Source organism: Drosophila albomicans, chromosome 4, assembly GCF_009650485.2.
Source record: "Drosophila albomicans strain 15112-1751.03 chromosome 4, ASM965048v2, whole genome shotgun sequence".
In the NCBI taxonomy this organism is placed as follows: domain Eukaryota; kingdom Metazoa; phylum Arthropoda; class Insecta; order Diptera; family Drosophilidae; genus Drosophila; species Drosophila albomicans.
Genome location: NC_047630.2, coordinates 800433 through 942260, shown reverse-complemented (window position 1 = coordinate 942260; position 141828 = coordinate 800433). Strand labels below are relative to the sequence as shown.

Here is a 141828-nt window from a genome sequence, read left to right as displayed (position 1 = left end):
GTATCAGCAACAACGAAATAACAATTTTTATATTTGGAAACAGGTATTCTCCCGCAGCGTTTTTCAGACGAAACACTTTACCCCAGTAACATTCAGCATCAATGTTATTTTGAACTTCAAGCCCATGTTGACAAAAATCCAGCATTGCGTGAGCTCGAAATTCATCGTCTAATTTTTGTGCTGTTACAAATTTATAAAGGACAGGAAATCAAAAAATGTATAAATCCCCGCATTTTCCCCACATAATGCCAATCCCCAATAAATCCCCAATCAACTTAAAATTTTCCCGCACTTTGGGGAATTCCCCACAAATTGGCAACGCTGCATGGTACACATAATAATATCCACAGTCTTTATTATTTCTGATCATTTGACAGAAGTTATTTAATAACTTTACATGGTGAAAAAAGCTGGTATAATTCGACATTCGAATTTTATCACATGTTCAATCTAAATTCTAATTTCAAGAATTTTTATAAAATCGAAAAGTAATTAAATTCGACATTTGCCATCCTCTTTTTAATTTAGAACTTTACTCTCTGTACGGATCTTAAGAACATCATTGCTAATGATAATTTATAAACTTATTTATATAATGAATTTAGACGACAAACGTAGCAAATGGAGACACACGTAAGAATGGCATCTACAAATTTTTCATTGTTTCTTTATGATGCATCTGAGGAATTTTGTCGTGAAGAGAAATAGCAATAATTAACGTTCTGGAGTCGCAAGACTATATATATATACGCGCTATACTCCAATTATTGTACTGTTACTATCTATGTATAGAAACAAAAAAATACTTCGCAGTAGGATTTTTTTTTTTTTTTTTTTGGGGTTAATGATAATGGTAAGGTCTGTTGTTCAATTGTGTCAGAATATAGGAATAAGGGTTGATATTGCGATATCAAACTTTTTCGTGAGTACGGTCAATGTCCACTTGTGGTTAGTCCGTGAGAAGTACAGAGGCGCCTCAACTAGGGGTTTCATTTGAATTAGTATTCAATATTGGTGACCTTAAAAATTGATCGGTCACTGAACTTTTTAAGCGAAATCAAAATTAGACCCGTTCTTTACGAGTCATACGAGTACTACCCTTAACAGAATTACACTGCAATATATTTATCCTATCTGACCACTTCTATTTCACTTCAATATATACATATGTACATATAGTATATTCTGTGGTAATAGGGGTTGAATTGACAAACTGACCAAAGGTACAGGTGTATTGGGCAATAGAGCTGCAGTGTAAGTCTTGCTGCTTTCCCGAAACGGAAGGTTAAGCGACAATAAGTTTTATTTGTTAAATTCTACAATTCATACAAACAAAATTACCGACAAATCAAAAAATAAAGCAAGCAAAAAAAAAAAACTAAAGACAAAGAGTAAATACAATACAAAAACAAGCAAAGTGTTTAATATAATTATAAATAAACTTTAATCGGAAATCAAAAGTGACATAAGGTTGCATTTGCAATGCTTGGTGTGGATTGACTATTGATGGTGAAAAGTTAGTAAGTATTAAATATTAAGCTCTTAACAGAACACTTCCAACGTTGTCGAAAACAAAAATGTATTTTCGATAATGTACAAAATTCAAGGCTAATAAAATTGTTATATAAGTTATATTAACGTGTATGAGTAATTTAAAGCTGGCATAAAAAATCACAAAATTGCCATTGGACCGAGCAATTTCTGACTCCAAAAAAATATATATTTTCTCGATCTCAGATCTCCAGAGACGTCAAACTTGGTACTAGTCACACACGAAATGGCCACCCAAGTCGCAAAATTATAATCTTAAAATACATAATATCAGATCTCATAACGATTTATACAAATTTGGAATAGTTTAAGGTATATTTATGTGTATTATGTGTTTGTATGCGTATTGATTGCATTGACATTTGTATGTATTACGTATATGGATACTATTCATTGAGTAACATATTAATCTTAATGATTTTAACAAGTTTTAGACAAATTTATTATTTGTCCGCACTTTTCCACTTTGATTGAAACAACAATAAGCATTTGTGGTGGGTATGTTCTGCTTAAATGAAAAAACCTTACCTCCCTTTAAGAATATAAACATTTTATTGGCGCACCTTCCTACCACTAGGAACTCTGTGATTGGTTAAAACACCACTAAATGACATAGGGATGAGACATGTCTGGTTGGGATTGGTACATCAAACGCCATTTTGAAAGCTATGAAGATGCAAAACATAATAGAAAAAATCGTATGACAATAAACATATTGATTATCTGAGAGCAATTTCCTGATCAATTTGTTTAATAAATGCACAGTGGGCAAAAAGTCCGAAATTATGACATTTTTAAAATTTTTTAAGATAGAAACATGAAACTTTGTACATATAGTATACCTACAAAATAAAAATTGAATTTCGGGTTTTTGTTAATTGGACCACGCCTTCCTCCCCCCTATTTACTAGGGGTCTTAGTTGCTTTGCCTCACAATCTGGTATATTGTGCCGTCTATGGTATATTTTGAATGTGGTACTATATCGATATACCAAATATACTATGAATGGAAATGAATGTAACAGGTAGAAGGAGGCATCTCCGACAACATAAAGTATATATATTCTTGATCAGCGTCAACAGCCGAGATGATCTAGCCATGTCCGTCTGTGTGTCTGTCCATCTGTCCATCTGTTCGTCTGAACACCTAGATCTCAGAGACTATAAGAGATAGAGCTATAATTTTTTTTCGACAGCATTTTTTATGTTTGCACGCAAATCAAGTTTGCTTCAAATTTTTGCCACGCCCACTTCCGACCCCGCAAATCAAAACAATCGAATAACAAGCGTAATTTTAAAGCTAGAGTTGCGAAAATTATACAATAATAACTATAGTAGTTATGATTCCTGAAAATTTGGTTGCGATCAGATACAAATTTTGGAAGTTATTAAAGAAATACTTTTGTATGGGCAAAAATGCCTACTTACTAGGGGTCTTAGTTGCTGACAATCTGGTATATTGTGCCGTCTAAGGTATATTTTGAATGCGGTACCACACAGATATACCACATATACCATTTGGTATAGTTTTAGTATTTTTTCAGTATATTCGATATATTTTAAGAATAATACCGCAATACTTTTATTTAAAATGGATAGCGTGTATCTCACAGTCGAGTACACTCGACTGTTGCTTTCTTACTTGTTTGAAAATAATACCGGAATATTTTGCTTTTATTTAAAATGGATAGCGGGTATCTCACAGTCCAGCACACCCGACTGTACCTTGATTTTAGGAACTTGTTCTGTATTACGATAAAATATATAAATTCGTTAATTTTTTGGTTTTGCGTAGAAATTGTTAATTTTTGCCATTATCAGAACAGAAAACACAACAGAAAAAAATTGCCAAAACCATTCTTAGCCATTAGCTCTAATTAAATTACTAATCTAGAGTTATAAAAATAACCTTTTCTTATTTTTAAAATGGTTTCAGTTCAAGCTTTTTTTTGTCACTGTAAAGATGGTCGCACGCGACATCCCTCAGAGAATTAACCATATCGCGTTTGTAAATTTTTTTTTGCGCTTCTGACGCATTTTAGCCGAGAGCTCCTAGACGAAGTTCGAAGGTTTCCAAAATTTGGTGCCAATGTACTAGTACTTTATGCAAAGTTTGAGACATTGGATACCACTCATAAGTAAAACAAACACTCTTCAAAACGGCATGCAACAACAGTGGCATTGAATTTTTTGTTTCATTCAGTAGTTCAAATGCTAATTTTGACTTTAACTTTGGTCGTGCCAGGCTTTTCCTGTGAAACATGATCTTAAGAAGCTCAATTTTTAACGTGGATGCAAGCCATTGCGACTGCTTTTCTATTGCATTTTGTAGCATCACCTAGTTCATTTTCATCGATATTTTGCGAAGCAAACTACGGTTGTTGTTGCTCCAAAAATCAATAAGAAACCATAAATACAACTGCAACATTGAGTTTTTCCGTAAGTCGGTAAAAAATGTTAACCCCTATTTGATTGTTAACAGTTTAGTTAATAACATTCAGCTTTAAAATTGCCTCGACTGACCTAGACTCACAAGTTACACTCCACAGATACATTTATTAGCAGGGATCTAAAAACATATCAACAACACATTGTACGATTGGATGCTAATAATATTAGTGCTAATAAATATGGACAAATAACAAAATACCAACAAAGTCTAAACTTTTTTAAAAATATGTTTCAGTATTCTTGAAGTATTCTAATTCAGAAAATAAAGTCAATTTAATAATATGGAACACAAAAAAAAAAATGACACAATTTTAGACTTTTTGCGCATAGTGCAGTGGCGGGAGTTTGCTGAAGTACTGTCTTATTATTCGATGTAGAGGATGTACATACAAGTTTCATTTAATAAATTATTGTAATTTATTATTATTGACACATACAAAACTCAATTCGAGTTGCGAAGATTTGAAGCAGTCTAATAAGTCTATTACACTCAAGTGTCGACTGAAGCCTTGTTACTTTTTTTTGTGTAAATTGTCAAAACACGTAAGTCAAGCTCTTTTTTTTTTATCTGTTACATTCATTTTCTACTGGCACAAAGTTATAATTCTGTCCTTAAACTATAGGATTGTGGGTATAAAATTCGTCAATACGGCTATTTTAGCAATAGAAATTTCTTTAACAACATTCATAATTGCATTTTATAACTGCTGTAATAACTTCCTTCATGGAAAATTTTAAGTCTTAATGACCTTCAGTGGATTGTACTCTCTTTATCGGACCCTCACTTTTAAAGCATGTATTCCGACTGTGAGAGTCCCAGAGTTATTCTTGTACGTCAAACATTTCTTCCTAATGAAAACCAATATATTATATATCATAGAATAAAATGATCTCGTCCACAAAGAATGTACAAGGCGGAGGAGAAATGGGATATAAGTACTTAATTGGATCGCCGCCTGACGTTGATGAATCTGATGAAGAACGCGAATTGACTAATCTAAATTGGCTTTTGAGAAATCAGAATGTAACGTGGCCAGAAATCATCGACGGAAATTCAAACGACAACATAAATGCAAACGGTTTATCACCTTCAAGCAAGCGGAGGATGGTAGGAGAAAGTAAAATTGCAAATATCAACCTTTGTGCAAATCAAAACCTAAATATTCATAAAGAAAATCAAGTTTTTACTTCAAATTCAAATGTTATTAGATGCTCTCATACAAGAAAACAAAATTCACCAACAGTAGCATCTTTAAAACGTCTCAGTCCCGCAGAGCGTTTTGAAATTTTTATAAATAAAATCAAACGGTAAGCATCGATAAACGTCAAGAACTGAAAATGCCTTTAAACAATTTTGAATAAAAATAAAATGCAACTTAAAATACTGTTTTCAAAGACATATGTATATAACGACACTCAAATGAATAAAATCGCTTATAATAAATAAAATCATTTATTTTTAATTTTGATTTTCATATTTTACATTCGTTGTTAAGAGTTAGTAATAAGCTTAAATAAAATATTTAGTCGTTTTTTTACACAGAATTCTTTTACCTAAATTCAAGATAAATGAAGTATGATATACGTTTTTTTTATTAATTTAATGATTTAATTTGAATTTTACGCAAGATAATTTCAATATCTCTATCCTGAACAACGTTTTTTCTGCCCAAAGTGCTTCCCCAAACTATCAATAGTAACAAATTAAAAATATTATATTGGGAATTTTATTTGTTGAAAATTTTTCAAATATTCGCAATAATTTATTTAGTTTTATATTGAAATATTCATAATAATAAAGTAATAAAAATACTATTTTTAATTAATAATAATAATATTAGTAGAAATATGAATAATAATAATACAAAATGTGGTTGCAGTGATTTGGCGGAATATGAAAAATCAGCAATTAAGTATACGACGGATGTAACAGAGAAGCCGCCATTCAATTACTCACATATTATTGGGATGGCTATGCTTGACTATGGACGAGCCACTCTGCAGCAAATATGCGCATGGATTGAATCAAAGTTTGCCTTCTTCCGCGTGCGTAAAAAGTGGAATGTGAGTCAGTTAACAAGTTACAAACATAACTCCCAGCCAAAATTCATAGCCTTTTTAATGCTTTACATAATAAGCTAGTAAGAAAACTATAAAATATATTGAATGTTACTTTTGGTATATCGATATAGCACTACATTGTTTTCATACTACGTTACCTTTTTAATTTACTACTCAGTATTAATAATTAATGCTAAGCTTAAAGATATTCATAATTTTGAAACAAAGGCATACAACTGAATAAAATATATATTTTTACAAAATAAGAATGCATATACTCTATAGGGTCGGCGATGCCTTCCTCCTACCTGTTACATACATTTTCTGCCAACACAAAGTTATAATACCCTTCTACCCTATGGGTAGCGGGTATCAAAATTAACAATTTCAAAACGTAATGAGCATGATAAACCTTAAGTGATCACGTCACAACGCAGTGTGTGCGGGATTTTTAGGATCTTATCTTGGTTATCCTGTGTTAAATAACACCTTATGATGATTTATTTAATCTTAGTCTTTACATTCCTTAATCGGATGTCCTTACCCGGATGTTTGTTTATACAGTCTCATCTAGTGAAATTATTTTGTAAAAATATATATTTTATTCAGTTGTATGCCTTTGTTTCAAAATTATGAATATCTTTAAGCTTAGCATTAATTAGTAATACTGAGTAGTAAATTAAAAAGGCCTTGCAAATATTTGAAAACCTGAATACACATTTACATAGAAATATTATAAGATTATAAGAAAACAGAAAATATTATAGTGTTGCATTCTAATTTTAATTGAAATATTCTGAATTAATTTGTATACATACTTACAGAATTCCATAAGGCATAACTTATCATTACATCACTGTTTTCGAAATCGAAAGCGCGAGGAGAAAGGCAAAGGCGGATACTGGGAGTTAGGCGTAGATCCAAAAAAATGTGATAGGAAACGCATTCGAAATCGTAAAACAGGACAATCCAAACCGATGTCATCTTTACAATTAGCTAAAAATAATAGTCCTCAGAAAACTCAGACTAACGTCAAGTGTACTAAAAAAGGAGGGGAATCTATTCAAATGTGCCTTCCAAATGAAACGCAGCATGCGCAATCATATAGTTATATCGCTGCTGATAACATTAAAGAATTAAATTTAGTGGACAAACAAGCAACTGTTTCAGACGGCTCAAATGCTCTTGAACTATCATTTCCATTTACTGCCCGTCAGAATATTTATAGACCTCTATGCTCTAACGAATCTCCCATGTCGATTAATGCCGATGAGCTACAAGATCAATATGAGCGCGGAACCATTATAATTCGAACATCTGGCGACACTTTATGTCTAAATGACATTTTTATCAACAAATTCAATAACATAAATATGGTTTGATGTTCATTTATAAAAAAATCGATTTTTATTCATGTTGACATTGATTTCAGATTTATTCTCAAGATGAGATTCCAACGCTCAGTGAAAATGTTATTATATCATCACAAATGTCAGCTGTACTGGATGTAAACAAAGATTCGACGATAACTCCTGCGATTTCTCTCCCCGAGATTTCTAATGCACTGCCCACTAATTGTGATTATTCAAGCTTTCGGTCTTATATAAATGGCGAGGATGACTCTTTTAATTATATTCATTCCACTGAGCTGAATCGCAACGAGGATATCTTAAGTAATTTGCTTGACTTGTGTGTTCGCGACTTTTGAAGTGGTAGTCATAAATGTAAACTTTACTATTATATACTTAAATTAAAGTCTGGATGATTTTTTAGACCGCTTTACATGTAAACTGTATATGTTAATCAAAATACGAGAATAAATCATTTCTAACTTCGACAGATGAGACACCATTTAATTCATGTTCAACTTTTATATTTATATTTATATTTTACCTACCCAATTGCCAAAAATAAATGTTAAATTGTATACCAGGTACCGATAGTGTAAAATACTATAGGTACTACAACTAACATATGCTTCAACAAGAAATGTGTATAACTAATTAAAAATTGTTATAGCTTTATGCCTACCATACCGTAAATACACTTAGAATAGTGCTGAAACTCTTCTATATAATCTATCCATATGATTCTACTCTGAAGATAGGCTGCACTATGTTAGAGATTCTGGACAGTAAATTGATTATACATCCCTGTTGTCCGTCCAATCCTCGCCTATGGTATTCTTATGTGGTGGTAGGCCACGGAAAAAAGGCAAATATCCATCATGGAAAGGATACAGCGTCAAGTGTTACTGTGTATTACAGTCGCTATCAGGTCGACGCCAACTAAACCTCTCGAAGTGATAGTTGGCATGGAACCTTTGAACATATATGACCATACTATTGCTCATATATTGTGCTAGTAGAGAGCACCATTATCACTGTAGCTTAAAGGTTCGATATACCAAATTAATATGGTCAGTACATGCGAGGGGTATATTATAAATTGTGACTATTCTAGAGCTATGAACTATTAAGCTCAAAGCGACATATACATATATATAATTATGTTTTTCGCGTTACACGAAGGGTAAATAAAAAATAAAACAAACGATTTTATTTTAATTTACTTTTAGACGAACTTTATTGGGATTGCAAGAAAGCGGGCTACGCGTCTTGTCTGAGAAAAGTGTCTTTAAGAACTAACTTTACAATATGTTGAGTTTGAACAAGAAACATCTTATTGCGACTTAGAACTAACATATGTGTAATGTTTTGTATATGTGTTAGTGTTTTAATGCTGAGTCCTCAAAGTGCAATGCAAAATTTTAATTGATCTTTGGACTTTGAAAGTGGCGTGAAGTGGATCTTTTTATTTGTGACGATTGGTCACCGTAGCTACGAGTTTAAGTTTAGAATATGATCTTTATGTGAATGCAATAGGACCTTTTTGTTTGTTACGATTAGTCGCTGTCACGACTAGTTTATGTTTGATCTTTATGTGAATGCAATAGGATCTTTTCGAAGATAGGGGAATAATTATGAGAACGTGTCACGTACGAGAAATGAGTGTGGTAGTGGATATGTCACTCCACCAACCTATAGAAATTAGCAGGTAATTTTTTCGTTATAACATTTTTAACTGTTGTTTTTAAAGCAACTGAATACAATATTGTGTTATTAGGGTCGTTATCTAATGCTAATTTGTTAGTGACAATATAGGACTTGCGCTCAAGTTGTTCTGTGAACTAACGTAGATTTCCATTGCAATTGTTATATAATCGACTCAGCAGTTCTTCATATGGTGTTTGGGTTTTGAATTCCTCAATTAGTGCTATTCTTAACTTGGCTTGACTTGGGCTGTCCTCAGAGTCTCTCCTTCAAGCTGTCTCTCGATGGCTACAAATATTGCACTGCTTTGTCTAACGCATCTCGTTTAGTATAATGATAGGATAAAATCTATCCTTTTGATAGGTCTTCAGCTCCGTTATCAAAAGCATATTTGAGTTGATTAAGGCACTGATTTAAGTGCGCTTCAGAGAGTTCAACTGCCACGATTATTGTTATGTGTTTTTATTATCACACGTGGGTTTTTAGTACGGGTTATTGCGGTTTGTTATTCGGATATACAAATGTCTTGGTTTTTCCGATTTCTCACTGCACTTCACGCACGTAGATGTTTTTAGCGGATATGACCTTGGAATTAAATTAAATTAAATGAATTCTTTTAGAACATATCCTACCGGCTGAGTTAATTAGGTTTTTCGCGTTACACGAAGGGTAAATAAAAAATAAAACAAACGATTTTATTTTAATTTACGTTTAGACTTTATTGGGATTGCAAGAAAGCGGGCTACGCGTCTTGTCTGAGAAAAGTGTCTTTAAAAACTAACTTTACAATATGTTGAGTTTGAACAAGAAACTTCTTATTATACCCGCTACCCATAGGGTAGAAGAGTATTATAACTTTGTGAAGCAGGTAATTTATGTAACAGGTTTAAGGAGGCCGACCCTATAAAGTATATATATTCTTGATCAGCGCCAACAGCCGAGACGATCTAGCCATGTTCGGCTGTCTACGCGGCTGCCTACGCGGCTTTGGTCCAGGAACCGTGGATACCGTCGGGCAACACGATCACAGGGCTGAAGTTGCCAAACTTTAATCTCTACGTTCCGACATTGGTAAGTAAATCGAGAACTGTCATCCTGGTAAGGAAAGGGTTACAGCTCGATATTAATGAAAAAGGTGAGTCATTATTTTATTTTATCCTTAACTATAAGGCTAAGACTAGCCAACAGAGATGAGGAATCTACCTATATAGATCCCACCTCTCGTAACGTGACCCTACCATAGCGACTGAATGCACCCATGTAGGAGAGTTGAGAGTCCTGAACAGACCCTCCTCCTCCATTAAACAGGGTATCTACGTCTTAGCCGTTCAGAAATCCCCATAACACGAACTAGGTGAAATTCTCCAGTCGCGTTTCTAATTCTCTTGGTCCGCCGAGTACAATCAACTTGGTACAGGACTTAGAAACATCTCTTAATGTCCTCTCAGAAGGGCTACTTTCCGCGTTTCGCCAATCCTGTAAGCTCTCAAGACCGACGAGAAGATCAAAGCCACCCTGGTGGGATCCAGATCTCTCATCGCTTTGTGGAGAGTTTACTAGCATGTTTCAACTTGCTAAGAAGTCGGACAGCGGCATTGTCTGGGTCTCGATGGACTTTCGCCAGCAATGCTGCAAGATCTACTCGGCGGGCCTCGCATGGTGTTATATCCCCACTCTTCGAAGGACCTCCAAAGTAATTTTCCTGCCGAAGGCGGCAAGGGCATCCATGTGGTCCCAAATGACTTCCGGCCAATCAGCCTAACCTCTTTTCTTCTAAAAACTTTGGAGAAGCTACTTGATATGCATCTTCAGAAGCAATTCATTGCTTCTATTGGCCCCCAATCAGCATGCATACACAAAGGGCAAGTCCATTGAGAATGCTCTCCATGCTCTAGTATCCTCCATTGAAAAAGCAGACCACTTTAAAGAATATGCCTTGGGGGCTTCTCTGGACATTTCAGGCGCCTTCAATATCATCACTACTGACGCTATTATGAAGGGCCTTACCTCAGTGAACACAGCTCCAGCGAGCGACAGGCGGGTGGGGCGATTCGACCACAAAGGAAGGAAATGTACTAGACGAGACCCGAAGTTAATTGCCCACGCCGACGACATAAGCATTTTGATAACTATGAAATGCCCAACTACCCTCAGCTCCGTACTTATTTTACGGAAAGTTAAGGCATGGGCCGAAGCAGCCGGGCTTAGCATTAACGCGGACAAAACATCCTCTTCACGAAGAGGGATAAGGTACCCATGTGGTCCTCCCCAAAATACTACGGTTAAGCCGAGCCAAGCAGTAAAATACCTATGTGTGGTTCTGGACAGCAAACTGACATGGAAGCTCAACGTGTTAGAAAGGGTGAAGAAGGCCACCGGAAAAGATGCTTAGTTGCACTTGGGTCTCTCTCCTCAACTGATGCGGTGGATATATATGTACATATCTCTGTTGTTCGCCCTATCCTCACCTATGCTATTTTAGTGTGGTGGCAGGCCACGGAAACGGACGTACCTATCCATCATGGAAAGAATACAGCGTCAAGCGCTAAAGTGCATCACAGGCGCCATCAGATCGACGCCTACTAATATAATAATAATAATAATAATAATACCTCGAGGTAATAGCTGGCGTCGAACCCCTTAACTTATACGCGCAATCCATAGCATCAAGATCTGCCCTTAAGATTGCTGCAACAAACAATGTGGGTCTCTTGGGCTACGGCCACAGCGCTATTGGTAGGGAGACTAGCATTGACTTATACTATACTATCCCTCTTACCTGTACTGATCATATTAACACGGAACCGGGCTGCTGGCGGGAAGGGTTATGCATTCCCAAAGCCCTAAAGCTCGGGTCGAAGATGGACGACGGAGTCGGCGCAGCGGTATACTGCCCAACCCGGTTTCCAAATACTCCCATTGCAGCATCTTCCAGGCGAATGTCTTCGTCATTGGCAAGGCTGCAGAAGTGGCACAATTACAAATCAATCAACATCTTTGTTGACAGTCAAGCTGCAATAACATCAATGTACTCAGATGTGGTCAAGTCCAAAGAAGTCCTGGAAAGCAGAAGACCAGAAGAGTCGCTAAACGCATCTGCGGTCGTGCATATCTACTGGATCCCAAGCCACCAGGTCATCGATGGCAACGAGATCTCTTGCCAAAGAGAGGGTAGGGCTTAATGTCGGCGATATCGCTGAGATATCCTGGCAGGGAAATTTGAGTTCGCTCTAGTCTTCAGTGGGATGCGAGCTGGCGTTGGTATAACTCGTACAAAACTGCAAGACTGATGTGCGCTTCATATATACTAATTTAATATGTCATGCAGCTTTCAAGAAAAGCCTGCAGGCTAATGATGGGCATTTTCACTCATCACTGCCTGTCGGCTGCACATGAGGTAAAGATGGGCATCACGAACAGCGATCAGTGCAGAAAATGCAATGAGTACGGAGTTAAGGAAACACTTGAACTTCTTCTCTGTAAATGTCCAGCGTTATCCCGACTCCGGATGAAATACCTCGATTCGCCGTGCCATAGCGAACTTTGTGATGTTTCACGGCTACCACCACAGGATGTTGCTGGCTTTTGCCAAAAAGTCATCCATACGGTGCGATTTCTGAGACGAAGGTACCCTCCACCGGTATAGTTACAAACCTCCACTTGTCTACCATATAAAGCCTTTATATATTTATATATATGTAAGATGGAATGGGCGATTAGTCGGTGTGAACGGACATCGATTAGTCGGTATGTGGGCGGATATCGATTGGTCGGCGTGAGCAAGTATTGAGTAACCAGCGTAAGCAGGAATCGGAGTCGGCAGGCACAACAAGAACTCGGTAGCAGTAGAGTCGTGATCATCATTCGAAGCAGAACAGCCGTGCGTGTACTTAGAAGGTCATCGTTTTCAGCCGTATCAAATTATTAATATCTCATCAGTTGTGCACCGTTGTATCAATATTATGTTAAACTTACTTTTTATATTATATTCTAATAAACTAAGGCAGCTAGCCTGATATATATACAGTAGAATCCGGTTATAACGACTCCGCTTATAGTGTCCGTCCGGTTATTACGACGAAAACTCGATGGCTTGGTTGGTCCTCATATAAACTTATATGAAAGGGCTTCCGATTTGAACGTCTCCGCTTTTAGCGACAAACCGCTTATACCGACGAAATTTTTCACAATTCAACCGGATATTGCCTTAGCTTATGCTAAGGAACATGCAGGTATACGATTTATTATGGAAAAACCATGATATTAAATAAAATTGATAAATTCTTTTTGTTTTGTTTAAAAATTAATTTGTTTTATCTTAAAAACCTATTACAAACATGGCAACCATAAAAAAAAAAACAAAACAAAAATTTGTTTTGCTCCTTTCGGTTAGTGCGTCTTCCGTAACCGGACGTAAAACCGTCGGTCCCTTGAAAGTCGCTTTAACCGGAATCTACTGTATATATATATACGTTTGTCGGTATTAATTTTGTATATTTTGGTTATTTTATTCCAAATCTATTCCGTCGTTATACACTGGCTTGAATCTACCTTTAACGATGAAGATCAATTGTTACTTTAATTTATCATGCAACTTTTTTATTTGGAAGCTATATTATTAAGGTTAGATTTTGCTTATAGCGATCGATTACCAATTGTTGATGCCAGATGACTGCAGGTGTGACCACTCAGGCCAGCTGACAGTGTGGTCGCGATCGCAAGTTATCGATAGCGACAAAGCTGGTATACTGTGCGTGTGACCGTGTCATACGCGCAGCCACACTATTCTTGGTTGCCTCTAGAGATGGTCACCCTGCCCCTTTTTAGTGCTTTTTTCTATTCCGCCTTTTTTCTCTATGTTCAATTTTTCTCAAGTACATGTGAAGTATATTTTCAAGTGTTCCAATAAGAAGTTCTAAAAGTACTACAAGTTCTAAAGAAAAAATTGAAAGTGTTTTTTATTTCGACGAACAAGCATCCCCCCTACAAAACACCGATGAATATAATAGAGCAAGTATTAAGCGTTTTGCTTCAGGATGCTCTGACCCTAACAGATGATTTCAATTAACAAAAAGTTAACGCTGCTAATTAACGAGTATACGTATACGTCATATGGATTTGAACCCCGATCACAACAGAAATGAAAACTAGAATATGAAAAATGCATTGAGAGTTTTCATTACCGGAAAAATTATGTTTTCCCTGTTTCTAACACCTGAAAATTTCCTAAACGTCTTAGGGAATGGACAGGAATGTCAAGGAATGTCCAGAATGCGGTCTTTGCCCATAACTTCAGCGTGGCGATTTCTAAAAACCAAGAAAAACATTAAAAAATGAAAATGTAGCTAATAAATCCAATAAAATAGTTTGTCGGGAGCAACAGACAGTGAATGTGTTTTATTTAAAAACAAATTTGAAGTGCAAAGTGCGCCGAATTTTTAATAAATATACATATATGTATACATGTACATATATATACATATCCATATATCCCGATTTTGACGCGTTCTTCTTGCTGCACTGCATACAAAGTGAACAATTGCCAGTTAGCACAAGTCAGGTTTACTGCTAATAATGGAACATTCTATAAACAAGCAAGCGAATTCTGTCGCTTTCTGAAGCTAAGCTAGTTTCGTTTAATTCATCTGAATTAGCAGTATGTTTAGAGCTATTAGAACGTGCTCAAGCTTCATTTGACTTAGCTAAGAATGGGCTAGAGGAAATCGATTATAATGAAATTGGGAGTGAAACGAGGGAAAATTTCGAAGAGCGTTTCCTTGAAGTGAAATCGCGTGTTCGAGCGCATTGACAGTCGTGAGCGTCAATTGATTCGGTCATCCACATTGCGGCGTGATGAGACCAACGATCCTTCGTCTCAATAGCCTCGAAGCCCGTTGTAATAGACGCCATCTTCCCGAGCTGAAACTTCCCATGTTCGGTGAAGGTTACACGGAATACGCGAGTTCTTGGTCAATGTCTATCATTGACAAGTATAATGACTTAGATGCTGTTGAAAAGTTCCAGCATTTACTATCGTGTTTAACTGTTCCGGCGTTGGAAGCAGTTAGGTCGTTGGAGATATCGAGGCTCAATTATCGTGTGGCTCTGAGTATATTAGATAATCGGTTAAACAACAACCGACTTGCGTTCCTAAAAAAAATTCGTGAGTTTAGTGATAAAGTTAATGTTCACATGGGGGCATTAAAGATTCTGGGCCGTCCAGAGAAAATTGTAAACAGCATTCTCATTTACGTGCTGCTGCAAAAGCTGGATGTGGAAACTCAGGCGGCGTGGGAGGATAGCAGGGCATTGGACAACCCTGCCGCCGATAAACTACCGACTGCTACTGAGTTTTTCACATTTCTGGACGAAAGATGTCGGAAGCTGGAAGGACTGCAATACGCTATGGTTATTCACACAGGAGGCTCACAGGTGGGAAGGAACTTCAGCCATAATGGCAGCAGGAAGGCGTTTGTGGCCCAAACTAGCCCCAGCAGGGCAAATGTTTGTGTTTTGTGACGCGCCTGGCCACGGCATATATTCCTGCCCCGTTTTTGCAAATTTGTGAAGAAGCTTGCTCCAGCTTTAATTGTTTAAAGAAAGGACACCAAACTCGATCCTGGACATTTGGCGCTTGTCGTAACTATGGTGGACGGCATCATTCGTTGTTGCATTTCGAGACATCGCAACGTCGCTCTGTAGCCTTAAGGTTCTACGTCTCTTGCTTCCCAATGTCTTCGTTCTGATGCTGTGCTCTTGGGTACTGTTGTTGTTTTGCTTAGGAGTTGTGCTGGGTCGTTCGTGCTCTGCTTGATTCTCGTTCCCAAATCCATATGATGAGGTCCCGCTTAGACCAACAGCTCCAGTTGAAGCGGACACGATCCGATGCTATGGTTTCTGGCCTCGGGGATGCAGACGTTTCTGTTAAAGGATGCACAGTAAATGTTTGTATGCGTTCTTGCATCACTGACTGCTCTTTCAATCTTCAAGCTGTTGTGGCGTCAACAATCATCAATAGCCAGCCGAATTTTGCCATTGATATCGACGGTTATACGATTACAATAAGCTGATCCTACCTTCAATCATCCGCAGCGCGTGGAGCGCTGAATGGTGCAAGCCTATTCTAGGGCTTGTTATGTGAAGGACAAATCGTTGCTGGTGGTACAATGCATACGGCATTGATGACAGCACAAAAGCTTTCTGATGATAGCAACGATCAAGCAGTTGCCGTTTTTGGGAAGTCGAGAACTGACTGGATATTCATTAAATAAGGTTATGATGGCTGGTCTCGTTATATAGGCCAAATTGATGCACATACTTCTTCGCTTTCGTACATATTTGGCGGCTCTAACAGGTGATATATGCAAGATACATTGATGTGTGCGCATGGCTTCATCAAATAGCTTTTATCAATGTATCCTATGGCGCGATTAGCCTGATAAAGAGCTGCAGATTTTCAAGCTGGACACTGTTAGTTATGGCACGAAGGCAGCGTCTTTTTTGTCTGTTCGTGCAATGCATCAGCTGGGTCATGATGAAGCAGACTCGTTCGCGGTTGGCTCTGCTGCTTTGAAGAACGAGTTCTACGTTGACGATTTTATATCTGGAGGCGAATCAGTTACTGAGGTCAAGGGCAAGCTGCAGGAAACCGCTACAATTCTAGATATCTAGATCTCGCAAACTTCAAAATCAGGAAATGGTGTTCTAGTCATGCAGAAGTATTGTCGTTCATGAGGTTCAACGATGGTAGTAAAATCACGAAAACGCAGGAAACCGCTGCAATTCTAGATCTTGAGATCTCGCAAACTTCAAACTCAGGAAATGGTGTTCTAGTCATGCAGAAGTATTGTCGTACATGAGGTTCAACGATGGTAGTAAAATCACGAAAACTCTTGGCTTAGCTTGGGATACCTCATCTGATCGGCTGCTGTTTTCGCTTTCATTCTTAGAAACTGGTACCAAGCCGTGCAGGCGGTCTGTCCTAGCCACTATTGCAACCTGGATAGAAATGTGCAGCAGCTTTATCTCCATTTCCAGTCTTTCATTCCCGAGAGCTGTCCTTGCTGCTGGGTGCCGGGTTGAAGTTCGTGGATTTTGTGATGCCAGCGAAGGAGGACGCCCTTCTCAGAGTCAGCTGTTGTGCTCTAAGTCCAGAGTCGCACCACTCAAAACTATACCGGTTCCCAAGCTGGAATTATGTGGTGCTTATCTTCTGGCCAAGCTGCTTCATGAAGTTAGAAAAATGGGTTTTCTTATGAAAATCCTGACGATTTGGATGTGCTGACTCCCGCTCATCTACTGTTTAATAGTCCACCAACCGTGATTCTCGAGCCCGACCTAACTATGCTGGACTACAATCGCTTGGATGGTTGGTAGCGTGTCACTCACCTAGGTCTTCTGGACTCGATGGCGGGAGTAGTATCTGACTCTTCTCCAGCAAAGATGCAAGTGGCGCACTTCTGATCGTAGACTTCAAGTAAACGACGTAGTCTTGGTCAAAGAAGAAAATTGCCTCCTCTTCGTTGGCGATTAGCCCGTGGCATGGCGCTTATCCCTGGCAAGGACGGCGAGTGACGAGTTGTTGAGCTGAATACGTCGTGTGGCAGCACCTGGAGAGCCATAAATAAACTAAGTCTTCTTTCCCTGAAGGATGATGTTCAAAGACAGGCTTTCAACGGCAGGAGTATGTCGGGAGCAGCAGACATCAATGCTGTGACAGCGTCTGCCAGCAGCGCTGCTTCTGCTGGTAGCACTGCATGCTCTCTGACACTGCACTATGGGCAAAAAGTCCCAAATTGCGGCGTTTTTACCATTTTTGAATATAGAAACATGTACAAATACCTCAAATATAAAGATCGAATTTCGGATTTTTTCTTTTTTCAATCGGACCACGCCTTCTTTCCCGCCCACCTAACCTTGAGGTTATAATTTTCGATTTTTTTTTCTAAAAATTTGTTTTAAAATATTTTAATGAAATATATTTAATAAAGTTAAACTAAATTTATTAAATTAATATATTTTTAGCAAATTCGCATTTTAAATTTGATTTGGATCCATGCATTATGTTTTGTGACTCCATACCTTGGTGCCCAGTTAATAATTTATTCTTCACAAAGCTCTTCCTCCAACTCCAGGGAACTTTGCCCGAAAATTTCGAGTTCATTATCTCCGCTTTCTTTTGCCTGATTATCATTATTGTCTACACATTCCCATGTTATTGGAGGCTCAATATTAGGAGATTCCAAAAGAGCTATAACATGGCGTTCCTTTAGATTTATATGTAGTGGACCAGAGGAATCCAATACTCTATTAAACACATCTGATATATATTATTCAGGCGACTGTTTTTTCTTGCATGAGAAAACATATCGAGTTTGTACAATTTTTTGCGCTCTTCTGACGCATTTTCACGGAGAACCCCTAGAAGAAGTACGGAGGTTTCCATAATTTGGTGCCAATGTACTGGTGTACTTTATGCAAAATTTGAGACATTGGATACCACTTATAAGTATTAACGTATAAGTACATCAAGTACCTGCTTTAACTTTTGATGGGCATACCTTAAACTCACATTATGTAGCAATTAAAATTATATAAACACTTTTCAAAACGGCATGCAACAATAGCATTGAATTTTCTGTTTCATAAACTAGTTCAAATGCTAATTTTCACTTTAACCTTAGTCCTGCCTCATACTGCTTCACAGCCCCAATTGTTGTTGCCCCAAAAATCAAACAACGTTGCAAAACAAGACGTAAATACAACTGCAAAATTGAGTTTTGCCGTAAAATGTTAACCACTATTTGATTGTTAACAGTTTGGTTAATAACAGCTTTAATATTGCCTCAACCGGCCTAGACGCACTAGTTACACTCCACAGAAACACAAATACATTTGTTACTAGGGACCTAAAAACATACCAACAACACATTGCACGATTAGACAATATATCACATGTACTAAAAATTTAGTGCCAATAATTAAAATTACAAAAATTTACAATTAAATTCCATATTCAAGCTTTTTTGTTTGATTTAATATTTGACTATAAAATTGACAGAAAAATCACAAATTTTCTCGCCATTTTTATTTTTGAAGGTTCAGACCATAGTCTTTAAATATGGGCGAATAACAAATTACCTACGAAGTCTAAAATTTTTTAAAAATATGTTTCAATATTCTTGAAGTATTCTAATGCAAAAAATAAAGTCAATTTAATGATACCGAACACAAAAAAAAAATGTAAAAATACCGCACTTTGCGAAAAAATTCCAAAACCATTCTTAGCTCTAATTAAAGTACTTATCTAGAGCTATAAAAAAAACCCTTTTCTTATTTTCAAAATTGTTCCAGGTGAGGTTTTTTTTCACTGAAAAGATGGTCGCACGCGACATGCGTCAGAGAATTACCCATATATACATTTCCTGCATCCACAAGGCTACAATACCCTTCTACCCTATAGGCAGCGGATATAGAAACCAAATAGTTAAGGAAACTATAAGCAATAAGTTTGTCGTAGCGATAATATTAATATTTAATATATGTTTTATGTGTTTTAGAATGAAATTCATTATCTGTCTGAGGATTTTGTTGAAAACAACGATAACCTGTTCTCCTATGATACGTTTAGAATGTTTTTCACGTTATCTCTTTATAAGTGAATCATCTTATTTAAGAAATAAAAATGTTACAATCGATTGTGCTCGACTGTAAGATACTTGCTGCCGATTTTTACTAAAAGAAAACAGTGCGATATTATTCGTAAAATATACCGAATTAATACACCGTAAAAATACAAAAATATACCGATGGTTATTTTTGGTATATTGACAAAGAACTACATTTAAAATATATACATATACATATACATACATATACCAAAATATACTACATTCTCAGCCAAGCCAACTAGGGCCCGTAGTAAGTTTTTTCCATACAAAAGTATTTCTTATATAACTTCTACAATTTGTATCTGTTTGCAACAAAATATCATAAATATTGTAGGTGTGGTGTTATAGCATGTAGCGCAAATCGCGACTCTAGCATCAAAAAATTTGAAAAAACTCGATCTACGGATCTACTCGGATGACGCTGATTAATATATCCTTTGTATAAAGATTCCTCTTTCTACCTATTACGTACATTTCCTGGGTCACAAAGCAATAATACTCTTCTACCCTATGGGTAGCGGTAATGCAATGGTTCCATATTCACAACATACATACATAAACATATAATGAAACTAATTCAACCTATAATTTAAAAGATTAAAACAGTTTTTTTAGTTCACAAATTATTATTTAATTACTACTTCTTGCGATGAAGAATTCAACTGAATTGCGTTGTATTATTTCTTTATTGAAATAAACATGTACATATGATTAATCTAATTATTTTAGCTAAAAGTTTACTTCAAAATACATAATTTTCCGCCAAATTAATGCACATATTCTAAATTAGTTGAAGTGTGCGTGTATGTGTTTCAATAAATGCACATACACACATGCATTGTTAGGTTTTATTTATTTTGGTATATTATTTTGCTAGGCATTTTTTTTTGTATCGTACTTATTAAGTTTTTATTCTACGTGATCACATTAAATGTTTTGTTTTATAAACTTTTTAATAATTAATTTAAGAAATTTGTATTTAACATATATATTCTAAGAGCTTTAACATTGTATAACATACATATTATTTTAAGATAGCCTTTTATAAGTTACATTAACCAGATACATATGACAAAATGTTCCTCAACAATCCAATTACCTTTTAGGTAGTTGCAGTGCTTTCATACATCTGAATTCAAATTTAAACAAACGTCGACAGCCTGTCTTATCCACACATTATTTTTAATTTATTTAGTTGTTACGTTTAACAAACTATATTACTGTCAGGTTTTCATTCCGATTCACAAACATTTAATAATAAAACATAAAGCTGAAAGGTTTAACTGAGTAACATCGTATTGGTTCACACTATATTCACAGAGTACATAAATATATACATATATGTATATGTATATACTTATGTATTTAGTTATACATTCTTTTCAAACTCAATTTATTTTATTAGTATTAGTACTTATGTAAGTTTACATTTCAAAAAATATTGAAACACATATTGTTAATTCTTATGTTAATTATTGAGAATTAACATAATTTTACACGACTGCACACATACGTTTACGTTTTTTAATGATTCTGAATCATTAAATTGTCTAACCACCTTCATATATATTTGTATTTTAATACCATTGACAACAATTTTTCAATTCAACATTAGGTCAGAATATGTTTAAATTTTATTAAAATAATTATTTTAAGACCCTTTGAAAACAATTATGCATTGCTTTCTTACGTCTTAATTATTTCAAATGTACTGAGTTTTAAAATTCTGTTTCTACATATGTAATTGTTATTGCAATTGCTCTTAAGTTAATTTAATTCGTTCTAAATAATACAATTGCAGAAGTTTTATGTATATTTTTAAGAAATTAAATCGGATAAGTAGTGATGTCTGTACGAATTTGATCTATAGTATATCAGCACATTTTGTTCTTATTTGAAAATGTTAACATCAAATCTAAATTAATGAACTGCAGGGTAGTCTGACCAAATCCAAATTTTTGAATGCACGGCGTTGCAATATTATTTACTCAAAATTTCGTGCCCACAGTTGGTCAATGTGAATAAATCAAAAGTGGGGAAGTACATTATTCTCATCAATCTTATAACATTATTCTATTAAATCTGTTGTATTCTGTTGCTCATAGGTCAAAGTAGGTTACGGTGTTTAGACGATAAAATAAATGTTTGGAATATCGTGGGTATATTCATAAGATTTATTTAATTATTCATAGACAACAGAACAAAACAATTTAAAATAAAATTATTTTGAATTTGAAAAAATTTGCGTTATGTATTCATTTTGAGTATCTAAATTAAAAGGATATTTTTTAGTAAACTTTATTTTATGGAATGCAAAAAATAAGTGATAATCAATATAAAGCCTTGTGCAAAATTAACCAGATACGGTAAGAGCTTTAAAATTTCGTCCATATTTTATTTTAGCTTCAGGAATGCGTGGCCAATTAAAAAACAAACTTCTAAGTTCAAAATATATGAGTATTGTCGTAAAAAAATATAATAGCCTTTGAAGTTTTTTTTTTCAAACAGACGAAAAATCTAATATAGATGATGAAACATCACATCTTCATCTTATAAACATCTATGCATCGACGAAGAGAATATACAATTAATTTAGTTAAAAAGCTAAAACAATTCTTAAACCTTACAAAATTAGCTGTTAATTGTAATTCTAAAGGCATGAGCACAAATAATTGAAATTTTTTTTTTTTAATTATTCATTGAAATGGTGCGATGACGTGTGTTTGAAAAAGATTTATGCCCATTATTTAACACTATTTGTAGTTGTCGGTAGATTGTTTTCGGCAGTGACCGAATCGGACGATTTTTTCATTTTTTCGCAATAATCATTAAAAATATCACGAAATCGTATCCAACATTTTTCCGGAATCGTTATAGAAGTGCGAAAATTATTTTTAACCTTAAATTTTGAAGTAAAATGTTTATAAATATAATAATACGAAATACCCGCAAATTTGCGATATACTACCTCACTTATTCGCATATAAACTCCACGATTATTCTGGCCAATGTCAAAATAAAAATTCTTATTATCCACCTTCATATGGCGTTCCTCAGGCAAATCTCCTTTAAATCTAAAAATAAAAATCTTGAGAAGAAATAACAAAATTTTGTTGTTTGCACATTACCCGCCATCACTAACTCCAAATTCTTCTAGTAAATCTGTAAGTGCGTCACGAAATTCGATCATTCCTTGAGCTGGTAATGCTATTTGAGATCTTGGTCCACCTCTTGTGATTGTTTGTGAAACCTAAAGAAAAATGGTATGATATTGAACTTATATTACATAGCAAAGTGCCTGATTGTGAGATACCCACTACCCATATTTAATAAAAGCAAAATATTCCGGTATTATTTTCAAAATTTACCGAAAATACTACAAAAATACTTTTTTAAAAAAAACCAAATGGCGTATTTGGAATATCGATATAGTACACCATTCAAAATATACCATAGACGGCACAATATACGAGATTGTCAGCTAAAGCAACTAAGACCCCTAGTAAGTAGGCGTTTTTGCCCATAGAAAATTATTTTTTTAATAACTTCTACAATTTTTATCTGATCGCAATCAAATTTTCAGGAATCATAAACACTATTCTTATTATTGTATACACCAATTCGAATAGTCTATATTTAAAATTACGCTAGTTATTCGATTTTTTGATTTGCGGGGCGAAAGTGGGCGTGGCAAAAATTTGAAACAAACTTGATCTGCGTTCAAACATAACAAATACTGCCGAACAATTAAAGCTCTATCTCTTATAGTCTCTCAGATCTAGGTGTTCATACGAACAGACGGACATGGCTAGATCGTCTCGGTTATTGATGCTGATCAAGAATATATATACTTTATAGGGTCGGAGATGCCTACTTCTACCTGTTACATGCATTTCCTGCCGGCACAAAGTTATAATACCCTTTTACCCTACCCTTGTAAAAAAGCATGCAGACTTTGTTTCTTTTTGTTTTGGTTTTCTGTTGAGCGCATTATGATGAGCTGATCGTAAAACGCTTGTTTACCTCGCGCAGAGAGACTTATTAAAATACCGATTGACTGAAAAAGTCAATATGTAATTTGTCTTCGTTTCGCTGCACAGTGGTACGTACTACGTACGTGTACTATTGTAGCATTAAATTTTCACAAAAAAAAATTTCCCATTTCTAATAAATTCGATCAATCAATATTCGCTAGATTCATAAACCCAAGTGACGCGTAGAATCCACGAAACTTTACATACACATACATGCGCAAGACTTTTTGAATCCGTCGGTCGTGGGCCAATCGGTATGAGAATGAACAGACCAAAAGAGAACAGAAAAAACTTTTCAATCAATCGGTCGCTCTCTGACTTTTTGCTCAAAGTCTGAATGAAGAACACTTATTTTGATATCGCACGAATCGGTTAACCGTTATTTGCGAGCTATTATTTCTTTCTATTGTACAAGTTTCGAGCGGAATAAATATAATTTGCAAGCGTAAAAAAATAATTTAAATAGTATAAAAATCATTATCATTGTTTATTAGTATTTTGAATTGCCACATTTGACTATAATCATTAAATACAGCAGTTGGCCATAGAATTCTACATTTCTACAAATAATTTTTTACGATATCGTCTAGGCCATATTTTATCTGTATTGCCTTTTAAATTCAATATAATGCTGACTTATTTTTATACAAAGAAGTACTTCTCAATAAATAAATAAATAAATAATAAATTGTTTTTATAATAGGTTATTACTCGCAGATCAGTTGCGATTGAAGAGTGCAGAAAAATACTGAAAAAATGGTTCTACTTGCTTTAAGTCAAATTGCATAACTTTTCAGAATTACAGAGAACCATAAAAAAAATATAATTAAAATGATGTCTCAAGCCGTGCACTAAATATTTGTATGCCCACTACACTTTAGCTTTATAGTCAAACCAAGAGGAAATGTTCTTAAGTGACAGATGGCAAAACATAAAGTAAATGAATATATATACAAGTCAATACGATAAAATATTGTCCACCTGACCTGTTCGTACAAATCTAACTTTGATTTGCAGAACTTTTTTATTCTTGTTCGTGTTGATTTAAATTTTATAAAGTTTATACGCAACTACTGCAGAGTACGAAGAAGATTAAAAAGAACGGATTGCGTTTCTTGAAATAGGAAGTTATCAAGAATTTCTTTAATTCTTAGGGTCATAGGTCAATACTTTTAGGTACTAAATAGTTTAATGAAAAAGGAATATAAATTTGAATACAATTCTAACAGTGCACAGTGGTTGCGCCCATAGGCCAAAGTTCAAAAAATCGCCATTACCAAAAATTTCCGAAAAGTAAACAAATTGTTAAAAAAAATGTCCAAGCATCTTAATGGCAAACGGGATTTTTCTTTAAATCTAACGGAACTTTCTAAAAATAGAACGCAAAGCGTGAAAACGTAGTCAATTTTGCAGCGCAACTGCGTTAAGTTAGCTTTTCGTCAAAACAAAATTGCATTTCAAAGTGGTCCAACATCATTTAAAAAGAACTTTAAAATTGTAGGTATTAACTTGAATCTTCTTCTTGTGAAATTAATCTGATAGATTTATTTTTTGTTGTGTAAGTTTAATTTATTATACTCTTCTTATGTATATGTTGCTCCCCCTTTATGAGAGTTATCAGTTTATTTGTCATGTTTAAAGGTAATAAAAACATTAAATGTAGCTGCTGCTTTCTTGGATGCTAATACTGTAACTCCACCGGAAGTATTTTGTGGCACCATCGGCATTTACGCCATACTAAGGTTGTATATATATACAAAATATTTTTTTAGATTTGTGGGGAAAATTTCATAACGATATGTCAACGGAAAATATTTATGGTCGCGAATCCATACAAGCCCAACCACTGTGCAGTGTTTTGTAACGATTTAAAAGTAAATGCAAAACTTGATATTAAATCCTACCCGAAGAAATCTGCCCCGAGCATTCTCCTTTAAGTCCAAATAATACCTCCGATTATCCTTGATCATCATCTCAGATTTTAGTTTACCATCTTCTGGTAAATTATCAGTATTTGGTGGCCCTGCATTTGAACAAGCTTGATTGATTATTAATTGACAAGACAAAAATATCCACTACAATAAGAAGTTTTTAATACCTAAAGACGCATAATAGTCACTAAATGACGATAAATGATCGCGAAACTCAACTGCTGTTGACAATGCCAAATAGATCTGACTCCGTCTGCCATCAGCTCCAATCTGAAATAAAGCAAATTATAGAGGTAGTTAAGGTAGAGATGTGGAAATACAGAATTTTCTTTTAAAACTCTAAAAAAAGTGAAATTTACTTACTTCAGCCACTTTAATGAACCTTCCACGACGATTTTGTTTTACATCCAAATAAAAACGTTTTGATTGAATTTGCAACATTTTTGAAGCTAGCTCCTGTTCAACTGCACTGCTTGCTAAAAATATATACATACATGTATATATGTAAATCTATAACATTATACGAAAAGTGGTTTATTTAGTTTTGTAATTAGCTTACCTTTACCGGACGACTCAAAATCGTTTCTGCTTAAAGAACCTTCCATATTATTTGCATTGTATTCTACGAAAAGCAAAGTATTTAATATCAAAAACCAAACAAGGGTCCCTAGTGTGTAAAAATTAATAGCGTGTGCGGAATGAAATCCGAAAAAATTTAAAATTATTTCGAATTAAAAGTGGAAAAAATAAATGGCGATGGAGATCATGGATCCCAAAAATACTGCCCAGTTCATCAAGTTAAATATCGAGTGCTTCACAACACTCCCTCCTAATACTAAGCAACCTGAAAAGTCCAACTTAATATTCCAATAAATAAAATAAATTTATTAGGCTCTGCACAAAGAAAATAATACAAAGGAAACTTATTTGTAAAAATCGCGTATTAAAAAATTTATATAAAATAGAAGTGGGATTTCAAATAACTGTACAAACTCTGTTAGTATGTTCGTTTTGAAGTATTTGTATACTATTCAATTTAAAAAATAAAGTTAACACAACCAAAAATTATTATTATTACCTTTATTTTTTATTCGTGCTTGCTAATATTATTACAATTGTTATTGCTAGAAACAATTTACTACTTAAGATGGCTTAAAATTATACATATTTGAATGGACACTAATAAGTAGTCACAATTGATAAATATAAACTTACTTGATCCTGAGATACCTTCGTCTCCACTTCCGAGGTCCGACATTACGAAATGCTGCTGTTAATGACTTGCTAGAACTGTGAGCTTCAAGTGTCCAAAACACGAATCTTTCTCCGTTCCAATCTCCTGCCTTGTTGTGCTTGGACAACCGCTGCCAAAGTACGTTAGCTAAATGTTGTAGCTGAAGCACACACACCAACACACACCTTGGCTTTCTTTTGCACCTATTGAATAAAATTTCTATAAACAAATAATATTTAGTTTTCTGGCGTTTTTACATAAAAATAAATGTAAATATATTTATTAAGAATTATCGCAACTTTTGTATGCCATACATGTGTATAAATATGTACATATATGAATATTCCTATGCACATGTAGATACATACATGCAACAACCTTGAAAATAGTGTTCATGTTCATATATGTAAGTAAATGCATACACATACAAATATAAATGGTTAGTATATAACATACCATCTGTTTATATAATTTTTTCCACTTCTACCAAATAAATCATTAATATTGCGTTCTTGCCATCAAACTGCACTCATAATTTTTACAATACATCAACTGACTACATATGTACATGCCCATGGCTAAATAAATGGCATATTTAATCATTGATTAATTCTCCAAATAATACTTGGTGTTTTTTTTGTTTCTAAAGCAATAACACAATGAAGCACACAATATACTAAATATCAAATATTTGACAATCAAATACAATTAGCAAATTATAAATAAAAAATATATACGCACACACACACAAACAGGTTTTACGACAACGCTCAGCTTGCGATGGCCCATTTCTCAAGCGTTATCGTTTTATCGTTATCGATGACGAGAACAACCAGACTCTAATAGCCTATTTCCACAGCCCCAAAAAACCTCATTTTTTTTCCGTTCGGGTCGAATGTTACGTTCGCCCAATGTAAAATCCCATAAAAAACAGTCGGTTCGAAACGTAAAAAAACTAAGTGCAGTGGAAATAGGCTATAACAATTATAATTTTTAACAATACCCAGACCATTTAGAATTAATCTCTTAGTTCACATTTAGCTTACATCTCAAAACAAAAGGGCGAGCAGAAAAACATTTTTTCAATGAGGAATTTTGGAAGAGTTGATCTCCGTTAAAAATATAATACTACTTACATAAAGCAAGCGCAAAGCGCAGGTATACATTTGAACAATAAAAAAAGTCGTGACCTGTCATGTCCCGTTTCCACTGCCACTCAGTTCTTTTACGTTTGTTCTAGTCCCATTTTGGCGTTTCCACCGCCGAACCAAAAAAAAATGGGCGAGGGTAAATTTTAATGTGGCCGCTCTGAAATGCAAGATGCTCAAATGTAAACAAAAGTAGGGGAACAATTTAAGAAACTGAACCTGTAATTTGTAAAATGGAAAACTTTTGAAATTTTAATATCTTGACAAATAATTACATAAATAAATATACTTTTTACTTTTCACACATTGATATAAGTGTGTGAGTTTTTTGCGCAGAACTCAATGGCGTCAAATTTTCCTCCCACAACCCAAACAATATTTGTTTGTGAATGCTACTTCTCGAGGTTGCTGGAGATTTGTTCTAAAAAGCAAAATAATTTTTGGTTTTCTATTTTCATACCTTGGCGTACTTAATTATCAGCTGTTTGTTGAGTGGTGAGCTCTTTTTCGTTGTCACATCGATATTCTACGTTCGTTATCGATATCGCGAACGCAGAAAACCCGAGTTTTTTTCTTTTGGGTTGTTACATAGGGTGAACTAAACGAAAAGAACCGAGTTTTTATGGTGCGGTGGAAACGGGGCATTAGAATGATGCGATTTTGATGAAAGCATTTCCATTATAGAATAGCATATATATGTATATAAATATATATATTTATATATATATATATATATATATTTATGTAAATATATATTTATGTATATACATATACATTACACATAGCCATTTTTGGAATGATGTAGCGGAAGGTTCTACTTAACGGAAATTTCTACAAGCCAAAGACTCTTTGGCAAAGAGTCGCTACCGTTCCAATCGCAGCGCTCGGCATGAAAGGGTTACGTTTCTTTTTTCGTAGTAATGAATAACTGAAAGAGAAACGCAAACCACTTTACAACGTAGGTAAGCTGACGAAAGAAAAAGAATAAGTTGTTGAAATTTGCAGGATACGCAGTTTTCAAGCAGCAGAGACGTGGACAAGTTATTCTCAATAGGAAAGCGAGCATACTATCCGTTTTGTGTATAGAAAAGATTTTCCTAGAACTAGCGCCCACGCATCGGATGAGTGCTATAAGAATCATCACCATTGTGGGACTATAGTTTATTGGGAGCTCCATGCTACTAATGCTAAGTGCTCCTACAAATATTGCAAGATTTAATTAGCGAGAGCGCGGCTTCTATATTGATTTATCAGACTTTCGCAAAGCGGGTTTTAAATTGAAGTTAGTTTATAACAATATAATATTTAAAACTCATAAAATTAAAGTAATGAAATTATTTAACGATAAATAAAGTGGAAAACAAATTTAAATTGAAGAAGTACATCCGAAGAAATATTACATCAATTATCATTTTTTGAAAATATAACTAAATTTGTTAATTGCTTACAGAGGCATGCGTTATTCAATTAGTATTCAATTACTTGGTGGGTACCAGCATAGTTTTGCTCTAACAAATATTGGTGCTTTTAAATTATTTTAAATTGCTTTGCAATTCTAACGATAAAAGCAAAAAAGTCAATTTATAAAAAAAAAGAGGTCCCAGTCTTAAGAAAATGGCCGAGGCGATCAGTTTGTTTTCTAAGTGAATCTGGTTGTATCAGAATGGGTTGCTTAAGCGATGTTCTCTGATGAGCGAAATGGCGTTTTTTCCCCACAACTCCATATAAAAAAAAACTGTCAAAAACTTTCGCAGGGACATTTTATTCCCAATTGAAAATAAAAAAAGTCGATCCATACTCCGATACTGGAATAAATGTGGATATCAAATACAAAAAAAAATTTAAATTAGGCGTGTGAGGGATTTTTCTGTGAAGAAAAATATTATTTTAAATTTGCAAAATGTGAGTTCATTTATTTCTTTTAATAACTGAATTTATTTAATAAACTATAAATATTCATTAAAATGAACCTTACGCCCCGTCATTCGATAAACATTACCTTCAAAAAGCCGAAAAGCGAATTTAGGTATTTTACTATTGAAGTTAACTACCAACTTCATTATATTAAAGTTGAATCGATAAAAATATTATTATCTATCACCATATCTAATATGTTTGAATTAATTTCCATCTCTTTAAGTATTATAAAATTGCATACATTTCAAGGAAAAAATGAGCATTTACCATCAGAATTTAAAGCTACTTGGTAATCGTTGCGTTCATAGAATAATAGCCTATTTCCACTGCCACTCAGTTTTTTTACGTTTCGAACCGTCATTTTTTTCTTATGGGTTTTTACATGGGGCGAACGTAACGTTCGACCTGAACGGAAAAAAACTCAGGTTTTTTGGTGCTGTGGAAATAGGCTATAAGTAAATGGTCATACTATTCTGAAAAAGCTCGTTTTGACACAACATCGATATGAAATTTATGTGTTTTCATACAAATATACAAAAAGCTTTATGGGCAACACTAAAATCAACATTTTTAATTTTCTAAAATCTATATTTGGTTTTAAATGTTAATACTATAACTTTTTTATTCGTGAAATAAAAAACGCTAAATAAATTAGTACGTAAATTTATATTAATAAATAAATTGTTAATATTATTTCTGTCCTTTTTTACAATTATAGTACATTCACAAAATGTGCAGAAGCGTATGAGTATTTGTAGTGATATGTAATTTATGTATATTGTTTTAAAATAGATTAAATACATTGGAATGTACATAACATCTAAACATACATGCGTACATTTCAATATGTGTTACTACGTGAATATAACATTCTGTAAAGTGTCCTATTCAAACCAAAATTAATTGCACAGTTCCGATTGAAATGTTAATATACTGTTAAATGAGAATGCATAGTCGAATCGTACGGTCGATACCGCGGACGCTTGTCGTAATATACGTACATATTTAATATACACCGTAGACATAGTTTTGCATATGTGCGTGTCCTAATATATACAACATCAATAGATACATGTACATTGCTTGTATTATTACCATTTGTGGCATTTTTGATTAGTCAGTCGGCGAGCTCTTTAATGCAAATATTTGTAAATATTTTATTTCATCCGCATTCGCGTTCTTGAAAGTGCCATACATACAACCTTTATACAAAAATACGTAAATGTGCATGTACTTTATGTAAAATTATAAATATTTCATAATTAATTTGTGCTCGATTAATAAAAGGAATTACGGTATACATAAAATACACACCTTCACATATGTCATATGGACTATTTTAAAATGTTCATACACGGTGAAAACAATAATAGTGTACTAGTAATTGAAAAAAACAGTATACATATGTATGTATATCTATGTGTATTGCACTCTTCACCCGTTCAATTGTGTGAGTGTCCCATACATACGAGATCTGAAAATGTAATGTACGGATTGTAAGTATATACATGCATATTAGTGTATCTATAGGCAATGCTGGTGATTTGGTTTAAAAAAAAATAAACAGACCTAAAAATGTAAACGTGCATACAAATGCAAGTCCCCATACATATACATATGTATATTTGTTATGCATGAATGTGTAGTCTATGTTTTTGGTGTGTATGCGAAAAGTTTCGGATTCGTTTGAGATAATGCATATGTACATATCTCTCAGTGGAATCACAGAACTGAAATATGCATATGTACATAATGTGTATGTTTATGTGTTCAGCCGAAACAATCAATTCTTCATGATCGTTCTATTCTCTGCTGACTTCTTTTAAGTCTATGTACTTTAGTAGATGTAGATGCTGTTGTGTGTCTGTAGATTCATAATATTTATACACACTAAATACAAGTAATTTTTAATTCTAGGGATGGATGAATTATCCTAGTACCAGTTTGGGTACGATTATCTAGTTTGAATGTTTAATGATCATTCAAGTTTTTAAATAAACAAATAACAATTTTCTTACAAATCAATCAATACTTTATAGAGTATACACTGCTGGTCACGTTTACTTGCATAACAATTTGTTTCATAGTTTTTATTTTAATTCAAATAAGATGTTAGTGTTCATGTAACAAGCAAAAGGAGGCATTTTCAACTCCGTAAAGTATATATATTCTTGACCAATGTCAAAAGCTTAGATGACAGCCATATCCGTCTGCCCGTAAGAAACATTGGAGCTCAAAGAATTTAAGAGATAAACTTTTATTTGTGACAGCACTTGTCAAAAGAGATATTAAAATACGAGAGATTAAAATATATGCATGAGATACCCACTAACCATTTGGATAGCTTCACCGTTAAAATTTACGTCTCAGAAATAAACTATAGTCCAAAGCTACATAATATCTCTACAAAATGTATTATTTATTATATATTATTATACATTATTCAAGAATCCTTAAAATTATTGTTTTCTTTAGAGTTTGACTCTTTTGTAGCATTTTCATATTAGCCGATTGATTTGGTTGGTATATACATACATACATTTTCGCCTTTTCACGATAACAGAAAGACTAGGAGGGAAATGCAGCATCTACCGCAAAGCCCGTATGCAACTAAAAATAAGATTTTGATTCCTGTCTGATTTATTGAGATCGCTTTTTTTCTTAATATTCATTAAAGAATAAGTTAGAATGTGAGATTCTTACCCGCGACGCACTTTCAATAAAATAAAACAAAAACAAGTTAGAAAGCTACAGTCGAGTGTGCTCGACTGTGAGATACCCCGCTACCCATTTTGAATAAAAGCAAAATATTGCGGTTTTATTTTCAAAATATACCGAAAATACTACTAAAAATATACAAAACGGTATTTGGTATATCTATATAGTACCACATTCAAAATATACCATCGACGACACAATATACCAGATTGTTGGCCAAAGCAACCAAGACCCCTAGTAAGTAGGCGTTCTTGCACATACAAAAGTATTTCTTTAATACCTTCCACAATTTTTATCTGATCGCAATCAAATTTTCAGGACTCATAAATACTATAATTATTATTGTATACACCAAAATTCGCTCTTGCTCCAGCTTTAAAATTACGCTTGTTATTCGATTTTTTTTATTTTCGGGGGCGGAAGGGGCGTGGCAAAAATTTGAAAATCTCTTATAGTCTCTGAGATCTAGGTGTTCATACGGACAGACGGACAGACAGACGGACATGATCGTCTCGGTTGTTGACGCTCCTTCTACCTGTTACATACATTTCCTGTCGGCACAAAGTTATAATACCCTTCTACCCTATGGGTAGCAGGTATAAATATTCCGTTCGATTACTTAAATTGTTAAAATCATAATTCCGATAAAAATCACTAAAATATACCAAACTATACCATAAAAATTGAGCTATTCATGTAGAAGTTAATTCTTCAATGAATTCTAAATTCTCAAGAATTATAAAGTCAATAATAATTATTAAGGTGTGTTTCGGAACTGTGCGTGGCAAAAACAAAAGATATTTGATCTGCATGTGACAATAACATGTGTTGTCGGAAAATAGTTGTATCTCTACCTTTTAATGTCTCTTAGATCTATGATCTGAGATCGTCTTGTGGGTAACTAAATATTCACAAAGTTATAATGTCTTTCTATGTTAACTATTTTATGAACAACCAAGCATATCAAGAATGTTTTCCTTTTTACAGAATTTAATTCATTTTATGTCATTGCTTTTATAAAAAGAACAAGTTTGCTTATAACAAAAATCATTTTTGATAAGGTCCTAAAATTCTTTTATTAGTCAAATGCTGAGCCAAGGTGTCAGTTTTTTTTACTTGTTTTTATTTTCTTAGTTGTTTTGGTATATTTTGAGAATAATACCGCAATATATTGCTTTTATTCGAAATGGGTAGCGGGTATCTCTCAGTCGAGCACACTCGAGATTTTTGTTTGGAATCATAAAGATTATAGTTGTTATTATGTACATATGTGTCAAAAATTGCCCGCCTTCTTAACAAGTCGAAACATGCTAGTAATTTCACCACGGAACAAAGAGAGATCTGGATTTCACCAAGGTGGCTTCGATTATCTCAACGGCCTGAAGAGCCTGCAGGATTGATGGAACGCAGAGAGTAATCCAGCTGAGAGGACATTTACTGATGTTTCTATATCCTGTACGGAGTTGATTGTACTCGGCGGACCTAGAGTATTTGTAACAATAGTCAAAAATTTCATCTAGTTCGTATTACAAGCGTTTCTGAATATACTTATAGTCAGTTTCGATTGTCAAATCAGACACATTGCGAGTTGTAGGATCTATGTAAGTGGGCACGTCCTCTCTATTGGCTATCTTCAACTTAGGATAAAATTCGTGACAGGCTCACCTCTGATGTCTGATTGATGACTGAACTTCCACACTATGGTAGGCGTTGGCGTTCGTACCTATAATTAGCTGCTCTTTGGGGAATAGACCATGTTCACCAAACTCGTCTACTCCTCCGGCAGAGCGGGTTTGTCGTGGGTCATATGGCAGGACCATATACCAGCATATAGCTTGAAACTCCTTTCTTACCAGGGAGGAAATTCTCGATCTATTTACCGTAGCAGAGGTTAAGGAGTTGAACTTTGGCAACTTTAGCAAGGTGACTGCTTTCTTTATCCGATGCTTTAGTGGACCAAAGCCGCGTCGATTACGGTGATCCTCCGTCTTGTCTTTTAGGTATATTAAGACAGTACTACATTCAAAATATACCACAGAGTGCAAAATATAGTAAATATAGCATTCGGCATATTTTAATATATTTGCATTATACTAAATTGGTATATTTAAAGATCCCCGTAATACTTCACTGATTTGCAGGTATCTCTTTCTTACTTTTATTTTATTTGATTTGAATTCTACACAAATGTGAACAAATATTTACAGGCAATCGGCCAACATTATTCCCACAAAAAACACTGTATATCTCTCTTAAAGTTCTGTGGCACCTACAGTTTGCTTTGGAAGATTTGTTCTTCTCTAGAGTTTTATCGCACGCTGTATATCATTGAAAGAAATTTCTGATAAGTAGAATCTTCCGCCGCATCATTCCATAAGCGGCATCATTGATCATGCGGTAATGATTCTTAAAATGTGGCCTATTTTGTATAACATTTTGGTATATTTATCGAATAATTTCGATATCGATGGAAATCAACTGATTATTTCATATACCATATTTAAAATTTCTTAGCAATTCATCAAATCTAAATATGTCGAAAAAATAAAAACACAGAGGAATGAGAAAATGCTTAAAATAGTAAAGTAGCATAAAGTAGTAAAGAAAATCGATAAGACTATCAATTTGAGCACTTTGTACTGGATTATAATCGTTGCAGAGCGAGATTTGCTTATTATGATGTAAAACGGAAATAAGTAGAGTTAATGAATAAAATATAAAATTTATATATACTTACACTTTTTGAGTGACCTCAGTGTCAAAAATTTATTGAATTGATCTAAATAGAGTAGTAATTTCGATTTGTGCCTTTTCTGACATTTGTTTTGTATTTTTACTTTGAATGGAAAACGCATGTATGTCGATATATATTTATATACATATGCATCCATACATACATATCTATATTTAAATAGATCTATTTTTATTTGTACTCATACATATCTACATACATATATATACGATAGATACGGAGTGGTGAAATGGTTTAAATCTGAGTGAAACCGGTGCTCACTAAGACATAAATATATTAATTCAAGTATTCATCTAGTTGTCTATCAGAGTGTTCTTTCGGCTAAGGAAGTTATACTGTTCTTGCTCGTACATACGTACTTATTATGTATAAATGATGGTATTTACTTCCATATATATATATTTGGGCTTGCTGGACTATTTTGATGAAAGGGGAAGTCAATATCTTTATACATATACATATGTACATATGTGTATATGAGTCCAAGCGTAGGGTTAGAGAAGTTTAGTGTTGGTGTGAATGTTCATGTGGTTGTGTGGTGGAGTATCAAATTTAACTTTTCAGACGTTGTGGATGCAATTAATAACCATATTTTGGTGTTGAGAGAATTTGCACTTCGACCTCGTGAATATAGTGAAAAGTCCTTGAAAACAGGTCATCCAAAGATAAAAATAAACTTGATCTGCACCATGAATAGGGTAGCATATAAGCCCTCGAATATCTTACGATTCATACAAACCCAATTGTCAGTCATCATCAGTGCGACTGGCATCTCGTTATATTATTTTTTATACTATATATCCATTTTAAATAGTGTGTTTTCATCCAGTAAATTTTCAACACTACCCTTTGTTCCTTTTGCTATGTGGGGCACTTGTATGTGCATGAAGCTCAAAAACATACATAATTGATGATGTGTTTTGGTTCATACTACATTATTTAATATAATATTTGTAAATATGTATATTTACATACATACAAACATACAGTGAAAGCAAGATAATTTTTTGGAATTATTATTTTATGAGTTACACTAACAATAGTAGCTGGTAAGATATTTCAGTCTAATGCATTGTGCAGGATTGAACAATATAAAATACATATTCATATATAATAGTATTGTCGACTGTAAGATTTAGTTAATACAAAAAGTAAACGGTCTTTTTTCGGAAGTTTTTCTATCAGTTCGTCAGTTGAACACCTAGATTTCAATAAATATATATAAAAGATAGAGTTACAATTTGTTTTTACTCTTTGGTATGTATAATAATAACTACTGTCTGAAAAAAATGTTTAAGTGATTTAAGAATAATTGTATGTGGCAAGGACCGTACGGTGCTGTAAGGGCTTAATTGTTTTGATTGAAAAATTAGAAAATGTATATTGTAATGTAGTTTCCTTTTCATTAAAATTGGGTATTATATACTGCAATTTTTTTTTTAAGTAAATATTTTTAGCCATATTTATCCATTTATGTATCTATTAGGGTTTTTGAATATTACATACTCAAGTAGTATTAGTGAAAAGTGAAAGAAATTCTTTTGATTTGGAATTGATAGAGACTCACTCAATTATTCATCTATATTCGTAAACTATATTCTTAGGTTGTCGTAGCTATTGCTGTTTGCATTTTTCATACACCCTAAATAATACGATTTCTAGGCGGAATTTTGGAAATGCCCAACAATATCATATCAAATTTGAAAAATCCTGTTATATACGAGATTCAGCATACTGGGGGTAGTGCGTTGATAGTTCAGTCAACCAGTCATGTAAGGCAAATAACTAAATATATACGATGAAAACTAAGTTAGCCGACACATTTCTTAAGCATTACATTCTTCTACTCTTTTTCTTGGATGATCTCTGCCGTTGCACTGACAATAAATAATGCACGACCTTCCAAACGAGATTAAATTGGAATAATATGAGCTACTAGGGACTTTAACCTGTTATTAGACTAGTTATATTTTAGTGTTGTTTTTATAATAAAATATCTTAATTAAATTACAGATCTCGCGGTTAAACTAAAACATTGGGACATTAGTAAATATTCAAGTGAGGAATTGCATTAAAGTGAAACAAGAAAGTGAAAAGAATGCCTTAATTGCAGTCACAGCTTAATTAAAGGAGGAAATGCAATTAGCACGAATTTTGGAAGAGAACACCCCGTTATTAAGTAGTTCCTTCACGTTATTAACATTAGAAATAACAGCGGCAATAATAATTATACAAAAAATAGTAATTTATCCATATCGAATAAAATCGACACAACTGAAAAATAGTATTTTGCTTGTGCTAAAGGTCATTGCGGAGCTCAGCCGTCAGCTGGGTAGGGCAATCGGAGTTTCTGCTTTTGTTATGGCATCAAATGCGGAGGATCATCTAGCAGCGCTGAAAATACCAATAATTGAATCAGCATTGCCCGACAAAACGAATGAAGATACATATTTGAATTCTAAGAGTGATCATAATAAACCACCGGCTAATAAGAACATTAAATCTCGAAGTAGCCCCGAAGGAAGCGGAAGAACGGATCCTAAACGCAAGAAATTTGCTATAGGAAAAAGTAACATTAGTATCAAGAATAGTAGCAGTGATGATGAGGTGGAATCTAACAAATATATTAAGGTTGATGATGAGGTTAGCAATGAAAACAAACAAAAGCATACCCTTTCTGCTTCCGCAAATAGCCTAGACACTTACCGAAGCACATATGATGATAGTTCGCTGATGCAAATTAATGGTAAGAAAATAAATAACTTTGCAAAGAAAGTTAGCAGAATCAGCGGCAGTGATGCAGGGTCAACAAGTCATCACATTTTACCCGCAACTAGTACGGATTCCGTTGAGGGTGCTGTCAAAGCTTCGGATCGCATAGATGCACTTACAACTGTAGAAAAAAATGAATACATTGCCCCTGAACAGGCGCTGGTGACAAGTGTTGAATTAGTTGTGCCTGCGTTAGTAATTCCTGCATCAAATGCATTATCTTCAATGGATGCTGAAAGCTGTTTAATGTCCACATCACAGAATAAGAAGAGTAAATTACCCTATAACACTGATGCCATTTTTATTGATAAAACCAATGGTTGTGCCACAGACTCCTCCTCCGTCACCGATTTAAATGTGAGAAGACTTCCTGATAATTTAGCAATAACTACAACAACAACAACGGGTGATATTTTGACACTAGATTTGGGTTCAGCAACAACAACAACGACTACAGCAGCAGCAGTAGCAGGAACAACAACAACAATATGGGCTCCACATGGTGAGTGTAAATTTATCCAAAATACGCATTATAAACAAATCAGAGAGAGGAATTTGAATCATAATAACTATAATTTTTCAGGGGCATATGAAAATAATAATGATAATGTGTATGAGAAACAAGACCGATTACATCTCAGCGCTGAATCCGGTGGCCAATATTTTCCGCATGCCGATATTTATCGCACTCATCAACAACAACAATTGCATCATCACCAACCACAAAGAGAGACACATCCCGCCGAACTTCTATTGCATATTGGTGCAAAGGAAGCACTTGGAGTTGGCGTTGGTTTTGGACAAATGATTCCAACACTGCAACATCATCATCATCATCATTCAAATCAGCATCACACATCATCAGCACATCATCATTATGAGCAGCAACAGCATCTAAACCATCAACTTCCAAATAATATGTATGCCGAAATGATGCAACAACAACATAATCAACAACAGCACCACCAGCAACAACACTCTCTACAACTGTCACATCAACAACAACCACAACAACATCATCTCCATAGTTTTAATGAACAACCCATGCACTATGCCAATTACAGTCAGCATTATTCCCATGAACCACAAGTATTTGCCATGCAACATGCTCATCCAAATCAGTCGCATCAAGAGCAGCAACCGCAACTCCATCCGCAGGAGGACCTCCAGCAGCATACGGTACAGCAATTACAGGAAACATATCAAGATATGATTATGGACGAGTTCCATGAGGATCGTAGCTCAGCTTACAAATTGTGAGTACAGTTTGACTACTTTATTATAACCATTCCGTCCTCCGTTCTCATTACAAGTGGATGCAACACCTATCAGTTTCTCAATTTTATTTCTTTGCTCATCAGTATGATCATCTAAATTCCAACGATGTTGCATGTACTAGTTTGTTGTTGGTGACAACTAGTAGCGTTTTTATTTGAATTTTGAATAAAATTTTTTTTGAACAGAACGCTCTCGCCAAATATTGCCAAGCCAGAGAACCAAGATGATGGCTATGAAACAAGTGCTGGAGATGTTCTGACGCCAAATTCACACAGTTCATCAATTCATTCGATAACGCCGCAGCTTCAAATGCAACATACCAAAAACCATAAACACGTAGGACACGGCAAACAGGATGAATTGATTGGAAAACAGTCGCAAACGCAGAACCAGAATCAATCAGCTCAGTCAACGTCGAATAGCCCTCATGTGGCAACGACAAGTGGACCAGATGAAGGTGCTTCTATTGGACATTCCTCGCATCACTTGCACACGGGGAATGCTAATAATGAGGCTGTTATATTGTCAAACGAAGCTTATAGTTTTATAGGCGAAGAAATGACACCAATACCACACCCAGTCCCAGACACATCCAATGATCCGAGCTATCCTCTCAATATTGTATCAGTCGAGTCAGGCTCAAATCTATCCGCATTGGGATGTGAAGCCGCTTCTGCTGCTGCTCTATCGGCAGAGTCTATGGAATCAGAACTAATTAAAACCACCAGTAGCAATATTAAGCAGCTTCCACACCAGCATATAGTAAGCCGTGAACCGTTTGCTGAAGAATCATATGAAATAGATACAAGTCGACAATCGCTTGATGCTGACAACAGTTCAAACAGCGCCTTGAAGTTGAAATCGGTAACTACTGAGTTAACTGCACCAAAACGAAGGGGACGCAAAAAAAAATTACTGACAAGTACTTCAGTCGATACAAATTTGGATGTGAAAGCAGCTGCGGCACCCTGGTAAGTTTTTTTTCAGTTCTGTATTATTTAAATATTTGAATGTAATCATATTTGTTATTCTGTATTATATAGACATTCTTCGATATTAATGTGCACTTTGAAAGTTTTTAGAAACACCGAAACTGTTTGATAGTAATTGAAAACTTTCAAAAGCAGCTTTCAATTTAAAGTCAAATTTCGGGTATCATATTTTGTACATTTTTATTGGGTGCTTCATATATCATATTAATAATATTGAATTTATATTTATATCAAATGCTATCTGTTTGAACTTCAAGTTGTTGTTCTTTATAACAGCGCAGGCATTGCTATGATGACTGGCAATATTTTGGCCAACATGAAACCGAAGGAAAGAAAGAAACACGATCGTTTCAATGGCATGTCCGAAGCCGAGGTCATTAAGCGAACCATACCTGACCATCTTTGTGATAATCTCGATATCGTTATAGTGAGTTGTAAATTTCGTATACACTCATATTGTATATACACTCGGAGATCAAGTTATGAATGTCATTGAACTAATAAATTTGTTATATCATGTAGGTGGGCATCAATCCTGGTCTGTTTGCTGCTTATAAAGGCCATCATTACGCCGGGCCTGGAAACCACTTTTGGAAGTGTCTCTATCTGTCGGGCCTCACACAAGAGCAAATGTGCTCCGATGATGATCACACATTATTGAAACATGGCATAGGGTTTACCAATATGGTGGCGCGAGCCACAAAAGGATCTGCTGATTTGACACGCAAGGAAATTAAAGAGGGAAGTCGCATTTTGCTAGAGAAACTGCAGCGATATCGACCGAAAGTGGCAGTTTTCAACGGAAAGTTGATATTTGAAGTATTTTCAGGCAAAAAGGAATTCCATTTTGGTCGTCAGCCTGACCGTGTCGATGGTACCGATACCGTAAGTGATTTCATTTATACAGCTTTCCTTTCCCAGATAAGACAAATTCTCTTTGATAAATCTGACAATTATTTTACGATAGAAATTGTCACGAGAAATAATGTTTAGCTACAAGAGTTTTCCCTTATACTTATACTTATACTTATACTTATACTTATACTTATACTTATACTTATACTTATACTTATACTTATACTTATACTTATACTTATACTTATACTTATACTTATACTTATACTTATACTTATACTTATACTTATACTTATACTTATACTTATACTTATACTTATACTTATACTTATACTTATACTTATACTTATACTTATACTTATACTTATACTTATACTTATACTTATACTTATACTTATACTTATACTTATACTTATACTTATACTTATACTTATACTTATACTTATACTTATACTTATACTTATACTTATACTTATACTTATACTTATACTTATACTTATACTTATACTTATACTTATACTTATACTTATACTTATACTTATACTTATACTTATACTTATACTTATACTTATACTTATACTTATACTTATACTTATACTTATACTTATACTTATACTTATACTATAGGCATTTAAAGTGCTAATGATCTTAAAAATGTAATAATAACATTGTGCCGGCAGGAAATGTTTGTAACAGGTAAAAAGAGGCATCTCCGATCCTTCAAAAAATATATATTCTTAATCAGCGTCAAGAGTCGAGACGATCTAGCCATGTCCGTCTGTCTGTCCGTATAAAACACTGGATCTCAGAGACTATAAGAGATAGAGCTATAATTTTTTCGACAGCATTTGTTATGTTTGCACGCAGATCAAGTTTGTTCCAAATTTTTGCCACGCCCACTTCCTCCTCCGCAAATCAATAAAACTCGATTAACAAGCGTAATTTTCAAGCTACAGCTGCTGTATACAATAATAACTATAGTATTTATGATTTCTGAAAATTTGATTGCGATCAGATAAAAATTGTGGAAGTTATTAAAGATGGGCAAAACCGCCTACTTATTGGGGTCTTAATTGCGTTGGTCGACAATCTAGTATATGGTATATTTTGAATGTGGTACTATTTCGATATAACAAAAATACCGTTCGGTATATTTTTAGTATATGTGTATTTTGGTATATTTTAAAAAAATACCGCAATATTTTGCTTTTATTCAAAATGGGTAGCGGGTATCTCTATCTAACTTTCTTACTTGTTATAATAATTGCTCCAAAGTTAGTCAACTAAATTCTGCATCATTTCTTTTGGTATATTTTATCGCTCTGTTTGATCGACAAACTTTCATAGACTCTTAGCTGGTCACTGCATTAGCTAAAAATTTTCATAGGTCACGATTTTAGTCGGATGTTTGGGGTCTATATCTTGTTGAACAATATTTTCACCTGTGGGGTGAGCACTTTTGTCAACGATATCTAGGAAATTGGTCTCCAAAATATCAGAGGCAAATGCAGAAAGCTTGCAAATACTTCATTAGGAAATATCAACTGACAAGAATAGTCGCCTGCGTGGATGGAACTAACAAGGATAATTTCATTCTGTATTATACTTGCCCTGAAAACAGTATATTAGCCTTTCCTCTTTTACACAAATTATTAAATGTTACATACCTTTTCAAAAGACAGGTCAATCGTCAGTTTCCCACAAAAGTGGGCTGTCAACTTTTTCAAATCCTATTTTCATGCACTTTTAGCATTTAAGTAATAAGTAAAACATATTTTACACAACTTCAACTAAATTAATGTCATCCGATTTATTATATAAGTATTTTCAACTAATTTTTTTCATTCCACTAAGAGGTTGCTATGGTGATAACTTCATGGGGATAGATTTATCGCAAGAAAATTGTTGTTACCGACAGCAAAATTTTATTTCCGAATTCGAGGTGGGATCAGAATTAAGTTGTTTTAAAAATAATTACATGCCTAATTGATCTTCCGACGGTCTGAAATGAACGTCAATAAACCTATGAGCAAACTATTTTTTTGTTGATGTAGAAAAAAGCATTTTCAAATCGAAAGGAAATAGTGAAAATAAAAATAGGAGCACCGATTTTTCGTCTTCGTTTTCAAAAATAAAAATTATACATGAAAGTAGAACCGGAGCACGGCTGATAATAAAGTGAAGACAACTAATTTTGCATTGCGAGGGTAAGAGGCGTTTAAAACAATTATGCATAAGAGGAATTTAACACATAGAATTTACTATTTAAACAGAATAAAATACTGAATTAAAATATATTTTATTTTTGTTTTGCAGTATGTTTGGGTAATGCCTTCGTCATCAGCACGATGTGCACAACTGCCACGAGCTGCTGACAAAGTGCCATTTTATACAGCTTTAAAAAAGTTTCGAGACTTTTTAAACGGTCAAATTCAGCACATGGATGACTCCGAATGTGTGTTCACGGAGCAAAGGATACGACAATGCTGCGAACAGCAGGATCAGCCTCTCAAGGTCAATCCTTCCACGAATTCTCAACACAATTTCATAGATCAACATTCTAATCATATGTTTGCTGATAATATTGGTGTTGATGGGAGTAATACAAATAATACTGACGGTGGTGCTGAATGTGGCAATATTCAATTTAACAATCAATTGACGAATGTGATTACCCAAGATGGTTTTATTTACAATAACGATCAAGGGCTAAGAAATGCATCATCCTCACTTGGAGCACAGCAGCAACCAAACTACTTAGCCATTTTATCTAACCATCCGACACCAGAAAAAAAAAAACGTGGGCGACCAAAAAAGATAAAAGAACCAGATTTGGGGATTTCTGGCAATAACGGATCGAAAATTCCCCTTGCTAACCAACAACAAGACTTTAATAATATATTAAATTTATCAATAATAGAGGCGACAGGAAGTGGTAATGCTCATATAGGAATAATTTCCAATAGCGGATGCATTAATAATGATTCACCGGCGAAAAAGAAACGAGGAAGACCCAAAAAACTGAAACCCACTATTGAAAATATGCTTATTGCAGCTAAGTCTCAAAATACCAACCAGCTTAACTCAGAAGCTCATATAGTTGTAGGGTCAAAAGCAGGAGGTGGTGGTGGCATGTCCACAATTCATTCTCTGTCTATGGAGCACAGGACAGAGTCACCCCAAGGAAGTCATCAGGCGCCACCAAGCTTATATAATACACCACCGCCATCTCATATGTTATACACAGCATCGGCATCGCCAATGGCATCGCCCGCCCTCAATTGCAGCAGCTACTCGCATTCGCATGGTACGCCACCCGTCGTTGACAATCAACAGAGTCAAGTGAATGCTGCGGTTTCCATTCGGGATCAGCAAACGCATCTGTGTGAGACGCCGCCACCCAGCTCACCAAATCTTTGCACAGTAGTTGATTTTGATCCTCCAAGCGAACGATGTAACGGTGGCCACGATGCAAGAATTCTTCCGATTGCAGCGACTCGTGAGGCAGTCGATGTAATTGGTGCTCATCAGCAGAGTCAGCAGGAACATTATCAGCAATGGCTATCGACCAACCAGCATCATCAGCAATCTGTCCAGAAATCTATGCAAACCACATCGCAGTCTTCGTCTGACGTCGTTGCTCATTATTCGCAGTCATCTACAATAGGGTCTTCGGTGTCTTATCAGCCACAGGCGCAGCTCACGCCCCAGGCAACCGGGGAACCAGATTGGCATCATTACGAAACGAATAGATCCTACATGTTGCCCTCACCGCATCACCAACATCAACAAGAACACCAGAACATTAATTTAAGCACACAATTAAGCAATAATCAAAGCCACTTTACAACTGATGTCACACATAAAAGTCTTTCTGGCTTAGAGTCCCTAGTGGATCAAATACCAGCAATAAGTGATCACGAATCGAACACAATATCAACAGCAACGGCAGCCGCAGCAGCAGCGGCAGTCGAAAGTCGTTTGTTAGGATTGCAGCAACAGCAACAGCAGCAGCACCATAAACGTCGTCTGCCTGTTGATAACGAAGAGTCACCCGCGCAGCAAATGGGCAATGACAATAATAGCAACGATAGCAATGTCATAAGCAATAACTTCTCAGTAAGCAGCTTAGCTGCCTCGTCTGCGACGAGCAACGAGCACAACCACATAAACAATCATTACAAAATAGAGTCAGCCAACTTAAACAACCTGAACATAAGCAGTGGTAGCAGTGATGCTTACCCGTGTCATAGTTCAACTAGTTATCCGCATTCGCATACAAATCATTTGATCAGCGCTGCTTTGGCAGCAGCAAGTCAACAGCCAACGACGCAACATCCTGTTCCATCACATCCACATCCCCAAATGTATGTAGATCATGCGCACATCACAACAATGTATGCTTCACCTTATGGGCCACAGCATACCACAGCAACAAGCCAAGACTACGCAAGTCATGTGGCGCCATACGGCACAATGCCGAGTGCTGCAGGTCAAACATTGCATGTGCCCAGCCCCAACTATGCGTACGCCCACTACGGCCACACCACAACGCCACAGGCTCAATATCCAGGATTTTCACATAGTCATGCACATCCCCATGCTCATCATCACCATGCTCACCCACTTCCGCATCATGGCCATGCACCGCATCACTTAACCGTATTAGAGCGACTCAAGCCGTCCGACATTAGTGGCTATAGTGGATTCTGAGGACAGAATTAAAGGGAAACACAACACAATTATACATTTAATCAAGATGAAAACGCACAAATCTATCGCATTCGATTAATAAGCAATATCATATACATATGTACTTTCAATCATCTGAGTGGGCTTTCCTGGTTATGTTGTATATTTTTTTTTTCATTCTCTGTTTCCAATTAATTTGGTATTGGAGGGGGTCCAAGCGATAAGAGAAAGTAGTGTATTATAAAAACTAATTTTTCGGTGCTTTTTGTAAATGGGTAAATCCATGACGGAATTTGTCCCGTGCGAGACTCTTTACATTGAAAATAACATAACCTGAAACAATTTTAAAAATAAGTGAATGTTATTCTTAAAGCTTTAGATAAGTACTATATTTAGACCTAAGATTGATTTTAGGAATTTGTTCTGTTTTCCGATAAAATATTTAAATTCCTTAATTTTTTTGGTTTGCGTACGAATTTGTTAATTTTTGCAATTATAAGAACAGAAAACAAAACAGAAAGAAAATTCCAAAACTATTCTTAGCTCTAATTAAAGTACTTATCTAGAGCTATTAAAATAACCTTTTCTTATTTTTAAAATTATTTCTGTTTATGTTTTCTGCAATGTAAAGAGTCTCGCACGGGACAAATTCCGTCATGGATATTTTACATATGATATGTCAAAATTTGCACCACTGGTGTCTGGCTATTATTTGCCGCATCATTGACATCTTAATGACAGTCTCGTCTTGACGACGCCCTACTACTTTAGCGATGCTGCTCGTTTTTATTTTTTATCGAATAGTATATATTCTATCGATTAACTAAGATAACCAAATACTCCGCCGAATACGTATATACATTTATTTTATAACTATACAGATCGATAAACGGACATTAACATTAATCACTTGTATATGCATCAATATATTAGTTAATATTAGAATTATACGTATAATAATTTGCTCTATGACGTACATACATACGTACTTAAGTGAAAGAAGTCTGCATAATATGTATGAATCTTATCAGTAAAATTCAATTTACGTAAGCATCATAAGAACATCCTTATAGTAAATAGATACATAAAAAAAACATCCGATTTTTCAATAGACTCTAAGTGAAGAGAAAAAGCTAAAGCAAAACAAAAGCTATGTTAATACTAGCTAGTTATTCTAGTACCTAGAAAGTTAATTGCAAACTAGAGACTAAACAAAGAGATGCATTATGTGTTTTACTTTTCATTTAATTATTTCCTTTTAACAGTTTGAATTGCAAAGCTTGGTTGCTTCTTATTGACTTCCGAAGGGATTCGACCTATTAATAAGCTTTTGATCTCAGACGATGTTTTTTCAGTTAAATCCGTAAATTATGAAAATTTATGATAACTTAATAAATTCACTTTTTATATATAATATATTAATAGGTTTCTTTCAAAGTGCTGGTGAAATACCATAAAATTCTCCGAGATCAGCTTTAACTGGTTTATAATGATAGTACTACCATTTATGTAAAGTTCTACTTACTATATGTCGATGATCATACAAAACGCTTATAGAGTTCATTGAGATAATATTTGAATGTAATAAGTTTTTGATACCGCGATATTTTCAAATGAATATGTAGCAAAATTAAGAATATTTTGATACGTTGCAATTATTTGCTGATGTTCTTTATATATATATATATATTTGAATGCGGTGCTAAAATTTAATTTTTTGTTTTTGAGTTTTTATGCATTTGTACATACATACACATACCCAAAGTTTTTAATGTAAAATGCAATATTCTATATTGCCAATACTTGTCTAAACTTGTACATCTTTTGCGCGTGATTTAATACGGCATATTTATTAAAATATCCATAGCATTTAATTGTTCTGTATTCTACTCATTATTTTTAATTTCAGTTTAATACATGATTTGGGTTATTTAAATTTGAAATTTCCTACTTAAATGGTTTGCAAGAGGGAGTAACATCGAAGTTATTATGCTGTGCTAAAATTATAAACTTATTATATTCATATATTTATATATACATATATATGCATAATTATCTAAGTATAACTGAACGAATTTGATACTAATTGGGTAATAATACTATAATACATATTATAAATCTTTTCATAGGTCCTTCTACTCATATGTATGTGATTATATAAGTAAAAGGAATATATATTTCCCTTATTAACAACTCAACAAATGCATGAGTTAGTTCAAGTATGTCCCGAAGTTATGCGCGTTTTATTATTTAATAGTGTATTTTAATATTCAACTTGCAAGTTGTCAATAAGCATATAAAAAAGTCTATGTAAGTCCTTGATCATAAATTTAAATTGGTTATACTAAATAGTAATGGAAGTCTTTCAATAAAAAAAATATATGAATTAAAAGTAATTTAAACCATTTAAAGAGGTGCAATAAATGAAATACAAATAACTATATATATAAAGCTTTTTGTTGTCACTGCCTGGCTGACTGATTAATTTATTTACTGAGTAACCTATCAGCGCACAGCCTCGACTTTAAGACCTCTAACCGTCTTAAATCCCACTTTAAAGATGATAATGAAAATCTAGATTTTTATATTAATTTTGACGAAAGATCGTTTAGTAACCGATAATGAAAAGGTAGGAATAAGGTCTTCCAACCCTGATGGCTTTAATGTCGGGTCGAACACGCTTTTTTTCATCTACACTTAATGAGTTGTTGTTGTCATTCTACGTCTCGGGCGCCCGTTTGGCAAACGTTGTAAGCCGCAGAAAGTATTTATTATTATTGTTATTCTTATTTGAAAAAAAAACACCACAATTGAAGCAACGGTCTCTTCTGATCCAAATTACTGTACAAAATGAAATGAATACAGAGCGGGTAACAAATCTAGGGGTAAGAAAAGCGCAAGACTTCCTTTTGGATACACTTGCAGCCAATCCCGAAATGACTCGTATGTGCTACTAAAGAACAGGATGTGCAACCAGAGAAAGGAATACCATATTTTGTGCTATTATTGTACACATATTATTTCAAATGAGTTTTTGGATTTCAAAAATAATTACTTTTGAATTAAATAGGATAGTTGCGAGAGAAAATATGTGGTTGTGGGTTGAATGAAGTTTATAAGCTCAAACTCAGTCAGGAGCAGAAAGTCTTTTCAATGTGGAGATTTCCTAGAAAGGTCAACCACCGGCGAAATATAAAATTGAAATTTTATTGGGTATATAGAGATATGTATAAGAATAAAATATACAATAAAAACAAGTAAGAAAGCCACAGTCGAGTGAGCTCAAATGTGAGATATCACCTACTCATTTTCAATTAAACCTTTTTCTACAAATATACAAAAATGATACCGAAAAAAAAAACTAAAATAATAAAACTAAATAAAATTTGGTATATCGATATAGTACAACACCTTATATATAATATATACCATAGAGTACTAAAAATATCAGATTGTTAGCCAAAGCAATTTAGACCCAATCGCAGTGGGCGTTTTTTGTCATACAAAAATATTTCTAGAATAACCTCGACAATTTTTATTCTATTCTAACGGGAGCGGAAGTGTTTTTTTTTAAATAAAAAATTTGTCTGTTAAATTTGAAGGTATAAATTTAATTTTTGATTTATTATGTGGTAGTTCGAACTGCTTACTCAGTCTGTACACTGCACATTGGGATGAAATGCCTTTATTTTGGCCAAAACCTAAAAAGTTCATGTTCAATAATGTTACAATTATTTCAAGCTTAGAAATGTCCCTAGACATCGAAAATATTTAATTGGTATTTTATTGTGCAGCCCTCGAGTTGCACCAGCCGTTGAAAGTCAGCTGTTCTTGCTACGTGGTGCGTGCAAGCTTGCTGACTAGTCAAGTTTCGTAATTTTGGAGTTCTAGTATTTTTAAACAGTTTGACCAATTAAAATACCTTAAATTGGAAAATGTTCCGCATGGTATGTAGAAAATATTTATATAAGTGTTTAATTATATGTGCTTTTGTGTTGTCATGTTTTTAATGAAATACGTAAGCAGTAGTTTTGTTGGTTCTAACCTTATAATATTTGTGTATCGTGGAGCATATCTAGCAAGATACAACAGGATTCAAATAACAACTTATGTGGCAGTATGAGTTATTATATGTATATTCAGATAGCATTTAAATAATTTGCGGGGGGTTAAATATTTCAATAGATACAAGCAAGGTTTCTATTCGTCGAGGTGACTTACTAAAAATTTGGCTGGATACAAAGCGCAATGTCAACGCCTTTTGACTGGGTAATTCCAAATGATTTTCGGGAAAACGATTTAGAGGTGATTAAAAACAAAAAAATATAAAAAATAAAAAAAAAAATAAGAAAATGCGAAATTCACAAATAATATAAGCAGCAAATTCTCTAAGTTTCAACTTTCTAGCTTTAAAAAACGGTTGTGGCCAAAATAAAGGCATTTCATCCCAATGTGCACTGTACCAGACCTTGTATTTTATACGGCTTTTCTAACTTTCTTAACCTTAAATCCTTTAGCGCCTTAGAAAATTCAGTTGGAATAACATCGGGTATAAAACCTCTTGCAGGAACTTATTGCAATTATTATTGTTGATTTTATACGAGGACAGAATTGTGCATTCATTTTTTTTTTTATTTGAACTCTTGTTTGCGTTTGTTAAAGGAATTATGTGGAAATTGTGTCTTCCAAAAATTTCAATTAATAATATTCACGAGGGCATTTGAACTTATATCTGCGATCTTGGATAAGGAGGCCGAGAACTTGTTCTATAAACGCAACCGTAAAACGGCGTGGGACCTTAGGAGCGCCTATCCACGGTGGCCACAGTGTCATAGGCAGAGAGGCCAATATAGCCACTTGCTATCCATGTATCAATTTCGCTGTCAAAGAATCTCAAGGAATTCTGAACGTTGTGGAAATTACTGATATCAAGCCTGTGTGTTGCGTGTTGTTAAACATACCATCATCAAGCCCTATTCCCTCTATTCCCCGCAAGTATCTGCGATCTCGTTGCCATCGATGCCCTGGTGGCTTTAGATCCAATAGATGCACACGACCGCAGATGCGTTCAGCGACTTTATTGCTCTTCTGCTATTCAGAACAACTTTGGACTTTTGGAAGATATTGATCGAGTTATAATTGTGATGTAAACCTCGAACCACTTGCCTTGCCAATAGCAAGACTTCCGCCTGGAAGATGCTCTAATGGTCTGGGAGTTTATAGGAGTGTTTGGAAACCGGTTTGGGGGCAGTATACGGCCGCACCAACTCCTTCGTTCATCTTCGACCCGTCTGCAGCCTTCCCGCCAACAGCCCGATTCCTCGTTTACCGTATTTATATGGTCAGTACAGGTGAGGAAGATAGTATAGTCCAAGTCTGTACTATTCTTCCTATGGCCATAGCCTAATAGACCCAGATTGCCTGTAGCAGGGACTAAGGGACTATTTTGCGGCTATGGATTGCGCGTATAGGTTTAGTGGTTCGACAGCAGCTATTACCTCGAGGGCTTGCTTGCAGCAAAACTTCCAACGACAATTAGATCGTCAGTGCTAAAATTAGGTAGTAAATACTATAAGCTTCGTTACCAGGATGGCAGTTCTCGATCTACTTACTAAAGTCGGGACGTAGAGATTGTAGTTTGACGACTTCAGCCCTGCGACTATGTTGCCCGACACTATCTACGGTTCCTGGGCCAAAGCCGCGTAGGAGGACCCTTCCTCTAGAGCGAGGAGGAGCTCAGTAAAGGTTCATCAACCTTCAGCATGGAACAATAACTCGCCGGAATGGCGGGGTTCTGCTTCTTAAGCAGCTGAAGCGCCCGCTCGCCCTACACGGCTATAGGGAACAGCTTGGCCCCTTCCATATTCCGTCCAGTTTGGGAACGCTTTCAGCCAAAGCAACGTTGCGCGCCCTTGCGTGTCAGGATCTTGACACCATTAATCCAGCCAGTGCCTTCAAAAGTAGGCATTAGACTGTCTGGGGCGTTCTCCATCCTAACAAACAGTGCGTCGACCAACTTACTATAGGTCAAGCGCCATCGCTCTGCAGAGCGTGAATGCGGGTCGCCGCCTAATTTTTGGCCTTTTCCTTCAGCCCCGCCGTGCCACGCTGCGCAACCTTGGAGGTGCTGGCGATAGGCCGTGGTAACTGAAGAAGACGTTCCTCATCCACCGTATAAATTGACACTGCGCTTTCTTGGTCCGAGTCGGCTAAGACAACGGCACCCGCGCGCATCAACCTGGAGTTGTTGTTGTTTGTGACAGTATTATTACAACTGTTTTGGCTTCCACCCACCGCATCAGAAGTGTGACTCCCCCGTGCCCGACGGTGGTAGTAGTCACGCGTTCCTCCGACGTTTGGGCTGACACCCCAGCCCGGGTTGAATGTTTAGAATGCTCCATTCTGAGACATTTGGCTAATTTTGTTCTTGGAAGCCCCCATAGCGTTTTCAGTTTGACCGTCAGACCACTCGTACCATGGATTCTGCTTCTTATCTTCAGACAGAAAAGTGCCCGAAAGACAAGGACCAGAGCCCTCAGCTAGGATCGGCAGTACCTGAAACGGCGGCGCATAGTAGAGATCTGCTACCCGCTGACAATGAGCTTATGCAGCCAGCACCCTCTGGGAGGGTTCAGTAGGGGATCTTGCCAGCCGATGATTTCATTAATAACCTGCATAATATCCGTTTCAATTTTCAAGTGGGCTTGATTTTATCTTGGGTGTTGCCATTGTTTTTCGACTGCAATAAGTGACGATATGTCTACCCAGCTGAAACTATCACTAAGTATACAATACTAGGTATGCATTGATAAGATATGCTATAATATATGTAAATACGTAAGAAAGCTAAAGGCTGTTCTCGGCTCACGAGGATCTTGATATTCTAGTACATAAAACACTTGCCTTTAAAGAAAATTGCGCCTTCATTCAAGAATATCCACGGAAATTTTCTTGCAGTCAAACAACCGTGCGATGAAAACTAATTGAATATACTTATAGAATACTCTAATAATACTAATAACTTGGCATATTTAAAGAAAAATACAGCACTGTTTTGCATATATTCAAAATCGGCCGCGGGTATCTCACTGTCGAGCACACTGTAGCTTTTTTACTTGTTTTATTTTTTTTTTAATAACATTTTATAACCAAGCAACTTTTAATTTCGCAATTTGTTAAGACTTATCATTCCCAACAATAGCAACCAACCATTCCTTAACATAATCTTCGCCATTCAGTTTAGTTTTTGTTCTCTTTTTTTAATTTTTTTCGTATATTAAGTAATTTTTGATACTCTCTCTTCTTCTTTCAACATTCGTTACACCATCACATGCCCACACGCCATAATCATAGTCATTGTATTGTGTCATTTCCTTTGGCCAGCAGTTCAACATCATTTAACCCTATTGTTGCATTTCAACTTCTTAAGTAACTTTACTTTTAATTTACCAAGAATTTTGTATACCTATTTATACCAATACCTGTGTGCATAGTTTGTATGTTCTATAATAATTAAAAGAAGTAGTAAATATAATTAATAAAATATTAAATACATAAATTTAAAATAAATAAATATAAATTTGGGAGCAGCAATTTAATTTGTTTATTTAAAATAATTATGGTTTTAGAAAAAATGCGTGATCTACTTTTTGGTTCCAAACCTCTTGCTTCGTATTCCAATAAAGGCATACAATTTATTTTGTGAAATTGTCAAATTTCCATTCTAGATACATTATATCTAAAACACATATATCCATTACATAGAATAACATACCAGTTAAAATGATTGGCACCAGTATAAGTACCAAAAAAAAAAGATTTTTTGTTATGAACTTTAGATCCGAATAAGTTATCAAATTAATTTATTTAGTTGTCGTTAAGAAAGTCATGTAATTCTTGTTAATAACAATTTTGTCTGTGTCAGAAATGAAATTGCGGCTAAGTTAAGTCTCTTCTCGTCAATCGCCTTTACAGCTGAAGTAGACTTTAAAAATATAGGATACGCACTAATACTGCAACCTAAATACTAAACTATGTTTTTAAGAAAAAAACTTTAAAACTGCGTAATCTCTACGGCTCAGGGTACTCAAGACAAACGACGAAGTCTAGGCCGAGAGGCGCTGCTCAAATCTTATTTCCCAGGGTGTTTCGGAACAAAAATTGCTAACTGGCAGCTCGTTCAAAGTCTCCCGGCTATGATACCTCCTGATGGCCTAATTACGACAAATGAAAAAAATGGGGCTATTGACTCCTTTGCAAAGCTCAGGACGCGCGGACTCGATGGACCACGCCAGCAATGGTGCATGCCAGCAAAACTGCGATTGTTCCATGGCTATCGGAGATTTACACCTCGTGTCTCTCGTGGTGTCATCACCCTACTCTATGACGACCACTAAAATCTCTCAGTCAACACAGCTCCAGCGATCCATAGATGGGTCAACCGCCTTCTTAGTGACGGGCGGATGCTAACTATCTGGGGCGATTTCAGAGGAATTGGGATGTGGCACTTCTCAGAGTGGGGTCCTCTAACCTCTCTTTTGGAATCTGGTTGTGAATAAACTGCTGCAAAAATTTGCTCATTAATGCGGACAAAACGAACCTAATCCTTTTCACGAAGAGATATGAGGTAGTCACCCGAGACTTATACATGGTGAAAAAGATGCTTAGTTGCACTTGGGGCCTCTCACCCCATATAATGCGATGGGTTAACGTCTTTGATGCACGCCCAAGGACGCCTACTGGTGTCGATTCATTGACCATAAATACAAAATCTGCCCAAGTGAGGCCGTCTACTGCCCTAAACCGATTACAAAACTCTCTCACAAGCTTCCCGGTCATTGCAGGATCTACCAAGCAGAAGTCTTCGCCATTGCCTGGCTGCAGAAGTGGCTCGGATAATATGCTCTAACTATAACTCCATTAACATCTTTGTTAACAGCCAAGCTGCAATAAGATAATAATAAGGAAAAGCGAAGTGCAATACAGTGGCTGAAGGAATCTGCGGTCGTGCGTATCTTTTGGATCCTAAGCCACCAGGGCATTGATTGCAGATACCCTTGCCAAAGAGCGGGAACGACTTGATCTCAGCAACATGCATAATGTAATGTTGTCCCCGAGATCTCTAGTTAGAGATATTTACATAAGTACATATAAGTAGTCTCATAATTGTTTTGGCGTTTCACTATGGGCAAAAAGTCCTGAATTGCGGCGTTTTTACCATTTTTGAAGATAGAAACATGAAACTTTGTACATATACCTAAAAAATAAAGATCGAATTTCGGATTTTTTCTTTTTCAATTGGACCACGCCTTCCTTCCCGCCCACCTTCCCATGAGGTTATAATTTTCGATTTTTTTCTAAAAATTTGTTTTAAAATATTTTAATGAAATATATTTAATAAAGTTAAATTAAATTTATTAAATTAATATATTTTTAGCAAATTCGCATTTTAAATTTGATTTGGATCCCTGCAAAATTAAATCAAAAATTAATTAGAGCACAATATTATGTTTTGTGACTCCATAACCTGGTGCCCAGTTAATAATTTATTCTTCACAAAGCTCTTCCTCCAACTCCACGGAACTTTGCCCGAAAATTTCGAGTTCATTATCTCCGCCTTCTTCTACCTGATTATCATTATTGAATACACATGCCTATGTTATTGGAGACTCAATATCAGGAGATTCCAAAAGAGCTATAACATGGCGTTCCTTTAGATTTATATGTAGTTGAAAGCAGTGGATCAGAGGAATCCAATACTCTATTAAACACATCTGATATATATTATTCAGGCGACTGTTTTTCCTTGCATGAGAAAACATATCGAGCTTGTACAATTTTTTTGCGCTCTTCTGACGCATTTTCACGGAGAACCCAAAGAAAAAGTACGGAGGTTTCCATAATTTGGTGCCAATGTACCAGTACTTTATGCAAAATTTGAGACATTGAATATCACTTACCAGTACCGATCACATTAACACAATATATATGGAACCGGACTGCTGGCGGGATGGGTTATGCATTCCCCAAGCCCTCAACCTCTTCACCGACGGGTCGAAGATGGACGAAGGAGTCGGTGCGGCCGTATATACTGCCCAGATCCGGTATCCAAACACTTCTATAAACTCCCGGACCATTGCAGCATCTTCCAGGCTGAAGTCTTTGAGATTGGCAAGGCTGCAGAAGTGCACGAGGTTTACAGCCGGTTTACAATTATACATATAATTGTATCCGACTGGGGTCGCAATAATAATGTTTTTAAATATAGGTTTTTTTTGTATGAATTGACTCATCTATGTATTGTATGGTTAGTGCCAGTCTCAGCCCTCGCCTCGTTGCATTCGGACGTGCGCTAAGCAGATCTCCGCAAGTGATCTTCACAATCTCTTCTTTGTGTTTCCTTCGTTTACACGATCTATTTATAGCCACTGCTTGCGGTGGCGGCAGCTTATTGCGGTATTTTACAGCTATAAGCGAGGCTTCAACAGTACTTTGTTTATCTCTCGCCCTGCGCTTTACGCTAGCGTCGGTACAGTTCCACCAAACGTTCTGGAGTTTGTTTACAATTGCTTATTTACTTGTAAATAAAATCAATTGTAATTATGGATGGAGACTCATCGTCGCAGTCGTTGCCTAGCAATAGGCAATTTAAACTGGGAGCAGTAATTTAATTTGTTTATTTAAAATAATTATGGTTTTAGAAAAAATGCGTGATCTACTTTTTGGTTCCAAACCTCTTGCTTCGTATTCCAATAAAGGCATACAATTTATTTTGTGAAATTGTCAATTTCCATTCTAGATACATTATATCTAAAACACATATATCCATTACATAGAATAACATACCAGTTAAAATGATTGGCACCAGTATAAGTACCAAAAAAAAAAAGATTTTTTGTTATGAACTTTAGATCCGAATAAGTTATCAAATTAATTTATTTAGTTGTCGTTAAGAAAGTCATGTAATTCTTGTTAATAACAATTTTGTCTGTGTCAGAAATGAAATTGCGGCTAAGTTAAGTCTCTTCTCGTCAATCGCCTTTACAGCTGAAGTAGACTTTAAAAATATAGGATACGCACTAATACTGCAACCTAAATACTAAACTATGTTTTTAAGAAAAAACTTTTAAAACTGCGTAATCTCTACGGCTCAGGGTACTCAAGACAAACGACGAAGTCTAGGCCGAGAGGCGCTGCTCAAATCTTATTTCCCAGGGTGTTTCGGAACAAAAATTGCTAACTGGCAGCTCGTTCAAAGTCTCCCGGCTATGATACCTCCTGATGGCCTAATTACGACAAATGAAAAAAAAATGGCTATATTGACTCCTTTGCAAAGCTCAGGACGCGCGGACTCGATGGACCACGCCAGCAATGGTGCATGCCAGCAAAACTGCGATTGTTCCATGGCTATCGGAGATTTACACCTCGTGTCTCTCGTGGTGTCATCACCCTACTCTATGACGACCACTAAAATCTCTCAGTCAACACAGCTCCAGCGATCCATAGATGGGTCAACCGCCTTCTTAGTGACGGGCGGATGCTAACTATCTGGGGCGATTTCAGAGGAATTGGGATGTGGCACTTCTCAGAGTGGGGTCCTCTAACCTCTCTTTTGGAATCTGGTTGTGAATAAACTGCTGCAAAAATTTGCTCATTAATGCGGACAAAACGAACCTAATCCTTTTCACGAAGAGATATGAGGTAGTCACCCGAGACTTATACATGGTGAAAAAGATGCTTAGTTGCACTTGGGGCCTCTCACCCCATATAATGCGATGGGTTAACGTCTTTGATGCACGCCCAAGGACGCCTACTGGTGTCGATTCAATGACCATAAATACAAAATCTGCCCAAGTGAGGCCGTCTACTGCCCTAAACCGATTACAAAACTCTCTCACAAGCTTCCCGGTCATTGCAGGATCTACCAAGCAGAAGTCTTCGCCATTGCCTGGCTGCAGAAGTGGCTCGGATAATATGCTCTAACTATAACTCCATTAACATCTTTGTTAACAGCCAAGCTGCAATATGATAATAATAAGGAAAAGCGAAGTGCAATACAGTGGCTGAAGGAATCTGCGGTCGTGCGTATCTTTTGAATCCTAAGCCACCAGGGCATTGATAGCAGATACCCTTGCCAAAGAGCGGGAACGACTTGATCTCAGCAACATGCATAATGTAATGTTGTCCCCGAGATCTCTAGTTAGAGATATTTACATAAGTACATATAAGTAGTCTCATAATTGTTTTGGCGTTTCACTATGGGCAAAAAGTCCTGAATTGCGGCGTTTTTACCATTTTTGAAGATAGAAACATGAAACTTTGTACATATACCTAAAAAATAAAGATCGAATTTCGGATTTTTTCTTTTTCAATTGGACCACGCCTTCCTTCCCGCCCACCTTCCCATGAGGTTATAATTTCGATTTTTTTCTAAAAATTTGTTTTAAAATATTTTAATGAAATATATTTAATAAAGTTAAACTAAATTTATTAAATTAATATATTTTTAGCAAATTCGCATTTTAAATTTGATTTGGATCCCTGCAAAATTAAATCAAAAATTAATTAGAGCACAATATTATGTTTTGTGACTCCATAACCTGGTGCCCAGTTAATAATTTATTCTTCACAAAGCTCTTCCTCCAACTCCACGGAACTTTGCCCGAAAATTTCGAGTTCATTATCTCCGCCTTCTTCTACCTGATTATCATTATTGAATACACATGCCTATGTTATTGGAGACTCAATATCAGGAGATTCCAAAAGAGCTATAACATGGCGTTCCTTTAGATTTATATGTAGTTGAAAGCAGTGGATCAGAGGAATCCAATACTCTATTAAACACATCTGATATATATTATTCAGGCGACTGTTTTTCCTTGCATGAGAAAACATATCGAGCTTGTACAATTTTTTGCGCTCTTCTGACGCATTTTCACGGAGAACCCAAAGAAAAAGTACGGAGGTTTCCATAATTTGGTGCCAATGTACCAGTACTTTATGCAAAATTTGAGACATTGAATATCACTTACCAGTACCGATCACATTAACACAATATATATGGAACCGGACTGCTGGCGGGATGGGTTATGCATTCCCCAAGCCCTCAACCTCTTCACCGACGGGTCGAAGATGGACGAAGGAGTCGGTGCGGCCGTATACTGCCCAGATCCGGTATCCAAACACTTCTATAAACTCCCGGACCATTGCAGCATCTTCCAGGCTGAAGTCTTTGAGATTGGCAAGGCTGCAGAAGTGCACGAGGTTTACAGCCGGTTTACAATTATACATATAATTGTATCCGACTGGGGTCGCAATAATAATGTTTTTAAATATAGGTTTTTTTGTATGAATTGACTCATCTATGTATTGTATGGTTAGTGCCAGTCTCAGCCCTCGCCTCGTTGCATTCGGACGTGCGCTAAGCAGATCTCCGCAAGTGATCTTCACAATCTCTTCTTTGTGTTTCCTTCGTTTACACGATCTATTTATAGCCACTGCTTGCGGTGGCGGCAGCTTATTGCGGTATTTTACAGCTATAAGCGAGGCTTCAACAGTACTTTGTTTATCTCTCGCCCTGCGCTTTACGCTAGCGTCGGTACAGTTCCACCAAACGTTCTGGAGTTTGTTTACAATTGCTTATTTACTTGTAAATAAAATCAATTGTAATTATGGATGGAGACTCATCGTCGCAGTCGTTGCCTAGCAATAGGCAATTTAAACTGGGAGCAGTAATTTAATTTGTTTATTTAAAATAATTATGGTTTTAGAAAAAATGCGTGATCTACTACTTTTGGTTCCAAACCTCTTGCTTCGTATTCCAATAAAGGCATACAATTTATTTTGTGAAATTGTCAATTTCCATTCTAGATACATTATATCTAAAACACATATATCCATTACATAGAATAACATACCAGTTAAAATGATTGGCACCAGTATAAGTACCAAAAAAAAAAGATTTTTTGTTATGAACTTTAGATCCGAATAAGTTATCAAATTAATTTATTTAGTTGTCGTTAAGAAAGTCATGTAATTCTTGTTAATAACAATTTTGTCTGTGTCAGAAATGAAATTGCGGCTAAGTTAAGTCTCTTCTCGTCAATCGCCTTTACAGCTGAAGTAGACTTTAAAAATATAGGATACGCACTAATACTGCAACCTAAATACTAAACTATGTTTTTAAGAAAAAAACTTTAAAACTGCGTAATCACTACGGCTCAGGGTACTCAAGACAAACGACGAAGTCTAGGCCGAGAGGCGCTGCTCAAATCTTATTTCCCAGGGTGTTTCGGAACAAAAATTGCTAACTGGCAGCTCGTTCAAAGTCTCCCGGCTATGATACCTCCTGATGGCCTAATTACGACAAATGAAAAAAATGGGCTATTGACTCCTTTGCAAAGCTCAGGACGCGCGGACTCGATGGACCACGCCAGCAATGGTGCATGCCAGCAAAACTGCGATTGTTCCATGGCTATCGGAGATTTACACCTCGTGTCTCTCGTGGTGTCATCACCCTACTCTATGACGACCACTAAAATCTCTCAGTCAACACAGCTCCAGCGATCCATAGATGGGTCAACCGCCTTCTTAGTGACGGGCGGATGCTAACTATCTGGGGCGATTTCAGAGGAATTGGGATGTGGCACTTCTCAGAGTGGGGTCCTCTAACCTCTCTTTTGGAATCTGGTTGTGAATAAACTGCTGCAAAAAATTTGCTCATTAATGCGGACAAAACGAACCTAATCCTTTTCACGAAGAGATATGAGGTAGTCACCCGAGACTTATACATGGTGAAAAAGATGCTTAGTTGCACTTGGGGCCTCTCACCCCATATAATGCGATGGTTTAACGTCTTTGATGCACGCCCAAGGACGCCTACTGGTGTCGATTCATTGACCATAAATACAAAATCTGCCCAAGTGAGGCCGTCTACTGCCCTAAACCGATTACAAAACTGTCTCACAAGCTTCCCGGTCATTGCAGGATCTACCAAGCAGAAGTCTTCGCCATTGCCTGGCTGCAGAAGTGGCTCGGATAATATGCTCTAACTATAACTCCATTAACATCTTTGTTAACAGCCAAGCTGCAATATGATAATAATAAGGAAAAGCGAAGTGCAATACAGTGGCTGAAGGAATCTGCGGTCGTGCGTATCTTTTGAATCCTAAGCCACCAGGGCATTGATAGCAGATACCCTTGCCAAAGAGCGGGAACGACTTGATCTCAGCAACATGCATAATGTAATGTTGTCCCCGAGATCTCTAGTTAGAGATATTTACATAAGTACATATAAGTAGTCTCATAATTGTTTTGGCGTTTTCACTATGGGCAAAAAGTCCTGAATTGCGGCGTTTTTACCATTTTTGAAGATAGAAACATGAAACTTTGTACATATACCTAAAAAATAAAGATCGAATTTCGGATTTTTTCTTTTTCAATTGGACCACGCCTTCCTTCCCGCCCACCTTCCCATGAGGTTATAATTTTCGATTTTTTTCTAAAAATTTGTTTTAAAATATTTTAATGAAATATATTTAATAAAGTTAAACTAAATTTATTAAATTAATATATTTTTAGCAAATTCGCATTTTAAATTTGATTTGGATCCCTGCAAAATTAAATCAAAAATTAATTAGAGCACAATATTATGTTTTGTGACTCCATAACCTGGTGCCCAGTTAATAATTTATTCTTCACAAAGCTCTTCCTCCAACTCCACGGAACTTTGCCCGAAAATTTCGAGTTCATTATCTCCGCCTTCTTCTACCTGATTATCATTATTGAATACACATGCCTATGTTATTGGAGACTCAATATCAGGAGATTCCAAAAGAGCTATAACATGGCGTTCCTTTAGATTTATATGTAGTTGAAAGCAGTGGATCAGAGGAATCCAATACTCTATTAAACACATCTGATATATATTATTCAGGCGACTGTTTTTCCTTGCATGAGAAAACATATCGAGCTTGTACAATTTTTTGCGCTCTTCTGACGCATTTTCACGGAGAACCCAAAGAAAAAGTACGGAGGTTTCCATAATTTGGTGCCAATGTACCAGTACTTTATGCAAAGTTTGAGACATTGAATATCACTTACCAGTACCGATCACATTAACACAATATATATGGAACCGGACTGCTGGCGGGATGCGTTATGCATTCCCCAAGCCCTCAACCTCTTCACCGACGGGTCGAAGATGGACGAAGGAGTCGGTGCGGCCGTATACTGCCCAGATCCGGTATCCAAACACTTCTATAAACTCCCGGACCATTGCAGCATCTTCCAGGCTGAAGTCTTTGAGATTGGCAAGGCTGCAGAAGTGCACGAGGTTTACAGCCGGTTTACAATTATACATATAATTGTATCCGACTGGGGTCGCAATAATAATGTTTTTTAAATATAGGTTTTTTTGTATGAATTGACTCATCTATGTATTGTATGGTTAGTGCCAGTCTCAGCCCTCGCCTCGTTGCATTCGGACGTGCGCTAAGCAGATCTCCGCAAGTGATCTTCACAATCTCTTCTTTGTGTTTCCTTCGTTTACACGATCTATTTATAGCCACTGCTTGCGGTGGCGGCAGCTTATTGCGGTATTTTACAGCTATAAGCGAGGCTTCAACAGTACTTTGTTTATCTCTCGCCCTGCGCTTTACGCTAGCGTCGGTACAGTTCCACCAAACGTTCTGGAGTTTGTTTACAATTGCTTATTTACTTGTAAATAAGATCAATTGTAATTATGGATGGAGACTCATCGTCGCAGTCGTTGCCTAGCAATAGGCAATTTAAACTGGGAGAGATGAGGGAAATTGCTGGCGTAAGCATTCGATCTTTACGCAACCAAATTTACGCTGAATCGGCAAGTTTATCAACCTCGTCTCTGACAATTACAACCAGTAGTGATACCAGCGTTACCTGCACAATATCTGTATCTAAAAGCAGTTTGATATCTGTTTCTACTTATACTGTGTGTGTATTCTTCTCAACAATGGCTCGGAAGAAAAAATGCTCGTTTCAATCCCGTGAGCAGCATTTAAGCAATAAACTTAAAGTTTCTGCAAGCCCACCCAAAACTATCACTAAAGCTAAGCTGAATTTCGTGAAAAGTCCAAGTGAGAGAATTGACTATTCCGCATCCACCTCCAAGGCAGCGGCACTAAGCAATAACCGTTTTGCAGCTCTGGACGAAGAAGCTAGCCATGTTATGCAGATGGACTCACCAGAAATTGGTTTGGACGACGAACGAGAAACACCTGTAGATGTCAATGAGTATGAACATACCCAGAAAAGGATCGCTAAGCCTCCTGTTATTTGTGTGCCTAACGTTGACAACCCCATAGATTTGGAAATGGCCTTGGACTCGTGTGTTGGTGTCGACAACTACAGTATTCGTACCTCTAAGTTCGGTGTGTCAAGAATATACACTACCAACTCTGATGCTTTCCGAAAGACGGCGCAATATTGAGATTAACGCAGAGGATGCTGAAGCGACGGTCAACTACAAGACTCGGCAAAATCTATTTTTTGTCAATCTTAAACAAGGGCCACAAGCTTCAGAGGTCTTAAAACAACATCAACTTGGCAAGTACAGGATTACTGTTGAGCGCGCTTCTCGTAGAAACGAAATTTTGCAATGTCTCAAATGTCATATGTTTGGTCACTCCAAAAGTTACTGCTCGCACACGACTGGTTCAGTACTATGCACTAGACTATTTGTGCATCAACTGTGGTGGTGATCATGCTTCAACAGACAAAAAATGTCCAGTCAGGGCTGAAAAAAGCAGAATGCTACAACCAAAACCAAGGCTCCTTGCCTTCAGCAACACTTTGAGAGCAAAACATAACCAGGACGTCACGCGGAGTTTCATCCCTGCTAGCACTGTCAGTGGCAATACGCTGAGGTAGCTCGCCCCAAACGGGCTCAACCTGGACCAAGCACTCTTAAACATAATAAATAAATTCTTGGCGTTGGAGAACTCCATAATGGAGATCAACGTAAGAATGGACCAATTATTTAAGCTGGTCCAAGAAACATTGGACGCAAACAAGACATTTCGAGAACTGGTCACGGTTCTGATTTCTCGTATGCCAAAATGATGCAACCGACTGTTAAAATCGGATTGTGGAGTGCACGGGGCCTAGCTAGGGATTTTGAAGAGCTCCGGCTTTTCCTCAGTGCTCATAATATAGATGTTATGCTGGCCATAGAAACACATATGAAAGATGGACAGCGTATATTTCTGCCAGGATATACTTCTTTCCACACCTATCACCCCAGCGGCAACGCCAAAGGTGGCGCCTCAGTGATTGTGCGCTCCACATTGAACTACACTCCACAATCTTCTATCTCAACTGTGGACAGGCAAATAGCTCGAGTGAATCTACTAACATCGGACGGAATAGTAGAAATCGCGGCCGTGTATCTCCCACCCAATGTACCATGGACCCGAGTGGGATTTGAATCCCTGTTCGCCGAGCTTGGTAACAAATTTATTGCTGGAGGTGACTACAATGCCAAACATGCATGGTGGGGCCCCACGAGTGGCAATCCGAGTGCCTGCTCCAGAGGCAAACTGTTGCAAGAAGTAGTAGCGAATAGCCAGTACCAGATTGTGACAACGGGTGAGCCCACTTACTATTCCTACAACGCACAAATTACACCATCAGCAATAGATTTTTTTGTTACCAATGGCATCAACAGCACTAGGATTCATGTCAGAACGTTCCACGAACTTTCTTCGGATCACACTCTTATACTGGCTGAAGTGCACGCTACTCCGTCAAGGAAGCCACTACGCGATCGTATTCTCTCTCGCTGTGCCGATATGAGCATTTGGAGGAGGAATTGGACATCTACATGGAAATTCAAGAGGAGGAGGATATTGACAACGCCGTCAATATTTTCATGAACTAACACAAGCTGCAACAAGAGCTGCTCCTAGAAACCTAGAACATGCGAGTGAACAACGGCAACTTCAGCATCCTCCTGCAATCATCGAACTCCTCCGAATTAGGCGCAAAGTCCAAAGCGAGTACGCCAGAACTGGTGATGCTCGAATCCAGCAGATTCACAATAGATTGGCCAATCGTCTTCGCAAAGTGCTGGCTCGCAGGAAACAAATGCAAATTGGCAACTTGCTCGATAGCTTAGGGACGGATGCTTCTACTAACTACTCGCTGTGGAAAATAACTAAAAGGTACAAGACGCTGCCCACAACAAAGTCTGCTTTTAGAGATCCTGCTGGAGGCTGATGCCGCACTAGCCGTGACAAAGCAGAAGTGTTTGCCAACAATTTAGAGCAACGTTTTAGGCCACATGACTTTGCGCCAGAAAGCCATTGCCATCACGCTTTGCTATTCTTAGTCCTCATCTTTAACAGCATCCTGCGTTTGGGATACTTTCCGAGAGCATCATTATGATACTCAAACCAGGAAAGCAACCATCAAATGTGGATTCTTACAGGCCTATCAGTCTTCTTCCTTCTTTGGGAAAAATAATGGAGAGACTGATTCTGAACAGAATGATGAGTGTCAAGGCTGTCACCCGTTCCATTCCCAAGTTCCAGTTTAGTTTTCGCAGACAGCATGGCACACCAGAGCAACTCCATAGAGTTGTCAACTTTGCGCTTTCTTGGATATCCAGCAAGCTTTTGACAGAGTGTGACATCCCGGACTTCTTCACAAAGCAAAGAAATTGCTAACACCTCAGCTTTTCTTGCTAATAAGGAGCTTCTTAGAACGACGCTCTTTTCATGTGGTGACCGATGGATATAAGTCGTCGACCAAGTCTATAGAAGCGGGTGTTCCACAAGGTAGTGTGCTTGGCCCAACATTGTACACACTATTCTCTTCTGACATGCCAACCCACTCGTCAATCACAGCACTTGCACGAAAGGATACACTTATTGCAACCTATGCTGACGATACCGCGGTACCAAAAACAGCTCCATAGATGTTGCAAAAATAGGTCTCCAAGAATATCTAGATGCATTTCAGGAATGGGCTAGGAATTGGAACGTGTGCATCAATGCAGATAAATGCGCAAGCATGACCTTCGCAAATCGAGTGCGCAAATGCCCGTGTGTGATGCTTAATGGTAAAGTGTTAACTCACTCAGCATCACACAAATACCTAGGAGTCATTCTAGACAGAAGCCACAATTTCGAAAGCCATGTCAAGTCGCTGCTGCACTCTTATAAAACCAAACTAAATCGTATGTCCTGGCTACTCTCCGCTAAAAACAAGCTTTCACTGGACAACAAAGTTCGAATTTTCAAGTGCATTTTAGCTCCGAGCCTGTTCTATGCAATACAGGTGTATGGTATCACAGCTAAAATGCACCTCAACAAAATACGAGTACTTCAAGCCAAGACGCTGAGGCGGATTTCAGGAGCTCCATGGTACATGAAAACGGCGGACATCGAGCGAATACAGGCAATTGCACAAAAATATACAGAGAGCCTTGGAGGTCACCCTAACAGCCTGGCTAAGCGCCTAACGCCAAGTCATCGCACTACAGTCAGGAGAAGACTAAAACGATATCATCCTCAAGACCTGCTGGCTCGGGTCTTGACCTAATAATTAACAGCGATACTATACATATATATACGAAAAATATCCTTAGGTTCAATTTATACAATCTTTATTTACTTTATATTTATATGTGCTGCTGACATAATTAATTTTCTGTTTATTATTTCTGATTTGTTTAAGTTGGCCAGTTAGGGAACAGTGCACCTATCCTTGTTATCATTTCGTTATTATTTTAATAAAAAAAAAAAAAAAAAAAAATGGTTAGTGCCCATACCTGCATACGTGTATGTAGGTACGTTTGTTTTGCTTGTCATTAGCCGGACATAGCAAGCAGCTTCTAGGCATGCGCAAAAGCTCGCCAATCATTATTTCCCCACAGATGTACAACAGATAGACACAAACACAAGGAAAGATCTTTCTGCGTGGGAGTCGCCGAATGTATGTAAGTCTGTTTCACTCTTACTATTTGATTATACTAATTGATTATGGTCTATCTGACCATAGCGCTGCTACAGCTGTCTGCAGTCCCAGCGGTCAATGACCTTGCGAGACTGGCAATAGAATCACATTTGTTGAGTGACAGCCATCCGCTGATCCTCATTTAATTTGCATTTAATGTTTGCTTATTTCTGTGTGCTTGTCTAACATTGCATTCTTAATGAACCAAATTAGTTCATTTTAACTAGCATTTTTTTGTTCTTAATTTATTTTAATATTTAAATTCAATTATGCTCGAACATATTTTATATTTATAGGTTAATTATTGTTAGTCTTTATTTATTTATTCTCTCTCTTTTGCCGTATTTGATAAATTTCCGCCTCATATATACTTACCGTGTCAGTTAAATTATTTATTTGATTATTTTTCTTCATCTTATTTCGTTTATAATGTTGTTAGAATTAGTTACTTTTGTTATATGTTAATTAATTAATTATGTTCGCTTAATTGTATAATTTTATTTGGAACCATGTATCACCAAGCAGGAGTAGGTTAGCCGAACTACTTTCTTTTAGGGATCCTGCCAACATTTATTTTTGGCATTTGAATGCAGGATCACGGTTGGGAGGGCGCGTGCAATAACACCAGTTTTGCATCAGAGAGTGGCTCCGTCTTCTTTGTTAACCTACCTTCCTATCCTTCCCTTTCTCTTTTCTTTCATCATTGTTTAATGTACCCTTCCCACTAAGCGAATTTTCAATGTATTATTGTTACTTACTGAGCAAAGCCCATAGAACCCAACGCGTACGCCACACTGCATAAATCTTACACCAGCACCAAACGAATACGGCATTAGTGATTCGTTTCATCTTATACCGAGACCTCAAGTTGTAATACCGTTCTACCATAAAACCATATAACACCCGCAATTCCTTTCCAATGGTCCACACCAACCCTAATTCACTTCCGATAAAACATGTCAGGTTCCATATCCTCGTCCATTCGTTCCGAACCGTCGAAAACCAGAGTTGCTCCATTAAAAGCTATTTCGATACCTCATGGCTGTTGGTTTTAGGGATGAGGTTGGCCAGATGTAACAAGTCTGAATTGTCAGCAGACGTTGACAAGAACTAATTCTGGACAGACTTAAGCGACGTTCTATGCTGGATACATTCGGATGTTCGGATTTCACTAATTTATTGCACTTCGAATTGGCAACATCTTAGAAGGATCAGACGTGAGCATTTAAAGATGGGTCCCGTCAGCTGAAAATATGGCCGACCGCCGTATCAAATGGCTCAAACAGTCGCCATATTAGAACAAGAACAAAAAAAAAAAAAATTTATAAAAAATAAACACAAAAATAATTTTTCAATGCAGGAAAAAAAATTAGTGTGGATTCGGAAATATATTTTTTGAATGTCTTTATTTATAATTTTATAATATATGCACATCTTTTGCAATCATTATAATATAGGAACTGTAAAATATTTATGCTTATTTTTAAAATTCTATTCAATTCTGTGTAGCAACTCGATAAACATTATTATCATTAACTTAAGAAATACATACAATACATTGTGTACTTAATACATTCATTCACCATTTGAAGTGTCCACACACAAATATATATACATGTATATGAAACTCTTTTCAATAGTATGTATGTATATCAGTATATTGATAACAAATGTTGCTCTTTTATTCTTCGTTTATCAATACAAAACGTGAGAGTCGCGTGTCGTGCGTCTATACATACATATTGATATGTACATATATATATATACATATATATATATATTTATATATATATTCATATATATATATATAAGGATGAGAACAGTATAACCCAGTCGCAATCTAATACCCAGATATATATTTATATTATGTATTGTAAATAGTAAGTAAAAGTTCTGTGGATCAATCGTTATGTCATTTACTTAGGTGCTCCCTTACATATGTATGTATGTATATATGCAAACAATTCGACAATACTCTCTGACTTTTGAGTATGGAAATCCAAATAGTTTCATAATCATATGATTTAGCGGCGAGGTTTCAACTTCATTTTTCATCATTCGTATCATTTATGTGTAATTATCAGATAATCAATGCATAAATTTAATTATAATTGTATATATTATTTCAATGCTTTTATGGATAAGAATTGTATTTTACATTACATATTTTCATATTTGTTATATTAAATACTATAGGAACTTTAATTAAAGTTTTTTCTTAACCACTATTTATATAATTCTTTGTAATTATTTTCATACATTAGAAGATTATGCATAAGTTGTTATTGTTACAATATTAAGTTGTAAAATACAAATTAAAATAATAGATAAACGCACTAAGCAAACAATTCATAATAATGCACGATAATAAACTCAAACACTGCTAACACTTAAATCATAAAAACCATAGATACATTTCAAATTTTTCAAAAAATTTGTTGTTGTCAATAGTAAAATATTAAGATGCTCCTTTTTTATATATTGTCTTCTTAACATATTCAGGAATTAAATTCATCATTTTAAATTTAGCATTGTAATCTGATCATATGTTACTATAAAAATAATGAGTTTATCTTCAAGATGAGGAGACTAGCTTGAATATAATCAGACTTAAATTCATTAATATTTATATGGAGGTGTTTATTCAATCAAAAAATAAATCTAATTGTCAAAATGTTTAAAATTAGGTAATTTTTGAGAAAATATTCTACGATTAAACAGATAAAAGTCTCAAATATTTTGATAGAACCAAAAAAATAAACTAAAAAATAATAGGATCAAATTAACATTGTATAAATGATGTTGAGCTCAATCTGCAGTATTTGTATTTGTATTTTTTTTTTTTTTTTTTGTTATAAGTTCAAGTGATCTGACATACAACAATCCATTAAACGGATGACGTTAAATGTGGGGTAGTTGTAGATAAAATTCACTTTTTTTATCTTTTATAAAAATGTGTAGCGGATATCTCAAATTTCAAGCTTATTCAAGTGTTCTCCTTTCTTCTATCCGTAGAGTATTAAATTAAACAATTTAAAAAATAATAATACGCGTAGTTAATTTATCTTAAAGGGCAACTGTTCTGCTAGTATTTACTTCGACCGAAATCTCTGCATTTTTTTCCACTATAAAATTGTCAGATTGATGTCATACGATTAAAAAAAATATTAATCTACATACACGTCGACGTTTGTAGAAATGTCCAAATGCTAGTGATGTAGTTAAGTTGATAAGTGAGTATAAACGTATAAAGTAAAGTATTGGCACATTTGTTTATATATTATCTATAAGCAAGTCAAAATGTCAATGCTACATGGTTAAGAAGAAATTTAAATGTAATGAATATAATTAAATCAAACTTAATTTTCATATTTGTTTTTATGTTTTGTATGCGTGAATTTATATTTGATTTCAATACAAATTTAAAACATATGTATGTTAGACAGGTATCCGAAATTTTTAGTTTGTTCATAGCTCGGATATAAAAGTATTTTTATTTCATATATGTAGTTATTACTATGCAGTTATAACTACAATTTAAATTACTATTTAATATTTAAATAGAAAAACAAAGGCATAAAGCAATAATATGCTAGGAACTCAGTTTACATCTCTTTTCTCGCTACTCTCCATTATTTTCTGACGGACTCTAGTGTGTATAATACTTTTGAATCTGAATAAAATAATTTCCATTATTTTACAAGTATGTCTATTGTATATTATTTATGTATCTCTAAGTAATTTAGACGTGTCATTTAAATGTTGTCTGTCCTGGTATGTAGAAGAATTGGCTTTCACTTTACGAAATTACTATATACCAATTGATCGTCTTTTATCATCTTTGACCATGTTGCTTTTTAATATATGTATAATGTTTCTGTTAAAGCTATTAGATATATAAATATATATATATATATTTTTTTTAAATCATTAGGAACAATTCCGTTTAATTTATAATTAATGCTACAATTCCATTTCTTAATATTGATGTTTTTCTTTTACATAAATATGTATATATTTAATTTCATGAAATGTCATGATTTAAATTTCTTTAAAATAGGAACTTTCAATTTTTCATAGTACAATATAAATTTTTACTTGTATGCTCATGACTTGTATGTCTGTAAGCAAATATTTTTAAAACTTTCATATTCATATATATGTATTTACGATCTTGCATGTTGTACATCTTCGACGAAATTTATCCATTTTTTATTTTTATTTAATCCCACAAGAAGAATCTGTAGCTAGAGTAAAGACTTGCGAAATGAAAAGAGAAAAATTGATAATAAAATAAATACTCACCAGTAGATCCAAAGACGCAGCTTTCCAGCGAAATTATTCCGATTTATTTGCCACCTATAACTATTAAAACAAAATTTTACTATAACTTTGGGTAAGATTCAAATATAATATATGGAAGTTTGTACATCCATTTTCAATACAAAGATTATAGAGATTGATTATTGCGTATACAAATTAAGAATGTAAAGCAAAATATCTATGTCTTGAATTATAAAAAAATTCATAAATTCGTTCACTTTCGTTCAAAAATAAATATATTTATAAAAATTCGGAATAATTCGGAATAAAAACTCAAAAATTCATAACATTGAACAGAAAATAAGTATGGATCCCATCATAGTGCTAAGCAAAAGTGAAAAATAAAAACATTGCGTTTAGTCGAATACATTGCTTGTTTATTTTTGTACATTCTTTAAAAGTAAAATTAAATGTGTGATTAAATAACACTCAAATAATAAAATATTCTTTTTCGAGCTGCATATGTACTACCAAGACTAGCAATCAATATTTTAAATTTTTATTCATATACGTATGTATATATCTGCATATATATATCATTTAAAAGGTACTGAAAACAAACCCTAGTCAACATTTACACTTTTTATTAAATATTATATACACACACAGGCACCCAGTCAAACACGCATATACAGCTCTTAAAAGAGAGATTTAATTTACACTCACGCATTTAGACCTCTTCAAAGAAAATTAGTTTTGAATATTTTTTTAAGTATTCATTTTGTATAAGATGAAATCTAAGGGATCTAATTAATATGAATAAGTGCAAATTGAATTCAAACTGTATGAATGTTTTATGTTTGTATGTTATAAGGAATTGCTTGACCAATAAGTTTGGCATAGTTGGTTTATATTGTTCTTTCTTATAGTGTTGCAATTAGGACACATTGAATGTCTTAAAGGGCTAACATATATAATAACAATATATATAGGAAAATTTATTATAACTACTAATAAATTGCGAGGCATATTGGAATGTTTACTACTTAATTATCATGTTCTTAATTATTTGTTTGCAGGAAAGATATTAGTTGGTGTTTAAAACAACATTTTTTTTGTTAAGTCTTCGACAAGAATTTTGTCGACTTACATCTGAATTATAAATATATGTAGCTAAATGTAGTAGTAGTTGAAGTACATATTCTATGTATGTATGCTCTTTGTGTATAAACACACAAGTTAACATATTTCGAATCCGAATTAAAATTTCGTTATATATATATATATATGGGTTTTATTGCTACTATTTGCATTGAGTCTTGTGATACAAATATTGTATATAATATATAAACAAATTTAAAAAGTAAAATTCACAAAACTTAATAAAGAAAGAATCTACTATGTTCAATATATATATATATATATATATATATATATATATATATATGTATCATACATACGTATACATGTGTCATGTGTGTATATATATATATATATTGATTGATACAAAAATTCCACGCCAAATAATAATAAATGCACTTTTAGGTTAATCGTAATAAATAAAATATATATGTATCTATGTTATGAAGTTGCACTTTTGAAAAGTTTCTTCCGCAACTCTTACCGGTAATGTGATTGCGGTTAAACAACTGTTGCATAAGATCACGATTTGCCGAAGATTTCTTTCTGCTAATCTCGCTCATTTCTTCGTCTTCATCGTTGTTAATATGATCGTTTACAGTTATATCGATTGGGGTGAAAGCGGTGCCAACTGCTGTTACCTTTCCATTTCCGTTTTCCTGGACATTTCCTTTCTCCTTGATCTTGTCGTTATTGCTAGAGTCGTTTGCCATTGCGCCAGATAAGTTGTCGTCCATCTCAGACACTGTCTCACAGTGATTTTCATTTAGAGCTGTGGATGTCAATGTGCTGCTCGTCATATTATTGACAACATGTTGCAGTAAAAATGCTTTCGAGAGACTATAGAAGCGTTTCTCCCGGTCAGAATCGTTGTCTTCGCTACCGCTGGCATTACTTTGGTTATATAGTTCGCTGGTTTGCTCGATAAATGCCTTCATCTTGCAAATGTGCTGGACGCTAATGGCATGCGTTTGCATATTAACCTGCGGCATTTGGCACAATTGACAGTCTTGCAACAACTTTTGAGGTTGCTCTCCATCAACTGATGCAGCGCTGGAGGATGTGATCACTTTGCTTTCTTGTACGGCGGCCAGTTCACGACTACATTTATATTTAGAGTTGTTGTTGCTGTTTCCGGTTTCTTTGCTGTTGGATCCATCAATGCTGTTGTTGTCATCGGAAATGTGCGAGTATTGACGCTGATTCCGAGATTTCTTATCCTTTGCCCGTGAGTTTTGAAACCACACCTGAAATTCAAAGTTGATAATCTGTATGAAAATTCGTGCTGTTCAATTTTACACCTACTAATTCTTTACATTCTGATTAATCAAGATTCCCTGAGCTCAGAACTTATTTTTAACGCGCCAAGCTAATTTAAAATGCATAACTTTCACTTCCGCCCCTTAAATCGACAAAAGTCGAAAACTAAGAGTAATTTTGAAGTTAGAGAGCTATTATATATGATTCCCCAGTATTTGGTTGCGGTCGGGTAAAAATTAAAGAATTTATATAATAAAAACATTTGTATGGCAATTTTCGCCTACTAGAGCTACTTTGACTGACAATCTGGTATATTTGATTTCGTGAATAAATAACCTTTAGTATTTCATTACATTTTCGGTATATTTTAGCATATTACCGTACGTTTTTTGCTTTTATTCAAAATAGGTAACGGGTATCTCACAATCGAGCACGCTCGCCTCGTAATTTTCTTACTTGTTTTAGAAAGTTTTAAAGCAATTACTTATTTTTATGACAATCCAAAAATAATTAACTTTTTTCTTAACTGTAGTTTAAAAGTATTGTCGCTCTGGTAAATTCTTCTTTGAGTTATTTATAGAGTATTTAGAATATATCGCATAACAATGGGTTTATAAAACAATTTGGATCTAGAAAACCTAAAGAAAAATAATTCAGAAAAATGTCAAATCTGACTATCATTCCACATTGATTGTATATTGAATGTAGGTTTTATTTTTATGACTTATGACTTTTGTCAATTATATTGAAATATGTAAATGTAAAAGTTTTACATTTGTCCTCATTAACTCACTTACTGAAAATTTTGGTTAAGGTAGTTTACGGAGTGTGAAAAATAGATATAACAAATTTGGGAAAAGAAAACGGTCAACTTTGCTTTTAAATGCACATATTTATATATATATATTTACATCGCTATGGTCAGAATGTTATTATCAGAGAATGTCTGAAAAGATAACTCTTAAATATTTGTAAGAAGCTGCAAACAATTAAACTTGATTTATTTAGTTTTCGGATCATTTTATATATAAGGCTGTGACAGAATTAGAAAATTAAGCCATAGTCGACTTCTTTCATATAAACAATTTTAGCTATCTCTTTGGATACATGAAGATAGATTAGTTAGGGTTGGTTAGGTTATCTTTAAAGATTTTCGTCCAAATATCTGAGATCTTAAATACTAGAGACTTTAAAATTTTACTTTATTTTAAAGGGCAAGGGTCTGATTTCTAGCTAAGTGTATCGAATATTTTTAAAAAATTAAATACCTCTTACTGAAATTTACCTCTATTATGCATTGATTAAATTGAATCAATACATTTCAATACACCAGTTATTACTCTACTTCTTTCATGATAGACTGGTAGCACTGACATTGTCAAATACGATTATTATATTATTGGATAAATATTATTGGGACTCTTCTTTAAGCTCACTGCACAGCAAATTCCTGTATCCTGATTCCAGTTGATATAGGCCAATTACAATATTTTTACTAAATAGAACAAAAAAAAAAAAATAAAAAATAATTAAATAAATAAGTTATGAAAAATAAAACAACATTAAAAAAAACGACGAATGGTTTACAGAGAAGATATACATTAAAAAAATAGCTATGGTTTGCACAAGCATGAGTCAGTCAGTTTTACTTGATAGTTCTCAAAATGGTAATATTCTATTTTTTTTATTAAGGATAGCAGCTGGGTCTGCTGAGTCCTCTTTAATTGTCGCACAACCGCTCGCCGTAGAAAATCACTTTTCAGACCTAACTTTGTTTATGAAATCGATATGTGCGTAACAAGCAACAGAGGACACTTCTGATCCAATAAAGTATATATATATACATGTATAAAGAAAGCGAATAGCAAGCGTATTTTTACTGTGCGATCTGATAAAAAACTTAGAAGTTATCACAGAAATAATTATATAAGATAAAAAGCTCCTGGGGTTTTATTTCTTTTGTTGAAAGTTCGTAAATTTTGAAAAAAATATTGCTTTTGGTATACTCGTATTTTAGTATTTGTTTGGTATATTTCAATGAATGTTTTAATTGCGACGAATATGGGTATTAGTAGTCGAGACAACTGTAGCTTAAAGTTGTAAATTATTTTCTTCATTGTAATTTATATTATATATTGTTGTAAAACTTGCCTGAACTACGCGTTTTTTAAGATTAACTTTTTTGGAAATCTCCTCCAACATTTTGCGACTGGGATTCGATTCAGTTTGATAGCACTCATAAAGGAAATTCAATTGTTCTGGCAGAATTGTTGTTCTCAGACGTTTATTTTGTTTTGACGGGGCATTTAACTGCACTGATGACGAATCAGAGGGCAGAGAGTCATTTGCACTCGTATTTGTATTGCCATTGATAATGACTGAGGCAGATGTGTTAATATTTTCAATTTTAGTTGGATTCGTATCATCGTCGTTGAATGTTAACATTTGAGAGTTGTTTTCTATCATTGTAGCATCAAGAAATTCTTCTAGGTTTTGAAAATATTGTGACTTTTCTACATCGCTTGAATGTCTAACTTTTTCGCTGCTGCGTAAAAGTCCAATGTGATTAAATTTTGTATCGCTATTAATTCCCATATTTGACCCATCATCATCAGGTCGCTCATTATCTTTAACAATATCATTTTCAGTTGCATTATCAGTTATCGAAGAATGTCTTGTTAGATCGAAGTGCATGCCTAAAGCCGCACCTAAGTTAACATTGATATGATTATTATTATTGAGTGGTTCAATAGAATCATTATTAGTTTCAGTACTGGGAAGTCCAAATCCATTTTGACAATTCCTTTTATGGTTTCCCATTGAAGCTCCTCCATTTGTGTGCGACTTCGCTTTAGAATAAATTAAATCTATTTCTGTTTTCGCTTTTTCCTGTTCTTCTCGCTTGCCGATATACTTGTGAGTTTCATCCGTCGCCACATTCGGCTGCTGTGACGACGGTACCGTTTCATCATCAGTTTGACCATCAGCTGTTCTGTTGGTCGAGGCAACTAACTGAAAAAACTTTTTCGACTCATTAAGTTGATAGTATTGCAGCAGAAATTCTATTGTTGGCTTTTTACTCGAGCTAAATGATGATTGCTGCTCCTTTTGCTGTGTCTCTTCATTGTGTTGCCGATAGTATTGTAGTAAAAAATCATAGCTATTAATTTTCTTTAGCTCACTTTGCTGATAAAAATTGCTTAAGAAGTCAAGCTCATCTTGTGAACCGCCAGTCCGTTGCTGCTGTCGTTGGTTTAAGAATTGCTGTTTAGTCTCAGTATTGGTTTCATATAACATAAAGTATTGAAAAAGAAATTCGTAACTCTTGTTAAAATTGCTGATGCTTGACGTTTCAAATTCACTTAAAGATGTTGCATCCTCTGCATTATCCGAGATTTTTCGCTTTTTTGCTGCGGGTGCTGAGATCTGTTGTTCAATCTGCTCATGCTGTTGTAAATGCTGTTGCTGATGCTGATGCAGCTGCTGTTGTTGTGCAGCGTGTTGTAGACTTTGCAAAATGCTACCGAAGGGACCATAAGATGCCTGATCGGATGAGTTAAAAAGTCCTGGATTCATTAAGTGCATTAATTGATGCTCGCGCAGAGAATCCAAGTGATTAAATTGCAGTTCACATTTATCGCACTCAAGCTTGAGCAATCTCTGTGACTGTTGTGGTTGTTGTTGATCTAAACTATTGCTGCGCTCTCGTTGTGGTGGCGTTGGTGTCGTCGATGGACTGAAATCAGTTAGCGATGATGATTTGCTGAACAAATGCTGCGGCGATGGCGACGAACTAAACTGCGAATGCGCAGCAGCTGCGGCAGCAGCAACTGCAACAGCAGCGGCAGCTGCAACATTTTGCGACAAGCCTACAGCTCCCACTCCAACTGGAACTGGATTGTGGTGTATATCCATGGATGAATTGGAGTCCTCTGAACTCAAATTTTGTGCGATTTGTGCCGCAGCAATTTGTGCTTTGGCTGACTTTTTATTATTCTCCTCCTTGAAGCAATGGTTCTTCTGATGCCTTATCAACTCATAATATCGCTGAAAAACTAAGTTACATTTTTTGCATGCGTAATTAATGTTTTGTTTTTTCGTCTCTTCGGACTCATATACCGAATTGTTCGGCTGATTTTCATAGATTTTGCGCTGCTTTTGACGAGCATTTTGGAACCAAACGACAATTACACGTGGGGAGAGCAACAGTAATTTGCTCAAATATTCCAAATCACTGTCCTTTGGATACGAATTGTTTTCGAAAAATTCCTGCAGTACTTTGATTTGATAATCGGTGAAACGCGTTCGATTTGCTCGCTTACCACCCGAAGTCGAAGAGGATGAATTCGACGAATTTGATGAATTATTGTCCAGTTGGGAACACGTTGCAGCTCCCGGTGCAATTGATCCTGTTAGTTTCTCAAATGATTTACCAGCTGTTTGTAATTTTGGTGGTCCCATGTTACTGCCTATGTGGTCCAACTGTTGGCTAAGCAAATCATTCATGCTGTTATAAAGATTGGGAGTTTGTGGGCGGGAAAGTACATCAGAACTGCCGCTCTCCGACTTGGTCTCGAAGCAATTAACTTGCTGTTGCTGCTGCTGTTGCTGGTGAAGTTGCTGAGACGATGTACTAGGTGACTGATCATGCACGTTTTCAAGTGAGTCTGCTGTTGTGTCTCCTTTTTGCTGCTTTAAAAATTGAAATGGATGCTGTTGCTGTTGAAGCTGTTGATGTTGATGTTGATGTTGATTCTCTAACGCGGTAGTTAAATTGTCATCTTGAAACTCAGTCTTAATTTGGACGTCAAGTGGCAATGACATATTCCCAAAATCATCTGACTGTTCGGATTTCGTGAATCCCATTTCGACTTGGTGCGTTTGGAAACAGTCTGATAAATTGTTGAGTACATTTACCGTTGAACGCGAGGAAGATGCATTTGTGATTGTAGTCTCCGAAGCTGCAGCGTTTGCTGAGATAGTCGTAATTTCTGCACCTGACCCAACTGATACTGATGATGTTGTTGTTGTTGATATTGGAGTTATAGCTGCAGTATCGGTTAGAGATGTCACCTTTGCATTACCGGTGCGTTCGTATTCCTCTAGATTAAGTGTAGTTGATGGCGGATTATTGAAGTTATAGGGTGAATCCTTATTGCGTTGCCGTTCCTTAAACAATGTATTGCGAAACCAATGCTTCACCACCTAAAATTCAAATATAAATTATTAATTCATCTTTAACTGTTAATTAACTGAGCTTATTATCCAGTAAACATATAACAAATGGCTTTCTTATAACAGAGTATTGTTTTTTTGTATCTATATATATAGCTATGTTAAACAAAATGTTCTTTGTCCTTACAAATTGAATCATTTATCAGGCAATTGCCTAATGGTTAAAATTTGATTTTTATCATAAAAGTAAAGTCAAGAGCTATTCATTGTGAGATATCCTCTACTCAAGCATCCTCTACTCAAGTATCCTTTACTCAAGCAATGATCCCACGGCACTTGCAATATAAAATTATTTCTTGAATAACATTTAGGTTATTTATCTGTTATTATTTTGTCTCTAACTATAAAATAAGATTTGAATTTTTAATTGGAATTGGGAAAAAAACAAAACAAATTTGATTTGAAATTAAATGTATATTTCTTAGTCCCTGAAATCTAGGTTTTCTTCGGACTGACGGAAAGAAACACAAACGGGCATAGTTAGATCGTAATGGCTGTTGACGCTGAGCGAAAACATAAGTACATATGTAGTAATGCAGTGTTGAATACGTACTTTCATTGGCAAATTAGCTTTTTGCGACATTTCCATAATACTTTCTTCGCTAGGTGAGTTATTAATGTCGAAATGGGCACGTAGAATTTTGAGTTGGTCGTCTGTGATTCGGGTGCGAGCTCGCTTTTGATTGTTCGATAATTGTTGCTATTGAAAATATAAAATATGTGAATTGAAAAACAAACTTTAATTTAATTAAATTGCAAATGATTAACCTGATTGTTACCACCAGTTGACTGTCCAAGAATAGTGTTTATATTAGAAGGGACTTCCACTGTCGCAGATGTTGAGATCTCTCCTGGTCCCGTCGAAGAGATGTTTGAAATTTTATTATTCTGTGCAACTGTCGACGCTGCCGTTACTGTTGACGGGGTACTACAACCGGTAGAGCCAGAGTTGGCTCCAAATATCAATGGCGGTGCCAGATTCATAAAATTTAGCGACATGAGATGATGGAATTGCATTAGGTTGAGCATGTCCACTGGATTAATAGGCATGCCCGATACGGCGGCTGCATTGCTTATTTGTTGTTGCACTTGCTGGAAATTCTGAAGACTTTGCAGACCTTGCGAATTCATCGTTCGCAAATTGTCCTGCAGCTGTTGTTGTATGTGCTGACCTTTCCCTTGTAATTGACACGCCAGCTGTGCATCTACTGCGTCAACAAATTCAACGTCTTGCTCTTGCTTCTTAACCAATGAGGCTCTTAATGCAGCTAATTGTTGTTGCTGTTCAGTTGGTAACGGAGGTGTTGAAGCACGAATCGATCCATTCGCTGGCGAATCTCGCTCGGTGATCGGTGATCGCGAACGATCCGAAGTATTTTTTACTATCTCACTCATTTTCACAGCTAAAATAGGAATATATGTATACATAGAAATAATAAAAACTCATACTGATTTTAAAACTATTAAATTATCTAGTATCCTAAATAATATATAAGCAATATGTCGAGTGCGACGACTACCCATTTTCAATAAAATAACATGAGTCTTTGTTATTAAGCAAATATATAAAAACCATTAATAAATTATTATTATTTTTATTTTCTTTATTTTTTCACACAAAAATAATTAAAAATAATCACTGATGATAAACGAATACGCGGTAAACATTCATATTTACAAGTCAAACCGTATCTGTGCAGTCGACACGAGTTCTGTATGCAATAATATACAAGTATATAAATGAGTGTCTCTAGTTATCTGCTCTGTAGACTGTGAGATGTGGGTGTTATACATTCATATGTATAAACTATTTATGGACTTACCTTGTTCGCTAGGTGCTCTGGTAGTTAAGTCAAATATGTTTGTATCGTTTGGCATCTTGTCTATATCATTATTTGCATTGCATACAGGTGAGACCAGATCTCGTGGAACATCATCGGCGGTGCCATGCGCCAACTCCATGTGCTTTTGCAAAGCTTGAGTAGTGCGGAAGTTGCGCTGACACTGGGAACATTTGGTGGCGTCTCGCATGGTGTGGTACAACATGTGTGTTGTCAGTTTCTCCTGCGTTTTAAATGCCAGCGAGCATTGTTTGCAACGATATTTATAAACATGTCGCTCAGAGAACACGAGACTCATATGTACATCCTTGAAGTGAGCCAACATTGACGGGAGTGTTTGGAATCTCATAAAACACGGACGTTGCACGTGGCAAACGGCTAAGCAAATGTACTCATTGTTTTGCATTGGATAATGCTGCGTCTGCTGGGCATGTTGTAGTAGCTGTTCCTCGTGCTTAAACGAGGAGTCACATTGTTGGCAACAAATGCCCTGTACGATTCCGATGTCACCTCCAGTAGAAGAGGAATATGTCGTCGTGATGTTGGATGACGTTATTATGGATGTGGTTGCAGTTTGCAGTGCATGATTGTCGGCATTTCCTTTGGACAAGTCCTCGTCTTCAATTTTTTTAGATGACGACGATGATGCCGATCGTTGCCAGGTCTTGTGGTCGACAAGCTGCAGTAATCTGTCTAAACCATCACGCATCACATTGTGCACACTCATCAGATGTGCCTCTAATAAGGATCTTTCACTGTAGCCATGCTCCAAGCATAATGGGCAAGACACCTCAGAATATGATGCCGCTATCATTGGTCGCAATTCATCCATACCCCGTTGAGATTCTAAATCGTTTGAGTTCTTATCTGTGTTGTCCTGTTCATCGGCTCTATTTTCATTGCTATCTAGCTGCTCCCGTTTAATATTAAAATGGCCAAGACCAGGACCACAATCAAGACCAACTGCAGTTGCACTTGCATGAGATATGTCAACATCTTCTCCCTCATTTGCGGCTGTTGTGGGCGTGATACTGCAACGTTGTACTGCCGCAAGTGCAGCAGCTGCCACAGCTGTTTGAAATGCCTGCAACGCCGTAGTGTTGGTTGGTATGCTAATGAAATCATCGCTTTCTGCTGTTGGATGCATTGCCTCCAAATGCAAAATCATTTCCTTTTTCGATGGTAAAAAATTTTCACAGAGATTACATTTAAAAACTGTTGTCGTTTCATTTGTATTTGAATTTTGATTCAGATTTGTATTTTTGCAACCGATTGTAGAACCACTCGATATGGAAGCTGGGGAAAATATATTATTATCTGCCAATGTTAAACTGACTGATGCAGAATCTGCTTCTAATCCTTCGACCAATTCCACTGTTGCTGACAAGTTTAGTCCAACACCTAAATTTCCATCTGAAAATAGTAGAAAAATAAAATGAACGAAAAATTTGTTAGTATCCATACATAGTCAGCTTGGTGCGATTTTTAACTGAATTTCGAATTTGTTATAGTATCGTCTTCTTAAATTTTCTAATTTCAAATAGGTATGAAAATTATAATGGTGAGCGCATGACTGTCAAAAACTTGTTATGAAGTCTCTAATAGCGACGACGATATAGGAGGTTAGACGACCCTGTTATTCATGGCTGTCTAAAATTACTAAGTTTACTATTAATTATTCTTTTTCTATTAATTATTCTTTTTTTATTATTACACATTCTTCTGCAAAAGTTCAATTGTAACTTGCAAAAGTTTTGCACAACTAAAAATAATTTTTTATTATATGTATATTATCTTCAATTTCGATAATAGCTCCTAATGCCATAGCCCATTGGTTTCTTACTTCTAGTTAATTTCAACGCAAAAGGTATAGAACAGTTGACCTGTTTATTACCAATTTCAAAGCAATTTCCATACAGGCTTGATTGCATCGAATTAAAAAACGTCCGACATAAAATAAAGATCGAGACGTTCATCGGGAGAAATAAACTTGTCCAAAAGCGAGAGAATGGGGGAGAAAGAATCAAACTAACCAAACTGGTACGATTGTATGTAGGTATTATTGTGAGTATTTCTGTTGCTCTTGCTCTTGCTTTTATGTTGTTGTTGTTGTTGTTGTTAATGCAACAATCATGCGCAGCTGTTGTGAGCAAAGTGGTCACAAGGAAGCACAATGAGATGTACAATCCACCAACACAATTCACTATCGTTACCATCACGCCACAAATCAGACACTAAGGAAGGGCTAATAATTTGTAACTCTAAAAAAACCGTAATAGAATTGAATATTAACATACCTTTAATTTTCTTAAATTTTATAAAGTGGAGCATAACAGGAAGACAAAAAAAATATTATCGACTCTGCTATTTTAAATATTTGTATAATAATCCTTCCCTCATTCTAAACCTTATGTACATTTTGATTCTGTCAATGTCAAAAGACACTTTTCATCTTTTTCAAAATTGAACAGGTTAGAGTACATACAAAAAAAAAAACAAATAGCAACAAGAATAACACAAGTATAAATAATGTTATGGCAGCGGATAAGAGAACATGAGTGAGAGTTAATATAGGAGAGTCCAGAAAAGGGAAGACTGCCAGGGCAAGCTCCGACGCTCAAGGGCTCACTTATATGATATGTGTTTTGCGTCATTTGTTGCTCATTGTTACTTTAAAATACCAGGTGCTCATAAAAATTTTTATATTTTAAACTAATGAAAATGAAAATGGAAATCAAGAAAGTACAATTTGTTACCCATTGACATCACCAAGAAGCGAAATACTAAGGGTCTTATTGCTTGGTGTGTTTATGTAAGCAATATGATATGAAAACCCTAAAAATTTAAAATTCTTGATACGCAAGGGAAAGTATATACTTAATCAATATTGGAGTGGAGATCGAGTCGAGGATTAGCAATACTTTTATTTTCGTTTGGTAATGACACAGAATAAGTGTGTATGTATTTTGTGTGATTAAAGTTGAGTTGATATTGATGAAAAGCGAAAAGATACATATATTGTGAATCTTAAAAAGAACGACAAGAGAGTCTGTAGTGGGCGTTTTGAAATTGTATATACAACTTCAGCTCCAGGTCCCAATCTACTTCTGTTGCAGTTTGATATGCATAAATGGATTCGATGCCAAGCCTTGCACAATGCCGCCGCATCAAATATAGGAAGCTCAGATTGCGAACATATGAACACTTGGCAAGTAGTCTTGCTTTTCTTAAAGGTAGACTGCGACTGCTAGTGGAGACTGTGTGTGTTGACTGGGGTCTGGGACTGTGATTGGAAGAGCAATGCATAGTGGGGATTGAAGTCGGCTTGGAGCAAAGTGTGCACGTCACTAATTGCAAATTCGATGGATACATATAATCGTTTTTGCATTCTTTAGTAATTTATAATAATTTTCTCAAGGGTCAGCCACAGCGTATAAATCTCACAGCTCATATACGCAAGTCGCACATGGGCAACATCGAATAACGACTCCGAGTCAGAGTGTACGAGTATGAGTATACACTATACCTACATACATACATACATATACGACGAGAATGAGGGCGATAATAATCAAAAAGCGCAGGCAAAAAAGAATTGAACTAAAATCAGTTTTTTAATGATAAGTTACGAACTGAAACTGAAACGAACCTTACGAACAGTGTTATACAATGACCGAATATACATACAAACATATCCATACATACATACATACAACATACATACGTAAATATCTTGGCAGCATGGTATTTTATTCCGCATCGCATTTCAATATATTAATTTTATTTATGGGCAATAGAAAATTAAACTTAAATTTAGCCAAGAGCAGTCAGGAAAATTCAAATATGTATGTATGTACATATTTGAATTTTCCTGACTGCTTCATTTCAAATCAGTCAGAAATTTTGGCTCATCAAATGTTGATTTCGTATAAGTAATTGATCTCTTTGTGTTATTTTAACTTCGCTTTTTTTCGAGCAGCTGCTAATAAGCATAAATTTTAGAGAGGCAAAAAGGGTATTATAGTATAATGGTCTTGTGGAGCAGGAGGCATCTCTGACCCTACGCATATTCCTGGTCAGCTTGAGATGAATCTTCGAGACTATAAGAACTTTGAACAATGTTATTCTACATTCATCAATTAGATCAAATTTGTTGTGAATTTTGGATGCTACTCATAATTCGCACATACTCGTAATTCTCGAAAATCCTGAACTAACCACTTTTTATACCCGCTACCCATAGGGTAGAAGGGTATTATAACTTTGTGCCGGCAAGAAATGTATGTAACAGGTAGAAGGAGGCATCTCCGACCCTATAAAGTATATATATTCTTGATCAGCGTCAACAGCCGAGACGATCTAGCCATGTCCGTCTGTCCGTCTGTCCGTCCGTCCGTATGAACACCTAGATCTCAGAGACTATAAGAGATAGAGCTATAATTTTTTTTCGACAGCACTTGTTATGTTTGCACGCAGATCAAGTTTGTTTCAAATTTTTGCCACGCCGACTTCCGCCCCCGCAAATCAAAAAAATCGAATAACAAGTGTAGCTAGAGCTACAAATTTTGGTATATACAATAATTACTGTAGTAGTTATGATTCCTGAAAATTTGGTTGCGATCAGATAAAAATTGTGGAAGTTATTAAAGAAATAATTTTGTATGGGCAAAAACGCCTATTTACTAGGGGTTTTAGTTGCTTTGGCTGACAATCTAGCACGTTGTGCGGTTTATGGTATATTTTGAATGGTGTACTATATCGATATACCAAACATACCATTTGGTATATTTTTAGTATTTTTTAGTATTTTCGGTATATTTTGAAAATGATACCGCAATATTTTGCCTTTATTAAAAATGGGTAGCGGGTATCTCACAGTCGAGCACACTCGTCTGTAACTTTCTTACTTTTTTATTACCCGTACTATATGTAATTGGCTTGTGGAGGGATTTTTGTTTTGCTTTGGTTGATAATCTGGCACTATCACTATAGTATATATTTAAAGTATATTAATATACCAGAATTACTCTTCAGTATATTTTTGTAGTTTGTTTATTTTTTTTATCTTTTGTTTTTATTAAAAATCAGTTGCAGGTATCTCAAAAATTGACTAGTGCTGTCGAAAAGAAATTTTACTTATGTATATCTCTTAAGAGTCTCTGAGATCTTGGTGCTGAGCACTTTTCATTTTTATTTTTGCATATACATAAAGTTTGCTTTAGATTTCTGTCATTCGGAGATGGTTATATCGCCTCGAGAATATATATACTTTACAGTGTAGGAGATGGCTCCTGCCTGTTACATACATTTGCTAAAAGGCACAACATAATAATACCCTTCTACGCTATGTGTGCGGGTATAAATAGGCTTTGCGATAACATTTAACATTCTGGCAGCAAGAATATTAAAAACTAGGAAAGATACAGTAGAGTGTCCTCGACAGTGAGATACCGATAAAGTATAGCATTCAAAATATACCATAAAGGTTCAAATATATGAATCAGATTGCCAATCAAAGCAGTTCATACTGAATTTATTATTATACAAAAGTATTATAATAAACAACTTTTACAATTTTTATCCCATCACAAACAAATTCTCAGGAATCGTAAATACTATAGTTATCATATTAATGTCCATACCAAAATTGTACCCCAGCTTTAAGAGTCCGAAGTGGGCGTGGTAAAAACTTGAAACAAATATGATCTATCTCAGAGAAAACTCTCTTAGGACAGCAACTGTTATAAGCACAGGCGATTTTAGTTTAATAAAAAATAATTAATTACTTCAGTTAGTATTAAGTTTTGATCATACCCTCATTGTTACTTGATGATTCATCGTAAATTTTAAATACTTCGTTAAGAGCAAGCATCTCGAGATTTTCACTTCGCCGCTGTAAGCAAATGAATTGCTCGACCTGCATATGCCGCAGTCCTTTCACATGCACAATCATGTCATACAAATTCTTGGCCCGAAAATTGCACAACTGGCAGCTTAAGAGCTTTTGAGGATGGTGGTCCTCATGTTGATCCATTGGCACATCCTGCACTAGCTTTCGCATTTGACTTTGCTGAATTAAATAAAGTAAATGTTGGAATATCATGCGCAAGGTGTCGTGTCGCATCTGCTGTGAGTGCAACGATAACTTCTGAATGGAGTTGGTGTGAAAGTCACAGCAATTGCACTTCAATTGTACCACGTTTGTAGCTAGTTGAGGTTGATGATACTGCTGCAGCTTATACTCATTCCTTGCACCGCCCTCGCGAATGTGATTGATGAAGCTCAACTTTTGCAAGTGTTTGTCTGTCTTGCTGTGCAACTGAAAGTTTGCCTTTAGATTCGTCTTGTAGTTGCATAATCGGCATATATAATTGTTGTTATGAATGACCATTATTTCGGGGGAATTATTCGACGATTGCCGTGAGCGATCCAATAATAAATGCTGGTTAAGTTCATCCATATTGTTGGTGCTAAAGCACTCACATACTTGACAACTATACATCGCGGTTGGCCACAAATCTGGCAAGCTGCTGGACGAGAGGGCTGATTGTGTTGTGTCCGTATCGCCCGATGAAGATTCGCTTGAATGTGTCGCTATACCCATGCCCATGCCCATACTCAAGCCCATCCTTAATGCTTTTGGCGAGTATGTGAATTGATCAGGAGTACTGCTAACTGTCGATGGCGATGTGGGTGATATTTTGGTGCAATTTGTGGCATTTTGCTGCTGCTGCTGTTGCTGCTGTTGTTGAACGGCTGCATTCTGTTGAATTAGTTGAATCATCAGAGCCTGGTTATAAGCCAAATCGGCCAATGCCACCTCTGAAACAGGCAGAAAGCTATTGGCACTTCCACCAGCTACAGCTCCAGCTACAGGACCCAATTGCTGTTGCTGCAGCAAGTTGAAGGCCTGAATGTGCTTGATATTATTTTGGAGCACAGCCATATTGTGGGTATGCTTCTCACTGGTCATATGAATGCGTAGATTACGCGCCACAGATGTCTCATAGCTGCATATATCGCAACGAAATGAAGGTTTTGGTTTGGCTGAAACTCCTGCCGAAGATGACGACGGCAACGCAGGCGAACCAGAAGTATTATTTACATTGCTGTTGGTGGCATTATTACTGATGCTGCCACTGGACGACGATCCAGAGCCTGCGCCTGCGCCAGACCCCAACGAAGCCTGCTGTTGCTGAGATGTCGCCGACAGACCGACTCCTTGTGACTGGGAAGAACTGGAACTGGGCAGCAGTAATTTGGCAACCATATTCTGTGAGCTGTTTAACTCCTGCATGTTATTCAGGTGCTTATCGGACTGCATGTGAATAGACAAGTTGCCCTTGGTTGTCGTGGAATAATTGCAGATTTCGCAGCGATATGGCTTATAACCACATGAGTAGGACTCACCTCTTGCCAGTCGTGGGTGCTGTTGACCTACGAATACATCACATCCATTTGCAGTCACCCAGAATAAAACAAAATTAAGTGAAGAGAATTAGCAAATATATTATGAAAGGCACTTTGCTTATTTCAAAATCTTTAAACATATCAAACTGTCAACTTCTTAATAATAAATAATAATTATACCCGCTACCCGCTAGGGTAGAAGGGTGCTATTGCTATAATGGCAGAAGGAAGCATCTCCGCCCCGATAAAGTATATATAATCTTAATCAGCGTCAACAGCCGAGACGTTTCCATCTGTCCGTCTGTTCGTAAGAAAACCTAGATCTCACAGAGACTATAAGAGATACGGCTATATTTTTTTCGACAGAACTTATAATGTTTGCATGCAGATTAAGTCTGTTTCAAATTTCTGCCACGCCCATTATGACCACGCCCTAATCGAAATAAATCGAATAACTATTAATGTTTATGCTAGAGCTGCGATTTTTGGTAAATACCATAATAACTACAGTATTTATGACTCATTAATTGTTATTTTAGTATTTTGGTATATTAATTTGGTTTATTTTATGAATAACACTGTATTGCTTTTATTGAAAATTAAGTGAGTCAACAAACTTAAATTTTCTAGCAAGATATAATATATAAGGCAAAATGTAACTAAATTCAGATGACAGGAATAAACTTATAAAAGTAGATAAAAACTACAAAATAAAAATTGAAAGCTAAAATGATTCGTCTACATAGAATACATTATTCGCATTAAGTACAACATTTAAATATTCAAATAAATTTAAGATTATATGTATATATATTTAAATAAATTTGCTAAATTTGTTAAAATATAAATGTAAAGTGATTTACAATTTTTTCTAATATCTTGATTTGTAAAATATTTCAAAATTTGTACATACCAAAAATAATGCGTTAAAACATATAATATTTAAAATATATTGAAGAATATAAAATATAAGATATTTCTACCTGCTACATACTACACATACGTTTACCGTTAACAAGTATAAAAATATACATTTAATGGCGAATTACGTTTGACATTCTTACTTATTGATTTTTAGTCCAAATACTAATTTATAAAATGCACATTCACGAAAAAACACGTATAATAAATATTGAAAAATAAATGTATTTCATAAAATTTGATAAACAACTTTACTTTTATTTTGATAATTAAAGAAGTAAGAAAGCTGTAGTCGAGTGTGCTCGACTGTGAGATACTGGCTACCCATTTCGAATAAAAACAAAACACACAAAACAATAAAACTGAACATACGCGAAAGGATATATTTGGTATATTAATATAGTACTACATTCGAAATATACTATAGATCGTAAAATATATTGTCAGATTGTCAGCCAACGCTACTAAGACCCGTAGTAATTAGGGGATGCAATTTTCTTGGATCGTGACTAAATTTTTAGAAATCATAGACATTATAGTTATTATTGTCAATGCCAAAATTCAAATCTCTAGTTTAAAACTTACGTTGGTTATTCTATTTTGCCGTCTCAGCTGTTGACGCTGATCAAGAACTTATATAGTACATGTTCTTGCTTGTATATACTATTTGCTTGTTACATTCATTTAAATTATATTATAAGGCCCTTCTTTTACTTTATAAAAAATATTTTATTAAATGAGGTTAAAGCTTTATTAGTTTCTTAGGCTGGGTAGTAAAGCAAGTGTAACAATAAAAAGACTTACCTGCTAAGCAATAACCACAGGCACTTTCCCCATCCGGATGTTTTTCGCGCATATGAATCTCTAATGTCTCCTGATATTTATAATGCCAATTACATTGCGGACATTTAAGGGTCTTGCATGAGTTACGTGTTGACATCTGGACTCCACTATTTAAGCGGGCAGAATTCAAAAGCATTTCACAACTGCAATAACAAAAACAAATTGAAAATTAATGTATGGTTCAGAGTTTCAAAAATATTAATATTTCAGATAAACACATTTATCCCCTTTAAGAACTTTGCAACCCTTCAAAGTTTAATTAAACTATTAATCGAAGAATACATAGGATATCAAAATTGAACATTTCAAATTCAAAACGACTTTGGATGCACTTACGAAATGCAAATGCCGAGCTCGATTTAGTGTTGCCAAGCACTGGTCCAAGGTAAAATAAATTGCTTTATTAAAAAAACTATTCAAAAAAACGGCCGTCAAATGGTAAAAAAAACAGCGATTAAAGCGCTGCTCCGAGATGAGCGAACTTTTTGACGTGCGAAGAAGCTATATATTGATAATTTTTAGCACTTCTTGTGATCAGTTGACAATAAAATGGTGATGTTGATGATGCTTTGACAAACATCAGAAAACATCACTAAATAAAATATCGATGCTCGATGCATCGCTGCAGCTTTCAAGAGATTATTGAATTAGATCCATTTTAGAGAGAAATTTATCCATTTTGTTTTCCAGCTATATAAGAAAATTTAATTCCGACCCTATAATGTATTCTTAATTGGCTTCAAACGGATGCTATTGAGGTGTATATCCTATAACAATACAATATACAATGTATGTAGATCAATCAAACAAAATGAAATCTTTAAGCACAAAAACGTAAAAACTGGGGGAAATAATTAAATCTAGAATAAATGAGATCGCTCATCGGAGTTACAAACTTAATAACATGGTGAACCTTTGCTAGTATTTTCTCTTACACACTTATGTATGCATTTAAAAAAAAAAGGTAGCATATCCATTTTAATTATCTAATATGAATTCAAGCCACGACATTATTACATTATTGTCTGCACAAAAACGCAACTAATAGAAGATCTCACAATGACAACAATGTCACCCCACATACAAGTGTTGATGAAATTTTATGTATCTCCATAAATTGCGACAATTGATGCTGAAGAGAGAAGAAAATGTATACGTTTTTATATATCACTTATCAAGTGAAATCAGAGCAATTGGTTTAATTTATTTTAGTTAAGCCGCTTCGCCCTTGTGTACGTAAATTCACCGTCCACGACCGACACTCCAACCGCCATCCTCCGTAACCCACAAGTCAATTCCCAACGCGCCACACTATTAAACTGCGGTAATTTACATGCAGATGATTAAGCAAGTGTCCACATACATACATACTTATGTACTCGTACATACACATATGTACATTCATATGCGTGCATGTGCCTTTAAATGCTTGTTTAAATGTATTGATAAGTACCATCGCCCTGTCTCTATAATTACACAAATTGGTGCATCACAATTATTGTATTGTTTGCATACATACGAGTACAATATGTATGTATGTAAATACATATGAAAGACGGGGTATCTCACAACAAAGAAAAGGTACTTCTTACATACATATGTACATATGTATGGATCAAAGCTTATTTCAACCACCACCAACCGACAAATTTTGAATCAGTATACTGGCCAAACTAAAAAAAAATTAAATTTACTTAATCGCAACATTTAAGTTTAATGTAAAAATGTCTATTGAAAATATGTATTATTTTTCATATCATTACAGTTATTGGTAACAAAAAAAATGTGGTTTTCTTTTCTTTTTTTTTTTTTTGGAGAAAATGCGAACGTGTTTCGTCTTAACAGAAATACGCCAGAGTGACACAGGCCAGATCAGCTTAAAGTGAGCCACAATCGGCAACCACAATCTTCTTTGTGGACTTGCCCGACTGCGAGCCGTATGACTCGATCTTCTTGACAAGATCTAGACCCTCGGCGAATACAACGAGAGGGAGGTCATCGACAAGATGCCGGAACCGGTGTGCTTCAGACGGAAGTTCTAATCGGGAAACTTGTTGCCGTTGTTGAAGTTTGGAACGACGCGATGGAAATTGGAGCCCTTGTAGCCGAAACCATTCTCGCCTGTGCACAGAGCACGGAAATTCTCGGCGGTGTTCACGATGGTGGCCACGACATCGGAGCGCAGCTCCGTAATTATTCTGCCGACGAGCTCGCCATCGGCGGTCGTATCGAAGAATACTCCTGGCAAAGTACTCATTTTCGATCCGTTAGAATATTCGCGATCAAACTGAATTCAAAATTGCAACTGAAAGTATGTCAAACATACTTTAATAAAAGAAAAAAATATAATATCTTGGATTCCTCCATTTTTCGTCAACCTTTGACATTTGCAGGAGCATAGAAAGTTATATTAAAGGTTGCTGAGCAGCTCGACCCAAAATATTATAGTATGCCAGGAGAAAAAGCCATTGCTATTCTAAGAGTAGCACAATGAATCCCTTCCATAAGAGAACAATGTTCATATGCACATATGTATTTATGTATGTATCTATCAAAATTGTGCATTTTAACATATGTAGTATGAAGTCTTCATTTCGAGCTAACATATTCATGGTAGTAATTTAACTTTAATGTGTATATTTGTGTGAACATTTTTTTTATATTTTAAATATAATAATAATACAATAAAAAGTAAAAAAAATAAAAGCAGACATAAGTAATTACTAAAAAAAAATTCACCAGGAAGATCAAACGGACAACTAGTTCAGGAATATGATCGAGTTGGTAAATTAAATTTAAATGTCATATAATTTATAACCTTCCTTATTTTTTGTTGATTTGTTCCTATACACTTGATATTCTTCTTCTTTCTGCCTAAATTTGTTTACTTTACCCCTAAATATCTTTTCGAACTTTGGTATAAGCATTTTCATCATAAAATTGCATCATTTAAGCGGATGCTTAGGATATAAGAACCTCAACTTTTTAATCAGATTAGGTCACACCAAGTGCAACAATATTTGCTATTGTCGCCATAGAAATACGCAATGAATGTTTTTTTTTTTTAATAATTGCATTTATTTAATAGCATAAATAATAATAAATGTTTTGTGATGAGGTCATAAATTTTTGTTTTTTACCGATTTCTTTCTAAACATAGGATCATAAATGTTGCCAAAAACGTTCTCTGTAAAATGTATGGAGCTAGCGTAATATATTATATTTATTTTTTCGCACCCTCAAAATTTTGCTATTCTGGGAACAGCGTCTAAGCAAAACCTTTTTCATGTATGTACATACATAACATACATATGTATGTACGTATATCGATGACACATAACATCGCTCAAAACACTTGTTGGGTTTAAGAGGAGGAGATGATGGTCCGAAGATATCGATATTAACGCTGGAGCATGATTTACATTTACGATTTTGGTTAAAATTATTTTAGTAACTGTAGATGTATACATATGTAAATTTTGTATTGCATAGTCATAAGTCATGCTGTCACATGTCAATCGATTCCTATCTAAAATGATGCATGTCCACGAAATCCCAAGGTTAATTTGCGTATAAATGAGCATTCGCAGTGGCGTTTATTAGAGTCTGTTAAGAGTCTGCATAAGCTGCTTACAGCTCTTTTCGCTCTTCTACATATCCAACTCGAGTTATAAGTACACATGCATACTCGTACATATGTATGTATATGTATTTGTAAAATTAGACTAATGAGTTATTGTGCAGCATTGGCTACATTTTTGAGGGGTTCACAATTCCCATTGAAAGTTGCCGGCCAAAGTTCAACCAGCAACAATAATTACACATATTTTGCAAATCGAGAATAAATAAAAACCCTTTCGCAATGTCAGCACGTTTTAAAAGTTTGCTCACGGATCAACCCCATTCTTCTACGACCAGAAAAAGGGATAAGACAGGACAGACTTCATAAGTACAACCCCTTGCTAATGACCAGTGCAAATGAACCGCCAGCGGCACTCTCGGTATTCTCGGTTAAGTTGCTAAAATTACGCCTATGTTAAATGGTGAATATATAAATATACCCTACAGGACTGTTGTCGTCAGTTATGCATAAAATTTTCCAATCAAAAGTCTAGAAAATAAAAAGTGTGAAAGCCGGTATTAAAACTCACTATATTTAAAATGTTGCTATTAGTCGTTATTCAAATTGGAAAATTCAAAAATTATATTGTTCTCAAAAAAGAATAAATCAGATGCAAATTTATCAAAATAATACAAGTGTACTCGTAGTAGTCAATTTATTTAAAATTCCCTTATATTATATATGACATTAAAGTACTTCTGCTTCTGCTAAACGGAGGATCAATTTAACTGATGAAAGTTACCCCACGTTAACTGTTCGTCCATACAATGGATTTATAAAGTGTATACACTCTTAACTTTTTATGTTGGTTTCAAAATTAATTACGCAGATTAAGACTATTTTCAGTTTTGTTCGCGTTGCATTTGGCGGCCGCAATATGGTAATCGCTAAAATCGGAAAGTAATTACATTTCGATCTTATCGCGTGATTAAAAAGTGGCAAAAGTATACTTGTATCTCCGCGATATAATCTAAATCCAATTATAATGAGAGATAATGACATACTCATTGGAAATATTGTAAAAGCTAAATTACTAAAAATATACCAAAGGATTTATTTGGTGTATTTATGTATAAAGTAAATAATTTCAATCTTCAACTTATCTGATCGCAATTAAATTTTCAAGAATCATAAGGAATTTAGTTATTATGTTTTGTACCAGAATTTGAGACTAGCTTACAAATTACGCTTGTTTTTCTATTTTTGCGGGGACGATAGTGAGCGTGGTCAAAATTTTGAAACAAAATTGATCTGCGTGCAAACATAACAAATATATCTCTTATAGTCTCTAAGATCTAGGTGTTCATACGGACAGATAGACAAAAGGACATGGCTATATCGTGTCGGCTGTTGACGCTGATCAATGGGGTCGGAGATGCCTCCTTCTGTTATAATTATTTTATTAAAACTTTGTGCAAAAACGCTTCATTTATTCGAAAAGAAAAATACACCTCAAGTAATTAAAAAAAACATTGTACATATATCAATTTGGTGTTATTTAATCCGTTTTACTTATATGATATCTACCACTGTAGAGGGTTCGGAACTTACCGAGCACAGTCGACTCCTTGAGGACGTCCGTTAATATGATCAGAGCAGGCACCAATTGTGAAGCTGGACGCAGTCGTCGTGCTGCCCATATTGACAGCTGATGATGCACTAGGGGAGATGGGCATGGGCATCGGAGTTGTCAATCCCCCACTAGAACTGGTATTAGGAGATCTTTGTGGTTGACATTGAGTTGAAGATTGTAGTGTACCTGGTGACTTGGTGCGAGTTTGAATATCTATTAACTCGCATGTTTTGCAGTCGACTCCTTTAAAGTCTGTATGTTCGGGGCATTTGCTGGGGAGCATAAGTAGCTGCTGCTGCTGTTGATTTTGAAGTTGTTGTTGAAGAAAGTCCGAAAGTAGTTTGACACTCCTAGCATTTTGCTCGTTTGCCGCCAGTGCAGCCAGGGATGCATGAAAGGAACTAAGATGCGTGTGAGCTGGAGCTTCTATCGGTGGGAAGATACCGCCAGTGGAATGCACTGATTGCTGTTGTCCTTGCAGGGAAATTAGATGCTGATGCAATATGTCTGCCGCAGTTGATGCAGCTCCAGCTCCGATGGCTTCTGATGCATCCGCAGCTTCTGCTGTCGAATGGTTGGAATGAGCAGCATCAGCTGGGTGTGGACGTGATGTAGGGGATATTGAACTCATGAAAGATGTGGGTTCAATTGGTATCAACTTATCGCTACTTAGATTATCAGTTCGAGTTGCCAAAGGCGAATCATCACTTTTCTGCTGCAGCACTTCCATGTCAATTAGCAACGATGCTGAAGCCAAAGCTGGTGCAGAGATAGACGCAGATGAGACACACATTAGGTTTGTTGATGATGATGATGACTGTGATGAAGGTGCCGTTGTAGATGTCAATGTCGATGTTGTTGTCGTTGTTCTGATTGTATTTGTATTGTAGCTTGTTGATTTTGAAGGGGTGTTATTAGTCTTTATTGTTGCTGGATTTGAGGAACTAAGTTTCACAGTACTATTGACTGCTACTTTAGATATTGCAATCGTCTTATCTGCATTTTCTTTCTTTTCGTCGTCCTTCTCAATATCGTTTTCGCCATCATCGCTAATATTATCATCGTCGTCATTTCGATGATCATCGTTGCCATCACTGTCGGGGGGACAACGTTTAGGAGCTATAACTGCTGAAGTCTCCACCAAATTGCAGCCATTTCCAGAATCACCGACATCGGCGTTGACTGGATCAAGTGGCTGAAGGAATGATATCTGTGGCTTTTCATCCATATTTCGCTGGATGATGGCACTGGAATATTCGCGTTTTAGCAGCTGCTGCTCAAGCTCCACCAGATTAAGCGCGTGCTCTGCTTTCGCATGCAAACTAAATGAATTAACGTTTCCAAATGACAATTTACAGATAAAGCACATCAATATGGGCTTGTGCGAATGCGTTTGAAATACATTAGCTCCGTCCTCGCAATGTGCGTTGACATCTTGAGCGGAGACCACACGAAACGAGTGAATTTTTGGACTTAGTTGATGATAGTCCTTTACAACTCCGTTTTCCTCAACGATTTGATCCTGTAAGAGTCGGACTTTATTTGCCAATGCCAATGATGTTCCTTGGGCGCGTTTTCCACCTCCAGTTCTAGTTTCAGTTTTAGTTGAATACGTCGACGTTGGTCCAACTAAATGCGCATCGAAAGTAGACGACAGTGAGCTGGTAGGCGTTGTAGATGTTAAACTTGTGCAGGAAGGGACATTCGCATTCCCTGCATCGATAATAAACGCACTGCCATCAAGATTGTATACTATTTTGCCATTGAAAGTTTTAACATCAGAACTGGACATTGGAGAGCCGTCATTAGTATTGGAAAACTGCGAATAAAAAAACATTCGTTGTTCAATTTCTAATTGAGGTATAGCACTACATTAGGTTAGATAACTTAATTAGAGATAACCTCGACGCCAAGATATTTGCATTCCTATTCTGAGCAGAAAGTTGGATGCTGATTTATACAGATATCGCCTTAACAAATATCAGTCATTATAAATTTATATACTTTTATAAATCTTAAGATCACACATCTTTCTGTGGTTTTACACCTACGTAGGGCACTAATATTGTCCCGACAGTTTCCGATGATTAAGAAAACACATGTCCTGTCCAAACACTGTCTCTAATCTGAGTTTAAAATAAATTATCATGTACATAAGCAAATTTCACATTCGGAGTTTATGGAGAGAAGAGGACATGTTCCCTCAGTTAAATAGTCAGAATAAGTACAAATTAAAATTCAATTTATTTTATTGTCGTTTTATATAACAAGTAAGAAAGCTTCTGTCGAGTGTGCCCGCTTCCCATTTTGAATGAAAGTAATATATTGTATTATTCTAAAAATATATCACGACAAAAATACTAAAAACAAAAATGATAAATGGTATATTGGGTATATTGATATGGTACTACATTCAAGATATACTATAGAGTGCAAAATATACCAAATTATCAGCTAAACCAACTAAGATGCCTAGTAACTGATCGCAATCAAATTTTCAGAAATCTCAAAGACTATAGTTATTGTATATCGGTAATTTCATGACGGAATTTGACCCGTGCGAGACTCTTTACATTGAAAATAACATAAACTGAAACAATTTTAAAAATAAAAAAAGGTTCTTTTTATAGCTCTAGATATGTACTTTAATTAGAGCTAAGAATGGTTTTGAACTTTTCTTTCTGTTTTGTTTTCTGTTCTGATAAGTACAAAAATTAACAAATTCGTACGCAAAGCCAAAAAATGAACGAATTTATATATTTTATCGTAAAGCAGAACAAGTTTCTAAAATCAATCTTACCTCTAAATATAGTGCTTACCTAAGCTTTAATAAAATAACATTCACTTATTTTTAAAATTGTTTCAGTTTATTTCAAATTCCGCCATGGAATTTACCCATATGCAAAATTTGTCCCTAGCTTTAAAATTACAATTATTATTCGAGTTTTGTCAATTCGTGGGCGCTGAAATGGGCGTAGAAAAAAATTTGAAATAAACTTGATCTGCGTGCAAATATAATAAATGCTGTCGAAAAAAAAATTATAGCTCTATCTCTTATAGTCTCTGAGATCACGGTGTTCACACGGACAAACAGACATGGTTTGATCGTCTCGGCTGTTGACGCTGATCAAAAATATATACGAGTACACTTTAAAGGGTCGGAGAGACTCGTTATGCTTGTTACAAACATATTCTGCCGGCACAAAGTTACGAGTATAATACCCTTCTACCCTATGGGTATAACAATAACAAACTGAAGGGAGAGAGCTTCAACAATGCAAAATAGATATGTAATTACTTCAAAATTATCTGAAGTATGACTTTTAAAGCACTGTAGCTATTTAATGACAACTCTTCGCTATAATGGCACTATAATGCGGTTTTTGCACACACACACACACACAACCCAGTGTAACTGCATTTTGCATTAAAAGAAAAGACTAATTATTTGGCTATCATTGCAATTCCCTTTGACTCGTTTGTACACTCTTATAAGTACATATATTTTAAAGTACAGCAAACGAAATAAAATTAAATTTACCTAATGAATAGTTTTAGCAAGTATTACATGAATTAAACATAATTGTTAAAGCAACGAATGACAATTATGGAGCAGATTCTTTGTCGTGGTCACCACATCAATATGGTACCATATGTATGTATGTGTGTATAGTTAAAAACTTTTGCGATCATGAATTTTTATTATGCTTATATCGAATGAATTGGTAGGGGAGTTAGTCATTAGAATGTCAACAGGCGAGACGACTGTCTGCCTATGTATTGTATATGAAATTGATATGCAGATACTATAATAGAAATAACTATCATTACTTCGAGGGCACTTCCCAGCAAGCAAAGTTAGGAGGGCTCTAAATTATGTGTCCAAAAAGAGCCGATTTTAAGAGTGTTTTCTGAGTAGGCACATAAATAAGATCGTTTTCGGAGCGCAATCAGTGCATTCTAAACATCGACTCATAAAATGGTCTATTGTCTGAGCATATTCGGAGTTAAGTTAAGTAAGAACTGAGTTAAAACAGCGCTTAAAATAACGGAATGCAGATTTGCGATAATCGAGATCGCAAAACATTTATTTAGTTTCTGCATTATGTTACGTGCCTTGCAAGTCGGTCGTGATTAGTGGACAATTAAAATATAAAATATACGTTAAGTTAAGTTCTTCATTAAACTTTGAATTTGAAATACTTACTTTATAATATTTCAATTATTTTTAAATTTTTCTTCAAATTCTTTATATTTTTCTAATATTGTAATTTGTTGAATTAAATAAAAATTATATAAAGATCAATTTATCCACACGATTGTATAAACCAAAACGAGTCCGATAAGAATTTTTTCGGTGCGATTTAAGTGCCTAAAAATTATACTTTTATGAGTATTTTCGGAGCGTTTTCAATGCTTGATTAGGAGGGTGAAAGCACTTATTTCTGTGTCAAAAAAGAGTCATATTAGACTCAGAAATTGCCCTCTTAAAGTGCGATTGTTTTCACGGAAAAAAACGCTCTTTCCGGACTCTTTTTTGGGCACTTTATGATGTAAAATGCTCATAAAAAACTATCAGAAAACTGTCAGAAATCGCTCAAATTGCTTGCTGGGTTGCTGTTGTTGCAATCAGATTATTATTATTTTCTCCTTCGCTCACATATTTTTAACCTATTAGTATATCGATATAGCAATAGTTTTTCGTATTTCTTAGCATTTTTTCGTGGTAAAATTTAAGAATCTCACAGTCCAGCACACTCAGTTAAAGGTTTCATACATGCTTTTTCTTTATTATTGGTTATTGGTTATTTGGAATATGGAATTTGAGTATTTATAAAGAATTATTCTAAATATGATAGTGTTGTCTTCGTGGGCACTTAAAGTATACAGCAGTACCAGATTTTTTAAAACTATCCTAGCAATGCATCTTGGTCAATGTTTAGAGGAAAAGTTACGCGCGCATTGACGTCAAAAAGAATATTATAAGAATCACTGGAGTAATCAAAAGACTTTGTAAACGTATTCACATGCCTTTCGCCTTTAAGACCTGATGAGTGCGTGGAGTCGTGTTTTTTTTTTTTTTTTTTTTTGCATACCAACCAAGTTGCTTACACAAAGGCAAATATACACATACACATTATGAAAAGAGCCAGGCTCAGATACGGAAACTGCACGACCACGTCTGGGCAAGAAACGAAGGTATTGCCACACTTAAAGCTACAGTCAAAGCCAAAGGCAAAGCCGCATGCCACACTTGGATGGTGGTGGTTGATATATCAGAGAGAATTTGTGTGTGGGTGTACTGCATAGCATAAGCTGAAGACGAACTGAATATAAACCAGTTAAGCAATATGAAAACAGATAACGACTGCTCCACACACAGAAGAAATAAAGACGTAGCAACAACAACAATCAACATCTGCAACCTCAACATACACTGTGCCAAAATAAAGTCAATTCAATCAATTTATATATTTCGCGATTTCCGTCCGGAAATATTGGGTAAAATTTAGGATTTCTCAACAAACCCCTATTTACATATTTTCCAATTATCAGCTGTAATTTTTATTTTTATTTGCCGCGTAATTAATACATAAAAAAAAAGAACATAATTTGTATATATTCAAATACAAATTAAAGACATCCTTTTGAGTTGATTTTTTTCTATATCGAATCGGTTTTACCTTATCTATGCAGCAATTATTCTCAAACGTAATTAAACCTATATCCACAACTAACTAATTCAAAATTAATGAAATAATATCTCAACTTACAATCCAAATTACAAAGGTCTTCAGACATGCTAATATCTATGTGAAATTTGGATCAGTGTACATAAAAACATTTTAGAGTCATCCACCCCTGATACTCCGTCCAATGTTTTTTCGGACGGAGAAGAGGAGAGCAATTGATGCAAACACCAGAACACCAGAACCTTGACTGGCCTTTGTTTTGAATACAACCAGAACCAGAATAAGGCACTGAACTTTCTCAATCGGGAGTTCGATGATTGTGCTCTTGCTAGTCTGTAATTCCTTACTTGGCACTTTATTCCTATTATCCCTCACCTTCGCTACATCTTATATTTGAATTAACAATTATCTTCACCAAATTCTAGGGCTGATATCATCGACATTAGGATATCAATGTAATTATTTATTTTATTAATCAGAATGAAAAACTTTTTTTATCGCTTTCAAATTCTATTATTAGGCAGCTAGGCGCAATAGTGTAGTCAATATTCTTAATACCCAAATTCATTATAATTTAACTATAAATATGATTATGATCTAAAATAAATAAATAATAACAAATAGAAGAAAACATATGTACATATGTATATGCGAATGCAAACTATTAAACTATATATATATATATATATATAAAGCTACTTAGCTTAATTAGTAGCTTTCACGCGTTAAATTATTGTTTATAAAAATTAAACCCAAAAGTTCAAATTTTAAGTTTATTTTCGTGGTACATATGTTCGTATATGTAACCACTTGTAATTTTGGGTGTGACTTTATCAAGCTTCGCCACCGACACGACTTCAATGAGTATAAAAATACAAGTAAGAAGGCAATTAGCCGATCGAAATGCACGTCATCGTTAACAGTGTCAGAGAGCATGCAGTGCTCTCTCTCTCTCCGGCAGAAGCAGTGCTCCTGGCAGACGCTGTCACATCATTGCATTAACATTAGCAGTTTGCTGCTCCCGACAATCAGAAAGCTACAGTCGAGTGTGCCCGATCTGAGATACCCGCTACCCATAACTACGACAATTTTTATCTGATCGGATCAAATTTTCGGAGATCATAAAGACTATAGTTATTATTGTACATATATATTAAAAATTTCCGCTTGTTATTCGAGTTTTGTCAGACAGACGGACGTGGCTAGAACGTCTAGGCTCTTGACGCTGATCAAGAATATATATACATTATAGGGTCGGAGATACCTCCTTATGCCTGTTACATACATTTCCTGCCGGTACAAATTTAAAATAACGTTCTACCGTATGGTATGGTATACCAAGTTTTGGGTTTAAGAGTGGGGTTTTCTGATTACATATAAATACAGGATCGTAGCATATTAAAGTTTATTAATCAGAAATAAATACGAGTCGCCACAAATAATAAACAATAGGGTGAATTGCTGAATAATATTTAATTTATGAATAATTTATGTATGTTATGCATGTAAGTAAAATCTATTTGGCTCCTGTACAAATGAATGCAAGTCCAGTTCAAAAGCGTAGTGCAGAACGCATTATAAGATGAGCCACGAGTTTTTTATTGTCCCTGAGATCTGATGCGAGGGGAATTCATCAAACTGTCATTGTGGTCGGCCGGATAGTAAAAAGGATTGGGTGATTTCTGTTCATAGGGTACACACACACACACTAGCACGGAGATACGCAGAGGAAGCAAGCAATGACCATGAATGACAAAAGAGCAAGGGGTTTGGGTAACACACCCTTTACACACATAACTGATACCTTTTATTTAGCCATACTTACCTATACATACACACCGCACAGACTTAGGTGCCTCCATACCTCTTCAATTTTTGTACATACATACATACATACATACGAGTATTGTCTGTTTGTGTGTAGGTACACTCACAATACAAATTGTGTGTATTGTGTGTGTGCTCGCGGTACGTTGCATTTTTACTCAGAAATCGCTTTTGTTCTGAGATTTCAAAATAAAAAGTTGCGAATATAAAACAAAAGTGTCACTTGCCGAGTTTTCAGACTGAGCTTGCATTGTTCCCTTGTTGCCAGATTTTTGTTTTTGTTTTGTATTTCTTGTTTATTTACGCAGACATACTTACTGCGTATACCTACTAACACACCAAACCCATCACGTGTGCATACATACATATGTTATGGCTGTGATAATTTGATTTTTTTTCAGACACAAAGCAACTCACAATCATTCAATTCGGTGAGATCAATGGGGTCGATACGATTGCGACAAAAAGGAAGCCACATCCCAGGAACAAGCTCTGAGAATTGACTCCAGGCTGCGATTTCAACTGCGCTTCCACGGTGATGAAATGTGCTCAAAATTCAATTTAATTCAGAATCGACAGAATACGCAGAAAAAAATTCGAAAAAGGAAAAATAAATATAATTTATTTTAGGCTCAGCTTGTTGCCGCCTTCATTAAAATTGCCGAGAATGTAGTTTTTAAGCGTATGAATATGATAATTTTTTAGATCAGTCTTACTGCCGAAGCTTAACCGTTCAAAATATTGCCTCCTACCCCATACATATGAATAAACGTACTGTATATATAGTACTTATAAAAACGTATTGTTAACCAGCTTGGACTGCAACTTCGTCCGCGTCACATTTGAATTTTCATATATGTACATATGTATGTAATATTTTCTTTATTAATGCTACAGTGTGCTCGACTGTGAGATACCCGCTTCCCATTTTGAAAAAAACAAGCAATTGCGGTATTATTCTCAAAATATACCAACAATATACTGCAAAAATACTAAACATTATGATACCACAGTGAAAAATATACCAGACTGTCAGTTAAAGCAACTAAGACCCCCGAAGTGCCCATACAAATGTATTTCTTTAATAACTTTGACAACCAAATTATCAGCAACCAAATTCTCAGGAGTCACAAAGACTAAATTCGCGAAATTCTAGTTTTAAGATTATCACTTTATAGAGTCGGAGATACATTTCCTTCCGGCACAAAGTTGTAATACCCTTCTACCCTATGGGTAGTGGGTGTAATTATGATAAGTTTTTGTCTTAAAGTGTTGTAAAATATTTGGCATCAACTAATAAATACTTTAATTGAAAACCCAGGACTTTTCAATTTAATATAAAATGAGAATTTTAAAACACCCAAGCCAATGATAGCTTGTACCGTTTGCACTCATTGAACGATCGAATTTTCTAAGCTATGTACTACGGAGGCCAAGAGTAAAGTTCAATTTAATCTTCGCGGACCTATTATTTCGAGCTAGTCTTTTTTTCTTGAGTTGGCAGGACTGTTAACGACTATGAGCTAAAATTTCATATCAATGTCATTATTAGTAATATTTATATTTACGCTTGGAGTTTTACAATGCTTGATTGAATTTATCAGAGAAGTGCTATCACTGAAATTTTTTTGGAAACGTTGAGGATGTTACGGAAGGAATTTGGGGATTCTACCATGTAGCAGAAAAATGTTTATAAGTTGTACAAAGACTTCAAAGAGACTCGGGAACATGTTGATGACCTCGAGTCGATTGAGGAAATAAAAGCTGAATAGAAGAAGACTATGTCGTAAAGTAATTATTTGGCATGTTTCGACGATTTGAAAAAACGTTGACATAAGTGTATTTTATCGGAAATTAAATTGATTTAGAAGTATAAAGATTTTTCATTTTACAAACAAATTCTTAGTTTTTGGGCTGTGGTGAGTTGCATAGTTCGTTCAACCCGTCAGTTCGAAGAAATAACTATATTTTTATACCCGCTACCCATTGGGTAGAAGGGTATTATAACTTTGTGCCGGTAGGAAATGTATATAACAGGCATAATGAGGCATCTCCGACCCTATATCCGTCTGTCCGTCTGTGTGTCTGTCCGTATAAACACCTAGATCTCAGAGACTATAAGACATAGCGTTTTCGACAGCGTTTGGTATGTTTGCTCGCAGATCAAGTTTGTTTAAAATTTTTGACACGCCCACTTCCGCCCCCGCAAATCAAAGAAGTTACGAATTTTGGTATACACAATAATAAGTATAGTAGTAAAGTGAATATTTGGTTGCGATCAGATAAAAATTGTCGAAGTTATTAAGGAAATACTTTTGTATGGGCAAAATCGCCTACTTACTAGGGGTCTTAGTTGCTTTGGCTGACAATCTGGTATATTGTGCCGTCTATGATATACTATATTTTGAATGCGGTACTATATCGATATACCAAATATAACACTTAGTATAATTTTAATATGTTTGCAGTATTTTTGGTATATTTTCAAAATAATACCGCAATATTTTGCTTTCATCCAAAATGGGTAGCGGGTATCTCACAGTCGAGCACACTCGACTGTAGCTTTCTTACTTGTTGTACATAAGTATATGGAATGAAGATCATATATGTATAACACGCGATTATTTTATAAACTAATTCTAGACTAAGACGGAAAATAGCGAAGAATCTTCCGAATCTGTGCCCCTTTTCAATAGGATATTATATTTGAATCCATTTATTAAATAAGCTAGATGGGCACAAAAGAGCTTGTCGAAATAAGGACAGGACGAGTAAAAATAGGGAAGGGTGAAAAATATAATAATAAACCAAAGGAGTCAAAAACAAAGACATCACAAAAAAAACTCAAAGTTATCCATAAATAGCTACATACATACATATGTATAGTGGTATATGTATGTACATTAATATGTGTGCATGTGCATTGTATTGAAGGAATTGTTTTCTTTTGCCTCCTGTTCTGAGAAAAGGTTGCTATACTCTGACGTCCATATACATACATACATACATATAAACATGTATGTTTGTATGTGCATATGCAGTATAAGCAGGGTAGCAAGACAATATGTTAAGCCAGGGTCCACGGCTCAGCAGAAGTATCACAGTCACAGTAGTTCATTACGTTAACAACGAGAAAATATGGCAACAATGACAACAATAGCCTGACCAGCAAATGTCATGTTTTGCTTTAACTCACAGACTGTACGGGGAGTAGATATACACCTATTCAAAGAAATATACATATGTAAATATATATGCACGTACATATGTACATATAATATAAATAAATGTGTATTTTCGCACATGTGCTTACAGGCATTTATTTGCAATAGTAGCTGTTGCAGTCCTGCAAATTTAAATATTCCACACTTTTTTGATGAGCAAGCTATTAAACCATGTGTCAGAAGTTTAATTTGAAATTTGAAACAAACTTGATCTGCGTGCAAACATAACAAGTGCTATCGAAAAAAATCTTAGTCTCTGAGATCTAGATGTTCATACAAACAGACATGCCTATATCATCGCTGCTGTTGCCGCTGATCAAGAATATATAGGGTCGGAGATGTCTCCTTAAGTGTGTTACATACTTACATTTCCTGCCGGCACAAAGTTCTAACACACTTCTACCCAATGAGTAGCGGGTATAATTATCGCTTTCGTTTATATACCGAAAAAGTTCTACAATATACCGAAATCTATTTGTAATATCGATATAATTCTACATTCCACCACAGAATATAGCATGAAAGTCCTCCTTTTCCAAAATTTTTCGGATTGTTTTATCATGTAAATCCTTCTTATAGTTCTCCTTTATGTCCTGACCAATTTTTGAGGCAGTTCACCCAGGATTACGCCTCACCGACTTCAAAACCTCCCGCTCTTCTCGATCGGTCAACTTTGGAGGCCAGAATGTGGCTTTGATTGAACTGTGCCGGTTTGATTCAAATTTGTTTTGGACTTTTTTAATCATTGAATGCGTTTTAAAAACAAATTCGACAATTTCCCGCAGAGATTTCCCTTTTTGGCCCAGTTTGACGAGCGGTTTCCTCCCTCGGGAGCAATTTTGGATGAGTGGATCGAAATAGCACCAGAATTCACCGAAAAATTGGTTTAAGCAATGCTAAAACGCTTGATTGGCACAATAAACCTTCCTATTTATCCTACCTCGTACTAATTTGTGTAATATTTTATGAATAAATGGCTTTCTTTTAAACTAATTTATGTTTGTTTTTTACGCAGAGTTTTTCTGGTCCGAAAACTGTTGTACTTTTTATACCCGCTACCCATAGGGTAGAAGGGTATTATAACTTTGTGCCGGCAGGAAATGTATGTAACAGGTAGAACGAGGCATCTCCGACCCTATAAAGTATATATATTCTTGATCAGCGTCAACAGCCGAGACGATATAGCCATCTCCGTCTGTCCGTCTGTGTGTCTGTCCGTCTGTCCGTATGAACACCTATGTAGATCTTAGACTCTATAAGAGATAGAGCTATAATTTTTTTCGACAGCATTTGTTATGTTTGCACGCAGATCAAGTTTGTTTCAAATTTTTACCACGCCCACTTTCACCCCCGCAAATAAAAAAAATCGAATAACAAGTGCAATTTTAAAGCTAGAGTTGCGAATTTTGGTATATACTATAATTACTATAGTAGTTATAATTCCTGATTTGGTTGCGATCCGATAAAAATTATGGAAGTTATTAAAGAAATACTTTTGTATGGGCAAAAACGCCTACTTACTAGAGGTCTAAGTTGCTTTGGCCGACAATCTGGTATATTGTGCCGTCTATGGTATATTTAAATGGTGTGCTGTATCGATATACCAAACATACCATTTGGTATATTTTTTTAGTATTTTTTGGTATTATCGGTATATTTTGAAAATGATACCGCAATATTTTGCCCTTATTAAAAATGTGTAGCGGGTATCTCACAGTCGAGCACACTCGACTGTAACTTTCTTACTTGTTGTTTTTTGATTTTAATTAAAAAAAGTTGCTGATGCAAATAAATGAAAACTGGATATACTTTTGCATAAGAGATATGTCGTTAATTTAAAAAAAAAATAAGTCAATATCTTCAATACAACTATTTTTATTTAACATCAAAGTTGCGCGTTAAGTTCCATATAAAAATAATTATACCTTTATTTAAATGAAGTTGAACTGAGTGAAACTTACCGATAAAGTTAGGTGAGTCATTCACCCCCATAGCAAAAGTTTTATGGTCTGTAAGAAATGAATTTTTCGTTGGTTATTTATTTACATTTATCTTGTATTTGATTTTATATCATTTTATTTAATTTTTACTTGAGGAAACATTACAATTTATATTTAATATTGGTAAATGCAAAACTCAATATTAATCTCAACAACTTTTTTATGACCTTTGATTTAATAAATAATTTTAGTTCTAAAATGTTTTGTGCTGAAATCAAATTAATATTTCTCCAGTTGCAAATTTCATTTTTCTTATTTTGTTAATATGCAATATTTGATTAGTGATTTTTCATAAAATTGATAATTGGTTTCGACGACAATCTGGTAAATTTCTTACTGCATATGGTATAAATTTATTGGTATGTTCCTATACCAAATATACCTTTTGCTAAGTCCTAATATATGTACATATGTAACAGGTAGAAGGAGGCATCTCCGACTCTATAAAGTATATTCTTGATCAGTATCAACAGCCGAGACATGTCTGTCTGTCCGTATGAAACACTGGATCTCAGAGACTATAAGAGATAGAGCTATAATTGTTTTTCGACACCATTTGTTATGTTTGCACGCAGATCAAGTTTGTTTCAAATTTTTACCACGCCCACTTCGGCCCCCGCAATAATAACAATTTCCTGAAAATTTGGTTGCGATCAGATAAAAATTGTGGAAGTTGTTAAAAAATACTTTTGTATGGACAAAAACGCCTACTTACTAGGGATCTGAGTTGCTTTGGCCGACAATCTGGTATATTGTGCCGTCTATGGTATATTTTGAATGTGGTACTCTATCAATATACCAAATATATTATTTAATTTAGCACTATACAGTAAAACAGTGCTAGTTGTACTTTTGTTGAAATTGGGTAGAAGAGATCTCACATACAACAAGACTCGACTATAATCTTTTTACTTGAAGTTTTATATTGGAGTGCAAACAAAATGTTAGAGTCATTTTTGTCTGCTATATTGAATTCCTATTTGCTCAAAGAAAACTTTTTAACATCTTGGTTTCGGGTAAACATAGAGTAACCACCTAATATTTATGTATGCTATCTTAAGATATTTGGAATTCATTATTATTCTCTTATCGTTAAAAAAGATATGCTATCTTATACAACTTCAGTTGTGATCCTCTTTTTATAAATCTCATAATGAGTTGAAATGATTGGCGAAATAGAATCACATCTATCAATAATAACATGAGTGCGGAGCGGAATACGTAAACTGTGAATATATGAAAGGTGCTTATGTTATGTTGCCAGGTGTCATTTAAGAAGGTCTCACAAAGCAAGTCTGACTTTGTTTCAAAACTGGTTCTAACTCACAGCATTTTGTTAGAGAACACAATACGGGAAAAGAAAATTTGTACTCTGCTATATGATTACTCTCGAATCACGAAACTAATTTTGGACACAGGAACAGTCCTAATTTCAGACAAAAGACTCAGTTAAGCTATACCAAGGCCTAGCACCGCCAAATATTGTATGAGGAACAAAACCACAAGAACCTAAGTTCAACCAGCTATTTTCCAATTATGTTATTATAACTGGTGCTTAAGACATATACACTTTAAAATGTGCTCAATAGAATTTCTATTGACATTGCATTTTAATCATCGACTTTCTATATAATATTTTTATTAATTTTGTTAATTTTTTTTGTTTCTAATTCAAATGTACAATCAAACAATTTAATACAATAATGCTAGTGATTTTACTTTCGTGGACAGAAAATCGGACTAACAATAAATAAAAAAAAATGGTTAGAAAAAAACTAGACTTTTTAATTGATATTACACTTTCAATTATTATCGCTGATCTTTATTGTTAAAATACTCTACAGTTTTATTTAGTATCCTCCAAAAATGCAATGGAATTGAATTTTTGATTCCGATTGTGTTCAGAATTTGAATTAATTGAATCCGTTATTAGCTAAACAAATAGGTATTAAATATATCTAGAGTAAACAAAATTCGGCTTGATTCGACACAGATTCGTTTTTATGGCCACTTTTAATTTACCCTTTCATGTCAGCTCCGCATTTTATTGAGCGGTAATTAAATATTGCGTTCACGTAATTGGCTCTATGTACGTATGCATGTATATGTATATGTGTAGATGTAGATGTGTATAATGTACGAGTATGTGTATACGTATTGTGCACGTTTAAAGTGAAGAGTCGAATAATAATTTGCGAGACACACACACACACACATACTTATGAATGTTTCAGTGCCTCGGATCAATCTCCCTTGGTAGCATCAGTTTCGGCTTTCGGGTAAGTATCCATTTGCGCATGATCATGCTCAATATTAAAGCCACAAAGACAGAGACAGAGACAGAGAAAAGCAGAAAGAAAAAGAAAAATAAAAAGAGTTCAATGCCCATAAACTGGAAACGGCCAACGACATAATTCGTGTCCCACAAAAAGGTGTTAAACTATTTCAAAATTCACGAAGCCTCTCATTCATTGAGCCAGCACCAATCACGTACAGATAAATAAAATAAGACAAATAAGAGAGCTAAAATCGAGTATGCTCGACTATAAGATACTCGCTACCCATTTTCAATAACAGCATATTCTACAAATATACCAAATTAATATTCCGAAAAATACAAAAAATATACCGAAGACTATATTTGGTATATCGTTATAGTACTACCATAAAAGTATTTACTGTAGAATAGAAAATACATCAGATTTTCAGCCAAATCAACTAAGACTCGATTGCAGTATTACTTCCACAATTTTTATTGCAACCACATTTTCAGGAATCATAAATACTACTGTGGATACTATTGCGTATAAATTAAAATTAAAATTTAAATTTCAAATTACGCTTACTAATCGATTTTTTCGTTTTTCGGGGCGGGGCGGGGCGGATGTGGGAATTGGAAAAATCTGAAACAAACTTGATCTGTTTTTGATAAAATAAGGCATCTGTAATCTGTACCTTACCATACGCTACTTTACGATCGCACTGTTACCCGAAACATGTACGAAAATCTAGCCCTTATAGAGAATGGGATCTATGTAGGTGTAGAGACTGACAAATTTCCAAGTGACTAATTAATATTGAAATGCTTATCTATATTATGAATGTACATAATACCTATATAAAATTCAACGCCAAAAATTCCTTCATTCAATGATTATTTTCTTCACTAAAATTTTAAATGAAGTCAGACAATACATAACATATGGTAAATCCTATATAACATAGAAACTAAAATATACCATATTGGAAATCAAGCCAACTAGGACTCAAATGCAGCAGCCGGTTTTGCCATATAAAACTATTTTTTCCTTACATCCTAATCTTTTATTTAATCGCAACCAAAACAGAAATCGTAAGGACTAGTGCTGCAAAAACATCGGCACACTATCGATACTATCGATGTTTTTATTTTTAAAACATCGGAAACCTCGATGGTGCCAAACCTCGATGTTTTTGCAGCACTAGTAGGGACTGCTATTATGATTGTATGTACTGAAAATAATGACTGTAACATCAAAATTTATTCAGTTTGTAGGCGTAGAAAAAATCTAAAGACAAATTTTATCTAAGAAAAATTATAGTCTTTAATATCCCGTTTTCAATACGGACTGACGGACATGGCTATATCGTCTCGGCTGTTGACGCTATCAGGAAAATGTGTACTTTATGGGGTCGGAAATGTCTCCTTTTACCCTATCGGATACACTAACGTGCAACTTATATGTCACTTTCTTATTTGGTAGCCAAAGAACCAAATATATATTCAAGCGGTTACATAGAAGTCGAAAGTAAATACGATATGGTCGTGAAAAACTATCTTCATAGAGTACCACACGAGCTGGAGCTGGAGCAAATGAATGTTTAATTTTTGTCATTTCCTCTCCCGAATTGGGAATTGGGATAAAACTATGAAATTGGTTGCTTATTTTCATGTGAACATATGTGCATATGATGTACATACATACATACAACATTCATATGTACAACTAATTTGCGCTTACTCTTTTTTTCTGCCTTTAAATGCTTAGTTAATTTCTTTAGTGTTTGTAAAAATCTCCCCCAAAACTATAATCATTTGATTACTTGGATATGTGTGTGTGTTTGTCTGTATGTTTGTAGTATTCAGCAAAGGTGTGATTGCGGGTGATTCAAGACTATAATTTGACGAAGATGACTCGCAAAGCACAACGAGAATTAAAAACTATCAACGACAACGGCAGCGGAAGTTGTCGAGACGGTTTTTTACTCATTAAAAGGGATTATTGTCAAAATCAAAATGTGCACTAGTGTAACACAGCACACACGATGTACATATGTACATATACACACGTACAAATATATATAAAAATGCACATATGAATTACCTAAAAAAAAACTGTATATACATACATACATACATATATAATAATAATATAATAGAGGAAGACATTAATTATTCACCAATTTAATAATACTTAATCGACTAATTATCTTGTATTCATCATAATTATGAGCACACTAGGTATGCTGAAATTCATTTAACATTTTTAATTTCATTTAATTTGTGCTTCATTATTTCATTGCGTTATGTTCTTACATATGTACATATGTACATTCATATGTACATACGTATATTCCCAAACCACACATTAGACACATTATCATCACTTTTGCATTCCATTGCAGATGCTACTCTCATTCTAATTACGTTCATTATCCGTGTATGTACATTCATACTCGTATGTATGTATGTATGTATGTCTGGGCATTAGCTATTACAATGCGTACAGAATATTTCGTGTCATCTAACAACTGCTCAAATTAACAATGGAAGATTATAAGCAAACACAGACACACATTTGTATACACATGCAGTCTTATCTGTACAATAGATTGAATCGAAGGACTGCACATTGATTAAATTTCTTTACAATTAGTTTTAAAATTTCCATTGCTTGGTCAATTGAAGTCATTAAAACAATTGATCGATAATATGTACATATGTAGTATATACTCGTACTATATACACAAAAGTGTGACGAAGCATTTTGTTTTTGGCAGGATATAGAAAATTTTAATTATAACATCTTTAAGCAAATCAATTATTTTTAACATCTCATATAGGATGAAGATTCTTAAATTCTGTTTTATAATTACAAAATTAGCCTAAACTTACGTTGAGAAAATTCCATAGAGTTAAGACTACGTTAAGACCCGACTGCAGCATCTGATTGTTAGCATACAAAACTATTTCTTGAATCTACAAATCTAAAACTTTTACCTTATCTCAACAAAAATTCGAAAGAGTTATCATAACTACTGTAGTTATTATTGGACATTCGTAAATCGCGACATTCTTTGAAATTACCCTAAATTATACCCGCTATCCATACCACAAAAAAGTATTATAACATTGTCCCTGAGGGAAATGTATGCAATAGATAGAACGAGATATTTTCGAACCTATAAAGTATATACATATGTATATTCTTGCCCAAAACAGCCAAGACGACTTAGAGACTTAGATATACAGATATAATTTTTTTCGCATGCGAACTTCCGAATAGCAAGTGTAATTTTTAAGCTGGATCCAATAACAACTACAGTTTTTATGATTCCCGAAAATTTGGATGCGATCATATAAAAATTGTAGGATTTTTTTAGAAAATACTTTTGTATGACAAAAAAGTCTACTTCTATCGAATCATAGTGTCTTTGACTGTCAATCCAGTATATTTTTTTTACTCTATGGTATAAATATCGGCTTTGGTATATAAGTACATTTTTGGGTATATCTTAAGTATATGTTTTTATTGAAAATGCGTAGCGGGTATCGTACAGTCAAGCTTTCGTACTTGTTTCGATTGACGGCGATGTGAGTGTGGCAAAAATCGAAAACAACCTTGATCTGATTTCAAGCATAACAGCTGTTGAAAACAACACAACATGTGGGATAAATAAATATGGATTACTTCAAAAACTAATTAAATTATTTTCTTTTATTGCACTATCTACAACTATCGACGATAGATTTTCCTTCGTCCTTTTCTATCGTCGACAGTCGATAGTTTATGGAAACTATCAAGTACTATCGATAGCGCAGACTATCCATTTTGTTATTAATTAGAATTTGTAAAGCTATGCCACAAATGCACGAAATTTCCTTTCGTTCACACTTTTAATGTAGAGATTAGAGATGGGAAAACCAAAATATCAACCACGATAGCGATTGACCACTAACAAGAGTGCACGCCGATATCGAGAGCGTGTCGATGGTGGCTAACCATCGATAGTCCCGATAGTGACATCGGTAGTTCTGCACCTCTAATGTCTCTGCATCTCGAATGGCTAATCAAGAATACTATACATATATTTTATAGAATTGGAAGTGCCTCCTTCTAACTGTTTCATACATTTCCTGTAAGAACAAGGATATACCCTATGAATAACATGTATAATTATAATTTGAATATGTTACATATAGTGCTCAGTTAGTTAATTCCCGCTTCTTAGGTAACATATTATTAGATGTTAAATCAATAATAATCGCATATATTCAGTGAAATTTTCGAGACTGGAAATGGAAACATCGAGTGTAGCTGAGTAAATTTGATCCGATCGACAGGGAGATTTATGACACCGTATGTGTATTTACAGATTATGTACGTTGTATATAGATATTTTCATGTACTCATCTGAACCAGGCTAACAGCCAGTGAGTGAGGAAATACAGTGAGGAGAACACTTTTGCGGAAAGGGAAAGTTGGTGGGTGATGGGTGAGTGTTGCGACCAATGGCAGGCAAAGCTGTTCCGAAACTCTCTTTGGACAGTGCTGCAGCTCTGCTCTCAATGCCGCTCAATCTCACGAAGCAGAGAATACATCTAAATTGGCTATTTGCAATTAAGCCCGAACGTTCTCATCGCATGGAGAGTTGAGCTTCAAGGGTGGCAAAAGTGGAAACAAGCACGACGTCTAATTAGTGCCCTTTTTGACCCCCTCTCTTTCCATTCCGCATTTCGCATGTGGGGGAGCAACTCTTTGCGCCAATGGCGTTCCAGTAAACCTGATTCTAAGAGCTATGAAGTAAATACTATATGTATATAATATAATGAATAACAAGTAAGAAAGCTAAAGTCAAGTGTGCTCAACTGTGAGATATCCGCTTTCCATTTTGAATAAAAACAAAAGCAAGATATTGTATATTTCAAAATTCGGGATATAAAATTAGTGGGCGTGGTTAAAATTTGAAACTAACTTGATCTGCGTGCAAATCGTGTTTAAAAAAAATTATAGCTCTCCCTTATAGTCTCTGAAATTTAGGTGTTCATACGAACAGACAGAAAGACGGACATGGCTACATCCTCTCGGCTGTTGACGCTGATCAAGAATATATATACTTTATAGGGCCGGAGATGCCTTTTTCTACCTGTTACATACATTTCCTGCCGGCACAAAGTTACAATACCCTTCTACCCTATTGGTAGCGGGTATAAAAACAAGTGTGCTCGACTGAGTGATATATCCTCGACCATACAATATATACTGATATAAATGTATTGTGAGTGCGTTATTTGCGGCAACATTTTGTTAAAATTCAATTCAATTTGGAAAGTAATTTGTGAACACAATAATTACTTACAAGTTTTCGAAATATCTTAAAAGTGTTTACATATTTTTTATGTATTCAGATGAAAGTTTTACGTTCTAGCGATTTATGGCAGAAAAATCATACAAACTTTAGCATTTTTCACATTAAGAGCATTTTGAAAATTGTGATAAATTGATTTGAAATTTTAGTCTAGTTAGTCTGTTGGTGTCAAAATGAATATATGTATATATTGTACAAAACACACATATATGCACAAATAATTTAAGATCATGAGACAATGTATTTTTAAAAATTATAGACTATTGATGCAATTACATAGACATTCATAAGAAGTTCTTAGTTTCCATTCAGATTTTGGGTCTACAATTGATTTTAAAAATTGACAGCTGAAACTGGCGTTGGGCCCTCACAAATATCAACAATGGAAAATAAACAGAAAGTGTGTGTGTGTGTGTGTGTATGTGTACGGTTCTCCCTAAATTCTGAAGCCGTCGACACGTCGTGAAGCAAATGCCACCCTTGAAACAGGCATTCGATAAACAGCCAAGCCAACAACAAAAAACTCATATTGGCCGTAAAGATAAAATTTGGTACTCTTTACGAGGGGAGTAGGTGCTAAGTACAGTCTAAAACACACACACACACATAGACAACACAAAAGTGTGGTCAAACTTGCGATAACATATGTATGTGTATTTACTTACATACATTCATACATACATATGTATGCATGATTCGGGTGCTGGTTTTATACGAGAGTTCCAACTTCAGCACCAATTGAAGCAACCCAAATATTTGATGGGTTAACATAGTAAAATAGATACGACAAATCGTGTTGTTGCTGGCCCCCAAGTTACAAATAGTCTTAATTGCAATATATAAATACAATTTTTGAAAACATATATCAATTTGCAATGTGAAAAATTCAATTTAAATTTAGTGTAAAGCTTAAGAGATGCTTGAGTATTCGACTCTTCATATGCACTATTTTATATAGAATATGTACTAAATATTTATTTATTTATTTGCATTATTAATTTTGATGCCACTCCAGAAATTATACGTAAGTATCTAGAGCACACAAAATGCATCATACGTACACATGTACATACATATGCATATGTATGTATATGTATGTACATAACAGAATTCATGCATGCTGTGTGATGTACTAGATTGCTTGTAGTCCCAAGAATGGGAGGAGTCCAAGCGAAACGAAATGAAACGAAACGAAACGAAACAGCAGAAACGAGTTAAGCGTTCGCGCTTTGCGATTAGCAAATGAGCACAGGCTAATTAAAGCAATCGCTGCGGCGCGTCGTTACGGCGGAGTATTGACATGGGGATGGGGTTGGGGTTGGGGTTGGGGAGAAGGAGGGGTAAACGACCAATCAAAAGATGCGATGGTACAACTCAACAGACAAGTCAGCGAATATTGCATTTGTACGCATAAGAGTGAAAGAGGCACACACACACACACACAGAGAGGCATATGTATGTACGTCTGCTATATTTGTATAGAATTAATTATGGAAATCTGCATTTGAAGAAAACGTGTACATAGGTGAACGTTTTTATGTATTCGTATACAGCGTATCAGCGTAAATAGAAATATCTACATATATTCTACGACTGCCCAAATTCGTCGTATAAAGTTACATAAACACACATACTTGTATGTAATTACGAAATCTTTCACAGGTGGCAGTCAGGGTGAAGACACCAAGCAGTCAGACTCTACTGGTGCTGGAGCCACGCCTTTGCATATATATGTGGCGTCCCCCTTGCCCCATGACCATTTCAAAGCATAGCAAGTTTAGGGTTACGAAAGAAAGCGCAGGAGTAATGAGAATACTCCCAGGCAATAGCCGAGCGCGAGTGAAACAGAAACAGAAAAAGGAACCGAGCTCACATTAGCAGCAGCAGCCACAGCCACAGCGACAGCGACAGCAGCATCAGCAATCATTGCAACAAAAACAATAAGCCGTAAAAGTAGAATCATTGCCACTAAACTCAAGTCTAACGCACTCATCTCGCTCACGCCCACATTTCCAATAAGAGAGTTATAAGCGATTTCATCTGGTCTCGAAGAGTAACAAAGAGAGCATGAAGTCTAAGAGAAGCTTTTAATTAAAATAAAAGCAAAACGTAAGCTCGTGAGCGAACGAGTCAACGAGTGCTCTCTCTCTGTATCTCTTGCGTCGTGTCGCTCTGTGTATGTGTGTTTCTGACTAGCTTTCAGAGATCTATTTTATTTATTTTTAAACTACACTTTACAGTAAATAATATACATATATAATTGGACCTTCGATAAGTAACAATGCAATTTTCGCAAGTTATATTGCAATTCGACCATTTGTATTTAAAAATAAATAAATTAACTTTACTCTTATATTAATCGGCATTTGTGTACTCGAATGTGAATTAAAATATGTATATTTGATAGTAATCAACTGTGTGCTAGCTATGCTCAGTCTCAGTCAAGAAGGAGGACGAGCTGCGGCCCAACTCAACTGAAATCAGTAGAGTAGCGCCCCTCTGTCCTTGCTGATTTCCAGATTTTAGGGTGTTATACACACACATACACATACACATACTCACACACAAATATATATACATATGTATATATATATATATATGTATATATATATCGAAAAACATCACCAGAAGCGTGGGGGGCATAAATATAATGAAAATAAATAATTTATACATAATGCGATGCGATGACTGAGCCGCGTCCCGTTGCGTCGCGACCAGCAAGCTATCTCGTTCTTACACCTTCTGTTTTGCTTTTACTCCACTTCGCTAGCAACGTTTCACCACCACCAACTTCACCATTTACTGACTGACTGTGCTCTCCCCACGGACATTACTTTGTTCTGTTTTTTTCGTTTGAGTTGTGGGTGTTGCTGTTGGTGCTTCGTTGGTGAACGAGCGAGCGGGAAGACAAATACACTCTTACTTCATAGTGGAAAGGGATGGGGCGACGGCCAAGTTGAATGGGCCCCAAGTTCAGTTCAAGACGAAGAAGCGCCCAATTCCGATTCCGAACTCGAGACAGTTGCGTTCCTCAGGAGCATAAAATATACAATTACTCAAGTCTGTCTAGCCTTTTTCTTTAGAATGCAGTTGGTTGCTTGTTCTTCCATCTCATTTTTAGTGTGTGTTTGTCAGATTTTCCTGCGCTCAGATTTCACATTCGTATTCGTTTAGGATATTTTCATCTCATTTGAGATTCAACTAAAAAACGTCGGCACCCTCTCACTCAATTTAATCCATCCATCCCCTTATCCTTCCTGTTTTGTTTCTGCTTTTGCATCTTTCTATTGTGTGCTATTTTCTTGTACGCATGTGTGTGTGCGTGCGTGTGCGTGTGCGCGTGATAGTGGGATTGAAATTTTAGCGTAGTGTAGTGTATAGACATCGCGGAAGTTGGCAATCAGTTTTTGTTTTGCTGCAATGTGTAGCGAGACAGCGCGCAAGAAAGAGCGAGAAAGTGAGTGTGGGAGAGCGTGAGAGTAACAACACAGATAATTACATATGTATATATATGTGTGTATATGTATATGTACATGTATATGCATATGTACATGTATATGTACATGTATATGTGTATAGAAGAGCATTTATTGCATCCTATCGCATATGTATACTAATCTCTTTTGACAAATATAAAATTGAATACCGCTTATGTATAAACATATGTATGTGAGCATAAATGCAAATTTACGCAGATGACGAATTGTTAAAAGTTCCTTCGTGTGCATGCTCATACTATGTTCTTTCTTACATAAAATTTTACATTGATTTCCGTCCTTATTGTGTACTTTATCAAGAAGTTCCTTATTTTTATTATTTATTTATGCGAATGTTGTAGTAAATGTTAAACTCGGTTTTTGCAACTTTATCGTTGCAATTGATTTTCACATCGTTCTTTTTCGTTTACATGCTTTGCTAATTTATTCTAGCTGTTGAATACATACATACATACATATGTTAGTATACAAAATGAAATACATCTTTACATTCCAGTATATTGTATATTATTGGAGACTCATAGAGTTGTATGTAAATTTTGGTTTAGTGTGCCAGCCACACCCAATCTTACACAGGGAAAATCATTCATTGCATTGAATTACAAGGCAGAAAGGCAAGTGCGCAATTTGTAATGTGTATGAATGTATGTGGTTTTTTGAAGAGCGAATGTAACTCTTAAATTCGTATGTACATATATCTGCAGATACTTTGTTTTAATTGGGCTTCGTCAATCGCACATTTACAAGGTACATATGTAGTATGTGTATGTGTATGTGTGTGTGTGTGTGTGGGTGTACGTGAACATCTATTATTTTTGTCACGCTGATTAATTACTGGTGTAGTTGTGGATGTATATAAAAGTGTGTATGTGTATGTGTATGTGTGAAATTAAAACAAGTATTTGCACAGCGTTCTGCTCCTCCCTTTTAATATGATAACGAATCACAACGTGCTGGGGCTTCAGCCAGTAGCAGTTGTGTGACTGTGTGCGGGCGAAAAGGCGCAATTAACTTCACATACAAATACATTACCACTCTCTCGCGAGCGTCACACACACACACACACACACACATCCAGAGAGACAGACACAGCAGCAGTACAGGGCTCTGCGAGAGCAAGAGCAAGAGCAAGGTGGCACAATTTACACTGCAGTCAGGCAGCAATGCAGAGTTGAGTAGAAAGCAAAAACAAACAAGCAATACTACATATGAGGTAGCGCAATGGTTGGGTGGGTGGCGTGGTGGTGAGCGGGGAAGGGGTGGGGATACTTGTTAGTGGGCCGCACAACAAGCACGACCAATCAAGTTTTGAGCTTATGTTGTTGCGCGCTGTGCAACACTGTTGCTTTACTCTTCTAATCTCTTCTCTTCTTTTTGCTTCTCTTGAGAATGCGAGAGTACGACTGCTGATAAAGAGGTCTACAGCATCTGTAAAAAATACAATATATGTACATTAAGAGCACAGAGGAGGCAAACTCAAGCGACCCGCTCTCTTCATTGTGTTGTCATGTCGTCATTATCGGCGCGTTGTTTTTATTTCAACTCAGCACTCAGTAGGGCACTGCCCGCATATCCAGCTCTGCTACATATATACTGACAAGAACATAGATATAGATATGAGCTCGGCTCACCTCATCTTCTATATATACTCTTATATACTCATACACACATTACTCAAGTTGATATCTGTTCTGTCATTGGCTAATTAGAGTTTCTGCTAATTAAGCTTTTTCGAAAGAGAGATTTGGATGTAGTGTAAATTAAAATGTACGACAAGTTTTTAATTGGTTGCAAAATAGGGTTGCTTCTTATTCTTATTATTCAATGTACAAAAATGTACTCAATCTCTAAGCAAACCACATTTTATATGAAGTTGTTGATTGCAAAATTATCACTCCAGCTAATGAATTTTTAATTTGAAATGTAACAGCTTTCAATTCAAAGAGAGAATTTATTTATATTTTTTGCACTTGTAAATTTGAAATATATAAGTAAAGTAAAGATCAAAGATACTTACCGATTGTTTATGGATCCGTCCTGGGAATAATGTCAATGAATTTATCGTTTCGTCGATGAAATTCGGAGACCTTATAATGATTCGATTCGACTCTGCTTTCTGCTCTTCATATGTGAGTAAATTGAATTATTTTGTTGGTTTTGGTGTTTCTTGGTTATTGAATTAGCGATTAAGGTTTACATGTTGGATAAATGCTTTGATCATTTACTTTGTTTTTTGTTTCTTAATTGTATATAGTATTTCTTGAGTTATTTTTATTAGTTGCTTTATGGAAGTGAGTCCATAGAAACGTTATTTTTGTACTATTTCAATGTGATGATATTCTTAAATATTATAGGAACTTTTTGTATCGAACGTGTAGTCAGACGAGTTCAAACGGGATTGCACCTGAAATCAGTGAGTTTTATTACATCTTAATCGAGTTAATATTAATAATATTGCAACTGAAACTTAACTAATAGCATAAAAGAAGATTTTTCAAGTTTTCTTGATTGCATATATTTTGAAAGTCATACTAAAATTGACATTTACAGAGAATTTTGAAGAAAATATTTAATTTGACGGTTGATTTCCGTTGGGTGTGTGTGTGTATGTGTGTGAAGGAAGACTTCACATTTCTACAAGGACGAGAAGAGAATAAAAAAAGCAAAAAGAAAAGACGAGGGAGAGGATACGAATAGGACACGGTCACAATGAGTCGAGTTATCGAAATTCATAGCGAAACCGGTATCGTCATGTGGCAATGGGTACCTGGTACCCTAAATTATTGTAGTAGTGAATGCCATAGGCAGCACAAGTAAAAGAAATGCAGAAATAAGGGTGCAAGGGTGCAAGGGGAAGCAGTCTTCATAATAAGTGAGCGGGTGACCGACAGGTGGCTGGCTTTTGTTACACTTTTAACAGTTTTGCTAATAATTATCAGTAACATAATAAACATACATAACATATGTTATGTTTACGGTGTTAAGAATATGTTGGAATGTATTTTATACTACATTGAGGAATTCTCCAGCTACTCGCAAATGCTCCAAGACACTCAGCATACACAATTGGGATTATCAATTCGATGTTCTGATTTGCCAACTAGTTAAATATGCTTTAATACAATATATGGACAAAGTTCAAATTAGCGAATATATATTGATCAGATGGATTATTATTTTCGATATACCTTGTTCTTTTTGCACTCACAGAAAAAAAAAAAAACGCGCTAAAATCAAGCATAAAATCATGAATCAAGATTTTTTATGTCAAAATTAAACAAAACAGTTTTATTCTTAAAGCAAGATCGAAAAAAATATGGATTGGCCAATCAAGATAATTCTCTTGTCTCAAGAATGGAAAAAATCTTAAAATTGAACCAAGAAGCAAAATCTTAAATGAAGATCAATCGTTCTAGGTTAATTCTACATGAATATAGATATGATTCAAGATTATATTCCTGTTTCAAGATTGAAAAAATCCTAATATCGAACCAAGAAGGCAAAAACAATATAAATATATAGCGGTTTTTTCCCAAATATTTAAATATTAAATATTTACACATTTATGTAACATATGTTCTATATATTTTTTCAATATTATTCACTTATAACAGTTACTTTTTTATAAGACCAACAACACGACACAATGATTAGCGACGTCTTTACTTACTTATAATTTCAAAGAAAGGAAATTCCAACATTTTAAGAAACAAGAACAAAACAAATTTTTTTTTAAGTTCGCAAAGTTCTTAAATTTAGATTTCCAATCTTCTTTTCTATAATAATCTAGAACAAAACAATCTTGAAACAAGATTTTAAGCTTAAAAAAAGATTTTTTAAATCTTAAAATGCAAATTTAGCATAAAATTCTTGATGTAGGATTGTTTCAAACTAAAAATATTATTTCAAGATTGTTCTGTTTATACCCGCTACCCATAGGGTAGAAGGGTATTATAACTTTGTGCCGGCAGAAAATTTATGTAACAGGTAGACCGTATAAAATATATATATTCTTGATCAGCATCAATAGCCGTCTGTCTGTCTGTCCGCATGAAATACTGGATCTCAGAGACTATAAGAGACACCATTTGTCATCCGCCTTCACAAATCAAAAAATATCGAAATTCGAAACTAGAGTCGATTTTCGTTACACACAATAAAAGCTAGTGTTTATGATTCCTGAAAATTTGTTTAAAATAAATAAAAATTTGTTAAGAATTGTATAAGTTATTCAACAAATACTTTATATGGCAAAAAACGCCTGCTACAATGGAGTCTAAGCTGCCTTGGCTGACAATGTTTAGAACTCTAATGTCTGCGGTTAATTATTTGGTATATTTTTAGAATCATGTCGCACTGATTTGCTCTTATTCGAAATGGGTATCGGTAGCGGGTATCTCACAGTCAACACCACTCAACTGTAGCTTTCTTACTTGTTTATTGAACAATTTGAAAGCCCACGCACAGATTTTATGTTATTCCCAATTAGTATCTCTAAGTTGTGCACACCTGACTGCGCATCATTAAAATTTAGTTGAACTCTATTACATATTAACGATCGGCGATCAATCTCGGATCTCTCTGATATGTGAGGAAGTGAGTCTGGAAATGTTATTCAATCTATTGATTAAGTGAACTAGATCGTTCTTTTTTGTTATTTTTAGCATTTGTCGAACAAAATTCAACAGCTGTGTAAATTACTTTTCGTTTATGAATTATTTATTTTTAAAAACCGCTATCCATTATCCATTGAGTAGATGGGTATTATAACATTGTGCCTGCAGGAAATGTATGTAACAGATAGACAGACAGGAGGCATCTCCGAGTGCATATATTTTTGATCAGAAGGAGGCATCGCCGACGACATGAATATATACATATATATTCTGAATCAGCTTCAACAGCTTGTATAGCCGTCTGTATTTTTATCCGTCTGCCATTATAAAACACTGGATCTTACAGATCATTAGAGATATTTTGTATTGTATGGTATATTATGAATTTACTGCAATGTCGATATCAAATATAGTTTCGTTGTTTTAGTATTTTTAGAATATAGTTTTATTGAAAATTAATAGCGGGTATATCGCAGTCGATCACACTTGACTGTAGTTTTCATTTTGTTTTCTGCTTTTTGATTTAGTGATAGTCATCAGGTATTATTCTTACATGTTTTGATTATACCCCACAAGTATTAAAACTTTGTGCCGGCAGAAAATTTATGTAACAGGCATCTCCGACCGTATAAAGTATGTATATACATTCTTGATCTTTCCGTCTGTCCGTATGCACACCTAGATCTCAGAGACCACGCCCACTTCCGCCCCAGCAAATCGACAAAACTCGAATAAGAAGCGTAGATACCAAACAAAAATAACTATACTCTTAGTGATGCCTGACAATTTGGTTGCGATCAGATAAAAATTGTCGAAGTTCTTTAAAAAATACTTTTGTATGGGCAAAAACGTCACTTACTAGGGGTCTTCGTCAATCTACTTTGTACTCTATAGTATATCTTGGATGCAGTATCATATCAATATACCATTTGGTATATTATTTTTATTAGTTGATGGTATATTCTTTCGGCATATTTTATAATTAATACCGCAATATTTTACTTTTATTCAAAATGGGTAGCGGGTATCTCAAAGTCGAGCACACTCGAGTGTAGCTTTCTTACTTATTTTAATCTTACATCGATAAAAAATTCCGCTTTTTTGTGAATGATAAATTATAAAAAAAGATACTGTGAATCAACTGGTATCGACATCTTAATGTATAATGCTGGAGTTTTTTATACTCCGTGGATAAGTGAGTATGTAAATGCATACATATGTATGTATGTGGGGATACGTATGTACATAAATCTTACATATGTATGTGCACATACGCATATGCAAGTATTTACATACATATATTCAACGTTTTTTGTAAAAACTAGCTCGAGTGGAAGGCTGAAAGAGTGAGACATTAGATAGCAGTATGCTCGATACGCGCGCCGATTTAATTTGCCAACTCCTGCTTTTTGCATTTTTAATGTCAACACTTTTATTCCAACTTGCTTATGGCGTGCGAGACAGTTGTCTCTTTTTGATGCATACACTAACACACACCCATCCACCCACAACGACACTCTGTCTCTTTCGCTATAAACGCGCTTCGTTTACATTTACACTCTCACACGCACACTAGTGCTCCGCGTTTTTACATTCGCATATGCGTAAGTATTTGTGTGTGTATGCATATACATATATATACATACATACATACATTGCTCTTATGGACCACGTGCCTTATTATATCGCCGGAGGCAAGTAAATACTTTAATATCTCTCACCCCTTTTTTATGAGTAACTTCACATCTCCCGCTCTGAAATTCTCTCAATATATATACATAAGTAAGTAGATATGCAACATACTGACATTTGCAAATTTGTGCTACTCTTCTTGCACATTATTTGCAGCAACGCAACGACACATTCTCTTTCAACGCTCTCCAGCAATTTGATAAAAAGGTTCTCCTTTTCCTTTCAATGCGCTTCGCTCATATTCTACCCTTCTTTTTTTTTTTTTAAATTACAAATTCATTTTGGATTTAAATTGTAATTGCTTTTAGCCAAAAGTGCACACAGTGTGCCACATACACTCAAACAAACATGCTCTCATTTAAATGTTGCTCAAAATAGTAGTATATAGTAAATATGTTCGTTTCAAGTTTTGAGCGTTAAAAATGTTTTGGAGTCTTTAGAGCATTTGATTAAAAGTTCGTTTTTTGATAATCCTTGTTTTAAGTAAAACCAAATATACACATTTTGATTTAGAAATCAGTCTTGTAATCATTACTTAATTTATTTATGAATTTATTTATTTTTGTTTTTTTTTTTGAGCTTCTTTGTATTTCGCGAACTAGTATTGGATTTATAAAACATATGCTATAGAAGTGCACAAATCACGATTTACAATTTCACGTACTATAGCTCTTGGCACAATTTATACATTTTGTAATTTTTAATTTATTTTGCTTGCATTCACATATCTTGAGACTATTTTCCTAGAATCTCCAGATGTATTCCGAAACACACATTAAACACTCAGTTATTCCCAACAAATATAATGCATATTTGTATGTATAATAGATTATATGGGAATGTTCGATAATATTTTATAATATCTAGTTATATATTTTTTTATTGGTTTGTTTTTTTTTTTTTTTGTTTTTTTGCTTTGCTTTTTGTGATTTTTGTTGTTGTTTTTGTTTTGAAGATTGCACTAGTCGTTCTATTGTACCTCGAAAGCGTGAACCTGGTCGCTTCCACCGTCGATTTCATACTACTAGTAGTAGCAGTGACTTTACTTTTTTGTATCATTGAGATACTTTGTCACCCCGAAAGAGCAACACATCGCAGAGAGCGACAGCAGCGTGCAAAGCCAGAGAGTAACCGGCATATCACTGCAAAGAGTGGGTGAGTAAGAGAGCAAGGCACAGCAATTTCCAATTGCCAGTGGAAGCAAAAGCAGTAAGAGAAAATCGGAGGGTGTGAGAGAGAGACAGAGAGAGAGAGAGAGAGCGTGAGCGTGAGTTTGGGGTAATTATTACCACGCTGTGGTAATTAGGCGTGAATGAGACAAAATATGCAATAAAACAAAGAATTAAATAAGATTCTCTACGAGCGCAAGCGTGAGCACCTAAGAGTCATTCTTTGTTCGCCTTTATGCTTTTTCATGTGCATATGCTTGCTGGCTTGTTCCTCAGGCTGCATTAGAATGACATGTGAGTATTTAAGCCCATTGCAACCATCATTATTTTTGTATAACTACCATCGAATGTTATACCGACATACCGTACATACATGTGTAAATTTTTAAATACATTTATACATATGTACATGCATACTTATGAATTCATAATTTTAATAAAATTGTATTTTTAGTTGGGGAGAAGTTCAGATAGCGGAAATTTCGATTAATGGTGAATGATGAATAATGAACAACTCGCCAACTGCAGACTTTATAAAAGTTCAGAAACAAAATCTCTAAACTTTCAACAATTCTTCATAAATACGACAAAATTCTTGAACATATGAGGATGAAAAAACGACTCATGTATAGTTAGCACTTGCATAGACAAAGTCAACGTCAAGACCGAAAAAATATGGGCATTTCCAGGATTGCGAACATGCCATTAGTACGTCCTTTAACCAAGAAAATTCATTTTATAAATACTATTTTTGAGATAAAAGACTAGCTTCGAGGACCTAAGAATTAAGGGAAGAGGATATAGAGTATATAAAAAGACTTTTGAAACAATAAAGATCTTCCAAAACTAAACTGGGCGAATTTAACCTTAAACAAGCCAAAACAACATCCTGCGATCTTTACACAAACAATTTTTATACCTGCTACTCATAGGGTAGAAGGCAAGAAATGTATGTAACAGGTAGAAGGAGACATCTCCGACCCTATACAGTATATATATTCTTGATCAGCATCAATAGCCGAGACGATCTAGCTATGTCCGTCTGTCTGTCTGTCTGTCCGCCTCCTTCTACCTGTTACATACATTTCCTGCCGCCACAAAGTTGTAAGACCTTTCTATTTTGGTGTATACAATAATAATAATAGTATTTATGATTTTTGAATATTTGGTTACGATCAGATACAAATTGTGGACGTTATTAAAGAAATACTTTTGTATGGGCAAAAACGCCTACTTACTAGGGGTCTTAGTTGCTTTGGCTGACAATCTGGTATATTGTGCCGTCTATGGTATATTTTGAATGCGGTACTATATCGATATGCCAAATACATATACTACCATTTGGTATATTTTTAAGTATTTTGTAACATTTTCGGTATATTTTGAAAACAATAACGCAATATTTTTCTTTTATTCAAAATGGGTAGCGGGTATCTCACAGTCGAGCAAACTCGACTGCAGCTTTCTTACTTGCTTTATAGTAGAATTGTGCTTCGTAAAAGCTCGCATGAAACTATGAACTCCTTGAATCATGGATCATTTATGTGTTCAATCAGAATTGAGTAGTAATAATATATATATGTATATATATTTAATATATTTTTATTTATATTTGGACGTTGACGTACTAATGGCAGTACCATCAAGTGGCCCAGCGATACCAAGCACTGGCTCGTTGATGCGCGGACAAAACAAAATAAATTTGTGAAATATCATATTAAAAGACGCTAGACAGCTCATTAAATTAAATTAAAAATATGTTAGGATATATGTATAAGAAGATAAAAAAACAAAAACAAAACTCGATAAATATGCTAATAATAAGGATTTAGGCAGAGGAATAGATTTACTGGAGCAAACTACATTATTGAGATACGGAAGGGATTATGGCAAGCAAAGTTAGTAGATCTACGTGAAATGAGAAGAGAAAGAAAATTCCTAGTGATCCTGACCGAAACCGCAAAACTAATTTGACTTAACAGCTCCAAAGAGTCTATTTCACCATTAATTAGTCTCTGTATGAAAACAGCACCTTGCATAGTTCTACGGTCAGAAAGATAAAGAAGGTTTAGTAATAAAAGTCTGCTATAAGGTGGTAATCTAATATTAGGATTGCAATTTAAACTACGAAGAGGAAATATCAAAATAGGACGAACCAGTGAGACAAAGTTTAGTAGTGTAGGGATCGTTGAATTCTTTCGACCAGCGTTTTATAAATCCCAGAACACCCATGGCCCTATTTACAGCAGACAGAATATGTTTATCGAATTTTAGTTTTGCATCAAGCAGAACCCTTAAGTCATTTACAGACTCAATTCGCTCTATAACTATCATATAAAACATAGTTGTTTATCTGGGAAGAACCCATAGAGGTCGAGAGAAGCTTACATTTATTGCAATTGAGATATAACATATTTACTCTGCACCAAGATTCTAGACGATTAAGGTCACATTGCAACAGAGACATCGCCAGACTATCACTAAATGTCAGGCAAAGCTTAACGTCATCGGCGTACATAAGTACACGAGAATGCTCTATAACAGAAGGAAGATCATTTATGAACAAAGTGAACAATAGAGGAGGACCCAAATGACTACCCTGGGGTACACCAGAAGTAACTTGGACACATTTAGATACAAAACCATAATAAACATTCTGTATTTTGTTGGAAAGGTATGAGGAGATCCACTCAATTATGCTATGAGGAAACCCTAAAAGTTTAAGTTAATACAGTAGGAGGTGATGATTTACTGAGTCTTAAAAAAAGCCTTACTAAAATCGGTGTAAATGACATGTGTTTGCATTTTATTCTCGAATCCTTTAACTACAATAGAGGAGTTAGTAGAAGTAGACCTATATTTCACAAACCCATTTGACTTAGACAATCACAAAATGCATTTTAAGTTTAAGCATATTTTTTTTATACAAAGGATCTAGAAATGAATGACAAATTTTAGTTTAATAATAAAAAGAGCATGCTTTAAGATAATTCTGTTAGCAAATTATATATTCAATGGTAAATACTATATGGAATGAAATTAAATAAAAATAAAATTAAGTTCTTTCAATTTTCAATTTTTTTGTGTTATATAAATATGAAATAAAATTGGGTTATCTTTCATTTCATCTAATTAAACCGGACCGTCGACAATAATTAAAATGAAGATCGGTTTTTTAAGGCTTATTATCTGGATAATATTATCATCTTGGAACAACTCATTGCCATTAGTAATTATTAAAAATTAAAATTTTTTTTAATGTATGAGATACTCATCTCTTTTTTCATGGATATACTTACTTGTCACCAATCTCCATTTTATTTATTTTAGCATCGTCGATTCTAATATGTGCGAATGTTTGTGTGTGTGACTGAGATGCTCCACCCATTTAAATTACTCTTCACAAACATTCACATACAACATGTATGAACATACATACAAAAGTTATGTATAATTGAAAATAAGTAGGTATGCATGTGCATATGTGTGTGTATTTAATAGTGATGATGAGGATCGAATGTTTCCACAACCATTTTATCCGGTCGTCTCATTCGCTCTAAGTCAATGTGTTCATGTGTACGTAGTCCGAACAAAAATATATATATATATATATTTACATTTGTATTTATGTGTGTGTGTGTACTTAGGTACATATGGGGGGAGGTATGCATATTTTCTCATTTCTCATCGCACAAAGAAGTCACGCTCAACGCCAAAAGAAGAATAAAATCTCGCGTCTGCGTTCACGCTTTTAAAAATAAATGAATAAAACAAGCATGGTGGCAAAATAAAAACCCCTTTTTTCACCACACTCGTTATATGTTCTGTACATACAAGTACACACATATTCACACATGCACGACTATACATACATATGTATATGTATAACTTCGGCAACCAACGACAGAGGTTCCTTTACCAACCAGCCAGCATCCGATGCAATGTTGTTTGGTGGGTGTTGGGTGTGTTGGGTGTTGATAGCGAGAAACGAGGAGGAAGAATAGTAGATTGGATAGCTCGTGTCGCTTTTGACTAACGAGCAAGGCTTCTTAACTCTTTCGCAATTACATGGAAATAAGCGCACATATTTATGTGCTTGTATGATGTTTGTCTGCACATGTGTATGTACATATGCCTATATACATACGAGTATGTATGTATGTACATACTATATATGTATTTGCATACGAGTACATGCAAAGTAGTCAAGATATGAAACATGCAAAAGCAATACTCCTCTAAATCTATGTAATCGTGTTTGTGTATACTGAATACGTAGGATATACATTGTGTATATGTATATTTATGCTTACGGTTGAATCTTACTCAGTTTGTGTATGGGACTTCAGCATGTGTGAGTGCTAATGTTGATCTATGTACACCTGCAAATATAATACAAGAAATACATATATGCTTGCACGAATGTATGTATGTATGCATGTTCATATATATCTTAAATATAATTTAATATAATTAATATTTAATATTACGTGTTAGTAGTTGATTAGCCTTTCTGCTTCGAATAAAACAGGCTCATAGTTATGACGAAGCTTTTGAAAGGGAAATAATGTAAGCAAGGCAATTTTTTTTTGTTTTTCGTCAAATGTATAATGTATAATGTATTATGTAAATAATTACCGCCAATTGTTAGTCAAAAGTAGGACATGAAAATATTCTATATGGTATGGGTAGCGTGTAAAAAAATTCCCAATTGAATATTTGAAAAAGACTAACAATTTCAGCTTCGGTCGCGCATTGCACATTAATAATTGGTTGTGCTCAGGTAGTGTTGGTAACATTCTGTTTATAATTCGAATTTACAAGTTTCGTTTCGAACTGTTTGCTCTTTAATTAATTGTACAATACATTTACAAACAATTGCATGGAGCAATAAAACAGATGCCACTCCCAAAAAGACTGTGTGCTCAAATTGTGGACTGAGTTGGTAAATGATCGTGTAAATACTCTTTAATGTGTATACTACTTAGTTATCGATTTATTATGTAGTTTTATACATATGTTGTGCACACAATACAATCATCAATTTAAGTACGCTACTGATATATATTTATGTATGTACTTAAACGCGTATATAATTTATGATCAAGATATTATCCTATAATGACAAATATATCGAAAAAGTAAGAAAACTACAGCCGAATATTAATGTTCTATTACTATTATACCAGACTTTCAATGAAGCCAATAAAGATCCAACGGCAGCAGACGTATTCGTAATATATAACTTTGTACCGGAAGGAAATGTATCTAGCAGGTAAAAGGAGGTATCTTCGACCCTATAAAGTATATACATACATATTCTTGATCAGCGTCAACAGCCGAGACGATCTAGCCATGTCCGTCTGTCTGTCTGTTCGTATGAAACACTGGATCTCAGAGACTATAAGAGATAGAGTCATAATTTTTTTCGACAGCATTTTTTATGTTTGCACGCAGATCAAGTTCCCGAAAATCAATAATATCGAATAACAATTGTAATTGTAAAGCTAGAGACGAATTTGGCATATACAATAATAACTATAGTCTTTGTGATTTCTGAAAATTTGATTGCGATCAGATACAAATTGTGGAAGTTATTAAAGAAATACTTTTGTATGGGCAAAAACGCCTACTTACTAGAGGTCTTAGTTGCTTTGGCTGACAATCTGGTATATAGTGCGGAACTAAATCTATATACCAAATATACCATTTGGTATATTGTTAGTATTTTATAGTATTTTGGTATATTTTGACAATAATACCGCAATATTTTGCTTTTATTCAAAATGGGTAGTGGGTATCTCACAGTCGAGCACACTTCTTACTTGTTTTTGAATGTAAACAACGTTAGAGTCACTTTTATTTGAATAATCTTAAATTACTTTTATTTGAATAATCTTAAATCCAAATATAAGAATTCTGTGAGACGCACCTATCCTCGACCGCATAGAGAAAATAAAATCAAAATGTGAAACCATGAGTGTAGAAGTGTGTTTTTGCTAATTAATATTGCGACTTTCAATTTGAGTGCATTTCTGTCAGATTTAGGTTACAAAATTCTGTAATCCATCGAAATTCAAATAAAGATTTTAGATTTGAGTGTTTTCGTTCATAGTCGATCTGTCGTAAAACATTTATACGGTCTATTGCTGTTTTTTCGGGGTTATAAGCATAGATCCATAATTCTTCACCTGTGACGAACTTATAAATGTCTTTTAAAGCACTGCGAATGTATTTTTTCAAAATTTCTTAGAACCAATCCACACAAGCCTTTTTTTGAGCAATTGTCAAATTATACGGGATCCAACGAGAACAAACCTTTTTTACGACCAGGTGTTTATGCAATATCGAATGTATTCTGGTGGAAGAAATGTCAAAGGATGCCTCTATCTCACGATATATCACATGACGATCTTGCTTTATCAGTTCACCTACGGACGACCTTCAGGACCTTCGTCTTCCAGCGAGCATCGGCCACGATAGGATCCATTAAACCAGTTTTTCACAGGGCTATAGGATGGCACTTCATCGCCTTAAAAAGATTTTAGTTCATCTATACACTGTTGTAGTAATAATCCAAGTCGAAATTTGTGAAAAATTATTGCTCGAAAGTGTTCACGAGTTAATTCGATTTTTATGCCGAGGTAAGTTTTTGATTAATCGTTTATCGATATCAAACATGGTCACACATGAAAAAGTTGTATGGAGCTTTTATCGATAAAAGTCCAAACTTTTTTTGAGAATTAGTCAATTGGTCCTAATATGGCTAGAAGTGACCTAGGCCAGAAACTTAAATAGGTATGCTATTTATTCGTATTCGTAGTCTAAGAGAGAGAGGGAATCGATGATAAATATAATATTTCGTAAGTAAGTGATCAATATACAACAGAGTAACGCACTAAATCATAAAATGGTAAAATAATAAATAAGTTGAAAAAAAAAACAATAAAGTGAAGTGCACACATAACAATTGTCTCTATCTAACGAACGAACAGAGGGATATAATTACTATGTTTTCTCGTCTATTGACGCTGATCAAGAATATATGTATGTATGTATATATGATGCTGGAGATGCCTCCCTCTACTTGTTACATACATTTCATGGATTCACAAAATTATAACACCCTACCAATAGGTTAGATCGGTATAATAACTCTGTACCGGCAGGAAATGTACTATGTACATAAAGTATTTATTATTTTTTATTGGCGTCAATTGCCGAGACGGTATAGCTCACTTGACTGTAGTTTTCTTACTTGGTGTATGTGCCAAAAAACTTTAAAACAAGTAAGAAAGCTACAGTCGAGTGTGCTCGACTGTGAGATACCCGCTACCAATTTTTAATAAAAGCAAAATATTCCGGTATTATTTTCAAAATATACCGAAAATACTACAAAAATACTAAAAATATACCAAACGGTATATTTGGTATATCGATATAGTACCACATTCAAAATATATCATAGACGGCACAATATACCAGATTGTCGGCCAAAGCAACTCAGACCCCTAGTAAGTAGGCGTTTTTGACCATACAAAAGTATTTCTTTAATAACATCCACAATCAAATTTTCAGAAATCATAAATACTATACTTATTATTGTATACATTAAAGCTCTAGCTTTAAAATTACTCTTGCTATTCGATTTTCTTTATTTGCGGGGGCGGAAGTGGGCGTGCCAAAAATTCGAAAAAAAACTTGATCTGCGTGCAAACATAACAAATGCTGTCGAAAATTATAGCTCTATCTCTTATAGTCTCTGAGATCTAGGTGTTCATACGGACAGACTGACAGACGGACATGAATAGATCGTCTCGGCTGTTGATGCTGATCAAGAATATATATACATTATAGGGTCGGAGATGCCTCATTCTACCTGTTAAATATGTAGATTTTCTGCCGGCACAAAGTAATAATACCCTTCTACCCCATAGTAGCGGGTATAATTACGCTTGTTATTCGAGTTTTGTTAATTTTCGGAAGCGAAAGTGGGGGTGGCGAAAATTTGAAACAAACTTGTTCTGCGTAAAAACATAGCAAGTGTTATCGAAATTATATCGCTATCTCTTATATGTAGTAGCTATAGTAGATCAGAAGAAAATTGTAGAAATTTTTAAAGAATTGCTTTTGTATAGGCAAAAACAACTTCTTACTAATTTCCTTCTTCGTTAAATTTTGAGCTTATTCCATTCTAGAAACAAATATATAATTTTAAAATTCAAGACTGTGCAATATAGAATTTTGATTTTACCTTCAATTTTGGTTCAATTTTGATACATATCATCTTGGTTGAAGAGTTAATTCTTGATTAGCTTAGCTTTTTTAAGTGTATCGGGTATATGTATAAACACCAAGGGGAATAGGCAGTTAAATAGGGAATCATACAGCCCACATACATATGTAAATATGTAAATAAAACAAACGATCGCGACATCGACCATCACAATCGTCAACAAACAACAAATAAATTTTTAAGTCAAATATACATATGTATGTATACACGTATACATTTATTGAATGAACGGCTGTTTATGGTAAAGGTGATGGTGATGGTGATGCTGATGCCCAAAGTAAACTATAAAGAGTGAATAGATTCCGTCGAACGCCGACCGGTTACCGGTCTCACCTTCATTCATATTTACAGATCGCCACACACAAAAGTGGAACCCGTATTCATATTCATTCGGTGATTAACCATAGGTAACACAACCTACGGTAGGGTTGGGTATAGATGTCTATTAATTTATTAAAATCACACTCACACTTCTCGACATTAACTCGACAAATTTACGATTTAATTCATATGGTCACAATCACTTCGGATACGTTCTCATTTCCATTCACATTCTCAGATTCCGATTAACATTGAGATTCAACTCTTCTCAACTTCTAATCAATTCCGTTAATTTAAAGTCTGAACGAAGTCAGGCATATTTTTTGTATGGCGTTACACTGGATTATATTTTGTATGTTTTTTTTATTATTATTATAACTTTGTGCCTCAAGCAAACGTATGTAACAGGCAGAACAAAAAAAATTGAGCAAACGTAAATCCATAACTACAGTTTATATAATTCCTGAAAATTTCAATGCGACCAGATAAAATGTGTTTTAGTTGCTTTGGCTTTCATTCTGCTATATTTTGAGTAATAGTTGTTCGATATACCAAATATAGCTTTCGGTGCATTTTAATATTTCTTTTTTTTAGTATTTTTAGTATATTAATTTGCTATATCTTAAGATTAGAATTTTATTTAAAATGATCACAACTCGTAAATGGTAGGATATCTGCATTCATAAAGTTGACATTTTCTTGACCATCTGACTGTCCATATAACAGCTGTAAGACCTAGAGAAACAAAACTGTGTGATCAACTTCAAGATATTTTTCGTGTACAGAATACAAAAGATCTAACATCCAGATTTTGGTCCTGATACTAAGACTTTTGGTTTAAAAAGTACGTCAAAAACATAGAAATCCTAATGTTAGAAATCAAGAACATTTAATATAAGATTCAAGTTCTTATTAAAAGGAAGAAGAAAATTGTATAGATTTAAGACTAAAAATCTAATTATAAGATGATAAAAATATTATTTTTAAATTATATTTATACCCGCTACCCAAATGGTAGAAGGGCATTATAACTTTGTGCCGGTATATTTTGAGAAAAATACCGCAAAATATATTTCTTTTATTCAAAATATGTAGCGGGTATCGCACAGTCGAGTACACTCGACTGTAGCTTTCTTACTTGTTATTGTATACACCAAAGATCTAGCTTTAAAATTACGCTTGTTATTCGATTTTTTTGATTTGCGGGGGCGGAAGTGGGCGTGGCAAAAATTTGAAACAAACTTGATCTGCGGGCAAACATAACAAATGCTGTCGAAAAAAAATTATAGCTTTATCTCTTATCTGAGATCCAGTGTTTCATACGGACAGACACACAGACCGACATGGCTAGATTGTCTCGGCTGTTGACGCTGATCAAGAATATATATACTTTATAGGGTCGGAGATGCCTCGTTCTACCTGTTACATACACTTCCTGCCAGCACAAAGTTATAATACCCTTCTACCCTATGGGTAGCGAGTATAATAAGTATGATATAGTATTTACGATTTCTGAAAATTTGATTGCCATCAAAGAAAAATTGTGCAAGTTATTAAAGAAATACTTTTGTATGGGTAAAAACGCCTACTTACTAGGGGTCTGAGTTGCTTGGCCGACAATCTGTATATTGTGCCGTCTATGGTATTTTTTGAATGTGGCATTATATCGATATACGTTTCATACGGACGGACGGACGGACAGACAGACGGACATGGCTAGATCGTCTCGGCTGTTGACGCTGATCAAGAATATATATACTTTATAGGGTCGAAGATGCCTCGTTCTACCTTTTACATACATTTCCTGCCAGCACAAAGTTATAATACCCTTCTACCCTATGGGTAGCGGGTATAAACAGAATCAAAATAATTGCGTTCTTTAGATTTTCTGATAATTCTGTCGCGATCCGAAACAAATTCAAGAAGTTATAATTTATATGGCTGCTAAACAATTTTATAGTATAGTATACTTTGTACTCTTTGGTATATTTTGAATAATAGTACAGCGGCATGCAAATTACTAAATACTAAATATACTAAAACCTATTTCATGTATATATATATAGGAACAACGATAATTAAAAGCAGTGTCATCACCACACTCGTACATATGCAGAGCACCCCTCGAATGAAGCTTTAATGTTAATTTCTGATTGTTCTTCCATTTAATTTAAATCTCTTAAATGCGACCAAATTCCCTGCAGCCAAGAGACGCCATGGTCAGAGGCGACGCGTCAATTTACGGTTTTTAATCTCAAATTAATACCAAATCTGTGCGGGTAACTGGCCAGCAGTTGTTGTTGTTGTTGCTGTTTTATTGTTTTCATTTGATCCCAACCTCATTATTAATTTGTGACTCTGCCGGAAGTCCAGCGCCTTGGTGTCCATTATACCCCTATGCCCTTCATTTTAAATCTGCTATCTAAAAATAATTATAATTGAAACACAGAAGGCAAAAGAAAGACCTTCCATAAGTATGAGGCACATTTCCATTACAGTTTTCAATTTACTTTCGCTTTGTCTGACCCTGACCGGAATTACCAGCATAATTATATATTTAACGCCTAGCGGCATTATTAAGTACTATGATGACAACCTAATTAATTAAAAAAACATTTAAATCTTTTTTTTGTGTGTTTGTCCCAGTCTTGTGTGGTTTTATTTCGTAGTACTACTAGTTTACTTGGATATTCCTGCAGTATGTTCATCCAGATAATCTCCGAAGTATTACATATATTACTTTATTCATATACTTACTATAGATAGATAGATAGATGAAGGCAATTGCTAAAATTATGTAACATAGTACCACTGTCCTGTTCACATCTGAATATGTGCATTTGGTCATGAATCAAATTCATTAATTTTAAATGAGATTTACTAGAGTCATATTATTTGTTTTTCTTAGCTTCCCAAAAAATCTTATTTATGATATGTGTTATAAGAATATGTTGTTCAAAGATTATTTTGAATTCAAAGATTATTTTGACGTTGCTAACTGACGAGGCGAGAGTATTAGCTATAGATGACTTTCTGAATCAAAATCAACTCTGGCGTATGTAAACTTTTCGAGTGTGAATAATATATAATACCCCAATGCTCAGTAAGTAGTAGTAATAAGAGATAGTGAACTTGCATGCGAATATTCATAAAAAGTGAATTAGCAATCAGGATGGGGATGAAATTGACGAGCGCTACGACTACGAGATAACGACTACAATAGGGAAAGTCCGATTATTTCTTATTTTCATTAATGCGGTATTGCGAAAATTACAACGCGGTTACGAATTCTCTTGAGCTTCGACCCAAATAAATGTGCGCTTTATGCCTTTTACGACCACTTTGGCTAGGTATTTTGGTATTCGAAAACAGCATATGACTATTAGCCAAAATTAAACAGCAGACGTAACGAAATTAATTATATTTCAATGACATTGCGTAATGACAAACGAAAGAATAGAGGCAGTAAAGGAGGCAAGCCACTGCCAAACGGTACTTAAGGGTGTGGGGAATATGATGAATAGAAATTAAGAATTATACCATCCAGTACTCACTGTTGTTGTCCAACTTCCACATTCATATTCAGTGCCGTGGGACAGAGGCTTCAATATTTATTAGCAATAATACCTTTTCCTCGATTCGTCAAAAATAATATTAATTTAAAAGCAATTCACATTAAACACCTTTAAATGGTTTTTTGGTCATTCACGAATCTTCCTACACATATTAATAGAAGGTTAAAATGAGTTTTCTGTGATTCAGATCCGTGCTTTGCTCTTTATACACCTAAGATTATAGGTTATATTATAGCTATGTTAATGTCATGTTGATTCTGACTTGATATGTCTTTCAATTTTGCTCCGTAGACAATTTGTCTTATTGTAGCCATTTCCTAGACGCCACATGGCTCTGAGTTAGCCTAAGACTAAATAAATATATCATTATATGGGGTTATAAATAACAAATAAGATAAGATCCTAAAATCTTAATCGCACATTGCGATCTTACATGATAATTTTAAATACAGTAGATTCCGGTTTTAGAGACTTTCAAGGGACCGACGATTTTACGTCGTTATACCCGGAAGACGCACTAACCGAAAGCAGCAAAACAAATTTTTTTGTTGTTCTTTTTTTATGGTTGCCATGTTCGTAATAGGTTTTGAAGATAAAACAAATTAATTTTTCAACAAAACAAAAAAAATTATAAATTTCATTTAATATCATGGTTTTTCCATAATAAATAGTATACCTGTATGTTCCTTAGCATAAGCTAAGGCGTCAGCTAAAACTAACAGAGAAGAGTGAGAATGTAAGAACCTTCCTGTCGCTCCTACGCACCCAACAAGAGTGCCAATCACATACATTTCTAACAGCGTTTGATGCTTAAATTTTTATACCCGCTACCCATAGGGTAGAAGGGTATTATAACTTTGTGCCGGCAGGAAATGTATGTAACAGGTAGAAGGAGGCATCTCCGACCCTATAAAGTATATATATTCTTGATCAGCGTCAACAGCCGAGACGATATAGCCATGTCCGTCTGTCCGTCTGTGTGTTCTGTCCGTCTGTCCGTCCGTCCGTATGAAACACTGGATCTCAGAGACTATAAGAGATAGAGCTATAATTTTTTTTCGACAGCATTTGTTATGTTTGCACGCAGATCAAGTTTGTTTCAAATTTTTGCCACGCCCACTTCCGCCCCCGCAAATCAAAAAATCGAATAACAAGCGTAATTTTAAAGCTAGAGTTACGAATTTTGGTATATACAATAATTACTATAGTAGTTATGATTCCTGAAAATTTTGTTGCGATCAGAAGAAAATTGTGGAAGTTATTAAAGAAATACTTTTGTATGGGCAAAAAACGCCTACTTACTATGGGTCTGAGTTGCTTTGGCCGACAATCTGGTACATTGTGCCGTCTATGGTATATTTTGAATGGTGTACTATATCGATATACCAAATATACCATTTGGTATATTTTTAGTATTTTTTTTAGTATTTTCGGTATATTTTGAAAATGATACCGCAATATTTTGCCTTTATTAAAAATGGGTAGCGGGTATCTCACAGTCGAGCACACTCGACTGTAACTTTCTTACTTGTTTGGTATTATTTCGCTGATTTTTTTTTTCGTCGCAATATCCGGTTGAATTCTGAAAAATTTCGTCGGTATAAGCGGTTAGTCGCTAAAAGCGGAGACGTACTAAGCGGAGGCCCTTTCATATAAGGTTGTATGGGGACCAACCAAGCCATCGAGTTTTCGACGCAATAAGCGGACGGACACTATAAGCGGAGTCGTTATAACCGGATTCCACTGTGTTTCAAAAGGTACTTGAGTATGTCAAATGATCATGGGTTGATCACATAAAAATACAAATAGAAATGGGTTCTTCCACAATGAAGAGCTTCCTTAGAGATAAAAAAATTTGTTAGCTATATAAGATAGGATTTTAAGAAATAAAAGTCAGTTCAATAACAGAATTCACTGAGTCGGTGTGTCCATTCATTTCGATTCTTCGAAGCGTTTCTGCACATTTCCCCCACCAGTTATAAGAGACTCAGAAAATAAATAAGAAAGCGGTATTATTCTTAAAATATTAATATATCACAAATATATAAAACATACCATATTCGGTATATTTGTGAAGTTCTACATTTAAAATATAGCAAATGGGGCAAAATATACCAGATTGTGAGCAGCTAAGACCCCATGGCAGTACCCGTAACTTCTTAACAAAAGTTTTTTTTTTTAACAAGTAAGAGCGTGTCGAGCGTGCTCAACTGTGAGATACCCACTACCGAGGTGAAATGTGCAAACATTTACTCTGATAATATAACTAATTTTGTTGGTGCGGCTCGAAAATTGATTGAAGTCTCTTCAAAACAATGCTAACGTCGCGGCTATCTCAGAAAAGGACCTCACTTCGGAGATATGTATATGGAAGGTGAGTTAAATCCTTGAAATACCATTTAAAAATAATTATTGGAGTTAACAATTTAACATATGGGTAATTCTCTGAGGGATGTGGCGTGACCATCTTTGCAGTGACAAAAATAAAAAAAAACAACCAAAAAAAAATTTAAAAAAAAACCAGGTCATTTTTTATTAGGTAGGCGAAATTTTGATTTTATTGATGCTACATCTATAGAAAAAATAAAAATTTAGATAAATGAAAGCAGATTATATGCATACCCAAAACATGGAAAAAGGTCTAAAACAATGGTCTTATTAGCGAGTCTCATGCTGATGTTAAGTTATCAGCTTTCAAATGCCGCGTCAATAACAACTGAATGAAGAAAGTGGTCAATTGAGCACACCTTCAATATATTTAGATCCAATGGGTGAATTTGAATTTTGGAATTTGAAACAAACTTGATCAGCCTGCAAACATAACAAGTGCTGTCGAAAAAAATGATAATCTCTATCTCCTATAGTTTTTGAGATTCATGTGCACTTTAGGATGTTCGTGTGTTGCATCACATAAAGATACAAATAGCAAAAGGTTAGTTACTTCACGCTGGGAAGGCTTTTTAGATATAAGAAAATTTGTTAGCTATATAACCCTTGGATTTCAAGAAATAAATGTCAGTACAATAACAGAATTCACCGAGTCGTTGTGTCCGCTCAATGATAAAGGGTTTGTATGTG

At 35.1% G+C, this 141828-nt stretch overlaps 4 protein-coding genes and 1 pseudogene across 22 annotated transcripts; 2 read left to right on the top strand and 3 right to left on the bottom strand.

The window, feature by feature from the left end:
* The first annotated feature begins 903 nt into the window (after window positions 1-903).
* Window positions 904-7970, top strand: LOC117573180 (forkhead box protein I2-A). Of its 3 annotated transcripts, none has more exons than XM_052006283.1 (5): window positions 904-1516; window positions 4883-5310; window positions 5883-6066; window positions 6888-7439; window positions 7496-7970. In XM_052006283.1, exons 2-5 carry the CDS (start codon window positions 4889-4891, stop codon window positions 7769-7771), a joined length of 1434 nt encoding a protein of 477 aa, XP_051862243.1. In that variant the 5' UTR covers window positions 904-1516; window positions 4883-4888; the 3' UTR covers window positions 7772-7970. The 3 variants fall into 3 exon arrangements, with proteins under 3 accessions (XP_051862243.1, XP_034112045.1, XP_034112047.1); XM_034256154.2 differs by having other exon boundaries at window positions 904-1520; window positions 7496-7969; XM_034256156.2 differs by lacking the exon at window positions 4883-5310 and having other exon boundaries at window positions 905-1520.
* A 13332-nt stretch (window positions 7971-21302) lies between these two features.
* LOC117573144 (transcriptional activator protein Pur-alpha) lies at window positions 21303-27685 on the bottom strand. Of its 2 annotated transcripts, none has more exons than XM_034256083.2 (9): window positions 27442-27685; window positions 26967-27204; window positions 26311-26373; window positions 26115-26227; window positions 25919-26021; window positions 25725-25858; window positions 22915-23036; window positions 22755-22860; window positions 21303-22685 (listed from the first exon to the last, which is right to left on the bottom strand). In XM_034256083.2, the coding sequence occupies exons 2-9, from the start codon at window positions 27007-27009 to the stop codon at window positions 22530-22532; spliced, it is 840 nt and encodes a 279-aa protein (XP_034111974.1). In that variant the 5' UTR covers window positions 27010-27204; window positions 27442-27685; the 3' UTR covers window positions 21303-22529. The 2 variants fall into 2 exon arrangements, with proteins under 2 accessions (XP_034111974.1, XP_034111975.1); XM_034256084.2 differs by having other exon boundaries at window positions 25725-25843; window positions 27442-27681.
* Window positions 27686-30606: 2921 nt separating this feature from the next.
* On the top strand, window positions 30607-103353 carry LOC117573089 (putative uncharacterized protein DDB_G0277255). 9 transcript variants are annotated; one of them, XM_034255989.2, is made up of 8 exons: window positions 30990-31546; window positions 37534-38563; window positions 38624-38794; window positions 38876-39548; window positions 39756-40541; window positions 40839-40989; window positions 41085-41447; window positions 43734-48511. In XM_034255989.2, the coding sequence occupies exons 2-8, from the start codon at window positions 37657-37659 to the stop codon at window positions 46128-46130; spliced, it is 5448 nt and encodes a 1815-aa protein (XP_034111880.1). In that variant the 5' UTR covers window positions 30990-31546; window positions 37534-37656; the 3' UTR covers window positions 46131-48511. The 9 variants fall into 9 exon arrangements, with proteins under 9 accessions (XP_034111879.1, XP_051862221.1, XP_051862222.1 ...); XM_034255988.2 differs by lacking the exon at window positions 30990-31546 and adding an exon at window positions 30607-30704 and having other exon boundaries at window positions 37534-38794; XM_052006261.1 differs by lacking the exon at window positions 43734-48511 and adding an exon at window positions 60333-60732 and having other exon boundaries at window positions 30987-31546; window positions 37534-38794.
* Window positions 69940-126408, bottom strand: LOC117573088 (zinc finger protein 2). 8 transcript variants are annotated; one of them, XM_052006253.1, is made up of 12 exons: window positions 121099-121485; window positions 107917-107964; window positions 95190-97030; window positions 89978-90159; window positions 86657-88279; window positions 80825-82255; window positions 79770-80404; window positions 79555-79701; window positions 75918-78971; window positions 72991-73774; window positions 71409-71468; window positions 69940-71350 (listed from the first exon to the last, which is right to left on the bottom strand). In XM_052006253.1, the coding sequence occupies exons 2-11, from the start codon at window positions 107935-107937 to the stop codon at window positions 71452-71454; spliced, it is 9735 nt and encodes a 3244-aa protein (XP_051862213.1). In that variant the 5' UTR covers window positions 107938-107964; window positions 121099-121485; the 3' UTR covers window positions 69940-71350; window positions 71409-71451. The 8 variants fall into 8 exon arrangements, 6 of the variants coding, with proteins under 6 accessions (XP_051862213.1, XP_051862214.1, XP_051862211.1 ...); XM_052006254.1 differs by having other exon boundaries at window positions 69940-71344; XM_052006251.1 differs by lacking the exons at window positions 69940-71350; window positions 71409-71468 and adding an exon at window positions 126369-126408 and having other exon boundaries at window positions 72813-73774.
* LOC117573091 (peptidyl-prolyl cis-trans isomerase-like) lies at window positions 91744-92318 on the bottom strand (annotated as a pseudogene).
* Window positions 126409-141828: the final 15420 nt, after the last annotated feature.

Coding starts and splice junctions, on each gene's coding strand:
- LOC117573089 (XM_034255988.2), top strand. CDS start 37,657: ATGCAATTAGCACGAATTTTGGAAGAGAACACCCCGTTATTAAGTAGT. Junction 39,549..39,755: donor CGTAGCTCAGCTTACAAATT/GTGAGTACAGTT, acceptor TTTTTTGAACAG/AACGCTCTCGCCAAATATTG. Junction 40,542..40,838: donor AAAGCAGCTGCGGCACCCTG/GTAAGTTTTTTT, acceptor TCTTTATAACAG/CGCAGGCATTGCTATGATGA.
- LOC117573180 (XM_052006283.1), top strand. CDS start 4,889: ATGATCTCGTCCACAAAGAATGTACAAGGCGGAGGAGAAATGGGATAT. Junction 6,067..6,887: donor GCGTGCGTAAAAAGTGGAAT/GTGAGTCAGTTA, acceptor ACATACTTACAG/AATTCCATAAGGCATAACTT. Junction 7,440..7,495: donor AATTCAATAACATAAATATG/GTTTGATGTTCA, acceptor CATTGATTTCAG/ATTTATTCTCAAGATGAGAT.
- LOC117573144 (XM_034256083.2), bottom strand. CDS start 27,009: ATGTCGGACCTCGGAAGTGGAGACGAAGGTATCTCAGGATCAA. Junction 26,228..26,310: donor TTTTGAGTCGTCCGGTAAAG/GTAAGCTAATTA, acceptor ATATATTTTTAG/CAAGCAGTGCAGTTGAACAG. Junction 22,861..22,914: donor TTTGGAGTTAGTGATGGCGG/GTAATGTGCAAA, acceptor TTTTATTTTTAG/ATTTAAAGGAGATTTGCCTG.
- LOC117573088 (XM_052006251.1), bottom strand. CDS start 107,937: ATGACTCACCTAACTTTATCG. Junction 78,972..79,554: donor AAGCTAATTTGCCAATGAAA/GTACGTATTCAA, acceptor TTTGAATTTTAG/GTGGTGAAGCATTGGTTTCG. Junction 73,775..75,917: donor TTAAAAAACGCGTAGTTCAG/GCAAGTTTTACA, acceptor ATTTTCATACAG/ATTATCAACTTTGAATTTCA.